This window comes from Scardinius erythrophthalmus, assembly GCF_964197995.2.
Source record: "Scardinius erythrophthalmus genome assembly, chromosome: 10".
Taxonomy (NCBI): Eukaryota; Metazoa; Chordata; class Actinopteri; order Cypriniformes; family Leuciscidae; genus Scardinius; species Scardinius erythrophthalmus.
Window position 1 is genome coordinate 22,841,634 of NC_138230.1, and position 144,179 is coordinate 22,985,812.

The window sequence follows — 144,179 nt, forward strand, 5'->3', positions numbered from 1 at the left end:
GTGTTACCCATTAATTTTGTCTTACATTTCATAATGAACTCAGACAAGCTCGGTGCAGACTCGTTTCCATCAGTTCTTTTTGGGAATTGGAATGTGTGCAAAGGATTGTGGGTGATTGAAGGATGCAAGAATACACCTTATGCATCCTTCAAAACAAGATGAATTGAAAGATGCAACATGAAGGCTGCTGTCCTAGGATCCTTCACATTGAGACGTGATGATGTGGCAGCCGAGATATGTAGCCGTTTGAGAAGCACCCACAGTCTGATCCCAAATATGGCCTGCATGCTCATGAAGTCCCAGTGACACCATTTACAACACACCTGTATGAATAAAATCTTGCCAATTTAAAACGTTGTTTTCAAAAAGAAAAACTCAGCTTATCCATAACCCTATCCCCAAACCGAATTAGCTCCACTCATTAGAGGTGGACGTCATTTGGCTCTGCAGTGAGCACCACTTAAGTGAATATTTTACCTGATGTATACAAGGATATTAATTGAAACAAGCCAATTTGGCTTTATTTCTGTGTAACAAGCACAAGACTGAAACGAACACACTTACAGACGGTTTCCAATGACCGGAGCAGTTTCAAAACACCGACTGAACGCAACGGTCTCTGACTCAATGCGTTTGGGAATGATCAGTTGTAAGTATCAAATTACATTTATAATCGGCCTTACATATGTTAAGTGTGTCCCCGGCTTTAGGGGTAAAATTAAGTTCGAAATAAGTGAGCAGCGATATACTGTTAGCGGCTAACCCTTTTTTATGGCTTTCCTTTTTAGGGACGTGTCCTTGCTGAAATTAAGAAAGAACTGCAGATTGTCCCTTTCGTAGCTCAGGGATGACTCACCTTCTAGCTCCATTCAAGATCTCTTGCCCTTCAATTTCAATCGTCTTCCCTTGCTGGACTGGTATTCACTTCCGAATTTTGATGTGCAAAAATTTAGATTGCATTTAGCTCCTTCCCCTAAACACACCAGCCTTAGATTATTCTCTCTGGACTTGTCTTTGAAGAGAAAAAAAACCTTCTACAGTTCTTCCAGGCGAGACTTGCGTCAGGATCTTTTTTAATATGCTGAAACGTAGCTAGCATGCAATTAAATCTGTTGCTAAATGATTTGACATCATCTTCCAATGAGTAAAGTAGAAAATATTGATATTTACTTGCGAATGATCAACTTTTGTCTTTATTTATTTTTTGGAAGGAGAGTGTGGTAATTCCTATTTGGATGCCAAGTCCGATTATGAATGTAATTTGATACTTATGACTGATCATAACCAAACGCACCAAGTAAGAGACAGTTGCATTCAGTTTGTGTTTAAAATCTGCTCCAGTCATTGGAAAGTCTGTAAGTGTGTTCAATTCAGTCTTGGATTATTTCAGCTAGTCGTTAAGCGTGTCCCCGGCGTTAGCAGGGACAGGTAAAGAAAATTGGACATCCAAAGTGATGTGTGATACACTTAAGCCAGTGGTTCCCAACCTTTTGTCTTTGAAGTCCCCCCTCCTTACATATAAGAAGACCTGACCAGTAATTATCAACTTCCAATCAGTGACTGATCATTTGGAGCATTCCAAAAAAATACCTATGAAATGTTTTTTCATATCTATATTTGACCTAAAAGCATACAAGCTCCCGCAATCCACCTGCAAACTTCACATGGCTGTATCTAAGCAGATAAAAGGACTGAAATTAACTGTTGTATAATTAACTTTTGATAATGTGGTACTTAGAAGTGTGAGGATAACAAAGCCCAACTAATTTATGCAACAATTTAGCATGCAGTTAGCCATCCATGATCAAAAACTTAAAGATTTTTTTTTTTCTGATATGGACTGCCCAAAACAGCAGCCAACACAAATATTTGAATAATCAGCAATACAACAAAACATCTATTTATTGACAACAAACATCCTCAGAAAAAGAACAATCTTTGTAACTTTACAACACAGAATAAAATGTTTATATTACAATTCTAAAGAAATGTTTAAAATTAGTTCCTTTGTCACCAATACAATTCCATTTCATACAAACATTTGATTTCTATGGTTGCATATATGCAACAGTTTTAACAACTGATTTGAGGTCTGAAATAAAAGATTACATGATCCCCCCCCCATGTAAGATCCCCCCCCCCCCCAAAAAAAAGAGCGAAAACAGCCAAATTTACATATGTTCAACACCTCTGATTCGCCGGGCAAGCTGTATGTCTCGTGGAAACAATGTCACCCTCTTGGCATGAATAGCACAGAGGTTGGCATCGGAAAACAGACGGACCAAGAATGCTTCTGCAGCCTGAAAGCACATAGAAGAGTAACAATTGAACAACTATAACATACTGATGATTATAATTAAAGAAAAAAACTCCTAGTTTATACTGCTGTGATAAAAAGTGTGTATTGCAGGTGTGACATTAGCTGTGATAGAGTTAATCACAATTGACCCTTTGCAGGGAGCTTGATTGACAGGTGATCTGACCAATCATACTTCGCCATCCGCCATTTTGTCCGACAAAGCAGTCAGGATAGTTAGTAGATTAACATAGGAGGATTTGAACTTGAAAAACGGAGTGTACTGACGCCTTTCCGTGGTTAAAACAACATTCCTTCTTATGTTTGTTCATGTTTATTTGAGGCTATAAATTAACTAGAAGGAAGAGATGATCGGTTCACGAGCAGCTTTAACTGATGCTCTACAGCGATCTGTCACGGCACATTAAAGAGCAACAAAACTGTATTTATTGTTTAAATTTCTTTTAAAAAATGACCAAATTTGAAAGGTGAGACTTTGTTTAATATGTTTAATATCAAACGTAACCGAAAGTAACCTGCTCTGTCCTGTCTGTCAGCATGTTGTCAGTCTCCTCTCTGCGATGTATTTTTCACTGCGTGAGAACGGCGTAGCTTGTCGGACATAACGACAGTAACTAAGGGGGGCGGGTCTTTGCGAACGGTCAATTACACTTGGTATTTACATGCATTTCAAATGTGTCTTCTGTTACTGCATGCTTTTCAGCAATTCTGATTCTGCTTATCGTTTCAGATTCTAAGCGATTCTCAGTTTCGATTCCGATAAGGTAAAAAAAAAAAAAAAAAAAAAACTGTCAAACATTTAGATAACAAATAAAGTATGGGTTTAACCCTGGCATCCTGGCCAAATTTGCCCATTGGCCCCTGTCCATCATGGCCTCCCATATACAATGATTGGCTTCATCACTCTGCCTCCTCTCCACCAATAAGCTGGTGTTGCACATTGGTGGTGGTTGAGGAGATTCCCCCCTTCTATATAAATATAACAAATTATTATTATTGGGAATAACTGTACTTTATTACTTGGGGTTAATGATTGTACATTTTATCTTGTTGTACTTGGATATATTTTATTGGAATAAAATAAAATAAAATAAAATAAAATGAAATATAAAATAAAATAAATTGTTAGTGCAATTTCTATGTCTTAATGACTGATGTGACAGATGTTATATCAGGATGTCACAATGTGTTGCATTATTGACCTGCTCATTCATCATTAAAGAGCATTTTCCACACTTTAGAATAATATTCCTCAAAACAAAACAAAAAAATGGAAGCATTGAAAATATCAAGTTCTGTCATGAATCTCAAGATGGCACAGGCTGATAGGTCCTGCAAGCTATCACAAGCTATCACATCATTCACTGCATGGTGAATGATTGGTCTGATTGGTCTCTGTTGCATCTGCAGCCAATGAGCTTGCTGCTCAACATTTAAATACTTTGCTGTTAGCAAGTCTTGAAGTGCACTAACAGAATTAGGTAAGTGAACAGTCTTTTCAATATTCCAGCATTTATAAGTTCCTCAATTAAGCAAACATACACATGGTACAAAATCATGTTTGATGTTTAAGAAGTTGTACCCCAATAAACAAGTCAAAGATGACACTTTCCAGTTGAAAATGAAATGTAATCATGTATAAAATGTAATCATTATTATCATAATGAATCATATTTATATTGTTGTTTTAGGAAGATTGGTTTACATAAATTTGCGATAAGCTAGATGGTGCTATAGTTTTTCATTGTGAAAGTACACTTTATTATAAAATAAATTATAAAATGCCGGGTAGTCTGGTTGAGGAATGACCACTCCCCGAGAAGACAAAGGACGTTTCAGGATATTACCATTTTAATTCTCTCTAGTGAAATTAACATCACCAATCGAGACGCAAGTCTCACCTCAGTACCATCTTAAATCTCTTTCCCTGGCTAGCATACTGCTCCCAATAAGTGACAAAATAACGCCAACATTCTATTTACATGTTGTGATTTGTATAGTCACAGTGTGTACAAATAACAAGATTACATGAGACACAGCCATCTTCTAACCGTATACATACTGGGAACTATATTCTCAGAAAGCGAAGCACTGCTACTTGGGCAGAGTGATTTGCACCTGAGAAGCCCCGTGGTGAGGAGCAGAAAGTTTGCTCAGAATTGCAAATGGTCCACGTGGAGGAACGCAGTCCTGTAAATGCCCATTACCTCAAAAACAAAGAATCAGAGACTCCAGTATTCCTCTGCTTTTCATCGAGTTTGGAAGACTGTGTTTGTACTGTGCCGTTTACCTTGGATTTACCTCAGAAGAATTAGAAGAACACGATTTGATTATGAGAAAGATTTTTAAGTTAAGACACTCATAATAGTAAGCATGTTATTGTTGGATAAACTTCACATTGTAGCTACTAGTTAAACTGGTGCCAGACTAAAATGTATGTATATATGTATGTGTATGTATATGTATATATAAATATTTATATATATATATATATATATATATATATATATATATATATATATAGACAGAAACATGTTGAAATATGTTCTCTGCACACTCCGCATTTGAAAAGCAAAACTCGCCAAACATTAGGCTTCATGTGTTTACTCCAATTTCATTTCATAACGTCATAACGAATGGAAACTATAGGCTATACGAATATAGGCTATTGTTATTATTTTATGCAGCCCTACACGCAGGGGTTAAAGTGGGCCGGAACGGCCCGGAACTGTGTTCTGGCACCTGAGATAAATAAATAAATAAATTCAAATCAAATAATTCTCATCAAATTCAATGATTCTCATCATTCATCAAATCAAAACGTAATATCACCCCCTGGCCCCGCCTTCACAAACACGCTTCCCGACGTTATGTTCTCAGTCAAGGTTCTCCTGTCTGATTTAAATGCATCTACACATATGATCTACACCGGTTCACGCATGCAGACAAAGTCATTCCTCCCTCCCTCTGAACGCCAGCGATTACTAATGCCTGAAATGCACTCACGGTGGTTTAACTAAAGTCAGTCTTAGATTCGATATTCACTGGACATTTGTTTTCCCTTGTATTATATTTGATTATTTATTATTATATTATATTTATACCTGAGAATGCTTTGACTAGGGCTTGACCCGAATATTCCAATATTCGTTCGGTGGGTTGGTATTCGATTTGAAAATTTGACATTCGAATATTCAGGTTTTTTTTTTGCACACCTGGGATCCCCCGCGAAACGGTTCTCATTCGCGCTTGAATAAGGCCGACGACACACTGGCTGCGTGGCGTGAGCATCTCAGCTGCGTGGCGTGTCTGTTTTTATTTCAGCTCCCATGTTAACAGGTTCGAGTTTGCACACTGCCTGCGTGAGACATGCGTCTCAGGCGCGGCTCGAGCCACGCGGAAAACGCGTGCATGCTAGAAATAGAACCAACGCCTAGTGTTCCAGCAACGGGAGTGTTCTCTGGCTAGAGCGCAGAACAGTGGAGTTTATATGGACAGAAGTGCATGCCTGAGCTTGTGTTTTGGGTTAAGCTGCGTTGCTTTGACATTGTGGAAAATAGAATAATAGAAACAAAATGTATTAGCCTTTTTACCCATTATTATCAATCTAAATTAATCTCGTTTTTAATTTAACTTAATTTCGTTTTTCTTTATTTAAATTTCGTTTTTCTTCATTTAAATTTCGTTTTCTCTTTATTTAAATTTTGTTTTTCTTTAGGCCTATTTAAATTTTGTTTTTCTTTATTTAAATTTCGTTTTTCTTTATTTACATTTCGTTTTTTCTTTATTTAAAATTTGTTTTCTTTATTTAAATCTACCCTTTACTGTGTAAGTAATTTGTTAGTCAGAAAAATATTAGACTACCTTAAAAGTAGGCTATTGCTTAAGTTAACTAGCAAAAATGTTCTATTAAAGACAAGATAGAAAATAAATATTTGTGTGTGCTGTAAAGTGGTTAGAAAAAATGAAATCGGAATCAGTTAAGATCAGTATCGGCAGGTCAAACTCAATGAAAAATCGGAAATCGGAATCGGCCAAGAAAATTGTAATCGGTGCATCTCTACTTTAAATGCTATTGAAGTTAGAAACGTGTGTACCAATGTCTTATGTAACTTTAGAGACGGTCCCTAAATGTGCGAATATCCAGTGTCAGGCGAACTTATGCCAGTATATCACTGGGAAACGCTTAGCGTGAAACTTTGCACGTTAAGTTCATATTCTGGTCCATCTGCTTGCCTGTAGCCTATTAATATAGCCTACATCCCCAATAAGGTGGGAGTTATATCACTGTATTTTGTCCATTGAGTTACTTTGAGTGGCCTGAGACCACAGGGGAATCCTGGAGACTGATGTATTGAGGGAATCCCCAGTTCTGAAGCACAGCACCGCAATATAAAGTTAAGAAAACTAAACAACCAAGAGAAATATATGTGACCCGTCACGGAAACCAGGGACACAAGTCGGCAGCACAGCTTTCGAGCAAAATGAGAAAGAAGCGGGGTTTTTTTTCAAAATTTGTGATTTTCGTTTTTTTTTGCAGAATCTGTTAGTTGAGATCACGAAGAAGCCTCTCCATGTTTGAGATAGCAGTGTTGGTATATTTAAAAGCGTACATTTTGAGGTTGAAATCGGCTTGTTTTTCGGAGATTCTAGCACGCAGTAGGGGCGTGTCATTGTCGGTGTGTATTTCCATACTGAATAAGCCAGCTTTTGTTTCTTTTGTTATTGCCCCCGCCCTCCAAGGGAACAGCGTGGCTACTTAGGCTATTATGCAGCGCTCTGGCCGGCTCTATCTGATTTCAAAATTCAATGAAGATGGACGCCAATAACATTACGATGTCCAGCAATCGATTTAAATAGTAGATTACATGGGGTTTAATTTGTCATTTAATGAGATGTAGCCTAATACGTGTTGTCCGCCTTATTAAGTAATGTGTATCTTAATGGTCTAGTGGTAGAGCTTTCGCCAGCCGTGTCAGAGGGTCTGAGTTCGAACCTGCCCTCGTATAGGTTTTTTTTTTCTCGTAGAGTTTTTTTCTCTCATCAAAACGATTATGTTCATCAGTGGTTGTATATCAAGCAGGGACACGCAAACGTTTGCATTATGTTTCGTGGTTTCACCAGAACGAATAGATAGTATCCGCAACGGATTGAAGCGCGCGTCCGAGTGCAGACAGTGCGGTGTGTGCGCGAGCCACACGAGAAAACACTGTATCCGCGCCACTGATCGCTACGTCAACGAGCACTTTGATCACTTGATTTAAAAAAACACATTTCAGCGCTAGTCTCTTATTTAAAAAACGAACGAAATGAATGCTCTGCCAGTTAACTGGAGATGTTTTATTTATTTGTAGAATTGCATGAGTACACCGAAGAAAATTCCTAGTCTGTGAAACCTTTCATTGACAATGGCAATAAAATCTATTCTGATTCTGATTCATACTTGGATTCATATTCATACTGTATATATACATATATACATATATATATATATATATATATATATATATATATATATATATATATATATATATATATATATATATATATATATATATATATATATATATATATATATATATATATTAGAGGTGGGCATAGATTAATTTTTTTAATCTAGATTAATCTAGATTAATTTTGAAATTAATCTAGATTAATCTAGATTAAAATGGCTCATTTGAATTCTGCCGAAGGCATTCAGAATATGTGTGCTACCCAAATAATGACTATAAAAGTAAGTCTTTGAGAACGGGTTTCTCAAGCCAGGTGGCGCATTAGACCAGGGGCTCATCTCCTGTTTCCAAAATGCATCACAAACTGCTTGAGAAAGCTGTTCTACTCATAGACTGTAAAAAGTTACTACTGTACTGTTACCATCCGTAGGCAACATTAGGTAGGCCTATGTTATTATCAACTACTATAGGCTATCAATTAGGGATGGGCGATATGGCCTAAAATCCATATTGTGATATACATTGCAGCCTCTTGCGATAACGATATTATAATAAAACCATTTCAGAACAGGTTACACAGACCCTGCTAAACGTTTTTTTTTTTTTTTTTTTTTTTTTTAAAGGGTGCATGTAGTTTTGAGAACATATATTGTGCAAAACTAAGTATACAACATCATTTTGCAGATAAATAAAATTTAAGTACACTAGCTGCAGAGACTTAAGTAGGTCTAATGTTTATTATGGCTTGGAGCTTATGAAACCCCAAATTTAAAATTAGAATATTCTAACTTATGTCTTTTCAGTTAAAAAGAAACACAACAACGATTCTTTAAATCGGGCGCAGACAGAGATTATGTTCTACACCACTCAGATATATTGGGAATAATACGCGCGCGCTGGTATTCAGTGATATGTTTCGTTTTGAATTTGAGGTGGTAGAACGGATTAGTCGTGTGTTAACTTACCGAACTGTTACACCACACAGTCTACGTCGGACGGCTTAAATCCGAACCAAGTCCAAATAATGGATGTTGCACCGATCTTTTACACCAGCTTTAACTTTCAGCCGTGTTTACTTAAGATGACGACGAATATGATGCTTTGCAGCCGTGTCTTCCTCGCGGCCGCGGGTAGATTGCGTCATCATAGCTTGTGTAGCTTGAGCCAGCTCCCAACCCAACTTGGAGAATAGATTAACGGCGATATTTTTTTTATCGCGCGATAAGAGTCTCGCGTTAACGCCGATAACGGCCCACCACTAATATATATATATATATATATATATATATATATATATATATATATATATAGCCTATATCACATAGCACATCCTGTTTTTGATTTGAACATTGTCTAGAGTTTATCTTATTTACCTATACAGTTTTATCGGTAGATGCTAAGATGCTATTTATTTATATATTACCTGTTTGCAAACTTTTTCACATTTTCCTGACCTTTTTGCTCCCCCATGTGCTTTACAGCTTTACAGGGGGAGCTTTACAGGGGGTATGGCTTATCTAAATGATATGTAAATGAGCCCTATTGTCACTCCCAGCAGGAGAGAGAGGTGAGAACTTCACAATCTTTAGAGGGGTTTTCTCCCCTTTGAGCTTTTTTGAGTGCCTACCTTCAAATGGCCACAACTTCTCCAAATATTATCAGATTTCCATGTGTTACACATCGTTGGAAAGCTTGGAAACTACACTTTCAGAATCTGTGAATAACTCAAAATGCCCCAGAACCGACTTGTGTCCCTACTTTCCGTGACTGGTCACATATGTCTACTACCTCAGATTTAATGTTTGATCTGTACATCAGCATCGGGGAATAACAATCTCGGTCACGACAGAGAAAGCTGTGCAAAACTTACATGTACAAAAGTAACAGTGAAGACTTAAGAGTAAACACAGCTTTTGTGACTTTATCAGCTTTTCTATATGATAATCATCACAATTCATCGCCCTGATAATAATCACAAATAGCCTACTGCTTGCTCCATTTCTGTACTTCAACGAATGAATGAGTCTCTCACCCGTTGCTCTATAGTTTTCTTCGTCAACAGCCGCTTTGCACCCCCTGTTGGTGAGGCCGACTAACAGCTATGAAGATCACCAATCGGCAATCTACTGATATTCCTGCAGTTCCCAGATGTCAAATGTTGAATATTCTGTCGAATTTGAACCACTGAATTTGTGGAAGCGAATTTGTAAAGCGAAATAAAATGGACTGAAAATTGCCGGTCGAATATTATAGGTTGTATTTTTAAACAGAATGAACATTTTGGAAGTGAAATCTGAAAAGTGAATATGGATTATTGAATTTTTAATAATGAAAACGTGTTAGAAATGTTTTGAATTGAAAAATTCACAGCTTAAATATACAACCATGTTGAATTTCAGCCCATTAAAATGCAAGCAGGGTTAATGCAATGCATATTTTTTCCAAGTAGTGCAATTCAACAAGATTTTTTGTTTCAAAAACATTTGTCATTATTTTACTTCCATAACTTTGTCTTTTGTAGTCTGATTAACAGTAAAAAAAAACAAAAAAACAAAAAAAAAAAACCCAGCAGCAGGTTTATAAGGCTGCTGTCCCTTTGAGACCGAATGTATAGATTCAATATACTGTGCATATGCATTTTATTTGTTTGCGTTCATTAAAATATAACCGACTTTGTTTACCAGGAACGCCAACATGGACGTTTTACATAATTTTGTGTGAATTCATCAGTTCAAACGCAAGACTGGAAAGAGAATTAAATTCAATTCGTGAGCTGTATTTTTTTTGGGTGCGCACTTCGGATGTTTCATTAGGGCCCAAGCCCTGAAAGGGCGAAGGCCCTATTGTTTTCGGTAGGATTATTATTATTATTATTATTAGGGCCCAAGCCCTGAAAGGGCACAGAGCCCTATTGTTTTCGTAAGGATTATTATTATTATTATTAGGGCCCAAGCCCTGAAAGGGCGAAGGCCCTATTGTTTTCGGTAGGATTATTTATTATTATTATTATTATTTAGGGCCCAAGCCCTGAAAGGGCGCAGAGCCCTATTGTTTTCGTTAGGATTATTATTATTAGGGCCCAAGCCCTGAAAGGGCGAAGGCCCTATTGTTTTCGTTAGGATTATTATTATTAGGGCCCAAGCCCTGAAAGGGCGAAGGCCCTATTGTTTTCGTAAGGATTATTAGGGCCCAAGCCCTGAAAGGGCGAAGGCCCTATTGTTTTCGTAAGGATTATTAGGGCCCAAGCCCTGAAAGGGCGAAGGCCCTATTGTTTTCGTAAGGATTATTTATTTATTAGGGCCCAAGCCCTGAAAGGGCGAAGGCCCTATTGTTTCCGTAAGGATTATTTTTTTTCTTTTTCTTTTTCTTAATTTTTTTTTTTTTTGCCTTTTTGCCACTTTTGGGGCCCTTAACATGCTCAAAAACTCTTGAAATTTTGCACACGTCAGAACCTGCGGCCATCAGGGCCGGGCTGAAGCTGGTACCGGGGCGTGGCAGAGGGGCTCGACAGCGCCCCCTGGAATGGGGTCCGAAAACTTGGTCCATAAATCAAACACGCTTGCATGTAATATGAAACTCAGTACACATATAGATCTCATCGGGCCGAACAACTTTCGTGCCCTAAGTTTTACAAAAGCCCAACAGGAAGTCGGTTATTATACGTTGTTTGGAAAACGCATACAATGGAATGTGAAATACTCCTCCAAGGGATTTCATCCGATCGCCACCAAACTCAAGTTAAGGCATTGAGGATGAATTCTTGCGAACAGATTTTTGATATCTCGAACGGTTTGGCTGTGGCGAGGAAACGAATTTATGGCGAATAATGGGACACATGAAGTGTGTTATAACTTCTGCATACATTAACTGATCTTGATGAAACTTTCGCAGTGTGTTTGTTGTAAGAGGCCGATCACATGGATGTGACTATTGTGAGTCAAAGTTATAGCGCCACCAACTGGCAGCAGGAAGTGTGTCACTTTCAAAATGCTTTGAAGTCACCCTCTTAATTTTACCCGATTTGCTTCAAACTTTATGTGTATAATGTAAACACACGGCAGATGTAGACCTGTGAAAGGATTATTGATATCTTAGATAATGTTGCCGTGGCAACGCATCAAATTTTAATATTCTTTTCGGATGCGTTTGAGACTCTTAACATGCTTGAAATTGGATGAAACTCGACAGACACATAACACTTATTAGCCAGTAGACATGTAAAAAGTTTCAGAAACGGGCGTGGCAGGGGGGCTCAACAGCGCCCTATTAAACAGGGTCTGAAAACTTGGTCCATATATCAAACACGCTTGCATGAATTAATATGAAACTCGGTACACATATAGATTTCATGGGGCCGAACAACTTTCCCTCTGTCAAGTTTCACGTCAGCCCAACAGGAAGTCGGCTATTATGGGTTGTTTGGAAAACGCTTGCTGTGGAATGTGATGTACTCCTAGAGAATTAATTCAATCACCTCCAAACTCAGTCAGCATGAAGTCAAGACATTGAGGATGCTAAATTGCGGACGGATTTTTGATATCTCGAACGGTTTGGCCGTGGCGAGGAAACAAATTTATGGCGAGAAAAGAGAGAGACGAAGTGTTATAACTTCTGCATACATTAACTGATCTTGATGAAACTTTAGCAGAGTGTTCGTGGTAAGAGGCCGATCAGATGGATGTAACTATTGTGAGTCAAAGTTATAGCGCCACCAACTGGCAGCAGGAAGTCTGTCACTTTCAACATGCTTTTGACAAAAGTGGGGGGGTTAGTTTTAACTACAGTAAAAAAAACTCAGTTCATATATTGATCTCATCGACCCAGACAACTTTCTAATTTAAAGTCATTAGCTCTTACCATCAGGAAGTCAGATATTTTGGTCTGAATGTGGATTTTTTTGCAAAATCAGCCTCTGAATTTTTAGCCACTTTTATCTAAGTGGTTTATTTTATTCCCACCAAACTTTTTCAACATGATAAAAATATATTAATTATGCTAAATTGTGAACGGATAATAAATATCTCAAACGGTTTTGCTATGGCGAGGGATTAAAGTAATGTCAAAAAAGGAAACACTAAAAACGTCATATATTCTAAAAATGTAATTATACACCATTTATTACTATATAAAAGTATACAAATATCAGAACTTAACTCATTTTATTATTTTTTTTCAATTTAAGAATGAAGTTTAAGTTTAAAAACTGCCAGAATGGTTGTTTAGTCTAAACAATAAATAAATAAAGTCAAACATAGTGCTATACTGCCATCTTGTGTTCAAAATCAGGTAGGCCTATTATATCTATATAAAAATATACTAGGTATGTGACGGTGAGAATATTTTACCACCGGTTAACTGACGTGTGACACCGCTGGGGGCTTTTTAATCGCTAACTTAAAAACGAAAGTAAAATATGTTCGTCCGCACGGACATTGATAATGGTGCGGAGCAGAGCGAGCGTTTTCAATAAATTCCTATGGAAGGAGGAATGACCTAAAAAACGTTGACTCTGTTCTGCTCGTTCCTCGCTGAGGACGCGCACCATTATGAATGCCCGTGCAGCCATGAGCATTTTAGTTTCATTTTCGGGGGCGGACTGCTTGAATGTATTTTAAAAAAGCACAATGTTGTGTTTTATTGCTACTGTACAAAAATATAAGTTAACACTTTGCAGTTTGAATGATGTTCTGAACAAAATGACAGAGTATGTTTTTATGTGCCCCCCCCCCCAAACACACACACACACACATTCCAGCATTGCAATCTTGACATTGCAGCCTGTTCATTATAGCCTTAATAAAATATATTAATAAAATAGTCAACCTAACATATAAAATTTACAATGCTCTGTTTAAATAGTCAGTACTACAATTCGTACCATTCAATTCGTAAGCACCGCTCCACTGTGATGTTTCCAAGCACATTTTTGCGCGTGTGAATAGGATGATTTTTTCCGTCGATATTGGAAAGTGAGTGAAGTACAAAGCCTATGATAAAGGATAGTTTAGCATCCAAATACATCACAAATGTTGAAACATTTTGTGTGAGCCCAACACTGCTTACTTTCGTTTTCATTTTTATTTTTATTTTATTTAGTTTCAGCTTGTTTATAGTTCTTTTTTTATTCTTGTTCCGTTCTCAACATCGTTGAATTTAAAGAATTTGTTGTAGAATATTTTGACTGTATCATAAAATCAGATCAATTCACTCGTTTTAGTGATTCCCAAGTTATTTTTTCATTTAAGTTTTTTCATTGTTTTAATCAGGTCAGGCAAGTAAAATTATCTGTGTCTTGTCCCTTACATTTTTATATAATATATATACACTACTGTTCAAAAGTTTGGGGTCAGTAAGATTTTTAATGTTTTTAAGCAAAGTTTCTTCTGCTCACCAAGGCTGCATTTATTTGATTAAAAATACAAACAAAAACAGTAATATTGTAAAATAGTATTCCAATTTAAAACAGCTGCTTTCTATTTTAATATATTTTAAACTGTTATTTATTCCTGTGATCAAAGCTGAGTTTTCAGCATCATTACTCCAGTCGTCACTGTCACATTATCCTTCAGAAATTATTCTAATATGATGATTGATGCTCAAGAAACATTCATGATTATTTTAAATGTCGAAAACAGTTGTGTACAGTCTTTGATGAATAGAAAGTTCAAAAGAACAGCATTTATCTGAAATCTAAAGCTTTTGTAACATTAAACACTACCGTTCAAAAGTTTGGGGTCAGTAATAATTTTTATTTTATTTTTGGGTGAAAGAAATAAAATAAATCAATACTTTTATTCATCGAGAAGGAGTTAAACTGATCAAAAGTTACAGTACAGACATTTATAATGTTAAAACAAATTATATTTGAAATAAATGCTGTTCTTTTGCACTTTGCATTCATCAACGCATTTTGAAAAAAAATCTGTACACAAATGTTTTCAACATTGAAAATAATAATATTTATTGACCATCAATTATCATATTAGAATGATTTCTGAAGGATCATGTGACACTGAAGACGGGAGTAATGATGCTGAAAACTCAACTTTGATCACATAAATTAATTACAGTGTAAAATATTTTAAAATAGAAAACAGCTGTTTTAAATTGGAATAATATTTCACAATATTACTGTTTTTGTTTGTATTTTTAATCAAATAAATGCAGCCTTGGTGAGTAGAAGAGACTTCTCCTAAAAACACACACATATATATATATATATATATATATATATATATATATATATATATACACATATATATATATATTAAGCAGAAGAAACTTTGCTTAAAAACATTAAAAATCTTACTGACCCCAAACTTTTGAACAGTAGTGTATATATATTATATAAAAATGTAATATTATATATATATATATATATATATATATATATATATATATATATATATATATATATATATATATATATATATATATATATATATATATATATATATATATATATGAAGAGTTCAGATGCAAAAGCCTCTAAGTGCCATCTGAAATTTTCTTCTAGAATGATTATTTTTATCAAGCTTGTATATTTAAGTTAAGTAATTTCACTTAAATGACAATTAATAGGTAATTTGCATTGCCATTTAAGTGAAATTATTGAACATAAATATACAAGCTTGATAAAAATGATCATTCTGGAAGCAAATTTCAAATGGCACTTAGAGGCTTTTGCATCTGAACTCTTCATATATATACACATATATAAATACATATATATATATATATATATATATATATATATATATATATATATATATATATATATATATATATATATATATATATATATATATATATATATATATATATATATATATATATATATATGTTCCGGCGGTACCGCCACCCCGGTGCCTGGGGTTGCGGTGCCACCGGCTTGGGCCCGTAATCGCTGCTCGCAGCTATATTTAGGGCCCAAGCCCTGAAAGGGCGAAGGCCCTATTGTTTTCGGTAGGATTATTATTATTAGGGCCCAAGCCCTGAAAGGGCGAAGGCCCTATTGTTTTCGGTAGGATTATTATTATTAGGGCCCAAGCCCTGAAAGGGCGAAGGCCCTATTGTTTTCGGTAGGATTATTATTATTATTAGGGCCCAAGCCCTGAAAGGGCGCAGAGCCCTATTGTTTTCGTAAGGATTATTTAGGGCCCAAGCCCTGAAAGGGCGAAGGCCCTATTGTTTTCGGTAGGATTATTATTATTATTAGGGCCCAAGCCCTGAAAGGGCGCAGAGCCCTATTGTTTTCGGTAGGATTATTAGGGCCCAAGCCCTGAAAGGGCGCAGAGCCCTATTGTTTTCGTTAGGATTATTAGGGCCCAAGCCCTGAAAGGGCGCAGAGCCCTATTGTTTTCGTTAGGATTATTATTATTATTAGGGCCCAAGCCCTGAAAGGGCGAAGGCCCTATTGTTTCCGGTAGGATTATTTATTATTATTATTATTATTATTATTATTTTTCTGTCAACCTTTCGGGCACTTTTGGGGCCTTTAACATGCTTGAAAACTCTTGAAATTTTGCACACAGGTCAGAACCTGCGGCCATCAGGGCCAGGCTGAAGCTGGTACCCAGGCGTGGCAGGGGGGCTCAACAGCGCCCCCTTGAACGGGGTCCGAAAACTTGGTCCATAAATCAGACACGCTTGCATGTAATAATATGAAACTCAATACACATATAGATCTCATCAGGCCAAACAACTTTCGTACTTTTACTTTTTACGCCAGCCCAACAGGAAGTCAGCTATTATGGGTTGTTTGAAAAACGTGTGCAGTGGAATTTGAAACACTCCTCCTAGAGAATTCATCCGATCACCACCAAACTTGGTCAGCATGAAGTCAAGACATTGAGGATTCTAAATTGCCAGCGGATTTTTGATATCTCGAACGGTTTGGCTGTGGCGAGGAAACGAATTTATGGTGAGAAAAGAGAAACAGGAAGTGTGTTATAACTTCTGCATACATTAACTGATCTTGATGAAACTTCAGCAGTGTGTTCGTTGTAAGAGGCCGATCACATGGATGTGACTATTGTGAGTCAAAGTTATAGCGCCACCAACTGGCAGCAGGAAGTGTGTCACTTTCAAAATGCTTTGAAATCACCCTCTTATTTTTACCCGATTTGCTTCAACCTTTATGTGTATAATGTAGACACACGGCAGATGTAGACCTGTGAAAGGATTTTTCATATCTTTAATACTGTTGCCGCGGCAACGCTTCAAACTTTAATATTCTTTTTTGATGCTTTTGAGACTCTTAACATACTTGAAAATGCATGAAACTCAACAGACACATTACATTCCAGGGTTTCCCATACATTCATTAATTTGTGGCGGCCCGCCACATATCAACGCTGACCGCCACGGATTGATTCAGATTTTTTAACTATTTAATATGGGTAAAATTTTATTTTATTCGCGCTGCTTGCTCCCCCTCTCCCTCACAAACTGACAATGGAGGCACGACTAGCCCCTCCTTCTCTTACCGCACGATCTGAATCAAAACATGAGCATGTAGAGGGCGGATTGTTGCCGGTGCTTAATGCTTATTCCCCAGCGAAGATTCCAGAATCAATCCGGAGTTGAATGGTTAGTATAATGAACACTGTTGCTCAACATAACTCTGAGAAGTTAAGTGTCTTAAGTGTCGCGGTCGCGTTTCATTACTACGGAGCCCCTGAGGGGACCTGTGAAAAAAAAAAAAAAAAAATAGGACTTTCGCGTGCGCACGAGAAACTATCGCGTGGGCACGAGAAACTTTCGGTTTGCGTTATAGCGTCATTAATACAAATGTGGAAATATGGATGATGTATATATCATTTATGTTGTTATTTGACGTTTTGAAGTGTATATTTTAGCAAAAATCTCAAGCAAGGTGCTATTAAAGAGAAGACTTAGAGGCATATTTTAGTCACAATTCAAATAATTGTATTAACTTTGAATATAGGCCTACTTTTAATAAACTTTGTATTTGTATGTGTATTGATACAAAATAAACAACAGGCTAATAATCTTCTGCTATTGAGATGAAGGAAACATTTTTTTAAAGAAGTAAAGTTCACAAGATTGCTATTTATCTTGATCAAACTGTTCCGTCATCAGCTCTTCCTCAGTTCCGCACTGCAGAATAAAATAGTCATCCTCTGCTGCAGTTGTACGGATTCTTAACGCATTTCATATTTTTCTCATCAAACAACCAGATTAACGAATGGTTCGACACAACCCGTACCGAAGAGCCTAGACAGGTCTTTCTTCTGTATAGATATATAGGGTAAATGACGACTGTTGGTCTACCATGGTCGCCCTCGTCCAGTAAGTTTTAAATAATAATAATAATAATAATAAATTAAGATATAAATCAATATAATTCGTTGTAAATTAAATATTTTAAACAATAGCTACAAAAAGGTAATAATTGACTGCATAGTCCTAACGTTCATGCATGAACTGTCATTCAGACTTACTGTCTAACAACCAGAGAACAGAGAACATCAGAGATATTAAAATACTCTTCTGAGTTTTATGATGTAGGCCTTTTTTATTACAATGTATTAGCCTAGAATTTATAAGGATGCGCGCTTGTGCGTGGCGCGCTCAGTCATGTTGAGAGGGAAACACGCATTATATTATTAGGCTAGTCTATTCAGAAATAGTGTAAAAGACCTGTAAATAAAATACAACATTAACATTATAAACACTATTATTAAAACACTATGTTATTAAAACATATAGGCTATGCGTATTTTACTTCCCCATAGCCAAATCCTTAAATGAATGGAATCAGAAAACAACAAGAAATTAAAAATAAGTAACCACTTATAATAATAATAATAATAATAATAAATGCATAGTAGTCTATAAAAATAGCCCATTGTGCCCTTTATTACAAACAACTTTTAGCCTATTTTAAACGCCAAGCCTAAACGAATTTATTTGAATCGAAACTGAAACTATATTGCAAAGTTGGGTTCGCGCATCTTTCGTTCGGTCCAAAGTTTAATACTGAACAGGAATTAATAATCATTTAATAATGAACCGGCTGTGATGTCAAGTTAATGCCAGAAGTGAACCGATGTTGTTAATAGCGCGATTCGCCGGCGCCATCACTTGGATTTGTTCCTCAGTTGGGGAAATTAAGTAATTTTCTATATCCAAAAGCTGCAACCATATTGTTAAAAGCGCTATATAAATGAGGGCGACTTGACTTGACCTGACTAGAAATCGAAAAAAGAATGACGACAAAGAAAGCTGATGACTGTTCAATGAACATTCTGCAAAACATTTTTGTGTTCACAGAAGAAAGTCTGAAAACGACAATGTTTTAAATTTATATAAAATATAAAAATATAAATTTTAGATAAAGGTTTGATTTTTTTATTCAAACTGCAATTAGTGTAATTGAATCAGTGTGTCTTTCGTTCAGTATAGTTTTTTTATTTAATATTTAAAGTAGAAAATTAGAAAAGAGTTCCTTTTTCGTTTTATAAACAATATTTCTAAAACGTTTTTCGTTCTGAGGTAGAACATTTAATAAACAGCTTGAATTGTTCGATTTCTAGTCAGGTCAAGAGAAGTCGCCTTAATTTATATATATATATATATATATATATATAAATAAATTCATTCATTTTGTATATAATAGAAAATTACTGTAACAGATTGTTTATAGGCTATAGGCTTTACAACAGCTCTTGGATAAAGTTCTACACGTCCGCATCATGTTGTTTTCTTTCTTTTTCAAAGGCATGACATTTTGTAGTCATTTTGAATGTACACAAATAAAAATATACATTTTACTGTTTCGAATGACAGAGTATGAAACGATAAAGTATTAAGTTATGTCCCCAACTGAGGAACAAATTCAAGTGATGGCGCCGGCGAATCGGTTCACTTCTGGCATTAACTTGACATCACAGCCGGTTCATTATTAAATGATTATTAATTCCTGTTCAGTATTAAACTTTGGACCGAACGAAAGATGCACGAACCCAACTTTGCGGTATAGTTTCAGTTTCGATTAAAATAAATTAGTTTAGGCTTGGCGTTTAAAATAGGCTTAAAGTTGTTTGTAATAAAAGGCACAATGGGCTATTTTTATAGACTACTATGCATTTATTATTATTATTATTATTATTATTATTATTATTATTATAAGTGGTTACTTATTTTTCATTTGTTGTTTTCTGATTCCATTCATTTAAGGATTTGGCTATGGGGAAGTAAAATACGCATAGCCTATATGTTATTAATAGTGTTTATAATGTTAATGTTGTATTTTATTTACAGGTCTTTTACACTATTTCTGAATAGACTAGCCTAATAATATAATGCGTGTTTCCCTCTCAACATGACTGAGTGCGCCACGCACAAGCGCGCATCCTTGAGATAGGTATAAATTATAGGCCGATAAATTTTAATAAAAAAAAGGCCTACATCATAAAACTCAGAAGAGTATGTATTTTAATATCTCTGATGTTCTCTGTTCTCTGGTTGTTAAGTCTGAATGACAGTTAGTGCATGAACGTTAGGACTATACAGTCAATTATTACCTTTTTGTAGCTATTGTTTAAAATATTTAATTTACAACGAATTATATTGATTTATATCTTAATTTATTATTATTATTATTATTATTTAAAACTTACTGGACGAGGGCGACCATGGTAGACCAACAGTCGTCATTTACCCTGTATACAGTATATCTATACAGAAGAAAGACCTGTCTAGGCTCTTCGGTATACGGGTTGTGTCGAACCATTCGTTAATCTGGTTGTTTGATGAGAAAAAGATGAAATGTAGTTGCAATAAACGCATTAAGAATCCGTACAACTGCAGCAGAGGATGACTATTTTATTCTGCTGTGCAGAACTGAGGAAGAGCTGATGACGGAACAGTTTGATCAAGATAAATAGCAATCTTGTGAACTTTACTTCTTTAAAAAAATGTTTCCTTCATCTCAGTAGCAGAAGATTATTAGCCTGTTGTTTATTTTTTATCAATACACATACAAATACAAAGTTTATTAAAAGTAGGCCTATATTCAAAGTTAATACAATTATTTGAATTGTGACTAAAATATGCCTCTAAGTCTTGTCTTTAATAGCACCTTGCTTGAGATTTTTGCTAAAATATACACTTCAAAACATGTCAAACAACAACATAAATGATATATACATCATCCATATTTCCACATTTGTATTAATGACGCTATAACGCAAACCGAAAGTTTCTCGTGCGCACGCGAAAGTCCTATTTATTTTTATTTTTTTCACAGGTCCCCTCAGGGGCTCCGTACATTACAGATTCGCGCAAAACTTTTGCGATTTTTTTTTTTCTAAATATCCGTTACAACTATTGCGAAATGACGGCGTTTCCATTAACCGATGTTATGCGACTAAAACATAATTTGTTCCTCTCGCGATCAGTCATTCCAAAAATCATTGCAACGGACGTTGGTAGGTTCATATCACAGCCACCAGACTAGACATTATATTATTATTATCTCCAGGTTCAGGTTGGTGTGTGTTGGTTTTTGTCCACCTCAATCTCCAGGTGTGCGTGCGTGTGTGTGTGTGTGTCTGAGTCTGTGTGTGTCCACCTCCAGGTCCAGTTTGGTGTGTGTGTGTGAGCCTGTGTGTGTCTGAGTATGTGTTTGGGTCTGAATGTGTGTGAGTGTGTGTCTGTGTTTAAATCTTTGTGTGTGTGTGAGTCTTTTTGAATGTGTGTGTGTGAGAGCCTGTGTTTGAGTGTGTGAGCCTGTGTTTGAGTGTGTCAGTAAGTTTGTGAGTTTGTGTGTGTGTGTGTGTGTGTGTCCAGTTCCAGGTTTGTGTGTGAGCAAAATTTGCAACAAAAAGTCTGTGGAGCAGTCGTAGCATAGAAAGTGTAGCAATGGCAAAGTCTTTAAGTTATCTGACACTAACTGTTGGCAATGGGAATGTGTACTTGTCAATAAAAATATATGATATATATATAAAGTTTATATATATGATGTATATATAAACATATATATATATGATATGTTTAACTTAATCACCCCCACCCCCCTCCCCCCTCCCCCCCGGTCCCCAAACACCACACCACCGCAAATAGAATCTAATTCTGTGGGAAACACTGTAACAGCATTAAAATCATTTTCAGAATAGTAGCGGCAGTCAATGTTAGTATCTGACAAAAACATAGTGTCAGGATCTATAATATTCTGTGGGTCATAATCACTGTGTTCAGTGACCTCTTGTGGATTGGGTATTATTGTATACATGTAGAATGTTTTGTTGTTACCTCTGAGATGCCACTCCCGTTTCAGTCATATTTGGCTAGCTCCTCCATGCTTCTGACAACCAACACCTTTGCTTCCTCCGGTGACCCATTTAGCTTAATGAAAATTTTACAGTTCCTCACCCAAGTGCTCTGGACTTTGCCTTGCTTTCTCAGGATCCTGGCTTTGCGTGCTATTTCCCCGTTCTTCCGTGTCAAGTGATCGTTCATGAAGACATTAGTCCCCTTTAGTTTTCGTCCTTGTTTCAGTAGATCAATCTTTTTCTTCCTGTTCGCGAACCTCATAATTACCGCTGGCGGATCGCTGTCTCTCCTCCGCGGGAGCGTGTGGCAGGCCTCGATGTCATCCACGTCCAGCGTTATTCCTCTGGACTGTAAGAGGGTCGCCACCTGATGTTCCACGGTGATCGTGACCTGCTCGTCCGGCTCTAAACCGGCGTTAGCTACCGCTCTGGCATAAGACCGGGGCCTAACTTTCAGGTCAGTCACAACAACATCGTTCACTCTGGAATACTGCTCCAGTTCTTCCACCCTTCTTTCCAGGTCAGAGATTCTTTCTTCCTTTTTCGCGTTTTGTCTTCTCAACTCCTTAACTTCCTCCATCAGATGTAAGAGTTGTTTTTGTTGCTCTTTAATGGCGCTAGTTTCACCTGATAGAAAGTTAAGTGACTTCCTGATTTCTCCGATATCCTCAGTCATCGAGGTCTCTTCCATTGCATTTAGCTCCTCTGTTAAGGAATCCAACGACTTTTTAATTTCGTCCATCTCTTTTTTAGGTGGCATAACTGTAGTTCAATGTTTGTTTGTTTTGCCTTCTTCTTCCCACGGTACCTTTACATTACAAGCTTTCTCTCTGTATATTTGTATATCAAACACGCTTGCATGAATTAATATGAAACTCGGTACACATATAGATCTCATCGTGCCGAACAACTTTCCCCGGTCAAGTTTTACGCCAGCCCAACAGGAAGTCGGCTATTATGGGTTGTTTGGAAAACGCTGGCTGTGGAATGTGAAATACTCCTCCTAGAAAATTCACCGTGTCCCCTCCAAACTCGGTGTGCATGTAGTCAAAACTTTGAGGATGCTAAATTGCGGACGGATTTTTGATATCTCGAACGGTTTGGCCGTGGCGAGGAATCGAATTTATGGCGAGAAAAGAGAAACACGAAGTGGAATAACTTCTGCATACATTAACTGATCTTGATGAAACTTCAGCAGTGTGTTCGTGGTAAGAGGCCGATCAGATGGATGTAACTATTGTGAGTCAAAGTTTTAGCGCTACCAACTGGCAGCAGGAAGTGTGTCACATCCAACATGCTTTTGACAAAAGTGGGGGGGTTAGTTTTACCAACAGTTACAAAAATCAGAATATATATTGGTCTCACCGAGCCGGACAACTTTCTTATTTACAGTTATTAGCTCAGAGCAAAAGGAAGTCAGATATTTTGGTTTGAATGTGGATTTTTTGGATATTTCAGACTCTGAGTTTTTAGCTACTCTTCCTAACTGGTTTATTTTATTCACACCAAACTTTTTCAAAATGATGAAAATACATTAAAGATGCTAAATTGTGAACGGATATTAAACATCTCAAACGGTTTTGCTATAGTGAGGGACTAAAGTAATGTACAAAAAGGAAACTAAAAGCCTCATCTTCTAAAAATGTAATTAAAAAACATTTATTTCTATATAAAAGTATACAAATATCACAACTAAACCCATTTTATTCTTTTTTTTTTCAATTTAATAATTATTTATAAGTTTAAAAATAGTAATTGTACTATTTAATCACATAAAAGTCAAGTCATACATAGGGCTATACTGCCCTCTTGTGTTCAAAATCAGGTAGGCCTATTGTATCTACATAAAAATATACTAGGTTTGTGATGGTGAGAATATTTTGCCACCGGTTAATCGACGTGTGACACCACTGGGGGCTTTTGAATCGCCAACTTAAAAACGAAAGTAAAATATGCTCGTCCGCACTGACATTGATAGTGGTTGAGCGAGCGTTTCAAATGAATTCCTATGGAAGTAGGAATTAACTGAAAAACGTTCACTCTGTTCTGCTCGTTCCTCGCCGTGGATGCGCACCGTTATGAATGCCCGTGCAGCCATGAGCATTTTAGTTTCATTTTAAAATTAACGCCTTTCGGGGGGTGGATTGCTTGAAATTATTTTACAAAAGCACAATGTTGTGTTTTATTGCGACTGTACACAAATATAAGTTAACTCTTTGCAGTTTGAATGTCGTACTGTATAATGACGGAGTATGTTTTTATGTGTCCACTGTTCAATCGCGCCCACGCCACACACACGGTTTACTATCTTTGTGGGGACTCTACATAGACCCTACCCCTAAACCTACCTATCCCAGAAAACTTTCTGCATTTTTACATTTCCAAAAAAACTCATTCTGTATGATTTATAAGCTTGTTTACCCATGGGGACCTCTATTTAGGTCCCCACTGTGACACGATTCCCCATGAGTCTGTGTGCATTCAGGTTGAAGTCCCCACCGGGATAGAAAAACATGAACACACACACACACACACACACACACACACACACACACACACACACACACACACACACACACATTCCAGCATTGCAATCTTGACATCGCAGCCTGTTCATTATAGCCTTAATAAAATAATAATAAAATAGTTAACCTAACACATAAAAATTACACTGCTCTAAATAGTCAGTAGTACAATTCGTACATTCACAGTAAGCACCGCTCAGCTGTGATGTTTCAAGCACATTTTTGCGCATGTTAAGAGGATGATTTTTTCCGTCGATATTGAAACACGAGTGAAGAACAAAGCCTATAATAAAGAATAGTTTAGCATCCAAATACATTGGCAAATGTTGAAACATTTTGATTCTAATGAGAGGGTTACGTGAGCCCAACACTGCTTACTTTCATTTTTATTTTTACATTAAATTTAAAGGATTTGTTGTGGAATATTTTGAGTGTATCATAAAATCAGAATAAGGTAAGTCAAGTAATATTTTCTGTCTTTTATATATTTATATATATATATTTATATATAAATATAACTGCGAGCAGCGATGAAGGGCCAAAGCCGGTGGTACCGCCACCCCGGTGCCTTTAGGTAACTAAAGGCACCGGGGTTGCGGTGCCACCGGCTTGGGCCCGTAATCGCTGCTCGCAGCTATATTTATTAGAGCCTGAGCACCGATGGTGTGAGGACCCTCTTGGAATTGCTCTGTTTATTATTATTAGGGCCCGAGCACCGATGGTGTGAGGACCCTCTTGGAATTGCTCTGTTTATTAGGGGCCAAGCACCGAAGGTGCAGAGGCACCTATTTTTTCTGTTCGCGTTCTTATTAGGGGCCAAGCACCGAAGGTGCGGAGGCACCTATTGTATCTGTTCCGTTTCTTATTATTATTAGGGGCCAAGCACCGAAGGTGCGGAGGCACCTATTGTATCTGTTCCCGTTCTTATTAGGGGCCAAGCACCGAAGGTGCGGAGGCACCTATTGTTTCTGTTCGCGTTCTTATTATTATTATTAGGGGCCAAGCACCGAAGGTGCGTAGGCACCTATTGTATCTGTTCCCGTTCTTATTATTATTATTATTCCTTCTTCCGACTGGGTGTCTATGGCAGCCCATAGAACCGATTGCGGGAAAGTTGTAATGGTTTGACATTCTGATAGAGGACAGTCCCATCATTAAATACACCAATTTTGGTGTGTCTAAGTCATTCCCTCTAGCGCCACCACCTGTCCAAAATTTCACTTTTATTTTGCTAATAACTTTTGAACAGTAAGGCCAATCAGCGAAATTATTTTTCCCTCTGATTCCTGAGCTCATGACGATTCGATTGCACCCTATGACGTCATTTTCCGTCATAAAAATATGGCCGCCATTTAAAAATTTTTGAAAAAGCTACTTTTTCGAACTCGTCCTAGACGGTTTGTCCGATTTGCACGAAAATTGAACCAGATCATCTTCAGGCAGTGCTGACAAAAAGTTATGGAATTCAAATTGATACGTCAAACCGTTTTCGATAAACGCTCGAACAAATTTTACGTAGCACTTGCAAGAAGTCCGCTTTTTGCAAAAGCGTTATCTCCGCAACGCTTTATCAGATTCAGACCAAACTTGGTACATGTCATCAAAAGCATGACCTGAGGCTACATGCTGCGTTTCGGCGCAGCGCCACCTACTGGTCCGGAGATATGAAAAATTGCTATTTTTGCTTATAACTTTTGAACAGTTTGTCCAAAAATCATAAAATTGGTCTCGTTAGATTCAGGGCAACATGCCAAGTCGACTGATGTCAAATTTTACCATATCGGCCATTTTGGCTGTCGGCCATTTTGAATTTTGTGCTAAAATGCTGTATTTTAAGAACGCATGAACGGATTGTTACGAAACTTGGCATGGGTCATCAGCACGATGCCCTGAAGGAGCCTGAGAAGTTTCAAAACAGCGCCATCTAGTGGTGAAATTTTTTTTCCAAATGCTTCCAAATGCTTATAACTTTGGGTGTGGTCAACTTATTTTCACAAGACTCATCTCATTAGACTCCTGAATCGTTTCTGAGTCCAATGATACCAAACATGTTAAGTTTCGCCTTATGGTTTGTGTAGCGTTGTGATTTAGCGCTTAAAAAACATTTGGCTATATCTTTGAAACCGCTTGTCTGATCGAGACGAAACCACCTTCAGAAGTTTGGAAACATAGGTCGATAGCTATACGCCAATGCCCAAATGCGAAAATATTGATGTTTAGGGGTACTAATTTCCATGTGTCAGTCATTTTTTTCGTGTTTTTTCATATAAATGTCTATAACTCCGAAGCGAATTGAGATATTTTCACCAAAATTGACACACATATGTATGGGCTCACTCTGAGGACACGTAAAAAAAATTGTGGGATTGAGCCTCTTGGTGGCGCTATAATTGAACAAAATATGAAATTCCCATTGACTTCAATACAGTTTTGTGAAATAAAATGCTATACTAAACAAATGCATTGGTGTAATATTACGAAACTCAGATTGTGTCATCAGCACCATCCCCTGAAGGCAACCAAAATATTTCAAGACAGCGCCACCTAGTGGTCAAAAGTTATAACAAAATTTCCAAAAAGGCTAATAACTTTTGAATAAATCTGGCTATTGAAATGCCACGGGTCTTAATAGATTCCTTGGGTCAAGCCGAGAACATAGATACCAAGTTTTCCTTATTTGGCCAAACTTCCTGTCCGCCATCTTGATTTTCATTCAAAACCTACTTTTTCGAACTCCTCCTAGACCGTTTGTCCGATTTTCACCAAAATCGAATCGTATCATCTCCAGACTGTGCCGACAAAAAGTTATGGATTTCGTGTCGATTGATGAAACCGTTTTCGTATAGCACAGCAGCAAAGTTGAGGCATGATGCCAAAATGACTATTCAGGCTTTATATCTGAAATGCCTCGACATATTGACACAAAACTTTGTATGTGTCACTGTCTCCTTACTCTGACCACACCACATCAATTTCTTACAGCGCCACCTTTTGGTCAAAAGTGACAATCCATTAAATCATATTTTGAATCACTTTTTACATGATTTTTCAGCCATTTCGCCTAAAATTCTCTTTAAATGTCTTTAATTGCTCATTGTTGCAGTTGGTCTGACACTTTCAGACATGTTGGCATGTCTTGTCGTCTTATTCTGCTTGGCCCCGGTAATTGCTGCTTGCAGCTATATTTATTAGGGGCCAAGCACCGAAGGTGCGGAGGCACCTATTGTATCTGTTCCCGTTCCTATTATTATTAGGGGCCAAGCACCGAAGGTGCGGAGGCACCTATTGTTTTCGTTCCCGTTCTTATTATTATTAGGGGCCAAGCACCGAAGGTGCGGAGGCACCTATTGTTTTCGTTCCCGTTCTTAATAATAATAATAATAATAATAATAATAATAATAATAATATTAGGGGCCAAGCACCGAAGGTGCGTAGGCACCTATTGTATCTGTTCCCGTTCCTATTATTATTATTATTCTTCCGTTTCTTCCGACTGGGAGTCTATGGCAGCCCATAGAACCGATTGCGGGAAAGTTGTAATGGTTTGACATTCTGATAGAGGACAGTCCCAACATCAAATCCACCAATTTTGGTGTGTCTAAGTCATTCCCTCTAGCGCCACCACCTGTCCAAAGTTTCACTTTTATTTTGCTAATAACTTTTGAACCGTAAGTCCAATCAACAAAATTCTTTTTTTCTCTTATTCCTGATCTCATGCCAATTCGATTGCACCCTATGCCGTCATTTTCGTCATAACAATATGGCCGCCATTTTGAATTGTCCTTAAAAGCTACTTTTTCGAACTCGTCCTAGATGGTTTGTCCGATTTGCACGAAAATTGAACCAGATCATCTTCAGGCAGCGCTGACCAAAAGTTATGGAATTCAAATGGATTCGTTCAACCGTTTTCGAAAAACGCTCGAACTAATTTTACGTAGCGCCTGCAAAAACAGTCGTAGGGCTCTATCTCCGCAACGGTTTATCGTATTCAGACCAAACTTGGTACATGTCATCACAGGCATGACCTGAGGCTACATGCTGTGTTTCGGCGCAGCGCCACCTACTGGTCCGGAGATATGGAAAATGGCTATTTTTGCTTATAGCTTTTGAACAGTTTGTCCAAAAATCATAAAATTGGTCTCGTTAGATTCAGGGCAACATGCCGATTCGACTGATATCCAATTTGACCATATCGGCCATTTTGACTGTCAGCCATTTTGAATTTTGTGCTAAAATGCTGTATTTTATGAACGCATGAACGAATTGTTACGAAACTTGGTATTGGTCATCATCACGGTGTCCTGAAGGAACCTGAGAACTTTCGAAACAGCGCCACCTAGTGGTGAATTTTTTTTCCCAAATGCTTATAACTTTGGGTGTGGTCGACTTATTTTCACGAGACTCATCTCTTTACAGTCCTGAATCGTTGCCGAGTCCCACGATACCAAACATGCTAGGTTTCGCCTTACGGTTTGTGTAGCGTTGTGATTTAGCGCTTAAAAAACATTTGGCTATATCTTCGAAACCGATAGTCCGATCAAGACGAAACCACCGTCAGAAGTTTGGAAACATAGGTCGATAGCTATACGCCAATGCCCAAATGCAAAAATATTGATGTTTAGGAGTAGTAAATTCCAATCAAAGTCATGTGTCAGTCATTTTTTACGTGTTTTTTCATATAAATGTCTATAACTCCGAAGCGAATTGAGATATCTTCACCAAAATTGACACACATATGTATGGGCTCACTCTGAGGACACATAAAAAAAATGGTGTGACTGAGCCTCTTGGTGGCGCTATAACAGAACAAAACATGAAATTCCCATTGACTTCAATACAGTTTTGTGAAATAAAATGCTATACTAAACAAATGCATTGGTGTAATATTACGAAACTCAGAATGTGCCATCAGCTCCATCCCCTGAAGGTACCCAAAATATTTCGAGACAGCGCCACCTAGTGGTCAAAAGTTATAACAAAATTTCCAAAAAGGCTAATAACTTTTGAATAAATCTGGCTATTGAAATGCTACTAGTCTTAATAGATTCCCTGGGTCAAGCCGAGAACATAGATACCAAGTTTTCCTTATTTGGCCAAATTTCCTGTCCGCCATCTTGATTTTCATTCAAAACCTACTTTTTCGAACTCCTCCTAGACCGTTTGTCCGATTTTCACCAAAATGGAATCGTATCATCTCCAGACTGTGCCGACTAAAAGTTATGGATTTCGTGTCGATAGACGAAACTGTTTTCGTATAGCGCAGCAGCAAAGTTGAGGCATGATGCCAAAAGCACTATTCAGGCTTTATCTCTGAAATCCCTTGAAATATTGACACCAAACTTTGTATATGTCATTGTCACTTCACTCTGACCACATCACATCAGTTTTGTAACTGCTCCACCTATTGGTCGAAAGTGATAATCCATTAAATCATATTTTAAATGACTTTTTATATGATTTTTCAGCCATTTCATCTAAAATCCTCTTTAAATGTATTTAATTGCTCATTGTTCCAGTTGGTCTGACACCTTCAGCCATGTTGGCATATCCTGTCATCTGCTTGCGCTTGGCCCCGATAATTGCTGCTTGCAGCTATATTTATTATTCTTCTTCTTCCGCCATGGGAGTCTATGGCAGCCCATAGAACCGATTGCGGGAAAGTTGTTTTGGTTTGACATTCTGATAGAGGACAGTACCAACATTAAATACACCAATTTTTGTGAATCTAAGTCATTCCCTCTAGCGCCACCACCTGTCCAAAGTTTCACTTTTATTTTGCTAATAACTTTTGAACCGTAAGGCCAATCAACAAAATTCTTTTTTCCTCTGATTCCTGAGCTCATGCCGATTCAATTGCACCCTATGACGTCATTTTCCGTCCTATAAATATGGCCGCCATTTTGAATTTTCTGAAAAAGCTACTTTTTCGAACTCGTCCTAGACGGTTTGTCCGATTTGCACGAAAATTGAATCGGATCATCTTCAGGCAGTGGTGACAAAAAGTTATTAAAATCTTGTTGATTCGTCAAACCGTTTTCGATAAACGCTCAAACAAATTTTACGTAGCGCTTGCAAAAACAGTCGTAAGGCTGTATCTCCGCAACGGTTTATCGTATTCAGACCAAACTTGGTACATGTACTCACAAGCATGACCTGAGGCTACATGCTGCGTTTCGGCACAGCGCCACCTACAGGTCCGGAGATATGAAAAATGCATATTTTTGCTTATAACTTCTGAACAGTTTGTCCAAAAATCACAAAATTGGTCTCGTTAGATTCAGGGCAACATGCCGAGTCGACTGATATCCAATTTTACCATATCGGCCATTTTGAATTTTGTGCTAAAATGCTGTATTTTAAAAACGCATGAACGGATTGTTACGAAACTTGGTATGGGTCATCAGCACAATGTCCTGAAGGAGCGTGAGAAGTTTCGAAACAGCGCCACCTAGTGGTGAATTTTTTTTTTCAAACGCTTATAACTTTGGGTGTGGTCGACTTATTTTCACGAGACTCATCTAATTAGTCTCGTGAAACCTTGCCGAGTCCTACGATACCAGACATGCTAGGTTTCGCCTTACGGTTTGTGTAGCGTTGTGATTTAGCGCTTAAAAAACATTTGGCTATATCTTCGAAACCGCTAGTCCGATCGAGACGAAACCACCGTCAGAAGTTTGGAAACATAGGTCGATAGCTAAACGCCAATGCCCAAATGCGAAAATATTGATGTTTAGGGGTAGTAAAATTCAAACAAAGTCATGTGTCAGTCATTTTTTACGTGTTTTTTCATATAAATGTCTATAACTCTAAAGCGAATTGAGATATTTTCACCAAAACTGACACACATATGTATGGGCTCACTCTGAGGACACGTAAAAAAAATTGTGGGACTGAGCCTCTTGGTGGCGCTATAATAGAACAAAACATGAAATTCCCATTGACTTCAATACAGTTTTGTGAAATAAAATGCTATTTTCATTCAAAACCTACTTTTTCGAACTCCTCCCACACCGTTTGTCCGATTTTCACCAAAATCGAATCATATCATCTCCTGACTGTGCCGACTGAAAGTTATGGATTTCGTGTCGATTGACGAAACCGTTTTCGTATAGCGCAGCAGCAAATTTGAGGCATGATGATAAAAGCACTATTCAGGCTTTATCTCTGCAATGCCTTGACATATTGACACCAAACTTTGTATGTGTCATTGTCTCCTCACTCTGACCACATCACATCAGTTTTGTAACTGTGCCACCTATTTGTCGAAAGTGATAATTAAATCATTTTTAATTACTGTTTCTAAGATTTTTCAGCCATTTCGTCTAAAATCCTCTTTAAATGTCTTTAATTGCTCATTGTTGCAGTTGGTCTGACACTTTCAGACATGTTGGCATGTCTTGTCGTCTTATTCTGCTTGGCCCCGGTAATTGCTGCTTGCAGCTATATTTATTATTATTCTTCCTTCTTCCGACTGGGAGTCTATGGCAGCCCATAGAACCGATTGCGGGAAAGTTGTTTTGGTTTGACATTCTGATAGAGGACAGTCCCAACATTAAATACACCAATTTTGGTGTTTCTAAGTCATTCCCTCTAGCGCCACCACCTGTCCAAAGTTTCACTTTTATTTTGCTAATAACTTTTGAACCGTAAGGCCAATCAACAAAATTCTTTTTTCCTCTGATTCCTGAGCTAATGCCGATTCGATTGCACCCTATGACGTCATTTTCCGTCATATAAATATGGCCGCCATTTTGAATTTTCTGAAAAAGTTACTTTTTCGAACTCGTCCTAGACGGTTTGTCCGATTTGCACGAAAATTGAACCAGATCATCTTCAGGCAGTGCTGACCAAAAGTTATGTAATTCAAATTGATTCGTCAAACCGTTTTTGATAAACGCACGAATACATTTTACGTAGCGCTAGCAAAAACAGTCGTAAGGCTGTATCTCCGCAACGGTTTATCGTATTCAGACCAAACTTGCTACATGTACTCACAAGCATGACCTGAGGCTACATGCTGCGTTTCGGCGCAGCGCCACCTACTGGTCCGGAGATATAAAAAATGGCTATTTTTGCTTATAACTTCTGAACAGTTTGTCCAAAAATCATAAAATTGGTATCGTTAGATTCAGGGCAACATGCCGATTCGTATGATATCCAGTTTTACCATATCGGCCATTTTGAATTTTGTGCTAAAATTCTGTATTTTATGAACGTATGAACGGATTGTTACGAAACGTGGTATGGGTCATCAGCACAATGCCCTGAATGAGCCTGAGAAGTTTCGAAACAGCGCCACTTAGTGGTGAATTTTTTTTTTCAAATGCTTATAACTTTGGGTGTGGTCGACTTATTTTCACGAAACTCATCTTTTTAGACTCCTGAATCGTTGCCGAGTCCTACGATACCAAACATGCTAGGTTTCGCCTTACGGTTTGTGTAGCGTTGTGATTTAGCGCTTAAAAAACATTTGGCTATATCTTTGAAACCGCTAGTCCGATCGAGACGAAACCACCGTCAGAAGTTTGGAAACAGAGGTCGATAGCTAAAAGCCAATGCCCAAATGCGAAAATATTGATGTTTAGGGGTACTAATTTCCAATCAAAGTCATGTGTCAGTAATTTTTTTCGTGTTTTTTCATATAAATGTCTATAACTCCGAAGCGAATTGAGATATTTTCACCAAAATTGACACACATATGTATGGGCTCACTCTGAGGACACATAAAAAAAATTGTGGGACTGAGCCTCTTGGTGGCGCTATAATTGAACAAAATATGAAATTCCCATTGACTTCAATACAGTTTTGTGAAATAAAATGCTATACTAAACAAATGCATTGGTGTAATATTACGAAACTCAGATTGTGTCATCAGCACCATCCCCTGAAGGCAACCAAAATATTTCAAGACAGCGCCACCTAGTGGTCAAAAGTTATAACAAAATTTCCAAAAAGGCTAATAACTTTTGAATAAATCTGGCTATTGAAATGCCACGGGTCTTAAGGGGAGACACGGCAGGCAAAAACATAGATTTTTCATGCAGTGGTCAGTTTTGAGATTTTGGCCGAGTTTACTCCTTCAATATGTTTTCTTTCAAGCTGCTATAAAGAAAACGCTGAAAATATACATTACGATGTTTATTTTATTACATTTTGTTTACTTGCGGCAGTAAGTTTCTCCCGAATTTACCAGGAAGTTAGTATTCCAATGCGACATGCCGAGCTCCGTCTGTTCACTGAAGTCTGTCATGTCCGGGATCGTTGTAAAGCTCTGAGTCTCCTGCACAACGCTATGTAAACCAAATATGGGCATTTCCTTTCTATCAGTAACCAATCGTGAATGTCCAAAGGGGGATTTAAAGCTAACGACGAAATCTCATTTAGAACTATTACATCTTTAACTGCCGTTTTCTCAAAATTATTTTTCTGCGTTTTTTTGTCATTCTCCAGTAGAAACATCTCAGCCTATGTATCACCTGTGTACACCAAACTTTCCAGTTATACACTTAGCAGTATTCTGAAGATCTGTTCAGAGGGATTTGTTAATAAATCATTCCTGGCCTGATTTATGTGACATTTTAATCAAAAAAAAATGGCGAAAATCGATATTTTAAGGCTATGGACAGTATATTTTAATTTCCTAGTTAATGAAACCATATATCCTGAAACCCCTTTGAACATATTTTTTAATCTTGTGTGTAATCAAAATGAAAAAATAATTTTGCTTCTGGCTTTATCATATTTTCAGATATATCTACTGAAAAAATTTGCAAAATTGCACATATTTAATGACATAATACCTAATTTGCATAATTAAACATAAAAATTTCAAAAACTTGTAAAACATTTTTATATGAACTTGTGTAAGTAATGAACTGAGGAAGTTTCATGGTGATATCTATTATTTTTAAATTTTACCCTATTCACCTGTAGTGTCTCGCCTTAATAGATTCCTTGGGTCAAGCCGAGAACATAGATACCAAGTTTCCTTATTTGGCCAAACTTCCTGTCCGCCATCTTGATTTTCATTCAAAACCTACTTTTACGAACTCCTAGACCGTTTGTCCGATTTTCACCAAAATCGAATCGTATCATCTCCAGACTGTGCCGACAAAAAGTTATGGATTTCGTGTCGATTGATGAAACCGTTTTCGTATAGCACAGCAGCAAAGTTGAGGCATGATGCCAAAATGACTATTCAGGCTTTATATCTGCAATGCCTCGACATATTGACACAAAACTTTGTATGTGTCACTGTCTCCTTACTCTGACCACACCACATCAATTTCTTACAGCGCCACCTTTTGGTCAAAAGTGACAATCCATTAAATCATATTTTGAATCACTTTTTACATGATTTTTCAGCCATTTCGCCTAAAATCCTCTTTAAATGTCTTTGATTGCTCATTGTTGCAGTTGGTCTGACACTTTCAGACATGTTGGCATGTCTTGAGACATGTTGGCATGTCTTGTCGTCTTATTCTGCTTGCAGCTATATTTATTAGGGCCCGAGCACCGATGGTGTGAGGACCCTCTTGGAATTGCTCTGTTTATTATTATTATTATTATTATTATTCTTCTCCGCATTGAATTGCATTTTTGAGGGCCTAAACATGCGCGAAAACTCACGAAACTTTGCACACGCGTCAGAACTGGCGAAAATTTACATCTGATATAGGTTTCAGAATTGGACGGGGCAAAACGGCTCGATAGCGCCACCTATAAAAGTTCAACGGAGTGCGCCTCCCGCAACGTTCCACGTACGTGCACGAAATTCGGTACATACATGTAATGACCTAATACCTACAAAAAAGTCTCTTGGAGCATAGCCCTAAACCCAACAGGAAGTCAGCCATTTTGAACTTCCTCCCAGATTTTTGTGCAGTTTTTGACATTTTCAGGCCTCATACTTTAACGAACTCCTCCTACAGTTTTAATCTGATCATCTTCAAATTTGGTGAGTGTAATCTTAAGGCCTTTGCGACGTTAAATTGCGAAGATCTTGAGTTTTCGTCGAAGGGCGGGTCCTCGGCGGCCTGACAAATTTTGATGTTTCGCCATGAAACAGGAAGTTGCTGTAACTCAGGCATGGAATGTCCAATCTGCCCCAAACTTCATACGTTTGATAAGAGTTCTGTCCTGAACACATGACCATGCTCATATTCAGTTATAGTCATAGCGCCACCTGCTGGCAACAGGAAGTGACATGTTTAACACTGTTATGGACTCCTAATAACATATAAAAAAGTGCCAGCAAGTGCTAAACATGCTAACAACATACTAGAAGCATGCTAAAACATGCTAGCAAACTCTTAGCTAAGTGCTAAAGCATGCTATTATTGCAATTAAATAGGAATTTGCTGTAACTCAGGCATGGAATGTCCAATCTGCCCCAAACTTCACACTTTTGATAAGCGTTCTGTCCTGAACATATCTACATGAGAATATTCAGTTATAGTAATAGCGCCACCTACTGGTAACAGGAAGTGTCATGTTTAACACGTTGATGCCATTCTAGCAACATGTTAAAAATGCCATTGACTTCTAAACATGCTAGAAACATGTTAAAACATACTAGCAATACTTAGCTAAGTGCTAAAGCATGCTAATTCAATGAAACAGGATGTTGTTGTTACTCAAGAAGGCAATGTCCAATCTGCGCCAAACTTCACACTTTTAATAAACGTTCTGTCCTGAACACATGACCATGCTCATATTCAGTTATAGTCATAGCGCCACCTGCTGGCAACAGGAAGTGACATGTTTAACACTGTTATGGACTCCTAATAACATATAAAAAAGTGCCAGCAAGTGCTAAACATGCTAACAACATACTAGAAGCATGCTAAAACATGCTAGCAAACTCTTAGCTAAGTGCTAAAGCATGCTATTATTGCAATTAAATAGGAATTTGCTGTAACTCAGGCATGGAATGTCCAATCTGCCCCAAACTTCACACTTTTGATAAGCGTTCTGTCCTGAACATATCTACATGAGAATATTCAGTTATAGTAATAGCGCCACCTACTGGTAACAGGAAGTGTCATGTTTAACACGTTGATGCCATTCTAGCAACATGTTAAAAATGCCATTGACTTCTAAACATGCTAGAAACATGTTAAAACATACTAGCAATACTTAGCTAAGTGCTAAAGCATGCTAATTCAATGAAACAGGACTTTGTTGTTACTCAAGAAGGCAATGTACAATCTACCCCAAACGTCACACGTTTGATAAGAGTTATCTCTTGAACACATGTCCATGCTCATATTTAGTTATAGTCATAGCGCCACCTGCTGGCAACAGGAAGTGACGTTTAACACTGTTCTTGACTCCTAATAACATATAAAAAAATGCCAGTAGGTGCTAAACATCCTACCAACATACTATAGACATGCTAAAACATACTAGCAAACACTTAGCTAAGTGCTAAAGAATGATATTACTGCAATTAAATATGAATTTGCTGTAACTCAGGCATGGAATGTCCAATCTGCCCCAAACTTCACACTTTTGATAAGCGTTCTGTCCTGAACACATGACCATGCTTATATTCAGTTACAGTCATAGCGCCACCTGCTGGCAACAGGAAGTGACATGTTTAACACTGTTATGGACTCCTAATAACATATAAAAAAGTGCCAGCAAGTGTTAAACATGCTAACAACATACTAGAAACATGCTAAAACATGCTAGCAAACTCTTAGCCAAGTGCTAAAGCATGCTATTATTGCAATTAAATAGGAATTTGCTGTAACTCAGGCATGGAATGTCCAATCTGCCCCAAACTTCACACTTTTGATAAGAGTCATGGCCTGAACACATCTACATGAGAATGTTCAATTATAGTAATAGCGCCACCAACTGGCAACAGGAAGTGACATGTTTAACACGTTGATGCCGTTCTAGCAACATGTTAAAAATGCCATTGAGTTCTAAACATGCTAGAAACATGTTAAAACATGCTAACAATGCTTAGCTAAGTGCTAAAGCATGCTTATTCAATGAAACATGACTTTGTTGTTACTCAAGAAGGCAATGTCCAATTTGCACCAAACTTCACACGTTTGATAAGAGTTCTGTCCTGAACACACATCCAAGCTCATATTCAGTTATAGTCATAACGCCACCTACTGGCAACAGAAACTGACATGGTTAACACAGTAATGCAGTACTAACCACATAATTATTGTGTACTAAGCATGCTAGAAACACACTAAACATGCTAGCAACACTTAGCTGAGTCATGAAGCATGCTATTATCACCATTATACAAAACATTTTGTAACTGACTTTGACATACTCTTACTATATATACCTCCTTAAATGTACATTTCCCAACCATGCTCTGTCTTCCTAAAGCCACCGAGTGTTGATGGCACGGGTGCGAGGGCCCTTTCATCGCTGCTTGCAGCTTTAATTATTATTATTATTATTCTCCGCATTGAATCGCATTTTTGAGGGCCTAAACATGCGCGAAAACTCACAAAACTTTGCACACGCGTCAGAACTGGCGAAAATTTACATCTGATATAGGTTTCAGAATTGGACGGGGCAAAATGGCTCGATAGCGCCACCTATAAAAGTTCAACAGAGTGCGCCTCCCGCAACGTTCCACGTACGTGCACGAAATTCGGTACATACGTGTAATGACCTAATACCTACAAAAAAGTATTTTGGAGCATAGCCCTAAACACAACAGGAAGTCAGCCATTTTGAACTTCCTCTCAGATTTTTGTGCAGTTTTTGCCATTTTCAGGCCTCGTACTTTAACGAACTCCTCCTACAGTTTTAATCTGATCATCTTCAAATTTGGTGAGTGTAATCTTAAGGCCTTTGCGACGTTAAATTGCGAAGATCTTGAGTTTTCGTCGAAGGGCGGGTCCTCGGCGGCCTGACAAATTTCGATGTTTCGCCATGAAACAGGAAGTTGCTGTAGCTCAGGCATGGAATGTCCAATCTGCCCCAAACTTCACACGTTTGATAAGAGTTCTGTCCTGAACACATGGCCATGCTCATATTCAATTATAGTCATAGCGCCACCTGCTGGCAACAGGAAGTGACATGTTTAACACTGTTATGGACTCCTAATAACATATAAAAAAGTGCCAGCAAGTGCTAAACACATACTAGAAGCATGCTAAAACATGCTAGCAAACTCTTAGCTAAGTGCTAAAGCATGCTATTATTGCAATTAAATAGGAATTTGCTGTAACTCAGGCATGGAATGTCCAATCTGCCCCAAACTTCACACTTTTGATAAGCGTTCTGTCCTGAACACATCTACATGAGAATATTCAGTTATAGTAATAGCGCCACCTACTGGCAACAGGAAGTGTCATGTTTAACACGTTGATGCCATTCTAGCAACATGTTAAAAATGCCATTGAGGTCTAAACATGCTAGAAACATGTTAAAACATGCTAGCTAATGTTAAAACATGCTAGCAATACTTAGCTAAGTGGTAAAGCATGCTAATTCAATGAAACAGGATGTTGTTGTTACTCAAGAAGGCAATGTCCAATCTGCGCCAAACTTCACACTTTTAATAAACGTTCTGTCCTGACAACATGACCATGCTCATATTCAGTACTATAACTGAGTCATAGTGCCAACTGCTGGCAACAGGAAGTGACATGTTAAACACTGTTGTGGACATATAAAAAAATATAAAAAAAAGTGCCAGCAAGTGCTAAACATGCTAACAACATACTAGAAACATGCTAAAACATGCTAGCAAACACTTAGCTAAGTGCTAAAGCATGCTATTGCTGCAATTAAATAGGAATTTGCTGTAACACAGGCATGGAATGTCCAATCTGCCCCAAACTTCACACGTTTGATAAGAGTCATGGCCTGAACACATCTACATGAGAATATTCAGTTATAGTAATAGCGCCACCTGCTGTCAACAGGAAATGACATGTTTAACACTGTTGTGGTCTCCTAATAACATAAAAAAGAGCCAGCAAGTGCTAAACAGGTTAGCAACATACTAGAAACATGCTAGCAAACACTTAGCTAAGTGCTAAAGCATGCTATTACTGCAATTAAATAGGAATTTGCTGTAACTCAGGCATGGAATGTCCAATCTGCCCCAAACTTCACACGTTTGATAAGAATCATGGCCTGAACACATGTCTATGCTCAAATTCAGTTATAGTTATAGCGCCACCTACTGGCAACAGGAAGTGACATGTTTAACAAGTTGATGCCGTTCTAGCAACATGTTAAAAATGCCATTGAGTTCTAAACATGCTAGAAACATGTTAAAACATGCTAGCAATACTTAGCTAAGTGCTAAAGCATGCTAATTCAATGAAACAGGACTTTGTTGTTACTCAAGAAGGCAATGTACAATCTACCCCAAACTTCACACGTTTGATAAGAGTTATCTCTTGAACACATGTCCATGCTCATATTTAGTTATAGTCATAACGCCACCTGCTGGCAACAGGAAGTGACATTTAACACTGTTCTTGACTCCTAATAACATATAAAAAAATGCCAGTAGGTGCTAAACATCCTACCAACATACTAGAGACATGCTAAAACATACTAGCAAACACTTAGCTAAGTGCTAAAGAATGATATTACTGCAATTAAATATGGATTTGCTGTAACTCAGGCATGGAATGTCCAATCTGCCCCAAACTTCACACTTTTGATAAGCGTTCTGTCCTGAACACATGACCATGCTTATATTCAGTTACAGTCATAGCGCCACCTGCTGGCAACAGGAAGTGACATGTTTAACACTGTTATGGACTCCTAATAACATATAAAAAAGTGCCAGCAAGTGTTAAACATGCTAACAACATACTAGAAACATGCTAAATCATGCTAGCAAACTCTTAGCTAAGTGCTAAAGCATGCTATTATTGCAACTAAATAGGAATTTGCTGTAACTCAGGCATGGAATGTCCAATCTGCCCCAAACTTCACACTTTTGATAAGAGTCATGGCCTGAACACATCTACATGAAAATGTTCAGTTATGGTAATAGCGCCACCTACTGGCAACAGGAAGTGACATGTTTAACACGTTGATGCCGTTCTAGCAACATGTTAAAAATGCCATTGAGTTCTAAACATGCTAGAAACATGTTAAAACATGCTAACAATGCTTAGCTAAGTGCTAAAGAATGCTAATTCAATGAAACATGACTTTGATGTTACTCAAGAAGGCAATGTCCAATTTGCACCAAACTTCACACGTTTGATAAGAGTTCTGTCCTGAACACACATCCATGCTCATATTCAGTTATAGTCATAACGCCACCTACTGGCAACAGAAACTGACATGGTTAACACAGTAATGCAGTACTAACCACATAATTATTGTGTACTAAGCATGCTAGAAACAGACTAAACATGCTAGCAACACTTAGCTGAGTCATGAAGCATGCTATTATCACCATTATACAAAACATTTTGTAACTGACTTTGACATACTCTTACTATATATACCTCCTTAAATGTACATTTCCCAACCATGCTCTGTCTTCCTAAAGCCACCGAGTGTTGATGGCACGGGTGCGAGGGCCCTTTCATCGCTGCTTGCAGCTTTAATTAAGTTGGCTTGAGAGAGCCAACTTACTGAAATCCTATTTAAACTTATTAAGTTGGCTTGAGAGAGCCAACATATTGAAATCCTATTTAAACTTATTATTAAGTTGGCTTGAGAGAGCCAACTTACTGAAATCCTATAGGCCTTTTCAGAATGTTTGTAAACAATAGGCGCCGAGTTACTTCCGGGTGGCAGAACGCGAGCGGCTTCCACTGACTAACTGAAGAGATCCAGCCGGCGACTGCAACAGTTACATAGTTAAAAACATTGTTGTTGATCAAAGTTGAAACGATGATGAAAACGTGTTGTGTTTGGGGTTGCGCTGCCAGATATACAGCAAAAGGTGTAGGGTTTTATCGATTTCCTGTGGGTGAGGAGGTTTAGCGACTGACCGTGAGACTCACGCAATTGTATGAGGCGCCACGTATAGTAGGATTTAAATCAAACTTCGATTATCAATATAACACACGTGCATATACACCTATAAATTATCCGCATATACATGTAGGCTATACTATTGGATGTTCAAAATACATATGAAATACACGTGCTCACTAATATGAAATTCATACCAATGTTAGTAATGAATGCATACACTTGTGAATATTGCATATAAACTTGACGCATGCATACACCTATAAATACTCGCATACATAGCCTACACAACTAAAGCATGCATCCACGTTTTATTTTGTATGCGTGAGTGTTTTATGGATGTGAATGCGCATCGAGTTTGTATGTGCGAGTGTTTATAGGTGTGTCTGCGCGCTGCGAGTGTGTATGTGCGAGACGAGTGTTTATAGGTGTATATGCATGGAAGTTTATAAGTATTTATAGGTGTACGCGTGCGTCAAGTTTATATGTAGCCTATATGCAAGTTATTCACAAGCATTCATTAACATAATATGTATTGGTATGGATTTCATATTAGTGTGCACGAGTATTTCATATATGTATTTTGAACATCCAATAAATGTATATGCGAGTAATTTATAATAGTATTGTGTTATGTATGTATTGATAAGCGAAGTTTGATTTAAATCCTACGTGGCGCCTCATACAATTGTCACTTTTCACACGCTCTCACAACATCCATTTTCTCACGCAATTACCTAAATGTATATTCCTCATACATAATATCGACCAATCAGTGTTTTTGAACCGCGCAAAGGTCGATATAACAGCTGGAGAACAATTGTCACGTAACATTTACCTCAGGAAAGCCATTTAATGACCATGATATACGTTATTTTGGCTAGAAAAAAAGAGCTATAGAGAGTATTTTGCTAATTATATGTAGGCCTACTATATTACATATTTATTATATTTTTTACTTATATCATTAAACAGTTGTTATTATGATAAAAAAATGCATTATATTTAATTTTTTTTTAATTTTTATTACATTTTTACTGTCGACAGTGGGCCTCCTTTCCAAGCAATTTACTAGCGTTGTCATAGGAACGCTTCGGCTTTTGCCACCCGGAAGAACGTCTATTACTGTTGTGACGTCATGGTGAATTGTCGTATTTAAACTTATTATTAGTGGTGCTTTTTTGAAAGCATCACTATTGTTATTGCTCATACTTATTCTGGACAAAAGTTTGGCGCGTAATGCGCCCCGCACCGTTTGTCTCAGACCCCTGAGTGAGGTGTCAAATCGACCGACTCATTTAGGAGAGGTGTGCTATATCTTTTCTAAGCGATCGGGTGTACGATGTTCGCACAGCGGACGAAAAAGCGGCCAAAAAAGTCCCATTGACTTAACATTGGGCATTCCAAAAAATTCAAATCCAAACCGACGTTTTCACACACACAGACTCCAAAGGGCCTGTCACCCCTGCGTCTCTCCCTCTCTCTCTCCCTCAGAGGATTTATATTATCAAGCAACCAATAAGTAATGGCCTAAAATCTTCATAGCCACACCCTAGCAACCAGTTTCAGCACCCTAACAACCACTAAGAGCTCCCTAGCAACCACCCTAAACCAAAAAATTTTTTTTTTTTAATTTTTTTGTATTTTTTTTAACGCAATATTACACTCGTGGCCTTGCGATATTGCTCCATGCTTGTGCCTATTCGGCCATAGTACTGGCCGTACTGAAGGCACTCGTTATTAAAGGTTTTAATAACTCTATAAAAACTCCATAGTAACCATCTTTGACAACTACCAACCACCTAGTAACACAATAGCAACAAAAAATACCTTAGTAACCATCCTGAACACCCTAGCAATGTCTAGAAACGCTCTAGTAACCACCAAAATACCGTAGCAACCACCCAGAACACCCTAGCAACTGTCTAGCAACCCCCCAGAACACCTAGCAACTGCCTAGCAACCACCCAGAACAACCTAGCAACTGCCTAGCAATGCCCTAGCATCCACCCAAAATACCATAGCAACTGCCTAGCAACACCATAGCAACCACTCAGAATACCCTAGCAACGCCCTAGCAACCACCAAGAATACCCTAGCAACCGCCTAGCAACCACCCAGAATACCCTAGCAACCGCCTAGCAACACCATAGCAACCACCCAGAATACCCTAGCAACACCATATCAACCACCCAGAATACAATAGCAACCGCCTAGCAACACCATAGCAACCACTCAGAATACCCTAGCAACCGCCTAGCAACACCATAGCAACCACCCAGAATACCCTAGCAACACCATATCAACCACCCAGAATACAATAGCAACCGCCTAGCAACACCATAGCAACCACTCAGAATACCCTAGCAACTGCCTAGCAACGCCCTAGCAACCACCCAGAATACACTAGCAACCGCCTAGCAACACCATAGCAACCACCCAGAATACCCTAGCAACTGCCTAGCAACCACCTAGAACACCCTAGCAACCGCCTAACAACACCATAGCAACCACTCAGAATACCCTAGCAACCGTCTAGCAATGCCCTAGCAACACCCAGAATACCATAGCAACCGCCTAGCAACACCATAGCAACCAGGCTTGTGCACAATTCAGAATTGAATTGAGAATGACTCCTTAATTCCAATTCAATTCTTGAATTTGAATTGAATTTGAATTGATGTCAAAAACGGGATCAAGAATTACAATTCGAATTTGAATTAAAGGAGGCAGAATTGCAATTCAATAAAAATTCAAAGAAATTCTATATTTTAAGTGAAGTGTTTAACAATTAAGCTTTACAGTATATGTCAGATATGATTGCATTATAAATGATATTAGTTTGAACTACTTGTACAGATTACATTAAAAGGATATGTTTTCCCCCAGCAATGAATTTTAAAAGCTCTAGTCACAGAACAAATAATTAAGTTTGATTTATTGTAATTGTAATTTTGTGGAACATGATGGAACATAACTCCATTTCCCAGAATGCTTTACTTTAACCAAGTATTTAACCCTTGTGTTATGTTGGAATTCTGTGCACTCCCCTTATGGATCGGGTCAAATTGAATTGGATTCAACACAATACAATTCCTCAAAAATCACACTATGAAAAACAACACAGATTCAGGTACAAACTGTAAACTTTTAATATCAACATTTGTCAAATATTCCAAAAAATAATATATCTGAAGATATGATTTAATGAAAATGTTTTTTAACCATTTTTTAAAACTGTTTTGTTTTGACAAAATTTGAATATACATTATATATATTTGAATATACATTTTTTTTATTATTTTTTTTTATTTATTTTTTGCTTAGAACATCATAACTGTACAATTAATCTGAGCTATTTTTTCCTGCTGTCTATGTCAAAGTCTCAAGATATTTCATAAATCTTGAATATATAAATGAGAGCTTATTTTACTATCTGTGTCTGTCAAAGATTTTCATTTGTAATTTGCAATTAATTCTGAACACCATGATTTAGCTTTTTCAAGTGTGTTTGGTTTGGGTTTGAGCACTTTTAGATACACTTACACTTTAGAACTGGAGTTGATGCCCTGACATACATAAAGAAAATGTTTTTATTTTGCGTCTGTACAGTTGCTTTTGAATAGCTGCCTATGATGGTCACTGTATTGAAATAAGTGTGGAAAACCTATTTTTTTAGGTAGTAAAAAAATAAAATAAAGTATAACCAAGAAATGTTATTATTTTGGGTCCGTACAGTTGCCTTAGAGCGTTAAAATATGCAGGTCAAATTGACCCGCAAACATCATGAAAGTAACAGTAATTTTGTTTGTAAATGTCAAAAAACACCAGCATGTTGAAACTTTGCATGCATGTTCATGATGATAAATGAGAAAAAGTCACAAAATATCAAGAAAAAAAAACATAGGTTAACCAGTATTTCCAGCAACTATAAAATCTAAACGGGTCAAATTGACCCACAACATAACACAAGGGTTGCTAAACAATTTGAGGTGGACATTTGTTTGAAAGCACAATTTGATGGGCAACACTGGACTTTTTAAGTTTCAGAAGTCCCTTACAACTTCACTCTGCACCTGTTGAGAGAATCTTTAGTGTTGCAGGAGAGATATTCAGACCAGAACGGTGCAGACTCAATGAAAAAACATTTGAGGAGCTATTGAGAATTAGATGCAACAGTGTTGCTCAGTAATTTTTTGGATTGGAATAAATGATAACTGCATTTACAACAACTTTGTGTTTGTGTGATTACTTTGAAATGAAAATGACATTGGAACAAAACTAATTAAACAACACTGAGGGGGTAATTTATTTCAAGAATTTGATCTATATCTATTTTAGAACAAAATGTATGCAGGGTTGAGGAGTAAGTAGTTACGTCAAATGAAATATCTGTTATTAAATTACAAAATTAATGTAATTGTATTTAGTTGTATTACTGAGGTAAAATGTTTAATTCAATTAGTTACTAATCAACTTAAAACGAAATTGCTTTGCATTGATAAAGTTATCCAAATAAAGTAATCCAAACCACATCTATAATGGGTAACTAAAAACAGTAAGCAATAACATTTCCAAAGTAACCTTCCTAACACTGAATGGATTCGAGACTCAACCCAATCTTTCTGTTGTGTGACTGTGTGGAATTGCTTTGAATTGCTGTGAATTTTATTCCACTTCCTGTCATTCCAATTCAAATTCAATTCAACGTCCAGTGGGGCGGAGTAAATTCAATTCAAATTCCAATTCATGAATTGAATGGAGGCCAATTCTGAAATTCTGAATTTTGCACAAGCCTGATAGCAACCACCCAGAACACCCTAGCAAAGTCCTAGCAACCACACAGAACACCCTAGCAACACCCTAGCAACCACTTGAACAACATGAATAAGCCATATCTCAGCACCAGAACATCGTACAGACATGTTTGTTGGCTTGTATGCAATCATGTACCACACTCTAGCAACCGAGTGGAGAGTTTTGCCACTGCAAGCACCACTTCACATTTTCTTCAGGAAATGTACATTCTAGTTATTATTATTCTTCTGAGCGCAAAAATTTACAACTCAAACTCCTCCTAGAGCTTTAACTCCACATACTCCAAACTCGGCACAGACACTCAAACTGATCTGACTCGGTGTGCTATATCTTTTCAGACTGATCGGACTTACGGTTTTCCTAAAAATGACGATCAAAACTCGAAAAAACTCATTCAAAAATTCCCATTGACTTACATTGGGAGTTCTAAAAAATTCAAACCGACGAAAATTCAAATCAAAACACCTTGAAGACTAAACCAAACTGCCGTTCTATATACTATATGAGCCATTGAGACTCATTTAAACTAATAAACTCTAAACTCATACACTTATAAACTAATTAACTTATAAATTCATGAATTCATAGACTTATGAACTCTTAAACTCATAAATTAATAAACTCTGAACTCTTAAACTCATTAAAACTTATAAACTCTAAACTCATTTAAAACTTATAAACTCTAAACTCTAAACTCAAAAACTCTTACACTTATAAAATCATCAATTTATACACTTATAAACTCTAAACTCATAAACTGAGTGTGTGTGTGTGTGTGTGTACTACTTTACACACACACACACACACACACACACACACACACACACACACACACACACACACACACTCTAAACTCATTTAAACTTGTAAACTCAAAACTCGTAAACTACTTTAAACTTCAAACCACTTTAAACTTCTTAAGTTTAAAGCTTCCAGCTCCCAAGCAACTCCATAGCAACCAAACGTGAGTACCCTAGCAACCGTTTTGCAAGACCTATATCTCTGTATCAGAACATCGTATAGAGATGAGGTTTGGCTCTTTTGACTCATGCTAGCAAACAGCACTTCCAACATGCTACACATGCTAGCAGTGAATAGCTACATGTTAATAGCGATTAGTTAAGTGCTATATCATGCCAAGATCATGCTAAGAACTCTATAAAGACTCCATAGTAACCATCTGTGACAACTACCAACCACCTAGTAACACCATAGCAACCACCCAGAACACCCTAGCAACCACCTAGCAACACCCTAGCAACCACCCAGAATACCCTAGCAACAACATAGCAACCACCAAAACACCCTAGCAACCACCTAGCAACATCATAGCAACCACCCAGAACACCCTAGCAACCGCCTAGCAACACCATAGCAACCACCAAAACACCCTAGCAACCGCCTAGCAACCACCCAGAACAACCTAGCAACCGCCTAGCAACACCCTAGCAACCACCCAGAATACCCTAGCAACCGCCTAGCAACACCATAGCAACCACCAAAACACCCTAGCAACCGCCTAGCAACATCATAGCAACCACCCAGAACACCCTAGCAACCGCCTAGCAACACCATAGCAACCATCAAAACACCCTAGCAACCGCCTAGCAACCACCCAGAACACCCTAGCAACCGCCTAGCAACCATCCAAAACACCCTAGCAACCGCCTAGCAACCACCCAGAACACCCTAGCAACCGCCTAGCAACACCATAGCAACCACCCAGAACACCCTAGCAACCGCCTAGCAACCACCCAAAACTCAAACTCTGAGTGTGTGTGTCTGAGTGAGTGTGAGTGAGTTAGTGTGTTTGAGTGTGTGTTTTAGTGAGCGTGTCTGTGTGTGTGTGTGTGTGTGAGAAAGTGTGTGTGTGTGTGTGTGTGTGTGTGTGTGTGTGTGTGAGAGAGAGAGAGAGCGTGTGTGTGTGTGTAAACTCAAATACTTGTACATACTCATTTAAACTTATAAACTCTTAACTCAAAAACTTGTACACTTATAAACTCTGAGTGTGTGTGTGTGTGTGTGTGTGTGTGTGTGTGTGTGTGTGACAGAGAGTGTGTCTATGTGCGTGAGTGTGTGTGTGTGTGTGTGTGTGTGTTAATGAGCTTGTCTGTGTGTGTGTGAGTGAGTTAGTGAGTGTGTGTGTGAGAGAGATAGTGTGTGTGTGTGAGAGAGAGTGAGAGTCTGTGTGTGCATGCTTGTGTGTGTGTATGTCGAAAATTTAAATCTAAACACCTTGAAGACTAAACCAAACTGCCGTTCTATATACTATATGAGCCATTGAGACTCATTTAAACTAATAAACTCTAAACTCATACACTTATAATTAGAATAAGTGTATGAGATTAACTAATTAACTTATAAACTCATGAATTCATAGACTTATAAACTATTAAACTCATAAATTAATAAACTCTGAACTCTTAAACTCATTTAAACTTATAAACTCTAAACTCATTTAAACTTGTAAACTCAAAACTCAAAAACTCATACACTTATACACTTATAAACTCTAAACTCAAACTCTTAAGTGTGCGTGTGTGTGTGTCTGAGTGTGTGTGTGTCTGAGTGAGTGTGTGAGCGAGTTTGTGTGTGTGCGTATGTGTGTGTGTGTTTATCTATCTATTAACTTATTTATCTACCTGCCATAAACTTCAAACTACTGTAAACTACTTTAAACTTCAAACCACTTTAAACTTCTTACGTTTAAAGCTCCCAGTTCCCAAGCAACTCCATAGCAACCAAACTTGAGTACCCTAGAAACGGTTTTGCAGGACCTATATCTCTGTATCAGAACATCGTATAGAGATGAGGTTTGGCTCTTTTGACTCATGCTAGCAAACAGCACTTCCAACATGTTACACATGCTAGCAGTGAATAGCTACATGCTAATAGCGATTAGTTAAGTGCTAAATCATACCAAGATCATGCAAACAACTATATCAAAACTACATAGTAACCATCTGTGACAACTACCAACCACCTAGCAACACCCTATTAACCACCTAGCAACACCATAGTAACCACCCAGAAAACCCTAGCAACCGCCTAGCAACCACCCAGAATACCTTAGCAACACCATAGCAACCACCCATAACACCCTAGCAACTGCCTAACAACACCCTAGCAACCGCCTAGCAACCACCCAGAACACCCTAGCAACCACCTAGCAACACCCTAGCAACACCCTAGCAACCACCCAGAACACCCTAGCAACCGCCTAGCAACCACCCAGAACACCCTAGTAACCACCTAGCAACACCATAGCAACCACCCAGAACACCCTAGCAACTGCCTAGCAACCACCCAGAATACCCTAGCAACCGCCTAGCAACCACCCAGAATACCCTAGCAACCGCCTAGCAACCACCCAGAATACCTTAGCAACCGCCTAGCAACACCATAGCAACCACCCAGAACACCCTAGCAACCACCTAACAACACCCTAGCAACCGCCTAGCAACCAACCAGAACACCCTAGCAACCGCCTAGCAACACCATAGCAACCACCCAGAACACCCTAGCAACCGCCTAGCAACCACCCAGAATACCTTAGCAACCGCCTAGCAACACCATAGCAACCACCCAGAACACCATAGCAACCGCCTAACAACACCCTAGCAACCGCCTAGCAACCAACCAGAACACCCTAGCAACCGCCTAGCAACACCATGCAACCACCCAGAACACCCTAGCAACCGCCTAGCAACCACCCAGAATACCCAAGCAACCGCCTAGCAACCACCCAGAACACCCTAGCAACCGCCTAGCAAAAAACATTCTGGTCCAAACTTTCTCAAGCCAACTTAAAGTTTGTCTCGACGAACTTTTGCATCTAGTTATTATTATTATTCTGACCGTAAAAATTTACAACTCAAACTCCTCCTAGAGCTTTAACTCTACATACTCCAAACTCGGCTCAGACACTCAAACTGATCTGACTCGCGTTGCTATATCTTTTCAGACTGATCGGACTTACGGTTTTCCTAAAAATGACGATCAAAACTCGAAAAAACTCATTCAAAAACTCCATTGACTTACAATGGGAGTTCTAAAAAATTCAAACCGACGAAAATTCAAATCAAAATACCTTGAAGACTAAACCAAACTGCCGTTCTATATACTATATGAGCCATTGAGACTCATTTAAACTACCGTATTTTCCGCACTATAAGGCGCACCAGATTATAAGGCGCACCTTCAATGAATGGCCTATTTTAGAACTGTTTTCATATATAGGGCGCACCGGATTATAAGGCGCATAGAATAGAAGATACTGCAGTCAAACGTTTGACTGGGTTTGCGTTATGCAGTGATCACCAACCTTTTCAAGCCTAAGATCACATCCAAAGTCCAAATGTAAACCAAGATACCTTGTTTATACTCGACGCGTCCGCATGAGCGCGAAGTTAATAAAAAAAATAATATCCGTCTGCTCGGGCAGATCCGGCTTAACAGCGCGCGCGCCTCTGAATCCGAAGATGCATGACTTTGAGCCGAATCTGCCCGAGCAGACGGATATTAGTAGTACATCTCATCACACCGGCACCCAGTTTGCGCGTCTAAATCAGTTGTATGGTCTGGTGTTCAGTCTAAAACAAAACAGTTGCGTCAAGTATAAATGCCTCGTCTGTTTGGGGAGTTGCGCGCGCAGTCAGCGGAGGCTCGCGCTCCGGTGTCAGGCGAAAGTATAAACAACGTTTAAGTCAGCGGTTGTTTAACAGACGTTAACATAAGGCGCCAGATCCATATATAAGGCGCTCCGAATTATAAGGCGCACTGTCGTTTTTTGAAAAAAATAAAGGCTTTTAAGTGCGCCTTATAGTGCGGAAAATACGGTAATGAACTCTAAACTCAAAACGTGTGTGTGTGTGTGTGTGTGTGTGTGTGTGTGTGAGAGAGAGAGAGAGAGCGTGTGTGTGTGTGTAAACTCAAATACTTGTACATACTCATTTAAACTTATAAACTCTTAACTCAAAAACTTGTACACTTATAAACTCTGAGTGTGTGTGTGTGTGTGTGTGTGTGTGTGTGTGTGTGTGTGTGTGTGTGTGTGTGTGTGTGACAGAGAGAGAGTGTGTCTATGTGCGTGAGTGTGTGTGTGTGTGTGTGTGTGTGTGTGTGTGTGTGTGTGTGTGTGTGTGTGTGTGTGTGTGTGTTAATGAGCTTGTCTGTGTGTGTGTGAGTGACTGAGTTAGTGAGTGTGTGTGTGTGTGAGAGAGATAGTGTGTGTGTGTGAGAGGGAGTGAGAGCCTGTGTGTGCATGCTTGTGTGTGTGTATGTCGAAAATTTAAATCTAAACACCTTGAAGACTAAACCAAACTGCCGTTCTATATACTATATGAGCCATTGAGACTCATTTAAACTAATAAACTCTAAACTCATACACTTATAATTAGAATAAGTATATGAGATTAACTAATTAACTTAGAAACTCATGAATTCATAGACTTATAAACTATTAAACTCATAAATGAATAAACTCTGAACTCTTAAACTCATTTAAACTTATAAACTCAAAACTCAAAAACTCATACACTTATAAACTCTAAACTCAAACTCTTGAGTGTGCGTGTGTCTGAGTGTGTGTGTGTCTGAGTGAGTGTGTGAGCGAGTTAGTGTGTGTGTGCGTATGTGTGTGTGTGTTTATCTATCTATCTATTAACTTATTTATCTACCTGCCATAAACTTCAAACTACTGTAAACTACTTTAAACTTCAAACCACTTTAAACTTCTTACGTTTAAAGCTCCCAGTTCCCAAGCAACTCCATAGCAACCAAACTTGAGTACCCTAGAAACGGTTTTGGAGGACCTATATCTCTGTATCAGAACACCGTATAGAGATGAGGTTTGGCTCTTTTGACTCATGCTAGCAAACAGCACTTCCAACATGCTACACATGCTAGCAGTGAATAGCTACATGCTAATAGCGATTAGTTAAGTGCTAAATCATGCCAAGATCATGCAAACAACTATATCAAAACTACATAGTAACCATCTGTGACAACTACCAACCACCTAGCAACACCCTAGCAACCACCTAGCAACACCATAGTAACCACCCAGAACACCCTAGCAACCGCCTAGCAACCGCCTAGCAACCACCCAGAATACCTTAGCAACACCATAGCAACCACCCATAACACCCTAGCAACTGCCTAACAACACCCTAGCAACCGCCTAGCAACCACCCAGAACACCCTAGCAACCACCTAGCAACACCATAGCAACCACCCAGAACACCCTAGCAACCACCTAGCAACACCATAGCAACCACCCAGAACACCCTAGCAACTGCCTAGCAACCACCCAGAATACCCTAGCAACCACCTAGCAACACCATAGCAACCACCCAGAACACCCTAGCAACCGCCTAGCAACACCATAGCAACGACCCAGAACACCCTAGCAACTGCCTAGCAACCACCCAGAATACCCTAGCAACCGCCTAGCAACCACCCAGAAGACCTTAGCAACACCATAGCAACCACCCAGAACACCCTAGCAACCACCTAACAACACCCTAGCAACTGCCTAGCAACACCATAGCAACCACCCAGAACACCCTAGCAACTGCCTAGCAACCACCCAGAATACCCTAGCAACCGCCTAGCAACCACCCAGAATACCCTAGCAACCGCCTAGCAACCACCCAGAATACCTTAGCAACCGCCTAGCAACACCATAGCAACCACCCAGAACACCCTAGCAACCGCCTAACAACACCCTAGCAACCGCCTAGCAACCAACCAGAACACCCTAGCAACCGCCTAGCAACACCATAGCAACCACCCAGAACACCCTAGCAACCGCCTAGCAACCACCCAGAATACCTTAGCAACCGCCTAGCAACACCATAGCAACCACCCAGAACACCCTAGCAACCGCCTAACAACACCCTAGCAACCGCCTAGCAACCAACCAGAACACCCTAGCAACCGCCTAGCAACACCATAGCAACCACCCAGAACACCCTAGCAACCGCCTAGCAACCACCCAGAATACCCTAGCAACCGCCTAGCAACCACCCAGAACACCCTAGCAACCGCCTAGCAAAAAACATTCTGGTCCAAACTTTCTCAAGCCAACTTAAAGTTTGTCTCGACGAACTTTTGCATCTAGTTAAGTTGGCTTGAGAGAGCCAACATATTGAAATCCTATTTAAACGTATTATTATTATTATTATTATTATTCTTCTGACCGTAAAAATTTACAACTCAAACTCCTCCTAGAGCTTTAACTCTACATACTCCAAACTCGGCTCAGACACTCAAACTGATCTGACTCGCGTTGCTATATCTTTTCAGACTGATCGGACTTACGGTTTTCCTAAAAATGACGATCAAAACACGAAAAAACTCATTCAAAAACTCCATTGACTTACAATGGGAGTTCTAAAAAATTCAAACCGACGAAAATTCAAATCAAAATACCTTGAAGACTAAACCAAACTGCCGTTCTATATACTATATGAGCCATTGAGACTCATTTAAACTAATGAACTCTAAACTCAAAACGTGTGTGTGTGTGTGTGTGTGTGTGTGTGTGTGTGTGAGAGAGAGAGAGAGCGTGTGTGTGTGTGTAAACTCAAATACTTGTACATACTCATTTAAACTTATAAACTCTTAACTCAAAAACTTGTACACTTATAAACTCTGAGTGTGTGTGTGTGTGTGTGTGTGTGTGTGTGTGTGTGTGTGTGTGTGTGTGTGTGACAGAGAGAGAGTGTCTATGTGCGTGAGTGTGTGTGTGTGTGTGTGTGTGTGTGTGTGTGTGTGTGTGTGTGTGTGTGTGTGTGTGAGTTAGTGAGTGTGTGTGTGAGAGAAGATAGTGTGTGTGTGTGAGAGAGAGTGAGAGTCTGTGTGTGCATGCTTGTGTGTGTGTATGTCGAAAATTTAAATCTAAACACCTTGAAGACTAAACCAAACTGCCGTTCTATATACTATATGAGCCATTGAGACTCATTTAAACTAATAAACTCTAAACGCATACACTTATAATTAGAATAAGTGTATGAGATTAACTAATTAACTTATAAACTCATGAATTCATAGACTTATAAACTATTAAACTCATAAATTAATAAACTCAAAACTCAAAAACTCATACACTTATAAACTCTAAACTCAAACTCTAAAGTGTGCGTGTGTGTGTGTCTAAGTGTGTGTGTGTCTGAGTGAGTGTGTGAGCGAGTTAGTGTGTGTGTGTGTGTGCGTATGTGTGTGTGTGTTTATCTATCTATCTATTAACTTATTTATCTACCTGCCATAAACTTCAAACTACTGTAAACTACTTTAAACTTCAAACCACTTTAAACTTCTTACGTTTAAAGCTCCCAGTTCCCAAGCAACTCCATAGCAACCAAACTTGAGTACCCTAGAAACGGTTTTGCAGGACCTATATCTCTGTATCAGAACATCGTATAGAGATGAGGTTTGGCTCTTTTGACTCATGCTAGCAAACAGCACTTCCAACATGCTACACATGCTAGCAGTGAATAGCTACATGCTAATAGCGATTAGTTAAGTGCTAAATCATACCAAGATCATGCAAACAACTATATCAAAACTACATAGTAACCATCTGTGACAACTACCAACCACCTAGCAACACCCTAGCAACCACCTAGCAACACCATAGTAACCACCCAGAACACCCTAGCAACCGCCTAGCAACTGCCTAGCAACCACCCAGAATACCTTAGCAACACCATAGCAACCACCCATAACACCCTAGCAACTGCCTAACAACACCCTAGCAACCGCCTAGCAACCACCCAGAACACCCTAGCAACCACCTAGCAACACCATAGCAACCACCCAGAACACCCTTACAACCACCTAGCAACACCATAGCAACCACCCAGAACACCCTAGCAACTGCCTAGCAACCACCCAGAATACCCTAGCAACCACCTAGCAACACCATAGCAACCACCCAGAACACCCTAGCAACCGCCTAGCAACACCATAGCAACGACCCAGAACACCCTTGCAACTGCCTAGCAACCACCCAGAATACCCTTAGCAACCGCCTAGCAACCGCCTAGCAACCACCCAGAAGACCTTAGCAACACCATAGCAACCACCCAGAACACCCTAGCAACCGCCTAACAACACCCTAGCAACTGCCTAGCAACACCATAGCAACCACCCAGAACACCCTAGCAACCGCCTAGCAACCACCCAGAACACCCTAGTAACCACCTAGCAACACCATAGCAACCACCCAGAACACCCTAGCAACTGCCTAGCAACCACCCAGAATACCCTAGCAACCGCCTAGCAACCACCCAGAATACCCTAGCAACCGCCTAGCAACCGCCTAGCAACCGCCCAGAATACCTTAGCAACCGCCTAGCAACACCATAGCAACCACCCAGAACACCCTAGCAACCGCCTAACAACACCCTAGCAACCGCCTAGCAACCAACCAGAACACCCTAGCAACCGCCTAGCAACACCATAGCAACCACCCAGAACACCCTAGCAACCGCCTAGCAACCACCCAGAATACCTTAGCAACCGCCTAGCAACCACCATAGCAACCACCCAGAACACCCTAGCAACCGCCTAACAACACCCTAGCAACCGCCTAGCAACCAACCAGAACACCCTAGCAACCGCCTAGCAACACCATAGCAACCACCCAGAACACCCTAGCAACCGCCTAGCAACCACCCAGAATACCCTAGCAACCGCCTAGCAACCACCCAGAACACCCTAGCAACCGCCTAGCAAAAAACATTCTGGTCCAAACTTTCTCAAGCCAACTTAAAGTTTGTCTCGACGAACTTTTGCATCTAGTTAAGTTGGCTTGAGAGAGCCAACATATTGAAATCCTATTTAAACTTATTATTATTATTATTATTATTATTATTATTATTATTATTCTTCTGACCGTAAAAATTTACAACTCAAACTCCTCCTAGAGCTTTAACTCTACATACTCCAAACTCGGCTCAGACACTCAAACTGATCTGACTCGCGTTGCTATATCTTTTCAGACTGATCGGACTTACGGTTTTCCTAAAAATGACGATCAAAACTCAAAAAAACTCATTCAAAAACTCCCATTGATTTACATTGGGAGTTCTAAAAAATTCAAACCGACGAAAATTCAAATCAAAATACCTTGAAGACTAAACCAAACTGCCGTTCTATATACTATATGAGCCATTGAGACTCATTTAAACTAATGAACTCTAAACTCAAAACGTGTGTGTGTGTGTGTGTGTGTGTGTGAGAGAGAGAGAGCGTGTGTGTGTGTTTGTGTGTGTGTGTGTGTGTAAACTCAAATACTCGTACATACTCATTTAAACTTATAAACTCTTAACTCAAAAACTTGTACACTTATAAACTCTAAACTCATATAAACTCTGAGTGTGTGTGTGTGTGTGTGTGTGTGTGACAGAGAGAGAGTGTGTCTATGTGCGTGAGTGTGTGTGTGTGTGTGTGTGTTAATGAGCTTGTCTGTGTGTGTGTGAGTGAGTGAGTTAGTGAGTGTGTGTGTGAGAGAGATAGTGTGTGTGTGAGAGAGAGAGTGAGAGTCTGTGTGTGCATGCTTGTGTGTGTGTATGTCGAAAATTTAAATCTAAACACCTTGAAGACTAAACCAAACTGCCGTTCTATATACTATATGAGCCATTGAGACTCATTTAAACTAATAAACTCTAAACTCATACACTTATAATTAGAATAAGTATATGAGATTAACTAATTAACTTATAAACTCATGAATTCATAGACTTATAAACTCTGAACTCTTAAACTCATTTAAACGTATAAACTCTAAACTTATTTAAACGTATAAACTCTAAACTCAAAAACTCATACACTTATAAAGTCTAAACTTGCTGAGTGAGTGTGTGAGCGAGTTAGTGTGCGTGCGTGCGTGCGTGTGTGTGTGTGTGTGTGTGTGTGTGTGTATCTATCTAACTTATTTATCTATCTGTCATAAACTTCAAACTACTGTAAACTACTTTAAACTTCAAACCACTTCAAACTTCTTAGTTCTTACGTTTAAAGCTCCCAGCTCCCAAGCAACTCCATACCAACCAAACTTGAGTACCCTAGCAACCGTTTTGCAAGACCTATATCTCTGTATCAGAACATCGTATAGAGATGAGGTTTGGTTCTTTTGACTCATGCTAGCAAACAGCACTTCCAACATGTTACACATGCTAGCAGTGAATAGCTACATGCTAATAGCGATTAGTTAAGTGCTAAATCATGCCAAGATCATGCTAAGAACTCTATAAAAACAACTACCAACCACCTAGCAACACCCTAGCAACCACCTAGCAACACCATAGTAACCACCCAGAACACCCTAGCAACCGCCTAGCAACCGCCTAGCAACCACCCAGAATACCTTAGCAACACCATAGCAACCACCCATAACACCCTAGCAACTGCCTAACAACACCCTAGCAACCGCCTAGCAACCACCCAGAACACCCTAGCAACCACCTAGCAACACCATAGCAACCACCCAGAACACCCTAGCAACCACCTAGCAACACCATAGCAACCACCCAGAACACCCTAGCAACTGCCTAGCAACCACCCAGAATACCCTAGCAACCACCTAGCAACACCATAGCAACCACCCAGAACACCCTAGCAACCGCCTAGCAACACCATAGCAACGACCCAGAACACCCTAGCAACTGCCTAGCAACCACCCAGAATACCCTAGCAACCGCCTAGCAACCACCCAGAAGACCTTAGCAACACCATAGCAACCACCCAGAACACCCTAGCAACCGCCTAACAACACCCTAGCAACCACCCAGAACACCCTAGCAACCGCCTAGCAACACCATAGCAACCACCCAGAACACCCTAGCAACCACCCAGAACACCCTAGTAACCGCCTAGCAACACCATAGCAACCACCCAGAACACCCTAGCAACTGCCTAGCAACCACCCAGAATACCCTAGCAACCGCCTAGCAACCACCCAGAATACCCTAGCAACCGCCTAGCAACCGCCTAGCAACACCATAGCAACCACCCAGAACACCCTAGCAACTGCCTAGCAACCACCCAGAATACCCTAGCAACCGCCTAGCAACCACCCAGAATACCCTAGCAACCGCCTAGCAACCATCCAGAACACCCTAGCAACCGCCTAGCAACACCATAGCAACCACCCAGAACACCCTAGCAACCGCCTAGCAACCACCCAGAATACCTTAGCAACCACCTAGCAACCACCCAGAACACCCTAGCAACCGCCTAGCAAAAAAACGTTCTGGTCCAAACTTTCTCAAGCCAACTTAAAGTTTGTCTCGACGAACTTTTGCATCTAGTTATTATTATTCTTCTGACCGTAAAAATTTACAACTCAAACTCCTCCTAGAGCTTTAACTCTACATACTCCAAACTCGGCTCAGACACTCAAACTGATCTGACTCAAGTTGCTATATCTTTTCAGACTGATCAGACTTACGGTTTTCCTAAAAATGACGATCAAAACTCGAAAAAACTCATTCAAAAACTCCATTGACTTACAATGGGAGTTCTAAAAAATTCAAACCGACGAAAATTCAAATCAAAACACCTTGAAGACTAAACCAAACTGCCGTTCTATATACTATATGAGCCATTGAGACTCATTTAAACTAATGAACTCTAAACTCAAAACGTGTGTGTGTGTGTGTGTGTGTGTGTGTGTGTGTGAGAGAGAGCGTGTGTCTATGTGCGTGAGTGTGTGTGTGTGTGTGTGTGTGTTAATGAACTTGTCTGTGTGTGTGTGAGTGAGTGAGTGTGTGTGTGAGAGAGATAGTGTGTGTGGGTGAGAGAGAGTGAGAGTCTGTGTGTGCATGCTTGTGTGTGTGTATGTCGAAAATTTAAATCTAAACACCTTGAAGACTAAACCAAACTGCCGTTCTATATACTATATGAGCCATTGAGACTCATTTAAACTAATAAACTCTAAACTCATACACTTATAATTAGAATAAGTGTATGAGATTAACTAATTAACTTATAAACTCATGAATTCATAGACTTATAAACTATTAAACTCATAAATTAATAAACTCTGAACTCTTAAACTCATTTAACCTGTTAAGCTTCACCAGTGCGTCGGCGCACTGAAGCGTTTTTTATTTATTTAATTCAAAATTACTATCAGATTTAATGTTATGACTTGACAAACTATACATCATTAAAAAGATATAAGACTCAAGTTTCAGTATTTGACCACTATTGTATTCTGAGAAACTCATAGTGACAGTTATGTCTTAATTTGTGTCAGGAGTTATGAAATGAAAAAATGAGTCGATACCTTTAATATGAATTATGCGCGTCAGCCGCTCCCATTCATAAAAAACTCTGTGCTGTCGTCATGACAGCGATACACAAAACAACGTCCCTCAGGGCTTTAGCTCAAAAATGTGCAGATTTGGAGAAATATTGATAGATTCTTTTAGATTCACATCATATTTCTATAGACAGGAATAATATTTATTGAATTTATACCCAAATGCGTCAATGTAATCTTTATGAGCGTTTGGTATTCTAATTCACAGTGTTTTCCATTCATACCAATAGCCTGAGGGCGCTATATGCACAGTAATATAGTCCATATATGGCACATGAAGAAGAGCCATGATCATGTGACATTCCAGGAAGCCTCGAACACACACACAGCTAACAGAGATCGGCTGTAATCATGCAGATAAAAGATGTTTTGAAGACAATAAACATGATTGCAATGATATCTGATTTGCCTGTGTTCTTCAAGCCATGCCAGGTATTTTTATAATAATAGATTATATTTATAATGTAATGCTAATCTATATAGACTTCATCATTGTGCATAATACTATCAAATAATATATTTTCTGTCTGATTTTTTTATCTGAAGCTAAATTAGATCACAGAAGATTATTTAAAACATTCGGCTTGAGTTATAAAGTACGTTTTGAGCATAAATATGGTTTTAATCTCATATATTGTCGTGTATTGATGGTGTGCTAAGCTAACATGCTAGCTAGCCCTAACTGTTAGTCACATGACATGGTCTTGAAAAACATTTAACTAAATACAGAGTTTTGGGCTTATTATCTTCAGATTTAAAACATAAAATGTTTAGACATGTGGCTTTAGCTGTAGTGCATTTCTAGATTGCTCCAGTGCCAATTTCAATTTTATTTTCATGAGGATGTTTCATAAAAAATAATTTCTAATAACTTTACAAAACTTTGAAGCTATTTATAACATTTTTTGTCATTACGACAATAATTAATTCTACATTTACAATAAACTGCCAGGTGTCAGCTTTCAAACGAGATCATACTTGTGCTTTTAGTACAAAGGGTTCATGAACTGTATCTGTTTTAGTTTGGGTATGTCATTTCTGGGGATTTTTCAAAAGTGGCGTTGCAGCTTAACAGGTTAAACTTATAAACTCTAAACTCATTTAAACTTATAAACTCAAAACTCAAAAACTCATACACTTATAAACTCTAAACTCAAACTCTTAAGTGTGCGTGTGTGTGTGTCTGAGTGTGTGTGTGAGCGAGTTAGTGTGTGTGTGCGTATGTGTGTGTGTGTTTATCTATCTATCTATTAACTTATTTATCTACCTGCCATAAACTTCAAACTACTGTAAACTACTTTAAACTTCAAACCACTTTAAACTTCTTACGTTTAAAGCTCCCAGTTCCAAAGCAACTCCATAGCAACCAAACTTGAGTACCCTAGAAACGGTTTTGCAGGACCTATATCTCTGTATCAGAACATTGTATAGAGATGAGGTTTGGCTCTTTTGACTCATGCTAGCAAACAGCACTTCCAACATGCTACACATGCTAGCAGTGAATAGCTACATGCTAATAGCGATTAGTTAAGTGCTAAATCATACCAAGATCATGCAAACAACTATATCAAAACTACATAGTAACCATCGGTGACAACTACCAACCACCTAGCAACACCCTAGCAACCACCTAGCAACACCATAGTAACCACCCAGAACACCCTAGCAACCGCCTAGCAACCGCCTAGCAACCACCCAGAATACCTTAGCAACACCATAGCAACCACCCATAACACCCTAGCAACTGCCTAACAACACCCTAGCAACCGCCTAGTAACCACCCAGAACACCCTAGCAACCACCTAGCAACACCATAGCAACCACCCAGAACACCCTAGCAACCACCTAGCAACACCATAGCAACCACCCAGAACACCCTAGCAACTGCCTAGCAACCACCCAGAATACCCTAGCAACCACCTAGCAACACCATAGCAACCACCCATAACACCCTAGCAACCGCCCATAACACCCTAGCAACCGCCTAGCAACACCATAGCAACGACCCAGAACACCCTAGCAACTGCCTAGCAACCACCCAGAATACCCTAGCAACCGCCTAGCAACCACCCAGAAGACCTTAGCAACACCATAGCAACCACTCAGAACACCCTAGCAACCGCCTAACAACACCCTAGCAACCACCCAGAACACCCTAGCAACCGCCTAGCAACACCATAGAAACCACCCAGAACACCCTAGCAACCGCCTAGCAACCACCCAGAACACCCTAGTAACCGCCTAGCAACACCATAGCAACCACCCAGAACACCCTAGCAACTGCCTAGCAACCACCCAGAATACCCTAGCAACCGCCTAGCAACCACCCAGAATACCCTAGCAACCGCCTAGCAACCGCCTAGCAACCACCCAGAATACCTTAGCAACCGCCTAGCAACACCATAGCAACCACCCAGAACACCCTAGCAACCGCCTAACAACACCCTAGCAACCGCCTAGCAACCAACCAGAACACCCTAGCAACCGCCTAGCAACACCATAGCAACCACCCAGAACACCCTAGCAACCGCCTAGCAACCACCCAGAATACCTTAGCAACCGCCTAGCAACACCATAGCAACCACCCAGAACACCCTAGCAACCGCCTAACACCACCCTTGCAACCGCCTAGCAACCAACCAGAACACCCTAGCAACCGCCTAGCAACACCATAGCAACCACCCAGAACACCCTAGCAACCGCCTAGCAACCACCCAGAATACCCTAGCAACCGCCTAGCAACCACCCAGAACACCCTAGCAACCGCCTAGCAAAAAACGTTCTGGTCCAAACTTTCTCAAGCCAACTTAAAGTTTGTCTCGACGAACTTTTGCATCTAGTTATTATTATTCTTCTGACCGTAAAAATTTACAACTCAAACTCCTCCTAGAGCTTTAACTCTACATACTCCAAACTCGGCTCAGACACTCAAACTGATCTGACTCGCGTTGCTATATCTTTTCAGACTGATCGGACTTACGGTTTTCCTAAAAATGACGATCAAAACTCGAAAAAACTCATTCAAAAACTCCCATTGACTTACAATGGGAGTTCTAAAAAATTCAAACCGAAGACTAATTGAAGACTAAACCAAACTGCCGTTCTATATACTATATGTGACCCGATCTGGCGAAATGAGTCGGAAGTCGCAACGTTCCATTTTAAGATATGGGCCGATTATGTGGAAAAACAATGAAAATAATAGATTTTTAAAAAAAAAAATTTTTTGCTAAATCTCAAAGAACAGACATTCAAAAATAATCTCCTAAAGTTTCGTAGTCCAGATAATTGAGTAAAGGTATTTAAATGACTATTAAATTTACAAAGTTTTACTAATTCGCTCGAAATGCTTTTCTCAAATCCTCTCGTCACCTCTGAGCATTTCCCGGGAATCCCCTCAAACTGTCTCTGCTCTCCAAATATGGTGTTTCACGTTGTATAGGACCAATCAAAAAGCTTAGAAATGTACACAAACGCTGATCATTTGTCAATGGGAAGCCCCGTTTCGACTGACCGGCACGCGATTGGTCCAGCCATTCTCCTGTCAGACTCGCAGCGCTCTGTGTAAACAAGCTAGCAGATCTCCTCAGAAAGATTAAATATTATTAATTTGAGAAATATCGCTGTCAAAAGAGAGCAAAGTCGCCAAAAAGTCGCCAAAAGCGTTGAACTCACTGGAGGCTTCTAACCTAAGCTGCTGGTTATCAAGAGTGGCTAAGGCGTGATTGTTTTGGATCTGGAGACGTGTCATCCTCTGATGACAGCGACAGCGAAAGTGACAGCCCTGTGGTATTTATCGTGTATGGATGTGAGTGAGTGCAATTATTCTGTGAGTGTATTTATCTGCAAGGAGAATCCATTACAATGTGTTTGATTTATTTTAACCCAATATTTAACTGTTGGTATCTCCGTTATGAATATGTTACACTGTTATTGTCAACTAGCCTACACAAAGATATGATTGCATAGGCTAACATTATTTTTTCTCTGTTTCCTTGTCTCTCTGCCTCTCTCACTTTCTCTCTCTCTCTCTCTCTCTCACACACACACACACACACACACACACACACACACACACACACACACACACCCTCTCTCAAGGAAAACTGTAGCACCTCTGTTCAATCTTTCTGATTTTAGTAAATGTTTGTAAAAGTGCCTTTGAAATTATGTATTCAAATAAAAACTTTAAAATAATTTGAGCTTCAGCATGGCATAATAGCATATATTAATGTCTTTGGTCAAATTAAGCTGTACAATAAATAGTTCATCCCTTTAAATGCAATGGATTTTGAAAGATATCAACAAAAAACGGGCAAAAAACTTTAAAAGCGATTTTCTCAGGTTTTCAGTTGGGAAAAGAGGGCAGACGACCATATTTCAAATGTATATATCTTTACAACCATTCAAGGTATGACTTTGACTAGGATATCATTTGAAAGCTTATGGTCTCCTCTTTCCATTAATACCAAAATCTCAATTTTGAAATTTGGGTCACTGTGACTCATTTTGCTGGATCAGGTCACATATGAGCCATTGAGACTCATTTAAACTAATGAACTCTAAACTCAAAACGTGTGTGTGTGTGTGTGTGTGTGTGTGTGTGTGTGTGTGTGTGTGTGTGTGTGTGAGAGAGAGAGAGAACATGTGTGTGTGTGTGTGTGTGTGTGTGTAAACTCAAATACTCGTATATACTCATTTAAACATATAAACTCTTAACTCAAAAACTTGTACACTTATAAACTGAGTGTGTGTGTGTGTGTGTGTGTGTGTGTATGTGTGTGTGTGTGACAGAGAGAGAGTGTGTCTATGTGCGTGAGTGTGTGTGTGTGTGTGTGTGTGTGTGTGTGTGTGTGTGTGTGTTAATGAGCTTGTCTGTGTGTGTGTGTGTGTGAGTGAGTTAGTGAGTGTGTGTGTGAGAGAGATAGTGTGTGTGTGTGTGTGTGTGAGAGAGAGTGAGAGTCTGTGTGTGCATGCTTGTGTGTGTGTATGTCGAAAATTTAAATCTAAACACCTTGAAGACTAAACCAAACTGCCGTTCTATATACTATATGAGCCACTGAGACTCATTTAAACTAATAAACTCTAAACTCATACACTTATAATTAGAATAAGTGTATGAGATTAACTAATTAACTTATAAACTCATGAATTCATAGACTTATAAACTATTAAACTCATAAATTAATAAACTCAAAACTCAAAAACTCATACACTTATAAACTCTAAACTCAAACTCTAAAGTGTGCGTGTCTGAGTGAGTGTTTGAGCGAGTTAGTGTGTGTGTGTGTGTGTGCGTATGTGTGTGTGTGTTTATCTATCTATCTATTAACTTATTTATCTACCTGCCATAAACTTCAAACTACTGTAAACTACTTTAAACTTCAAACCACTTTAAACTTCTTACGTTTAAAGCTCCCAGTTCCCAAGCAACTCCATAGCAACCAAACTTGAGTACCCTAGAAACGGTTTTGCAGGACCTATATCTCTGTATCAGAACATCGTATAGAGGTGAGGTTTGGCTCTTTTGACTCATGCTAGCAAACAGCACTTCCAACATGCTACACATGCTAGCAGTGAATAGCTACATGCTAATAGCGATTAGTTAAGTGCTAAATCATACCAAGATCATGCAAACAACTATATCAAAACTACATAGTAACCATCTGTGACAACTACCAACCACCTAGCAACACCCTAGCAACCACCTAGCAACACCATAGTAACCACCCAGAACACCCTAGCAACCGCCTAGCAACCACCCAGAATACCTTAGCAACACCATAGCAACCACCCATAACACCCTAGCAACTGCCTAACAACACCCTAGCAACCGCCTAGCAACCACCCAGAACACCCTAGCAACCACCTAGCAACACCATAGCAACCACCCAGAACACCCTAGCAACCACCTAGCAACACCATAGCAACCACCCAGAACACCCTAGCAACTGCCTAGCAACCACCCAGAATACCCTAGCAACCGCCTAGCAACCACCCAGAATACCCTAGCAACCGCCTAGCAACCACCCAGAATACCTTAGCAACCGCCTAGCAACACCATAGCAACCACCCAGAACACCCTAGCAACCGCCTAGCAACCACCCAAAACTCATAAACTCTGAGTGTGTGTGTCTGAGTGAGTGTGTCTGTGTGTGTGTGTGTGTGTGAGAAAGTGTGTGTATGTGTGAGAGTTAGTGAGCGTGTGTGTTTGTCCGTGTGTGTTAGTGAGCGTGTCTGCGTGTGTGTGTGTGTGTGTGCGTGTGTGTGAGAGAGAGTTAGTGAGCATGTCTGTGTGTGAAATTTAAACTAACAAACTCATCTATCTATCTACTTCAAACTAATTTACACTTCAAACTACTTTAAACTTTAAACTACTTTAAACTTCAAACTACTTTAAACTTTAAACTACTTTAAACTTCAAACTAATTTAAACTTTAAACTACTTTAAACTTCAAACTTCTTCAAACTTTCTGGTCCGGCTTTCTCAAGCCAACTTAAAGTTTGTCTCGACGAACTTTTTAATCTAGTTATTATTATTATTGTTCAAGGGTTCGGGGGCTTTTGGGGCCCTTAACAGATTCAAAAACTCATGAAACTTTGCACACGGGTCAGAACCCGCGGCCATTAGGGCCGGGCTGAAACTGGTACCCGGGCGTGGCAGGGGGACTCGACAGCGCCCCCTGGAATAGAATCCAAAAACTTGGTTCATAAATCAAACACGCTTGCATGTAATAATATGAAACTCGGTACACATATAGATCTCATCGAGCCAAACAACTTTCGTGCTCTAAGTTTTACGCCAGCTCAACAGGAAGTTGGCTATTTAGGGTTGTTTGAAAAACACATGCTGTGGAATTTAATGTACTTCTCCTGCAGAATTCATCCGATCCCCAGCAAATTCGGGCAGCTTGAAGTCAAGACATTGGGGATGCTAAATTGCGAACGGATTTTTGATATCTCGAACGGTTTGGCCGTAGGGAGGAAACAAATTTATAGTGAGAAAAGAGAAACAGGAAGTGTGTTATAACTTCTGCATACATTGACTGATCTTGATAAAACTTCAGCAGTGTGTTCGTTGTCAGAGGCCGATCACATTGATGTGACTATTGTGAGTCAAAGTTATAGCGCCACCAACTGGCAGCAGGAAGTGTGTCACTTTCAAAATGCTTTGAAGTCACCCTCTTACTTTTACCCGATTTGCTTCAAACTTTATGTATATAATGTAAATACACAGCAGATGTAGAACTGTGAAAGGATTATTGATATCTTAGATACTGTTGCCGTGGCAACGCATCAAACTTTAATGTTCTTTCCGGATGCGTTTGAGACTCTTAGCATGCTTGAAATTGGATGAAACTCGACAGACACATAACACTTAATAGCCAGTAGACATGTGAAAAGTTTCAGAAACGGGCGTGGCAGGGGGGCTCAACAGCGCCCCCTTGAACGGGGTCTGAAAACTTGTTCCATATATCAAACACGCTTGCATGAATTAATATGAAACTTGGTACACATATAGATCTCATCGGGCCAAACTATCCCTCTTTCAAGTTTCACGCCAGCCCAACAGGAAGTCGGCTATTATGGGTTGTTTGGAAAACGCTTGCTGTGGAATGTTAAATACTCCTCCTAGAAAATTCACTGTGTCCCCTCCAAACTCGGTGTGCATGTAGTCAAGACTTTGAGGATGCTAAATTGCAGACGGATTTTTGATATCTCGAACGGTTTGGCCGTGGCGAGGAATCGAATTTATGGCGAGAAAAGAGAAACACGTAGTGGAATAACTTCTGCATACATTAACTGATCTTGATGAAACTTCAGCAGTGTGTTCATGGTAAGAGGCCGATCAGATGGATGTAACTATTGTGAGTCAAAGTTATAGCGCCACCAACTGGCAGCAGGAAGTGTGTCACTTTCAACATGCTTTTGACAAAAGTGGGGGGGTTGGTTTTAACTACAGTAAAAAAAAAATAGTACGTATATTGTTCTCATCAAGCCGGACAACTTTCTAATTTACATTCATTAGCTCCAGCCATCAGGAAGTCAGATATTTTGGTCTGAATGTGGATTTTTTTGCAAAATCAGCCTCTGAATTTTTAGCCACTCCTCTTAAACTATTTATTTTATTCCCACCAAACTTTTTCAACATGATGAAAATACATTAAATATGCTAAATTGTGAATGGATAATAAATATCTTAAACGGTTTTGCTATGGCGAGGGAATAAAGTAATGTCCAAAAAGGAAACACTAAAAGCCTCAAATTTTCTAAAAATTTAATTATATACCAATTATTTCTACATAAAAGTATACAAATATCACAACTAAACCCATTTTATTCTGTTTTTGCAATTCAAGAAGAATGAAAAAGTTAAAAACAGGCTATTTAGTGCTATTTGGTTAAACATAAAAGCAAACATAGGGCTATACAGCCCTCTTGTGTCCAAAAGGACATCAAAATAGTATATAAAACTTTTTACCAGGTAGGCCAATATTGTATTTAAATATACATTTATTAGGTATGTGTCTAGGTATGAGGATATTTTCCCACCGATTAATCGATGTGTGACACGAGCGGGTGCTTTTAAATCGCTAATATAAAAGTGAAAGAAAAATACAGACGTCCACACTGACATTGATAATGTTGCACACACAAATCACACACACGTTGGAAAGAATGATGCTTTTAAACAACACTAAACCGCCATTAGGTGTCGCCAGGCATCCATCTTTCGCTGCTGAAACAGAACAAAAACAGTCAATATTGCATCTAAAATGTAAGTGACTTAATTGGAACTGTTTATTAACCTGTTGTATGAAATCAATGTCACAGTTTCAACTGTGATTGTATTCAGGAAATGACACTCATCAAGTGAGGTTGCTTCACTGTATCATATGTTGTAAAACATATAAAACCTCCATATTTGTAATTTTTATAGTCGGCAGGCCTATGTTGTTAACTGATTATTTTTAAAAATAATCAGTTATCAACTAAAATCAACTAAACCCATTTTATTCTTTTTTTAAAAAGAGTTTTATTCTAATTTTATTCTAAGTTTAAAAATACTAAATAATAATAAAAAAAAAAAATCAAGTCATTTATAGTGCTATACTGCCCTCTTGTGTTCAAAATCAGGTAGGCCTATTGTATCTATATAAAAATATACTAGGTATGTGACAGTGAGAATATTTTACCACCGGTTAATCGACGTGTGACACTGCTGGGGGCTTTTGAATAGCTTACTTAAAAATGAAAGTAAAATATGTTCGTCTGCACAGACATTGATAATGGTGATGAGCTGAACGAGCGTTTTAAAAAAATGCAGTGATTTCAGTTAAATTTTACAATTAGCGCCTTTCGGGGGGCGGATTGCTTGAATTTATTTTACAAAAGCACAATGTTGTGTTTCATTGCGACTGTACACAAATATATGTTAACACTTTGCAGTTTGAATAATGTCCTGTATGAAAAAAATGACAGAATAGCCTATGTTTTTATGTCTCTACTGTTCGAACGCCTGCGCCTGCGCCACACACACAAACAAACACACACACACACACACACACTCCAGCATTGCAATCTTGACATCACAGCCTGTTCATTATAGTCTCAATAAAATATATTAATAAAATAGTCAACTTAACATATTAAAATTACACTGCTCTGTTTAAATAGTCAGTAGTACAATTTTACCATTCACGGTAAGCACCGCTCCACTGTGATGTTTCCAAGCAAATTTTTGCGCGTATGAGGAGGATGATTTTTTCCGTCGATATTGAAACACAAATGAAGTACAAAGCCTATAATAAAGAATAGTTTAGCATCCAAATACATGGCAAATGTTGAAACATTTTCATTCTAATGAGAGGGTAACGTGAGCCCAACACTGCTTACTTTTGTTTTTATTTTTACATTACATTTAAAGGATTTGTTGTAGAATATTTTGAGTGTATCATAAAATCAGAATAAGGTAAGACAAGTAATATTTTCTGTCATATATATATATATATATATATATTCTTGTTACATTTATATATATACAGTATATATATATATATATATATATATATATATATATATATATACACACATTTATATATATACAGTATATATATATATATAGCTGCGAGCAGCGATGGAGGGCCCAAGCCGGTGACACCGCCACCAGCTTGGGCCCGCAATCGCTGCTTGCAGCTATATTTATTATTATTATTATTATTTTGTCAACATTTCAGGCACTTTTGGGGCCCTTAACATGCTCAAAAACTCTTGAAACTTAGCACACATGTCAGAACCCGCGGCCATCAGGGCCGGACCGAAGCTGCTACCCGGGCGTGGCAGGGGGGCTCGACAGCGCCCCCTGGAACGGAATCCGAACACTTGTCCATAACTCAAACACACTTGTATGTAATAATATGAAACTCGGCACACATATAGATCTCATCGGGCCGAACAACTTTCGTGCTCTAAGTTTTACGCCCAACAGGAAGTCGGCTATTACGCATTGTTTGGAAACGCATGCTCAGGAATTTGAAACACTTCTCCTAGGGAATTAACCCGGTCGACCTGTGAAAGGATTATTGATATCTTAGATACTGTTGCCGTGGCAACGCATCAAACTTAAAAAATGTTTTTGATGCTTTTGAGACTCTTAACATACTTGAAATTGCATGAAACTCAGACACATCACATTTATTAGCCAGTAGACATGTGCAAAGTTTCAGAAACGGGCGTGGTGGAATGGCTCAGTAGCGCCACCTTTAGTCAAAAATGGGGGCTTAGTTTTTCCTATAATCACAAAACTTGGTACGTATATTGTTCTCATCAAGCAGGACAACTTTCTAATTTACAGTCATTATCTCAGACCAAGAGGAAGTCAGATATTTTGGTTTGAATGTGATTTTTTGGGAGAATTTTCTCTCTCTCTCTCTCTGTCTCTGTGTGTGTGAGGGGTGGGAGGGATTTGTCTGTTGGGTGAGATTTGCTTTTTTGTTTTTCAAGGTTTCAGGGTCTTTTGGGGCCCTTAACGTGCTCGAAAACTCTTGAAACTTTGCACACAGGTCAGAACCTGCGGCCATCAGGGCCGGGCTGAAGCTGGTACCCGGGCATGGCAGGGGGGCTCAACAGCGCCCCCTTGAACAGGGTCTGAAAACTTGGTCCATATATCAAACACGCTTGCATGAATTAATATGAAACTCAGTACACATATAGATCTCATCAGGCCAAACAACTTCCGCACTCTAAGTTATTACCTCTGCCCAACAGGAAGTCGGCTATTATGGGTTGTTTGAAAAATGCATGCTATGGAATTTGATGTACTCCTCCTAGAGAATTCATCCAATCACCTCCAAACTCGGTCAGCATGAAGTCAAGACATTGAGGATGCTAAATTGCAGGCGGATTTTTGATATCTCGAACGGTTTGGCCGTGGCGAGGACACGAATTTATGGCGAGAAAAGAGAAACACGAAGTGGTATAACTTCTGCACACATTAACTGATCTTGATGAAACTTCAGCAGTGTGTTCGTGGTAAGAGGCTGATCCGATGGATGTAACCATTGTGAGTCAAAGTTATAGCACCACCAACTGGCAGCAGGAAGTGTGTCACTTTCAAAATGTTTTTGACAAAAGTGGGGGGTTACTTTTACCCACAGTTACAAAAATCAGTACCTATATTGTTCTCATCAAGCCGGACAACTTTCTAATTTACAGTCATTAGCTCCGACTAACAGGAAGTCAGATATTTAGGTCTGAATGTGGATTTTTGGGATATTTCAGACTCTGAGTTTTTACCTACTCCTCCTAAGGAACACGAGTAAAGTACAAATCCTATAATAAAGAATAGTTTAGCATCCAAATACATCGCAAATGTTGAAACATTTTGATTCTAATGAGAGGATTACATGAGCCCAACACTGCTGACCTTCGTTTTTATTTTTACATTAAATTTAAAGGATTTGTTGTGGAATATTTTGAGTTTATCATAAAATCAGAATAAGGCAAGTAAAGTAATATTTTCTGTCTTTTATATATACTGTGTGTATATATATATATATATAGCTGCGAGCAGCGATGAAGGGCCAAAGCCGGCGGCACCGCTACCCCGGTGCCTTTAAGTAACTAAAGGCACTGGGGTTGCGGTGCCACCGGCTTGGGACCGTAATCGCTGCTCGCAGCTATATTTTATTTATGAAACTTCTTGACCTACAAACGTCCTGTAATAATATAGGGAACAACTCGTTATATACATAAATCACGTAAATGTTCATGTTTTCCTTGCATATATGATTTAGTTTCTGTCAAGACCACTATCGTCAAATACGATTGACAATTAGCATAAAGTATGGATTGGCTGTATGGTTCTGTTCTGGGCAAGAACTTGCACATCCATGCAGCCTAGTATGGATAAGAGCAGGGAAAGCAGCAATAATAACCCCCCTTAGGGTAAACAGAACAGAACCAACATGAATGTATTGCATTTATCAACAATTTTTCCTTTCGTTTTGTTAATCTGTAATTATTTAACTGAAATATATTAAGGCATTGGGCCTATACATTATTTTTTATATGTAGTTTTATTGTTTTCTCGTTCACAGAAGTGCTTTAAGTGCGTGATGTGACGTTGTGTGAATTCATGTTCAACACTATCCTGGAATTTTTGCTGGTTTCAAAACACACAACAAGCTGCATATATATTACCTGCTATTCAATTTCACTTAAATATAGGCCTAATGCATGACGGTTGGTGACATACCTTACTACATAGGCACAAATATTCCCTTAAAAACTAAAACAAGTAATAAAAACTCAGTGAGTGTTTTAGCGCAATTTTCTCAGGTCATGGGATCACAACACTAAGAGATAGTAAATCTTTTCCTGGATTTTTTTTGTGCGTTCCCGAGATTAGACCTTCCTTAACATAATGCCGAAAACCCGAAGTCTCTAGGTGGTCTGGTTGAGGAGTAGATAGAAGTGCAAGATTGGTGCGCACAGACAGAACAGAAATCATGAGTTAACAATCGCAATTTTGTCCGGTGGAAAATTGCGCTAAAAAGTGCATAGTTGGCCTCTATCGTTACAGTGCACTGATTTAGATACACTAGTAGCTTTTGCCATGGACCAATAATGGACCCATCCAAGAACTATACATTTTATAATACAATGTAAATGCAAAATAAATACTTTTTAATCGTCACCTACCTCCTGTAAAGCCATTAGAGCATATCCCTGCCACATCATGTGCTCTCGACTAAATGTCTGACACACCTCTCGCACCTGTAAGGAAAAATAAAATAAACTTTTACATCACTGTTACATCTATGAAAATAGCTTGTTTATGTTTATAATTAGGTGTCAAAGGCTATTCATGGGGTCTGAAGTAAATGATGCACAGAACCAGTAGTACCAGTCGTGAAAATGGGGCCTTGCGCAGCAACAGATCAGTAGACTTCTGATATTTGCGTATCTCCATGAGAGCTCGCGTGCCAGGGCGAAATCTGTGTTTCTTCCGTGGGGATGCTTCTAGTACAAAAACAAAACAGTAGGTATTTAGCTGATGCTTTGACATACAGTTCACTTTTTACAGGTGAAGCACGGTTAACCACTGATCTATATAGAGAACATTATACAGATCAGTGGGATTAACTGACCGTCCCATAAACCCAGAACTTTCGTTGATTAACCTAAACCTTTCTTACTCGTAGACAGAAAGATATGACCAAAAAAAAAAATAAAAATCTTATTTAACGATGTGAAAAATTTATTTCATGATAATGAAATACAGGGGTGATGCTAGACCTAATTTATTGGCACAGATTTGATCGATAACGTAGCTTGATAACTGCTAAAAGAATGCTTGCTCGCAAACAATGCCTTCTTATTTGGTTGATTTAGTCATCATCAGTGAAATGTTTGTTAGGCTACATAAAGTTAGGGCTGCACGATTAATAAAAAAAAAAAAAAATCACGATCTCGATTCCAACATAAATGTGATCTCATTTCTTAATGATGGCAATTCACTTCCGTGTATTTCTTTTTCCGTGTATTATTTTATTTTATGATAATAATAATAATAATATTCAAGTTGTACCGCAAAAGTGCGTGTTCAGTGCTGTTCGCGAGTGTCACGAGTCACCACAGCAATCAACTAACCGCTTACGTTTCTGTGGTAAATTGTAACCTACAGCTCCTTCACTGGGATTCAAGCAGCTCGTTTAAGGTAATGGCGAAAATCATTTTAGAACAGAAGCGAAAATGTAAAAGTAGGCTATATAAACTTTAATATATCCTTTTATTGAAACGGGTGCTTTGCTGTGCTTTTACTTTCACTTTTGCCGCAGAGACCCTTTTATGTCCTATAAATGTGTCGTATTTTTGATAATCCGCGCAGATTTCAGTTGATGATTCTGTTTAAAGTTATTAATAACAAATCATGAATGAAAGATAAAGAAAAGAGCAGAATGTGCTTTATATTGAAAAGAAATATTAAAAGCGCGATAAGTCGCGAAAGAGAACTGAATTATACTGACAGGAAGCTGCGCGCGCTCCGAGCGCAACGCGGATAAGCATTGTAGCCTTTGTCTTCGGTTGCGCGCCTAAACGGCCAAATAAACACAAATGTATAAAACTGCCAAGTCGAGTATTCCCGTAAACACAGTAGATGTAAGTACTATGTACATCAAACCCCCCGCAAGGTAACACCACTAATCTCTACAATCACCTCAAACGTCACCACAAAATACAGTATGAGTTAGCCATGAAAGACAAGGGAGCCACACCTCAAAATACCACTAGGTTAGTGTTCTTGGCCAAGAACCTTTAAGGTTCTGTGCCAATTGGAGCAAAAAGCACAGGTTCTTTATTATTGTAATGTTCTCTTATGTTCAACAACATAAAGCTTTAAAATTATTCACTTTAAGGGGTCTAAAATAAAGAAAAGAGACAATTTTTTGTTACTCTTGCACTTTATTATACTGAATGTCCTGTTTTTTTTTTTTTACTTGAGTGCAATAAATTTTGGTTAAAAAAATGAGAATCGTGTAAGAGAATCGTGATCTCAATTCCCATGGAGAAAAATCGTGATTCACATTTTAGCAAGAATCGTGCAGCCCTACAATAATGTATTAAATAAAATTAATAAATAAATATGACCCCCAATGCCACCAGAATGTAATATTTTGGTGCTGTTTTTGCCTACTATGCCTATTATGTCTCAGTTTATATCTCATAATTTTTATTTTTTTAAGAACCATGAGATATAAACTCAGAATTGCAAGAAAAAAAAAGACTGAATTGAGAGAAACTTGAAATTACCTTTTTTATTATTTTATTCCGTGACTTCCATAGACTGCTACTGCAGAACTGTTATTTTCTGCTACCAGGTAGCCCACAAAACACGTCATCGCTGTTTGCGAACACCCAAATGGACTAAAGGAAATATTGTGATGTGTACGTACTCGGAAGAAGACTATAGAACAAGACGACTCAAGACAATAAATCAAGAAGTTTTAGCGATCAGATTATTGCTAATTCAGTGATGACAGCAGAACCTGGTATGCGATGCGATGTTAAACCTCTCATTGGTAACTACTTTCTGCACGTTTCTTCATCCACAGAAAAAGTGTGAAAACTCAGTATAGAGTTGAACTGACTCAAGGCCTCACATAACGGGACACAATGTTCAGACGAACTACTGTCTTCTCGCTTTGATATACATCACTATTGTGAAAAAATTATTCAGGTTAGATTTTGGTCATTTCGTCCACTCCTTATTAAATAATTATCCTTGTTAAACACTCCTTGGTAAATAATTGTGATTACAATATTGAACAAAATTATTGTCATTAGGATTTTTGCCAAAATCAATCAGCCCTACTATGTAGCAATCTATGGAGTTAGATTTGTGCCAAATGTTTTGGACGCAACTTTCAAAGAGGCTAATAAAAGTATAAATTGAACATGAATAAAAGCTTTTGGAAATAAAAAAAAAAAATTAAAAGCTGCAAGCAGCATTTATCGGGGTTCAAGCAGTTAAGGCCTTTAAGGCCTTTAAGCACAAAAGCATCAAAAGACATCAAATTTTATTTAGCAAGCATTTAACCACTGACATCATAGATGGAAAAGACCATGTTCTAGCATGTTTACCATGATTTACCCTGTTCTAGAATAGTTTACCATGATTTTATCTTAGTTTACCTTGATTTACCATGGTCTAGCATGATTGACCATGATATACCACATTCTAACATGATTTACTATAGTTTATCATGATTTATCATGGTTTACCATGATTTACCCTGTTCTAGCATAGTTTACCATGATTTTATGGCAGTTTACCTTGATTTGCCATGTTCTAGCATGATTTACCATAGAATATCATGATTTATCATAGTTTACCATGATTTACCATGTTCTAGCATGATTTACCATGATATACCACGTTCTAGCATGATTTGCCAGGATTCTAGCATGATTTACCTTGATACACTAGCCTGGGTGCCAGCCCGAACCCCGCCCACAACATTTTTTGGTCGGGAAGTTCAGTCTGGACTCGATCCGTTGAGGAGTAATTATGCTTGGCTCCCAGAAGGCCGAGCCAATCAAATTGCCAGGTCAGGCTTTAATCGATGATGGACAGATGATCTGCGGTTACATAATCACCCACGTCACCAAAGAGCGCTTGATTTGAATTAGTTTACAACAAAGACGACTGCAGCTGGAGAATTGAGATTTCACGACTTCACACTTACAAATAAGTCAGATAGAATAAATGCGTATATGACTGTGGCGAGCACGACGAGGTCGAGGGCCGTGGGAGGACGGCGCGAGGCCGGTGGCGCGATTGATAATGAGCGACACGTGCGCGACGCACCGGTCTCGCATCTCTCACGGAGGAGCGGAAGCATAAAGGAGGAGCGACGACAGTGAAGAGCGAGAGAGGACAGGCCTGTGTTTTAGTTGATGTTTTGTTTTTGGTTTATGTTGCCAGCAGTCGTCCGTGAGGGGCTGCTGGCTTTTACTTTTATTTTGTATTTGTGTCATTTTATTCATTAAATATTGTTGAATGTTCGCCGGTTCCCGCCTCCTTCTTCCCATAACATCATACCTCGTTACACTGGTGCCGAAACCCGGGAAGAAGGAGGGACACGCTGTCGGAGAGCCCTCGCTGCTGGGGGGGATCGCGGTGCTGAGGAGGTCGGGCAGCACGAGGGAGCGATGGCCGCCGATTGCTGCCCGAGGCGATGGTGCTGGAGCGATGGAAGAACTGGGGGGACGGAGCTCGAGCTCGCTGCCGTGCTCCTGGGTCGAGGAGGGGTGGCTGCCGTCCGAGAGGGAGCGGAGGAGTCCCGTTTGCCGTGGGCCGGAGCCTGTTGCCGTCGGCCATGATGGGGGCGGAGCAGGGAACGGGAGACTCGCTGCCGGCTGCCCTCAACCGGAGGAGCCATCGCCGTCCGCCAGGAGGCGGAGGAGCGTCGAGCTGTTCCCCAACGGATGTCCAGTACCATCGCATGGCACCGCGAGTGACTCTCAGCTGGTTGAGGACCGAGCGGCAGTGTGTCCGGGAACCGGATCAAGAATTTTTTTTTTTTTTTTTTTTTCTCTCCCCTCTCTTGTCTCTGTCGCTCCTCGTGCTTCCGTCTCCTTTTCCCTTACCTCGTCTATCCATACCTCCAGCCCAGGTACCGCAGCCGCCGTGATAGGTCCCCCCCGGGGAGGGGGGGAGGGGGAGTAAGCGCAGTCTCGTGGGTGCCCCCCGGCCTGCGAGGGGCGATGGGGGTATGTGGCGAGCACGACGAGGTCGAGGGCCGTGGGAGGACGGCGCGAGGCCGGTGGCGCGATTGATAATGAGCGACACGTGCGCGACGCACCGGTCTCGCATCTCTCACGGAGGAGCGGAAGCATAAAGGAGGAGCGACGACAGTGAAGAGCGAGAGAGGACAGGCCTGTGTTTTAGTTGATGTTTTGTTTTTGGTTTATGTTGCCAGCAGTCGTCCGTGAGGGGCTGCTGGCTTTTACTTTTATTTTGTATTTGTGTCATTTTATTCATTAAATATTGTTGAATGTTCGCCGGTTCCCGCCTCCTTCTTCCCATAACATCATACCTCGTTACAATGACGTGCTGTCTGAGGAGAGGGCTGTGGGCTCGGTAGCCATACCCCCCTAATAATATAAAAATGAAAAGAAAAAAAAGAAAAAAAGATTGCTTTTTAAAACATTTTTGTTTCCCAATACTGAAAATTAATAAAAAGGTCATGCGTAATCCTGCTGCTCCCTCTAGTGGACAGTGGTATTACAGCTTCCATCTTACAGTTGAAGTGATTGAATGAATTAATGAATGGGAATTTGGTTTTTCACTTATATCTCGGGAACCAGAAGGCGAAAAATTCTGAAACTCAGAGCATAGATAGTGCTTGAGGAGCCCTGTTGAATGTTTTTGGGCGATTGGGTCCGGGAGTTATGGCCGTTCAAATGCAAATCTTTTGGGGCTTTTATCTCTGGAATGCCCAGGGCAAATTACACCACATTTGAACCGAAGCTAGCCAAGGACGGGCCCTTTCCAACGATCTCTCACACAAGGTTCGGGGTGGTCTGGATCGGGAGTTACGGCCGTTCAAAATCGGGGGTCCCGCGGACTAGCGATCCGTTTGTATTCGGGGGCGTGGCTTAAATGCCGTTTTACTTTCTGTTTGTGACTCAGCTGTCATAGTAATATTCCAATAGATCAATTTTGACAAAATGTGATTGTAAATGTTAAAATAATGATTTTATAAAGTCTAAATATGAATTATATAACAATATTACAGAGTAGTATGATGAAATGACAGCAGGGGGCAGTAAAATACCACTTATTGGCTTAATATGCCATGTTATATCATTTTCACCTTTTTAACTGTTATAGAGGCAAATTTTGTCCGATCTGTCTGAAATTTTTCATGCTTATTAAGAGTCATATCAAGTTCTGACTTGTTTTTATTAAAGAGATATAGGCTTTTGGAGACACTTGGTCAAGGCTACATATTGAAGTGACACTATTATAGCCATCCACATGAAGAAGTTATACTTTTTCTGATAATTATTGATCTAGAGAGTCCAGAGAATTTTACTGCACTGGTTTTGAACATTATTATATGAAAATTATATGATCAGAGATGGAAAAGACCATTTACAGCCAATACAGGCAGTTTACCATAGGAAATATATGGTTTTAAAGCCTTTTAACAGTTATAGCGCCACCTTTGGTCCGATCTCCATGAAATTTTGCATGCTTGTTTAGAATATTATGGCACATATGCTCACCAATTTTCGTGAAGTTCTGAGTTTTCATTTACGATTTATAGGCTTTTGAATACATTTTGCCACGCCCATTTCCTTTATGACCCAATTATACCCATGCGAAAAATGCAAAAGTTCAACTTTTTTTTGATAATTATTGATCTAAAGAGTCCAGAGAATTGTCCTAGACTCGTTTGTTTCCGATCGGGCGAAAAACCTAGGACTAGTTCGCAAAAGAAGGTTTTTGACATAATTGCAAATATTTAATGAACGGTTTGATTGACAGAAATGGTTCTTGAGGCAAAGTTGTTCAGCATGAGGAGATCTATCAAATGATATGCATATTCCATGGATATTTGTAACACCACGTGATAACAGATCCATAAAACTCGTTAGCGCCAACTATTGGCTGATTTCTTTCAAAATTCTTACAGACCTTTAGGGCCATGAGTCGAACATGCCCAGCGAGTTTCGTTCCGATCGGTCTCCGTTAACCTTGTCTATTAGGTGCTCAAATTCATTGGCCAATGGCGGCCATGTTTTTCGAGAAACACCAATGTCATCATAGATATACATGGCACCTTGGACCAAGACACTGCATACCAATTTTTAAGTCAATCGGACTAACGGTCAGGTGGTTATAGCCTGTTTTAGGTTTTTTTCATGTTATAGCACCACCATGTGGCCAATTGTCGCGATTTTTTTTACTGTGACCTCAGATTGACCTCGTACACATGTGTACTGAGTTTGATGAAGATACCTCATTGACTTCTGGAGTTATAGCAGTTTTAGTAAAATAGGCTCCTCCCACAACGTTAATTTTGCGCCCCTCTAGGAGTTATGAGTAGTTTCACGCTTTTGGTTGCTATAGCGCCACCTATGGGCCAATCGGGGTCATAATCTCTGAACCTTTCCTCGATTTTTGTACTACCATCTGGCAAAGTTTCAAGTCTCCAGCACTTTCATGAATAATTAATGCCTGCATATAATATTTGCATATTCTATATAATAATTGCATATAATATACACATGAATATTTTCATATTCATGAATAATTAATGAACAGTTTGATTGACAGCAATGGTTCTTGAGGCAAAGTTGTTCAGGATGAGGAGATCTATCAAATGATATGCATATTGTGTGGATATTTGTAACACCACGTGATTACAGAGCCGTAAAACTCGTTAGCGCCAACTAGTGGCCGATTTCTTTCAAAATTCTTACAGACCTCTAGGGCCATGAGCCGAACATGCCCATTGAGTTTCATTCCGGTCGACCTCCGTTAACCTTGTCTAATAGGTGCTTCAAACTCCATGTTTTTTGAGATACGCCAATGTCCTCATACATAAACATGGCACCTTGGACCAAGACACTAAATACCAATTTTCAAGTCAATCGGACTAATAGTGGTTATAGCCTGTTTTATGTTTTTTTCATGTTATAGCGCCACCATGAGGCCAATCTTCGCGATTTTTTTACTGTGACCCCAGATTGAACTCTTACACATGTGTACCAAGTTTGGTGGAGATACCTCATTTACTTCGGGAGTTATAGCCATTTTAGTAAAATAGGCCCCTCCCACAACATACGTTTTGCCGCACCTTAGCGACTGTGAATCGAAATTTCAACTTTTTTTTGATAATTATTGATATTCAGACTCCAGAGAACATTTCTGCACTGGTTTGGTTCCAATCGGGCAAAAAACCAGGGACTAGTTCGCAAAAGTAGGTTTTTGACAAAATTCAAAATGGCGGAAAATCTATCATGGCGGAAATGAAATCGGAGATATACGTTTTGTTCGTCAGGCATCCAGCTTTCCAATGATATAAGACACTTGAGTCTACGACATACGGTCTAGGAGTTATGAGCAGTTTCGCGCTTTTGGTTGTTATAGCGCCACCTATGGGCCAATCGGGGTCATAATCTCTGAACCTTTCCTCGATTTTTGTACTACCATCTGGCAAAGTTTCAAAGTTCCAGCTCTTACGGTTTGGGCTGCACGATGCGTTTTACGGCAGAATAATAATAATAATAATAATTAAAGCTGCAAGCAGCATTTATCGGGGTTCAAGCAGTTAAGGCCTTTAAGGCATTTAAGCACAAAAGCATCAAAAGTTATTAAGATTTATTTAGCAAGCATGTAACCACTGACATAATAGATGGAAAAGACCATTTACAGCCAATACAGGCAATTTGCCATGGGATATATATGGTTTTAAAGCTTTTTAACAGTTATAGCGCCACCTATGCTCCGATCTCCATAGAATTGTTTACTGTGACCTCAAATTGAACCCATACACATGTGTACTGAGTTTGGTGAAGATATCTCATTTACTTCTTGAGTTATAGCCATTTGAGTAAAATAGGCTCCTCCCACAACGATTTGCCACATTCTAGAATTATTTAATATGATTCTAGCATGATTTACTATCATATACCATGTTCCAGAATGATTTATTAGGATTCTAGCATGATTTACCTTGATACACCTCATTTCAGTATTATTTACTATGATTTACAATGTTTCTAGCATGATTAACCACATTACTAGCAAATATGTGAAGTGTCAGTGCAAATGAGGTGATGAACACTGACAAAATATTATTGTGTTATAATAGTTAGTTATATACGTGATTTTTAGTGTGTGTCCAAGTATGAATGCAAAAGCACATGTAAAATATTTCATTATTAAGTAGAATGGCCAGCAGAGGGCAGTAGAAGACCACTTATTGGCTCACTTTCACTTTAAACCAGTTTTCTGCACTAAAGCAAACCAGTTTTTCCATGTTAACTCAATGCATGCTTACACACACACACACACACACACACACACACACACACACACACACACACACACACACACACACACATACACACACAGCATAGTTAACCGTGATTTACCATGATATACCACGTTCTAGTATTATTTACCAGGAGATAAACGACAATCTAGTATTATTTACTTTGATTTACCATGTTTCTAGCCTGATTTATCACATTACTAGCAATTATTTGAAGTGTCAGTGCAAATAAAGTGATTAACACTGACAAAATATGATTGTGTTATAATAGTTATTGCTATATAAGTGATTTTTTTTGTGTGTATTCAAGTATGAATGCAAGCACATGTTGAAATATTTCATTAATAAGTAGAATGGCCAGCAGAGGGCAGTAGAAGACCACTTATTGGCTCACTTTCACTTTAAACCAGTTTTCTGCACTAAAGCAAACCAGTTTATCTATGTTAACTCAATGCATGCTTACACACACACACACACACACACACACACACACACACACACACACACACACACACAGAGCATAGTTAACCATGATTTACCATGATTTACCACATTACTAGCAATTATTTGAAGTGTCAGTGCAAATAAAGTGATTAACACTGACAAAATATGATTGTGTTATAATAGTTATTGCTATATAAGTGATTTTTAGTGTGTATTCAAGTATAAATGCAAGCACATGTGGAAAAATTTAATTAATAAGTAGAATGGCCAGCAGAGGGCAGTAGAAGACCACTTATTGGCTCACTTTCACTTTAAACCTCATGATTTTGACCAGTTTTCTGCACTAAAGCAAACCAGTGTTTCCATGTTAACTCAATAATGCATAATTGCTACATATGCTACACACAATAATGCTACACACACACACACACACACACACACACACACACACACACACACACACAAATGTTTCAGTGATATTGGTGTCACATTCACCTTCATCACATTCACCTTCTGTCTTCATCACATTCACCATCTGTCGTCATCACCTGCACCTGCTCCTCATCACCCTCCTCATCATCACCTGCTCCTCATCATCATAACCGTCACCTGTTGTCCTTGTCTTGATCTGTGTATTTAAGTTCCCCTCTCATCCATTATCATTGTCGGTTATTGTTTGTGCACTAGCACTCTGTTATGTTTGTTTTCATGTTGGAAAATAAAACCTTTGTTATATTTGTACCACACACACACACACACACACACACACACACACACACACACACACACACACACACACACACACACCATCATTTATCATGATTTACCATGGCTGATACCAATACCAATATGAGAAAATGACTATTTTAAACAGCAGGGGGCAGTAAAATACCACTTATTGGCTTAACATGCCATTAAATCATATCATTTTCACCTTTTTAACTGTTATAGAGGCAAATTTTGTCCGATCTGTCTGAAAATTTTCATGCTTGTTCAGGGTGATATTTCACACGTTCTGACTTGTTTTTAAGAAGGTCTGAGCATTGATTAAAGAGATATAGGCTTTCGGGGACACTTGGTAAAGGCCAGATTTTGAAGTGAACCTATTATAGCTATCCAAATGAAGTAGTTCAACTTTTTCTGACAATTATTGATCTAGTGAGTCCAGAGAATTGTATTGCACTAGTTTTGAACATTATGATATGAAAATTATATGATCAGACATGGAAAAGACCATTTACAGCCAATACAGGCAGTTTACCATAGGAAATATATGGTTTTAAAGCTTTTTAACAGTTATAGCGCCAACTATTGTCCAATCTCCATAAAATTTTGCAAGCTTGTTTGTGATGTTATGACACATATGCTCACCAATTTTTGTGAAGTTCTGAGTTTTCATTTAGGATTTATAGGCTTTTGAGTGTATTTTGCCACACCCATTTTATAAATGACCCTATTACAGCCATACAAATACAAAAGTTCAACTTTTTTTTGATAATTATTGATCTAGAGAGTCCATAGAATTGTCCTAGACTGGTCTGGTTCCGATCGGGCAAAAAAACAGGGACTAGTTCGCAAAAGTAGGTTTTTAACATATTCATGAATATTTAATGAACGGTTTGATTGACAGCAATGGTTCTAGAGGCAAAGTTGTTCAGCATGAGCAGATCTATCAAATGATATGCATTTTGTGACAATATATCTAACACCACGTGATTACAGAGCCATAAAACTCGTTAGCGCCAACTAGTGGCCGATTTCTTTCAAAATTCTTACAGACCTCTAGGGCCATGAGTCGAACATGCCCACCGAGTTTCGTTCCGATCGGCCTCCGTTAACCTTGTCTAATAGGTGCTCAACTTCATTGGCCAATGGCGGCCATGTTTTTTGAGATACACCAATGTCCTCATAGACATACATGGCACCTTGGACCAAGACACTGCATACCAATTTTCAAGTCAATCGGACTAACGGTCAGGTGGTTATAGCCTGTTTTATGTTTTTTTCATGTTATAGCGCCACCATGTGGCCAATCGCCGCGATTTTTTTACCGTGTCCTCAGATTGACCTCTTACATATGTGTACCAAGTTTGTTGAAAATACCTCATTTACTTCTGGAGTTATAGCCATTTTAGTAAAATAGGCTCCGCCCACAACGTTAATTTTGCGCCCCCTAGCGACCCTGAATCGAAATTTCAACTTTTTTTCGATAATTATTGATCTTCAGTCTCCAGAGAACAATTCTGCACTGGTTTGGTTCCGATCGAGCAAAAAACCAGGGACTAGTTCGCAAAAGTAGGTTTTCGACAAAATTCAAAATGGCGGAAAATCTATCATGACGGAAATGAAATCGGAGATATACGTTTTGTTCGTCAGACGACCAGCTTTCCAATGATATAAGACACTTGTGTCTACGACATACGGTCCAGGAGTTATGACCACTTTCGCGCTTTTGGTTGTTATAGCGCCACCTATGGGCCAATCGAGGTCATAATTTGATAACCTCTCCTCGATTTTTGTACTACCATCTGGCAAAGTTTCAAAGCTCTAGCCCTTACGGTTTGGGCTGCACGATGCGTTTTACGGCAGAATAATAATAATAATAATAATTAAAGCTGCAAGCAGCATTTATCGGGGTTCAAGCAGTTAAGGCCTTTAAGGCATTTAAGCACAAAAGCATCAAAAGTTATTAAGATTTATTTAGCAAGCATGTAACCACTGACATAATAGATGGAAAAGACCATTTACAGCCAATACAGGCAATTTGCCATGGGATATATATGGTTTTAAAGCTTTTTAACAGTTATAGCGCCACCTATGCTCCGATCTCCATAGAATTGTTTACTGTGACCTCAAATTGAACCCATACACATGTGTACTGAGTTTGGTGAAGATATCTCATTTACTTCTTGAGTTATAGCCATTTGAGTAAAATAGGCTCCTCCCACAACGATTTGCCACATTCTAGAATTATTTAATATGATTCTAGCATGATTTACTATCATATACCATGTTCCAGAATGATTTATTAGGATTCTAGCATGATTTACCTTGATACACCTCATTTCAGTATTATTTACTATGATTTACAATGTTTCTAGCATGATTAACCACATTACTAGCAAATATGTGAAGTGTCAGTGCAAATGAGGTGATGAACACTGACAAAATATTATTGTGTTATAATAGTTAGTTATATACGTGATTTTTAGTGTGTGTCCAAGTATGAATGCAAAAGCACATGTAAAATATTTCATTATTAAGTAGAATGGCCAGCAGAGGGCAGTAGAAGACCACTTATTGGCTCACTTTCACTTTAAACCAGTTTTCTGCACTAAAGCAAACCAGTTTTTCCATGTTAACTCAATGCATGCTTACACACACACACACACACACACACACACACACACACACACACACACACACACACACACACACACACAAACACACACACACACACACACACACACACACACACACACACACAAACACACACACACACACACACACATACACACACAGCATAGTTAACCGTGATTTACCATGATATACCACGTTCTAGTATTATTTACCAGGAGATAAACGACAATCTAGTATTATTTACTTTGATTTACCATGTTTCTAGCCTGATTTATCACATTACTAGCAATTATTTGAAGTGTCAGTGCAAATAAAGTGATTAACACTGACAAAATATGATTGTGTTATAATAGTTATTGCTATATAAGTGATTTTTTTTGTGTGTATTCAAGTATGAATGCAAGCACATGTTGAAATATTTCATTAATAAGTAGAATGGCCAGCAGAGGGCAGTAGAAGACCACTTATTGGCTCACTTTCACTTTAAACCAGTTTTCTGCACTAAAGCAAACCAGTTTATCTATGTTAACTCAATGCATGCTTACACACACACACACACACACACACACACACACACACACACACACACACACACACACACACACACACACACACACACACACACACAGAGCATAGTTAACCATGATTTACCATGATTTACCACATTACTAGCAATTATTTGAAGTGTCAGTGCAAATAAAGTGATTAACACTGACAAAATATGATTGTGTTATAATAGTTATTGCTATATAAGTGATTTTTAGTGTGTATTCAAGTATAAATGCAAGCACATGTGGAAAAATTTAATTAATAAGTAGAATGGCCAGCAGAGGGCAGTAGAAGACCACTTATTGGCTCACTTTCACTTTAAACCTCATGATTTTGACCAGTTTTCTGCACTAAAGCAAACCAGTGTTTCCATGTTAACTCAATAATGCATAATTGCTACATATGCTACACACAATAATGCTACACACACACACACACACACACACACACACACACACACACACACACAAATGTTTCAGTGATATTGGTGTCACATTCACCTTCATCACATTCACCTTCTGTCTTCATCACATTCACCATCTGTCGTCATCACCTGCACCTGCTCCTCATCACCCTCCTCATCATCACCTGCTCCTCATCATCATAACCGTCACCTGTTGTCCTTGTCTTGATCTGTGTATTTAAGTTCCCCTCTCATCCATTATCATTGTCGGTTATTGTTTGTGCACTAGCACTCTGTTATGTTTGTTTTCATGTTGGAAAATAAAACCTTTGTTATATTTGTACCACACACACACACACACACACACACACACACACACACACACACACACACACACACACACACACACACCATCATTTATCATGATTTACCATGGCTGATACCAATACCAATATGAGAAAATGACTATTTTAAACAGCAGGGGGCAGTAAAATACCACTTATTGGCTTAACATGCCATTAAATCATATCATTTTCACCTTTTTAACTGTTATAGAGGCAAATTTTGTCCGATCTGTCTGAAAATTTTCATGCTTGTTCAGGGTGATATTTCACACGTTCTGACTTGTTTTTAAGAAGGTCTGAGCATTGATTAAAGAGATATAGGCTTTCGGGGACACTTGGTAAAGGCCAGATTTTGAAGTGAACCTATTATAGCTATCCAAATGAAGTAGTTCAACTTTTTCTGACAATTATTGATCTAGTGAGTCCAGAGAATTGTATTGCACTAGTTTTGAACATTATGATATGAAAATTATATGATCAGACATGGAAAAGACCATTTACAGCCAATACAGGCAGTTTACCATAGGAAATATATGGTTTTAAAGCTTTTTAACAGTTATAGCGCCAACTATTGTCCAATCTCCATAAAATTTTGCAAGCTTGTTTGTGATGTTATGACACATATGCTCACCAATTTTTGTGAAGTTCTGAGTTTTCATTTAGGATTTATAGGCTTTTGAGTGTATTTTGCCACACCCATTTTATAAATGACCCTATTACAGCCATACAAATACAAAAGTTCAACTTTTTTTTGATAATTATTGATCTAGAGAGTCCATAGAATTGTCCTAGACTGGTCTGGTTCCGATCGGGCAAAAAACCAGGGACTAGTTCGCAAAAGTAGGTTTTTAACATATTCATGAATATTTAATGAACGGTTTGATTGACAGCAATGGTTCTAGAGGCAAAGTTGTTCAGCATGAGCAGATCTATCAAATGATATGCATTTTGTGACAATATATCTAACACCACGTGATTACAGAGCCATAAAACTCGTTAGCGCCAACTAGTGGCCGATTTCTTTCAAAATTCTTACAGACCTCTAGGGCCATGAGTCGAACATGCCCACCGAGTTTCGTTCCGATCGGCCTCCGTTAACCTTGTCTAATAGGTGCTCAACTTCATTGGCCAATGGCGGCCATGTTTTTTGAGATACACCAATGTCCTCATAGACATACATGGCACCTTGGACCAAGACACTGCATACCAATTTTCAAGTCAATCGGACTAACGGTCAGGTGGTTATAGCCTGTTTTATGTTTTTTTCATGTTATAGCGCCACCATGTGGCCAATCGCCGCGATTTTTTTACCGTGTCCTCAGATTGACCTCTTACATATGTGTACCAAGTTTGTTGAAAATACCTCATTTACTTCTGGAGTTATAGCCATTTTAGTAAAATAGGCTCCGCCCACAACGTTAATTTTGCGCCCCCTAGCGACCCTGAATCGAAATTTCAACTTTTTTTCGATAATTATTGATCTTCAGTCTCCAGAGAACAATTCTGCACTGGTTTGGTTCCGATCGAGCAAAAAACCAGGGACTAGTTCGCAAAAGTAGGTTTTCGACAAAATTCAAAATGGCGGAAAATCTATCATGACGGAAATGAAATCGGAGATATACGTTTTGTTCGTCAGACGACCAGCTTTCCAATGATATAAGACACTTGTGTCTACGACATACGGTCCAGGAGTTATGACCACTTTCGCGCTTTTGGTTGTTATAGCGCCACCTATGGGCCAATCGAGGTCATAATTTGATAACCTCTCCTCGATTTTTGTACTACCATCTGGCAAAGTTTCAAAGCTCTAGCCCTTACGGTTTGGGCTGCACGATGCGTTTTACGGCAGAATAATAATAATAATAATAATAATAAAAATCAGTACAATTACAATAGGGTTTCAGCACTTCGTGCTTGAACCCCTAATAATAAAAATCAGTACAATTACAATAGGGTTTCAGCACTTCGTGCTTGAACCCCTAATAATTAAAGCTGCAAGCAGCATTTATCGGGGTTCAAGCAATTAAGGCCTGTAAGGCCTCAAAGCACAAAAGCATAAAAAGTTATTAAGTTTTATTTAGCAAGCATTTAACCACTGACATCATAGATGGAAAAGATCATGTTCTAGCATGATTTACCATGATATACCACATTCTAAAATTATTTACCATAGTTCATCATGATTTATCATGGTTTACCATGATTTACCCTGTTCTAGCATAGTTTACCATGATTTACCATGTTATAGCATGATAAACCACGTTCTAGAAAGATTTAACAGGATTCTTACTGATTTACCTTAATACACCACATTCTACTATTATTTACTATGACTTACCATGCTTCTAGCGTGATTTACCATGATTTACCACATTACTAGCAATTATGTGAAGTGTCAGTGCAAATGAAGTGATAAACACTGACAAAATATGATTGTGTTATAATAGTTATTGTTATACAAGAGATTTTTTTTAGTGTCTACCCTAAATATGAATTAATCCAAAAGCACATGTGAAAAGACTTCATTAATAAGTAGAATGGCCAGCAGAAGCCAGTAGAAGACCACTTATTGGCTCACTTTCACTTTAAACTTAATGATTTGCACCAGTTTTCTGCACTAAATCAAACCAGTTTTTCCATGTCAACTCAATAATGCATGCTCACACACACACACACACACACACGCACGCACGCACGCACACGCACACACACACACGTTTTTTGGATATGCTATTGAGAAAATATATTTATTTGTCTATAGGCATTTCTTTGTGATCTAATAATATAAAACTATGTTACCAGTATAGGGCTGTAACGATTCCTCAATTATAGTCAAGTACTCGATTAAAAAAAACCTTGATTGCAATTTACCCCTCGAGTAATTGGCAAAATACCAAAAGTGGTGCATTCCACAGACGAGAATCAAACAACCGCAGAATTACAGTTTTCTAAGACAACGCGATATTTAAAACCATTTACAGTCATAGTATAGCATAGTGCCATTGTGAAATCACAAAGTCTGTGATTCAGTTAAATAAATATATCCTCTGTTTTTTGCTTGATTTTTTTTTTTTTTCACACATAAGACACATGGGTGCAGATTAGCCTACATGTTAAAATTACCTCAGCTCCATCCACAGTAAACGCTGCTCCAAGCAAACTCAGTCTCTGCAGTGCTGTTTGTTTAGGTTTCCAATAACGTGCAAATATGGGAACGCAAGTCGGACGCAATTTGTGTTTCATAGTTGCACTGTTATCATTTGTGGAGCACATCTGGGTTTCTCAAACTGCTGTCCATCGCGATTTCAAAATAAAAGTTTAAACTCTTGCTCTGAATTTGCATGTTTTGATGTGCACATGTTCTCGTTCAAGAAATTACAGTGACTGTAGCATTTCTATCGTACAGAAGTGGTCAAATATTAAAGTTTAAGTTGACATTTGAATTAGTTGTTTGGACAATATTAAACAAGGATTTGATAATGCCAGGCTTAGTGTAACAACAACCAGGCAGCTGGCGCCCTCTGCAGGCATTTGTAATTTATGTACATAAGTTATGTTTATATTAGTTTATATAATTTATTTTACATGGGTATATTTTAACAGTGTTCTTCAATAAAACCAATATAATTACTTACTTTGATACTTTACTTGAACCAATTATTGTTGCTTGTTATTATATATTTCTATTTTAAGTCATTTTAAAGGCTGTTGTTAACTTGAATCTATTTTTTACCACAATTTTTTTTATCCGATTACTTGAATAGAATACTAAAATACTAAATACTAAAATACTAAAATAATCGATAGCTACAGCCCTATCATAATAAAAAAGATTGCTTTTTAAAGCATTTGTTTGTTTCCCAATACTGAAAGCTAATGAAAAGGTAATGTGCAATCCTGCTGCTCCCTCGAGTGGACAAAAGTGGTATTAAAGCTTGCATTTTACAATTGAAGTGTTTTAATGAATTAATGAATGGGAATTTATATCTCGGGAACCAGAAGGCAAAAAAGCATATATAGTGCTTGAGGAGCCCTGTTAAATGAGACCATCAATGTGTTTTTGGGCGATTGATGCTGGAAGTTATGACTGTTCAAATGCAAATATTTGGGGGCTTTTATCTCTGGAATGCGCAGGACAAATTACACCACATTTGAATCGAAGCTAGCCAAGGATGGGCCCTTTCCAACGAGCTCTCACACAAGGTTCGGGGTGGTCTGGATCGGGAGTTACGGCCGTTCAAAATCGGGGGTCCCGCGGACTAGATCCGCGCGGGGGGCGCGCTCCCGAGGCCCGCGACGACACGTTTCGATCAAGAGCCTGGAGAAGACCTTACCATCAAAATTTGAGCGCGAAACGACTTCCCGTTTTCGAGTTATGAGTGAATTTGTATTTGGGGGCGGGGCTTAAATGCCCGTTTTACTTTCGTTTCATTTCATTAATTTACTTTAGTCCATTTCCATATCTCAGTGTGACACAATTGTCAAGTAATACTCCAATAGAGAATAGATACAAAATATGATTTAAAATGTTAAAATAATGATTTTATAAAGTCTAAATATGAATTATATGACAATATTAGGGAGCAGTATGATGAAATGGCAGCAGGGGGCAGTAAAATACCACTTATTGGCTTAATGACATGTTATATAATTTTTACCTTTTTAACTGTTATAGAGGCAAATTTTGTCTGATCTGTCTGAAATTTTTCATGCTTATTAAGAGTCATGAACATTATTATATGAGAATTATATGAACATAGATAGGAATAGGAATTTTTCCTAGGAAAAGACCATTCACAGCCAATACAGGCAATTTACCATAGGAAATATATGGTTTTAAAGCGTTTTAACAGTTATAGCGCCACCTTTGGTCCGATCTCCATACAAATTTCCAGGCTTCTTTAGCATGTTATGACAAATATGCGCATCAATTTTTGTGAAGTTCTGTGTTTTCGTTTAGGATTTATAGGCTTTTGAGTGCATTTTGCCACGCCCATTTTCTTTATGACCCAATATACCCCTGCGAAAAATGCAAAAGTTCAACTTTTTTTTGATAATTATTTATCTAGAGAGTCCATAGAATTGTCTTAGACTCGTTTGGTTCCGATCGGGCGAAAAACCAGGGACTAGTTCGCAAAAGTAGGTTTTTAACATAATTACGAGGATTTAATGAACGGTTTGATTGACAGCAATGGTTCTTGAGGCAAAGTTGTTTTCCATGAGAAGGTCTATCAAATGATATGCATATTGTGTGGATATTTGTAACACCACGTGATTACGGAGCTGTAAAACTCGTTAGCGCCAACTAGTGGCCGATTTCTTTCAAAATTCTTACAGACCTCTAGGGCCATGAGTCGAACATGCCTACCGAGTTTTGTTCCGATCAGCCTCCGTTAACCTTGTCTAATAGGTGCTTAAATTTCATTGGCCGATGGCGGCCATGTTTTTTGAGATACGCCAATGTCCTCATAGACATACAAGGCACCTTGGACCAAGACACTGCATACCAATTTTCAAGTCAATCGGACTAACGGTCAGGTCGTCATAGCCCTTTTCATGTTTTTTTCATGTTATAGCGCCACCTAGAGTTTAATCGTCGCGATTTTTTTACTGTGACCCAAGATTGAACTCCTACACATGTGGACCGAGTTTGGTGAAGATACCTCATTTACATCTTGAGTTATAGCCCTTTTAGTAAAATAGGCTCCTCCCACAACATTAGTTTTGCGCCCCCTAGCAACTGTGAATCGAAATTTCAACTTTTTTTCGATAATTATTGATATTCAGACTCCAGAGAACATTTCTGCACTGGTTTGGTTCCGATCGGACGAAAAACCTAGGACTAGTTCGCAAAAGTAGGTTTTTGACAAAATTCAAAATGGCGGAAAAATTTGCATACCGGAAATGAAATCGGAGATATACGTTTTGTTCTTCAGGGTTCCAGCTTTCCAAGGATATAAGACACTTGAGTCTACGACATATGGTCTAGGAGTTATGAGCAGTTTCACGCTTTTGGTCGCTATAGCGCCACCTATGGGCCAATCGGAGTCATACTCTCTGAACCTCTCCTCGATTTTTGTACTACCATTTGGCAAAGTTTCAAGTCTCCAGCACTTACGGTTTAGGCTGCACGATGCGTTTTACGGCAGAAGAAAAATAATAAAAATCAGCACAATTACAATAGGGTTTCAGCACTTCGTGCTTGAACCCCTAATAATTAAAGCTGCAAGCAGCATTTATCGGGGTTCAAGCAATTAAGGCCTTTAAGGCCTCAAAGCACAAAAGCATAAAAAGTTATTAAGTTTTATATAGCAAGCATTTAACCACTGACATCATAGATGGAAAAGATCTTGTTCTAGCATGATTTACCATGATATACCACATTCTAAAATTATTTACCATAGTTCATCATGATTTATCATGGTTTACCATGATTTACCCTGTTCTAGCATAGTTTACCATGATTTACCATGTTCTAGCATGATAAACCACGTTCTAGAAAGATTTAACAGGATTCTTACTGATTTACCTTAATACACCACATTCTACTATTATTTACTATGACTTACCATGTTTCTAGCGTGATTTACCATGATTTACCACATTACTAGCAATTATGTGAAGTGTCAGTGCAAATAAAGGGATAAACACTGACAAAATATGATTGTGTTATAATAGTTATTGTTATACAAGTGATTTTTTTAGTGTCTACCCTAAATATGAATTAATCCAAAAGCACATGTGAAAAGACTTCATTAATAAGTAGAATGGCCAGCAGAAGAAGACCACTTATTGGCTCACTTTCACTTTAAACTTAATGATTTGCACCAGTTTTCTGCACTAAATCAAACCAGTTTTTCCATGTCAACTCAATAATGCATGCTCACACACACACACACACACACGCACACACGCACACACACACGTTTTTTGGATATGCTATTGAGAAAATATATTTATTTGTCTATAGGCATTTCTTTGTGATCTAATAATATAAAACTATGTTACCAGTATAGGGCTGTAACGATTCCTCAATTATAGTCAAGTACTCGATTTAAAAAAATCCTTGATTGCAATTTACCCCTAGAGTAATTGGCAAAATACCAAAAGTGGTGCATTCCACAGACGAGAATCAAACAACCGCAGAATTACAGTTTTCTAGGACAACGCGATATTTAAAACCATTTACAGTCATAGTATAGCATAGTGCCATTGTGAAATCACAAAGTCTGTGATTCAGTTAAATAAATATATCTTCTGTTTTTTGCTTGTTTGTTTTTTTTTTTTCACACAGAAGACACATGGGTGCAGATTAGCCTACATGTTAAAATAACCTCAGCTCCATCCACAGTAAACGCTGCTCCAAGCAAACTCAGTCTCTGCAGTGCTGTTTGTTTAGGTTTCCAATAACGTGCAAATATGGGAACGCAAGTCGGACGCAGTTTGTGTTTCATAGTTGCACTGTTATCATTTGTGGAGCACATCTGGGTTTCTCAAACTGCTGTCCATCGCGATTTCAAAATAAAAGTTTAAACTCTTGCTCTGAATTTGCATGTTTTGATGTGCACATGTTCTCGTTCAAGAAATTACAGTGACTGTAGCATTTCTATCGTACAGAAGTGGTCAAATATTAAAGTTTAAGTTGACATTTGAATTAGTTGTTTGGACAATATTAAACAAGGATTTGATAATGCCAGGCTTAGTGTAACAACCAGGCAGCTGGCGCCCTCTGCAGGCATTTGTTATTTATGTACATAAGTTATGTTTATATTAGTTTATATAATTTATTTTACATGGGTATATTTTAAGTGTTCTTCAATAAAACCAATACAATTACTTACTTTGATACTTTACTTGAACCAATTATTGTTGCTTGTTATTATATATTTCTATTTTAAGTCATTTTAAAGGCTGTTGTTAACTTGAATCTATTTTTTACCACAATTTTTTTTATCCGATTACTTGAATAGAATACTGAAATACTAAATACTAAAATACTAAAATAATCGATAGCTACAGCCCTATCATAATAAAAAAGATTGCTTTTTAAAGCATTTGTTTGTTTCCCAATACTGAAAGCTAATGAAAAGGTAATGTGCAATCCTGCTGCTCCCTCGAGTGGACAAAAGTGGTATTAAAGCTTGCATTTTACAATTGAAGTGATTTAATGAATTAATGAATGGGAATTTATATCTCGGGAACCAGAAGGCGAAAAAGCATATATAGTGCTTGAGGAGCCCTGTTAAATGAGACCATCAATGTGTTTTTGGGCGATTGATGCTGGAAGTTATGACTGTTCAAATGCAAATATTTGGGGGCTTTTATCTCTGGAATGCGCAAGACAAATTACACCACATTTGAATCGAAGCTAGCCAAGGATGGGCCCTTTCCAACGAGCTCTCACACAAGGTTCGGGGTGGTCTGGATCGGGAGTTACGGCCGTTCAAAATCGGGGGTCCCGCGGACTAGATCCGCGCGGGGGGCGCTTCCGAGGCCCGCGACGACACGTTTCGATCAAGAGCCTGGAGAAGACCTTACCATCAAAATTTGAGCGCGAAACGACTTCCCGTTTTCGAGTTATGAGTGAATTTGTATTTGGGGGCGTGGCTTAAATGCCCGTTTTACTTTCGTTTCATTTCATTAATTTACTTTAGTCCATTTCCATATCTCAGTGTGACACAATTGTCAAGTAATACTCCAATAGAGAATAGATACAAAATATGATTTAAAATGTTAAAATAATGATTTTATAAAGTCTAAATATGAATTATATGACAATATTAGGGAGCATTATGATGAAATGGCAGCAGGGGGCAGTAAAATACCACTTATTGGCTTAATGACATGTTATATAATTTTTACCTTTTTAACTGTTATAGAGGCAAATTTTGTCTGATCTGTCTGAAATTTTTCATGCTTATTAAGAGTCATGAACATTATTATATGAGAATTATATGAACATAGATAGGAATAGGAATTTTTCCTAGGAAAAGACCATTCACAGCCAATACAGGCAATTTACCATAGGAAATATATGGTTTTAAAGCGTTTTAACAGTTATAGCGCCACCTTTGGTCCGATCTCCATACAAATTTCCAGGCTTCTTTAGCATGTTATGACAAATATGCGCATCAATTTTTGTGAAGTTCTGTGTTTTCGTTTAGGATTTATAGGCTTTTGAGTGCATTTTGCCACGCCCATTTTCTTTATGACCCAATATACCCATGCGAAAAATAATTATCAAAAAAAAGTCGAACTTTTGCATTTATCTAGAGAGTCCATAGAATTGTCTTAGACTCGTTTGGTTCCGATCGGGCGAAAAACCAGGGACTAGTTCGCAAAAGTATGTTTTTAACATAATTACGAATATTTAATTAACGGTTTGATTGACAGCAATGGTTCTTGAGGCAGTTCTCCATGAGAAGGTCTATCAAATGATATGCATATTGTGTGGATATTTGTAACACCACGTGATTACGGAGCTTTAAAACTCGTTAGCGCCAACTAGTGGCCGATTTCTTTCAAAATTCTTACAGACCTCTAGGGCCATGAGTCGAACATGCCTACCGAGTTTTGTTCCGATCAGCCTCCGTTAACCTTGTCTAATAGGTGCTCAAATTTCATTGGCCGATGGCGGCCATGTTTTTTAAAGATACGCCAATGTCCTCATAGACATACAAGGCACCTTGGACCAAGACACTGCATACCAATTTTCAAGTCAATCGGACTAACGGTCAGGTCGTCATAGCCCTTTTCATGTTTTTTTCATGTTATAGCGCCACCTAGAGTTTAATCGTCGCGATTTTTTTACTGTGACCCAAGATTGAACTCCTACACATGTGGACCGAGTTTGGTGAAGATACCTCATTTACATGTCAAGTCAAGTCAACTTTATTTATATAGCGCTTTTCACAATACAGATTGTATCAAAGCAGCTTCACAGTATTAAATAAAATAGTACATCAGTGTTTGTTTCTGGTGTAAAACATCCACGTTTGGTAATGCAGATCAATAGCACTGTTGAATCGATTAATCAAATTAAGTATCCCCAACTGAGCAAGCCAAAGGCAACAGTGGCAAGGAACCGAAAAACTCCATTAGGTGACCTAATGGAGAGAAAAAAAAAAAACCTTGGGAGAACCCAGGCTCAGTCGGGGGCCAGTTCTCCTCTGGCGTTTATGAAGTAGAGACCGGATTTAACTGTAAGATTAAAATATTATATGAATGCCTGGCTGAAGAGATGCGTCTTTAATCTAGTTTTAAACTGGGAGAGCGAATCTGAGCAACGAACAGTATCAGGAAGGCTATTCCAGAGTTTTGGTGCTAAATGTGAAAATGCTCTCCCTCCTTTGGTGGATCTGGATATCCTAGGTATGACCAGAAGCCTCGAATTTAGTGATCTTAAAGAGCGCGATGGATTATAGGGCGATAGAAGATCCGTTAAATAAACTGGAGCTAAGCCGTTTAGGGCTTTATAAGTCAGTAGCAATACCTTGTAATTAATACGGAACTTTATAGGTAACCAATGTAGTGATGATAAAATTGGTGTTATATGGTCAAACTTTCTTGATCTAGTAAGAACTCTAGCGGCGGCATTTTGGACTAACTGTAGCTTGTTTATTGAGGATGCAGGACAACCAGCTAATAAAGCATTACAGTAATCTAGTCTCGAGGTCATGAATGCATGAACTAGCTTTTCTGCATCAGAAACAGATAGCATATTACGTAGCTTAGCAATGTTTCTAAGGTGGAAAAAGGCCGTTTTTGTAACATATGAAATATGATTTTCAAAAGACAAGTTACAATCTAATATAACACCCAGGTCTTTTACTGTAGAGGATAAAGTAACAGGACACCCTACTATGTTAAAGTTGTATTGTAAGAGGTTTTGTGGGCGGTTTTTTGAACCGATAAGTATTACCTCTGTCTTATCTGGATTTAATAAAAGAAAATTGTGCGTCATCCAATCTTTTATATCTTTAACACACTCTGTCAATTTGGATAATTTAGCGTTTTCATCCGGCCGTGATGAAATATATAGTTGAGTGTCATCAGCATAACAATGGAAACTAATTCCATGTTTCCTTATAATATTTCCAAGTGGCAGCATATATATTGAGAATAATAGAGGGCCTAACACAGATCCTTGCGGCACTCCATAGTTTACTGGAGTTATGATCGATTTTTCTCCGTTTAAATAGACAAAATGGTAGCGGTCAGATAGGTATGATCTGAACCAGCTTAATGCTTGTCCTTGAACACCGGTATAGTTTTGTAGCCGATCTAAGAGTATTGTATGATCTATAGTATCGAACGCAGCACTAAGATCAAGTAAAACTAGTATTGAGATACAGCCTTGGTCAGAAGCTAAGAGTAAATCATTTGTGATTTTAACGAGCGCAGTTTCAGTGCTATGATGCGGCCTGAACCCAGACTGAAACTTTTCATAGGTGTCATTTTCTTGCAAGAAAGAGCCCAGTTGGGCAGACACAACTTTTTCTAATATTTTGGACATAAAAGGAAGATTTGAAATGGGTCTATAATTTGCTAGGTTATTTGGGTCTAATTGTGGTTTCTTAATGAGAGGTTTTATAACTGCCAATTTAAATGTTCTTGGAACATAACCTAAAGTTAAAGATGAGTTAATAATATTGAGGAGAGGCTCTTCCACTATAGGTAACACTTCTTTCAATAGTTTAGTTGGTATGGGATCTAATAAACATGTTGTTGTTTTAGAGGAAATGATAAATTTATTTAACTCTTTTTGTTCTATAGTTGTAAAGCACTGTAATTGTTCTTGCGGGGTGATAATCGAGGCTGAATTATAAGGCGCGATTGAAGATTGAACGTTTACAATTGTGGATCTGATGTTTTCTATTTTCTCAGTGAAAAAATTCATGAAATCATTACTACTAAACTGTAACGGAATATTTTGTTCAGGTGACGCTTGTTTATTTGTTAGTCTAGCCACGGTGTTAAATAAGAACCTAGGATTGTTTTGGTTATTTTCTATTAGTTTGCGGAGATGCTCAGCCCTGGCCGCTTTTAGGGCCTTTTTATAGCGTGACGTACTGTCTTTCCAAGCGATTCTAAAAACCTCTAAATTAGTTTGTTTCCATTTACGCTCTAAATTACGGGTTTCTCTCTTTAGAACACGAGTAGTATTGTTGTACCATGGAGCTTTAATTTTCTCTCTGACCTTTTTTAGTCTCATAGGTGCAACAATATCCCATTTTCCAGAGAGAACGGTGCTCATAGTGCTGGTTAGTTCGTCTAGTTCATCTGTTTGTTTAGGTTCAGGCAGCAGCTGAGACAGATCCGATAAGCAATTTGAAAAATTATCTATGGTGGATGGAAGGATTGTTCTGCCTAATCGATAACGCGGCACAGCATGATATATTACCGGGGTACGTAATATGCAAGTTACCATGTAATGGTCAGTGACATCATCACTTTGCGGAATGATATCTATATCGGTTGGATCGGTTCCATGTGATATAATTAAATCGAGTGTATGATTAAAACGATGAGTTGGTCCGGTAACGTTTTGCTTAACCCCAAAGGAGTTTAATAAGTCTATAAACGCAGCCCCTAACGTATCATTTTGATTATCTACGTGTATGTTAAAATCTCCAACAATTAATATTTTATCGACATTGACCAATAGATCTGAGAGAAAATTTGCAAATTCTTTTAGGAAATCAGCGTAAGGCCCTGGTGGTCTATATACGGTAGCCAAGGCTAAAGATAATAGGGATGTTTTTCTATCATCTAAGAGCGTAACATTTAGTACAAGTACTTCAAATGAAATAAACTTATAACCCGTTTTCTGAGTAACATTGAGAATATCTCTATAGATAGTTGCAATACCGCCGCCACGACCAATCAGACGGGGCTCGTGCTTATAGGAGTATCCTGATGGAGTAGACTCATTTAGACCGAAATAATCATTTGGTTTAAGCCAGGTTTCAGTAAGGCAAAGTACATCTATGCTATTATCTGTGACTATTTCATTTACAATAACTGCCTTAGGTGTGAGTGATCTAATGTTTAAAAGACCTAGCTTTAGAAATTGTTTTTGTTTACTAATAGCAACATTTTCTGTTTTAATAACAATTAGATTTTTCCTAGATCCTGCAGTAGATTTATTATTTGATCGCACTAAACGAGGAATAGACACAGTTTCTATGCAATGTTCTACACTAGTATTTATATCAGTTAATTTGGTGCAGCAGAGACTATGATTTGGACTTTTGGTTACTAGTCAAAAGGTATTTAACATTTTGGAGATGTTATCTGACAGAAGATCCGATCCGAATCTGTTTGGGTGTAAGCCATCAGCACGGTATAGCCTAGGACGCTCCCAAAACAGATTCCAATTATTTACAAAGAGCAGTTTCTGCTCATTGCACCATGACGTTAACCATTCATTTAGCGCGAATAATCTACTAAACTTGTCACGTCCTAGACGGTACGTGGGAAGCGGTCCTGACACAATAATCGTTATATCAGGCGATGTGCTGCGTACCGTATCGATCAGATTCCTGAAGTCTTTCTTCAGAACTTCCGTCTGGCGCAGCCTGATGTCGTTCACTCCCGCGTGCAATACCAAAGTTCCGACGCGCTCGTTATCGTTCAGAATCTCGGGAACGCGAGCAGCGATTTCAGAAACACGAGCACCAGGAAAGCAGTGACTGTGCACCTTATTTTTACCTGATGTAGCATGGACGTGCCGAACAATGGAATCACCGATGATCACAGCATCGCGTTCTGTTTCGCGAAGAGCGGAGAAGCGGTTTTGTGTGGATAACTCGAAAACCGGGAGGGTCGGAGAGGGTCTTGGTCTAGACCTGACTCGCGTCTTCCGCTGCGGAAATATCCAGGCTTCGTGGTGGCGTGTTGGAGCCGGAGTGAACGAGACCATGGCTGATCGCGACCTTGGCGCTCGGGACCGATGCCGAGTAACGCACGGAGTAGACGAGGTCGGAGTCAGCCGGTTAGTAACATTAATCTCTGATTTGTGAGCATCAGCGCGTGATGTTTCAAGAGCCAAACGCCGGTCTCTCAGCTCGGCCTGTCTCACTAAAAGGTCGTGGATCTGTTTCTCAACAGCTTCCAGCTCAGACTGTACCGCGTGCAGCTCAAATGTGTCCTCACCTGCACCAAAAGGTAGACTACTTACATCTAATATATTCGCCATTTTAACAGATGGACAGTAAGTTAGCAACGACACTACCAGTGATGCTATCAATTAATACTAATTTCTGACAAGCGTCTTAGATATAATCCGTCTTTTAAGTGGTACGGGTGTAGAGTAGACGCACGATAGGTGAAAAATGTTTGTAAGTGAGTGTTGAGAAGACGCGTTCAGCCGTGATCCCCGGGAGTAACCTATAAGAGTATCCAGCGTAGAATCACTAACAGGCTTGAGACACGTCTGCTCAACAGTCCGCGTTGTAACTATGAGGTTTGAGCAGTAGTGCTTCTCAGTGAGGAAAAGTAGAAAATGTTTGTTGTAAGTAAGTTTAAAGAGTAAAATCAAGAATTATAAATCAAATCGATAGAGCTCCAAAGACAACAACGCGTTCAGACGCGACGCATGCGCATTCGACAACAGGAAGTCAAAGAATGAATCTACATCTTGAGTTATAGCCCTTTTAGTAAAATAGGCTCCTCCCACAACATTAGTTTTGCGCCCCCTAGCGACTGTGAATCGAAATTTCAACTTTTTTTCGATAATTATTGATATTCAGACTCCAGAGAACATTTCTGCACTGGTTTGGTTCCGATCGGACGAAAAACCTAGGACTAGTTCGCAAAAGTAGGTTTTTGACAAAATTCAAAATGGCGGAAAAATTTGCATACCGGAAATGAAATCGGAGATATACGTTTTGTTCTTCAGGGTTCCAGCTTTCCAATGATATAAGACACCTGAGTCTACGACATATGGTCTGAGCAGTTTCGCGCTTTTGGTCGCTATAGCGCCACCTATGGGCCAATCGGAGTCATACTCTCTGAACCTCTCCTCGATTTTTGTACTACCATTTGGCAAAGTTTCAAGTCTCCAGCACTTACGGTTTAGGCTGCACGATGCGTTTTACGGCAGAAGAAAAATAATAAAAATCAGCACAATTACAATAGGGTTTCAGCACTTCATGCTTGAACCCCTAATTAAAGCTGCAAGCAGCATTTATCGGGGTTCAAGCAATTAAGGCCTTTAAAGCCTTAAAGCACAAAAGCATAAAAAGTTAAGTTTTATTTAGCAAGCATGTAACCACTGACATCATAGATGGAAAAGATCATGTTCTAGCATGATTTACCATGATATACCACATTCTAAAATGATTTACCATGGTTCATCATGATTTATCATGGTTTACCATGATTTACCATGTTCTAGCATGATATACCACGTTCTAGAATGATTTACTAGGATTCTTACATGATTTACCTTGATACACCACATTCTACTATTATTTACTATGACTTACCATGTTTCTAGCGTGATTTACCATGATTTACCACATTACTAGCAATTATGTGAAGTGTCAGTGCAAATGAAGTGATAAACACTGACAAAATATGATTGTGTTAAAATAGTTATTGTTATACAAGTGATTTTTTTTAGTGTCTACTCCAAATATGAATGAATCCAAAAGCACATGTGAAAAGACTTCATTAATAAGTAGAATGGCCAGCAGAAGCCAGTAGAAGACCACTTATTGGCTCACTTTCACTTTAAACTTCATGATTTGCACCAGTTTTCTGCACTAAATCAAACCAGTCTTTCCATGTTAACTCAATAATGCATGCTTACACACACACACACACACACACACACACACACACAAATATGTTTTTTGGATATGTTATTGAGAAAATATATTTAATTGTATAAAAATAGGCATTTCTTTGTGATCTAATAATATAAAACTATGTTACCAGTATAGGGCTGTAAAGATTCCTCGATTATAGTCAAGTACTCGATTTAAAAAAATCCTTGATTGCAATTTACCCCTTGAGTAATTGGCAAAATACTGAAAGTGGTGCATTCCACAGACGAGATCCAACAACCGCAGAATTACAGTTTTCAAGGACAACGCAATATTTAAACAGGGCTCCAGACTAACTTTTTTTACTAGGAGCGCTGTAGCCCCTGACTGAAAATTTTAGGAGCACAAGCAGAAAATTTCGGGGCACACCTTAAATCAACTTGCAATGCAATTATTTAAATTTCCCCCAAAATAACTACTGACAAATTATTTATTTATTATTTAATAATAAATAGACTTAATGTACAGATATTACAATGTGCAGTTTTATTTTAAGTTCACAGGCACCAGACTAACATCTGAGGGCAGCGGCACCGCAGACACTGAGTTTTACAAAAAAATATCTGGTAGCACTGGGGCTGACAATAAAGCACTAAGCTTAGTTTAGGGTGTAGATGAAATTAACTTTAATTATTATCATTCATAATGTCTTAATATTAATTAAAAAGCAAACCGAGTGAAATAAATTATATTAGGGAGTGAAAATAGCCAATAAGCATCCTACTGTTTACAATGGTAATTTATTTATTTTATTATTTTTAAATAAGTGTATAAATAAGAGTTTAAATAAGACCATTTTTGAAGGATGAACAAAAAAAATGTGTTGGTCATCACATTAAAAATAACATTTATATATGATAGTTTTGAAGTGCTGGAAAAAGATGAGTAGCCCAACAGTTAGTACTTGTAAGTGTTTGACTATTTCTGTCACATTATGGTTACAGTTACTACATTAAATTCATGGTGAATGTCGCTGATTTGTGGTCTGAAAGCCCAGTGTTTCTCCTGGTTTCCACATCAGCGCTGTTTGATCTGATATCTGATTATGTTATTAATTCTGAGGCGAATTCAATGGATTTCTTCACTGGATCTCCAGAGTCTGGATCTCCTAGTAACAGTGTCGTGTGATCGAGATCGGCCCGCGACTGGCAAGTTCGGGCTGCTGCGCTCATAGGCTGCGCCATAGATATCATATATAAACGCGTTTATATATTATATCTATGGGCTGCGCTGTCTATTATTGATTCGAACTAATAAACGGTCTGTGAAGCATAAATGAGTAAGTTAGCGCATTTTCGTTCCGCTTTCATTTTGTTTGGATTCGCTGCTCGGCAACGTTGTGGTCGCGCCAGCGCGACCTAAATAAATATTTGGTCGCACCGGCAGGAAAAATGGTCGCAAAATGCGACCAATTGGTCGCAGTCTGGAGCCCACCATTTACAGTCATAATATAGCATAGTGCCATTGTGAAATCACAAAGGCTGTGATTCAGTTAAATAAATATATCCTCTTTTTTGTTTGTTTGTTTTTTTCACAGAGAAGACGCTTCAATCACATGAGTGCAGATTAGCCTACATGTTAAAATTACCTCAGCTCCGTCCACAGTAAACGCTGCTCCAAGCAAACTCAGTCTCTGCAGTGCTGTTTGTTTAGGTTTCCAATAACGTGCAAATATGGGAACGCAAGTCGGACGCAGTTTGTGTTTCATAGTTGCACTGTTATCATTTGTGGAGCACATCTGGGTTTCTCAAACTGCTGTTCATCGCAATTTCAAAATAAAAGTTCAAACATTACGATTTCAAAATATAAGTTTAAACTCTTGCTCTGAGTTTGCATGTTTTGATGTGCACATGTTCTCGTTCAAGAAATTACAGTGACTGTAACATTTCTATCGTACAGAAGTGGCCAAATATTAAAGGTTAAGTTGACATTTGAATTAATTGTTTGGACAATATTAAACAAGGATTTGATAATGCCAGGCTTAGTGTAACAACAACCAGGCCGCTGGCGCCCTCTGCAGGCATTTGTTATTTATTTACATAAGTTATGTTTATATTAGTTTATATAATTTATTTTACAAGGGTATATTTTAACAGTGTTCTTCAATAAAACCAATATAATTACTTACTTTGATACTTTACTTGAACCAATTATTGTTGCTTGTTATTATATATTTGTATTTTAAGTCATTTTAAAGGCTGTTGTTAACTTGAATCTATTTTTTACCACAATTTTTTTTATCCGATTACTTGAATAGAATACTCGATTACTAAAATAATCGATAGCTACAGCCCTATCATAATAAAAAAGATAGCTTTTTAAAGCATTTGTTTGTTTCCCAATACTGAAAGCTAATGAAAAGGTAATGTGCAATCCTGCTGCTCCCTCAAGTGGACAAAAGTGGTATTATAGCTTGCATTTTACAATTGAAGTGTTTGAATGAATGAGTGAATAAATCAATATTATCTGCCTGCGCAGACCCTACTCGAATAAATGGGAATTTGGTTTTTCAGTTATATCTCGGTAACCAGAACGCGAAAAACTCTGAATCTCAGAGCATAGATAGTGCTCGAGGAGCCCTCGACGGAGGCCCACGGAGGCCCGCGACGACACGTTTCGATCAAGAGCCTGGAGAAGACCTTACCATAAAAATTTGAGCGCGAAACGACTTCCCGTTTTCGAGTTATGAGTGAATTTGTATTTGGGGGCGTGGCTTAAATGCCCGTTTTACTTTCGTTTCATTTCATTAATTTACTTTAGTCCATTTCCATATCTCAGTGTGACACAATTGTCAAGTAATACTCCAATAGAGAATAGATACAAAATATGATTTAAAATGTTAAAATAATGATTTTATAAAGTCTAAATATGAATTATATGACAATATTAGGGAGCAGTATGATGAAATGGCAGCAGGGGGCAGTAAAATACCACTTATTGGCTTAATGACATGTTATATAATTTTTACCTTTTTAACTGTTATAGAGGCAAATTTTGTCTGATCTGTCTGAAATTTTTCATGCTTATTAAGAGTCATGAACATTATTAAATGAGAATTATATGAACATAGATAGGAATAGGAATTTTTCCTAGGAAAAGACCATTCACAGCCAATACAGGAAATTTACCATAGGAAATATATGGTTTTAAAGCGTTTTAACAGTTATAGCGCCACCTTTGGTCCGATCTCCATACAAATTTCCAGGCTTCTTTAGCATGTTATGACAAATATGTGCATCAATTTTTGTGAAGTTCTGTGTTTTCGTTTAGGATTTATAGGCTTTTGAGTGCATTTTGCCACGCCCATTTTCTTTATGACCCAATATACCCATGCGAAAAATGCAAAAGTTCGACTTTTTTTTGATAATTATTTATCTAGAGAGTCCATAGAATTGTCTTAGACTCGTTTGGTTCCGATCGGGCGAAAAACCAGGGACTAGTTCGCAAAAGTAGGTTTTTAACATAATTACGAATATTTAATTAACGGTTTGATTGACAGCAATGGTTCTTGAGGCAAAGTTGTTCTCCATGAGAAGGTCTATCAAATGATATGCATATTGTGTGGATATTTGTAACACCACGTGATTACGGAGCTTTAAAACTCGTTAGCGCCAACTAGTGGCCGATTTCTTTCAAAATTCTTACAGACCTCTAAGGCCATGAGTCGAACATGCCTACCGAGTTTTGTTCCGATCAGCCTCCGTTAACCTTGTCTAATAGGTGCTCAAATTTCATTGGCCGATGGCGGCCATGTTTTTTAAAGATACGCCAATGTCCTTATAGACATACAAGGCACCTTGGACCAAGACACTGCATACCAATTTTCAAGTCAATCGGACTAACGGTCAGGTCGTCATAGCCCTTTTCATGTTTTTTTCATGTTATAGTGCCACCTAGAGTTTAATCGTCGCGATTTTTTTACTGTGACCCAAGATTGAACTCCTACACATGTGGACCGAGTTTGGTGAAGATACCTCATTTACATCTTGAGTTATAGCCCTTTTAGTAAAATAGGCTCCTCCCACAACATTAGTTTTGCGCCCCCTAGCGACTGTGAATCGAAATTTCAACTTTTTTTCGATAATTATTGATATTCAGACTCCAGAGAACATTTCTGCACTGGTTTGGTTCCGATCGGACGAAAAACCTAGGACTAGTTTGCAAAAGTAGGTTTTTGACAAAATTCAAAATGGCGGAAAAATTTGCATACCGGAAATGAAATCGGAGATATACGTTTTGTTCTTCAGGGTTCCAGCTTTCCAATGATATAAGACACTTGAATCTACGACATATGGTCTAGGAGTTAAGAGCAGTTTCGCGCTTTTGGTCGCTATAGCGCCACCTATGGGCCAATCGGAGTCATACTCTCTGAACCTCTCCTCGATTTTTGTACTACCATTTGGCAAAGTTTCAAGTCTCCAGCACTTACGGTTTAGGCTGCACGATGCGTTTTACGGCAGAAGAAAAATAATAAAAATCAGCACAATTACAATAGGGTTTCAGCACTTCGTGCTTGAACCCCTAAAAATCAGCACAATTACAATAGGGTTTCAGCACTTCGTGCTTGAACCCCTAATAAAAATCCTTACAATAACAATAGGGTTTCAGCACTTCGTGCTTGAACCCCTATAGTCCGGTGGCGTAGTGAAAATACTGTTACCGAGGTGATAAAAGCACCAAATTTTGCATGGTGTTTCCTTAGGGTCTATAGTGTAATTTTGGCCTAGGGAGCCCTCGGAAATAAATGTTGTAACATGTCATATTAGAAGTATATCATTATCAATGAAATATGCTTAAAAACACTGAGATTTTCAAGTTCCTGCACAAGATAAAGTATTCAAATGAATCCCAAAGTTAACATTTTGATATGTTTATTTATGTTTATGAACTTTTACATAACTAAAGCTTCAATACATGTTAAAGTATTAGCAATATGGTCTTTATTGGCCCTGTAATTGATAATTATGAGTCGTTACAGTTGCATTTGCAAAGAGGTGAGCAGTCTAAACTTGCTTTGCCACATTTGTATGTGGAACAATCCCCCTTACAGCAACATTTGATAAGTTCTCTGCAAGCTGTGGGGACTTCTGGAAGTGTCATCCAAACTGGTTCCGAAGACCCTGTTTCCTTGGTCCATCCATAGTCCCTTGGAGAAGGAATACCTTGCTGTGAGAGTGTGCTGGTCGCCTAGATTCCAGTCTGATAAAGTGCCCGTCTTATGTGCTGCAGTAGAGTATCTTGGGTGGGTGGCAGTTTCTCCATTGTCCTACTCCCATAGCAGAAGAGTTCTTTCCTCTTCTGGACAATGGAGCTTGAAGGACTGGACTTGTCATACAAGATGACAGTCAGTCTCTCAAGCTTTTGGAACTGCCATGAGGCAGCAACTAATTTTTGGAATGGATTTCTGGCAAGGGAAGCAAATACGTACTCAGTTACTAACGTAGAAGAGGGAACGAGTACTGCATAATATCTTACGCTAGGGGAAAACCTCTTTTCCGCGAGATATTGATGCCAAAAAATTATCCTTAATTTTGTAATAAAGTAAAACGCGTTGCGGCAGCATGCAGACATAGGCGAGACAGCTCGCGCGCCTATTGGCTGCCCTGCGGAAACTGCAGCAGCCTATCAAAAGAGGCCCCTCGTGACGTCAGATCCAATGAGGGCGCTTCGCGCCCACTGCGTCACGTCCTGCCGAAACGGGCGTGGCTTGGGCCTACAAACATAGCTCGAGAGGCTGTGAAATCTGGTTTTTCATCGCCGAAGCGAACCAGAGCGTGATGCATGCACGGCAAAGATACGCAGTACTCGTTCCCTCTTCTAGAGAGAACCAAGGAAACGTTAGTAACCGAGTACGTTCTCTTATGAGAGGTCTCTCGTACTGCGTAATATCTTACGCTAGGGGAACACAGTGTAAAACGCTGTGCGTGCTGAGATCCAACACCAAAGTCCCAAGGGCAAGTGCCCGGGGCTCATATAGTGCATGATCATCAGGGACTCGCAGAGAGTCCAGGAAAGAGGGGCTGGAACAGCATCATTCCTGTACTAAGTAGCGTCCTGTAAGGAGCAATTATAGTGTTCCACACAGTCAGGGCGAAAACTCAGCCTGGTCTGATGAATATTACGGGTCTTACACACTGCCCATGAAGTTATTTAATCGATCAGCGAGCGGTGCTCGAGCATTTTCAGTATTCTGAGCCGATAGCATCTGGCAGATAGTACTGATTTTAGACTGAAAGCAGCTTAGCCTGCAAGGCGGGAACCTCTAGGTTATAAAACCTCATAAATGTAGATGGGGAGGCCCAGCCTGCCGCCATACAGATATCTTGCAAGGCAATCCCACTAGACCAAGCCCACGAAGAGGCCATGCCTCTTGTGGAATGCGCTCTGACACCTAACGGGCACTGCAGGCAGAAGCGTAAGCCAGCGCAATAGCATCAACTATCCACCTGGATAGGCCCTGTTTCAACGCAGCTAGTCCCTTAGAACGTCCGTTGAACGAAACAAAGAGCTTCTCCGTCTGTCTGAAGACAGTCGAGCGAGACAGATAAGCCCTTAATGCCCTGACTGGGCAAAGGAAGATCGCGTCCTCCTCCTCGTTGGAGACCGGCAGGGCCGACAGGGAAATCACCTGAGCCCTAAACGGTGTGTTGAGGGATTTTGGAACATATCTGTGCCTTGGTTTGAGTATGACTTTTGAGTCATTTGGCCCAAACTCCATACACGTTGCGCTTACTGAGAGCGCATGCAAGTCCCCTACGCGCTTTACTGAAGCGAGAGCCAGAAGAAACGCTGTCTTGAAAGACAAGTGTTTGATATCTATTGTTCGGATTGGCTCGAATGGGGCACCTTTCATGGCTTCCAAGACCGTAGAAAGGTCCCACATGGGAACTGAGGGAGGTCTGGGAGGATTCAGCCTCTTAGCTCCTCTAAGGAAGCGAATGACCAGATCGTTCCTTCCCAGTGACTGGCCAAGCCTCGGTTTAGTGAACGCTGCTATGGCAGCCACCTAGACCTTGAGCATGGATGGGGTTCTGCCCTTATCCAGTAGCTCTTGCAGGAAGGAGAGAACCTCCGTCACCCCACAGTCTTGAGGGTGAAAAGCCACGAGCTGTGCACCAGCTAGTGAACACAATTCGAGGAGTAGAGCCGTCTAATAGACGGGGCTCTAGCCTGCGTGATCGTGTTTAACACTTCTACCAGGAGGTTAACGGGTACCCGTTGATGGCCCACGCATGTAGGGACCAAAGCTCTGGGCGAGGATGCCAGATCGAGCCCTTGGCCTGAGAGAGGAGGTCCTTCCTCACTGGTATTGGCCATGGGGCAGTGCTCGTCAGCTGTATCAGAACCGGGAACCAATCTTGGTTCGTCCAGAACGGAGCCACAAGTAGCACTGAGCATCCGTTTTCCCTGATTCGCTCGAATACCTGAGGTAGGAGCGAGAAAGGGGGAAAGGCATAGAGCGGGCAGCGGGTCCAGACATGGGCCAGCGCATCCCTGCTCTTGGAGAAAAACTCCGGACAGTGAGCATTTTCCTGAGACGCGAACAGGTCTACCTTCTGGTGAATGTCTTCCACAGCAGTTGGCTGTAATGCACCTGACCGGTACCAATCGGTCACCCTCCAAGGTTTCAGAGCCGAGACGCATTTCTGATCGACCTTGAGGTGGAACAGACCGGAAGTCCATGCTTGGCGCGGTACTCGCGCTTTTAGCCTAAACTGCAGTGGGCGCATGCGAAGCAGGCCCAACTGGAGTACAGATGACGCTGAGGCCATGAGACCCAGCATTCTCTGAAACTGGTAAGATCATTTCATTTCTCTACTTTTAATGATGATGATTGTGTATTAAGCGTCTGCGACTTACTTTCACTTTGATTTGCGATAGTTTGCACGTTGGCTTAATGAATAGATGCTCAGCTTCTCATCTGCGGTGATGCGTGTTCCAGTAGCCTCGTCATATCTGGCTATAACATTACATATAGCCTATAACACGCTCTCACACGTTTATATTTTAGCATTTTTGGGAGGAGTACAATTTACATATGTGGTTTCAACAACCAGATGCATTTACACTTGTCCAGTTTCGTCTGGAATGCGGCCCAGACCTCCTCCTGAAGTGGTTTGAGCGATCGGATTCAAATCCGTCTCGAATGCGTTTCGGAGGGCATTTACACCTGGTCTTTTCACGATCGGATAGCTATCCGATTTGAGAAAACGCATGAAGTGGCCAGGTGTAAACAGCCCCTATGTCATTTTCAGGAAGAAAGTCCTCTTCAAATTCTTTCAGTAATCTTCCTTACTCTGGTCCAGAGATCATCCATCGTCTGAAAGCATTTGGGTTTTCAGTGAGACCAACTGCACCACTGCAACCTTTCACAATCTTATTCTCTTGTTCATGAGCTTGGTCAAAAGGTATTGCAGAGAACTTGTTGTATGTCTTTGAGAGAACCCAGTGTGAATGTTTTTCAAACTCCTCCTTGATGGTGCTGGGCAAAGACTTCGGGCCCTATCTTGCACCCAGCGCAATTGACTTTGTACACCGACGCATGTATCATTTATATTTTGCACCCGCGCAAAGCGGACTTTTCCCTCCACAGACGCACGTCGGTTAACTAAGAAATACACTTGCACTCCCCGGGGCGGTTCAGCGCAAAGAGGAGGCGTGTTCCGGCGCAAACGTTCCCTCATGCTATTTTACAGGTTTAGAAAACAATTGCGCCACTGACCAAAAAAAACAGTTTAAAGTCAGTGGCGCGTTGCGCATGTTATTCATGCTATTTTAAGGGCGCATGCTTGGCCTTAATCAATGTAGCGTGTGCACAACGCGCATACACTTTGATTATCTCATATACACACAGACGCAGCAGTTTTCATTTTTGCAAATCATACATTATTACAATAGATAGATAGATAGATAGATAGATAGATAGACAGTTTATTATAAAAGCATACATCTAGCTTACACATTTACCCAAATTATCATACGCCTGTTTAACCGAAGTTAATTTGGGTGTGTTTCTCCATCCCCAACGTCCCTGACGAGAACGCCGGTCTCCTCGGCTGTGAACCGCTCCTGGCGCGCGCCTGGCAAATCCGCCGTTATAATAGCAATCCGCCATGGAACAAGCGCGCCTGCTCTTAAAGGGAATGTGAGATGACGCTCTGATTGGTTTATTTCACGTTACGCCCAAACCACACCTATGAATAATGAAGCTACTTCAGACCAACCCCTTTTAGATTTGCGTCGGGCGCAAGAGTCATTTATCCCGCCGGTATAATAGCAACAGCGCCCAAGACCCGCCCACAAAGTTACTTGCGTTTTGCGCTTGATACTTGCGTTTCAGATCCTTAATGTGGACAGACACCCATATTGCATAGTTTGTATGGTCCAAGGCAAAAAATAGTGGGATGAGTTATTCTAAAACTTCTACATATAGAAGGAAGTTCTTCTCTCTGTGAGCTCTGACAAAAATGAGAATGAGGGTTTCATATCTTAGTATTAGATCCCAATACATGAAAGTTGGACTCTTCTTCAGCATGTCATTTCTCCAAGTGATAAAGGTATTTTCATCTTTGGGGCCAGCAATAAGCCTAAAAGCTTCCTGCTGCTATTGTGAAGTGACAGTAGAGTGACTTGGTCTCCATGACTCGCACCATGCCTAGTTAGGTGTGCTGCTTTCAGAAATGAGTCAGCCTTTCCAGAAGATGCTACTTCTGCTTCAGTGAGTGCTGTCGTCCAACCAGAGCACTCTGAGAGGTCGCCAAGTGTATTCCAAGTGTATTCCTTTGTTGGATATTAAGCATAAAAGAACGAACAAATTCTGACCTGCAACACGTCTACAATAGGCAACCAAAATAACTGAAAGTACATCTAGATATGTACTGTCACACACAAATTGGATTTAATGTGATGTGATGCAGCCTAACATAAAACTAATGACCAAACTATGAACTCAGTAGACAGCTATATGAATGACCTAGTTTAATTGAAAAATAAAAGAGAAAACCAAGATCTCTTAACATTTAAGCATTTTTGCTGCCTTTTTTAATAATTCCGCCTATATTATACAGGGCTTTTTGAGGGTTTTTTTTATAAGGTGTCTTGGCACTCTGTTTTACACTTATAATTTGGAAGATCTACTGGCCTGAGCACAAATTTACAAAAGGAAGCTTATTCAGTGGTCTTAAAAGGCCATTACCCTGAAAGCTTTACTTGAGAGAAAAAAAAAAAAAAAAAAAAAAACGTTTTTTATGAATATTGTTTTTTAAGTGATTTGACACTAAATTTCAATATTTCAGCTGGGCTCCTAGGCTGAAATCATTTAGGAGGTCCTAAAGAAGCTTCATGTAAAATTTGGTGCTTTTATCAACTCGGTAACGGTATCATTTAATATGTGCACTACCCAACTGGACTACTAATTACAATAGGGTTTCAGCATTTCATGCTTGAACCCCTAAAAATCCTTACAATTACAATAGGGTTTCAGCACTTCGTGCTTGAACCCCTAATAAAAATCAGTACAATTACAATAGGGTTTCAGCACTTCGTGCTTGAACCCCTAATAATAATAATAAAAATCAGCACAATTACAATAGGGTTTCAGCACTTCGTGCTTGAACCCCTTAAAATCAGTACAATTACAATAGGGTTTCAGCACTTCGTGCTTGAACCCCTAAAAATCAGCACAATTACAATAGGGTTTCAGCACTTCGTGCTTGAACCCCTAATAAAAATCAGAGCAATTACAATAGGGTTTCAGCACTTCGTGCTTGAACCCCTAATAAAAATCAGTACAATTACAATAGGGTTTCAGCACTTCGTGCTTGAACCCCTAATAATAATAATAAAAATCAGTACAATTAAAATAGGGTTTCAGCACTTCGTGCTTGAACCCCTAATAATAATAATAAAAATCAGCACAATTACAATAGGGTTTCAGCACTTCGTGCTTGAACCCCTAATAAAAATCCTTACAATTACAATAGGGTTTCAGCATTTCATGCTTGAACCCCTAATAAGAAGAGACGTTTTGGACAGTTATAGCGCCACCTATTGTCCGATCTTCACGAAACTTAGCATGCTTCTTCACCATGGTCTGACACATCTGCTCATCGATTTTCGTGAAGTTTGGGGTTTTCCCTTAGGTTGTATAGGCTTTTGAGTGTTTTTTTGTCCCGCCCCTTTCCTAAATGACCCTGTTACAGCCAGGCAAATGCAAAAGTTCAACTTTTTTTCGACAATTATTGATCTGGACAGTCCAGAGAATTGTCCTAGACTGGTCTTGTTCCGATTGGGCCAAAAACCAGGGACTAGTTGGCCAAAGTAGGTTTTGGACTAAATTGCCCATATAATTTTTTTTTGCCCGAATCGGGATTTGGAGATAGCCATTTTGTCCGTCTGGAGCCAGGGATCACAGTGATGCTATAAATTGAGAATCTAGGACAAACTGTCTAGGAGTTATGAGCAATTTAGTAAGTAAGCAACCGATTTGTCTAAGTCCGTGTATCTGAGTAGCGAGCAATACTACTACCATTTGACCAAGTATCACGTCTCTAGGCCTTACGGTTTTGGCTGCACGATGCGTTTTAGGGAAGAATAATAATAATAAAAATCCTTACAATTACAATAGGGTTTCAGCATTTCATGCTTGAACCCCTAATAAAAATCAGTACAATTACAATAGGGTTTCAGCACTTCGTGCTTGAACCCCTAAAAATCAGTACAATTACAATAGGGTTTCAGCACTTCGTGCTTGAACCCCTAATTATTAGGCCTATTTGCGTAGCTATACATAGCCCTCAAACACACCGCGTCTTCTAAGTCAGGTGACTGTAAATGCGCAAAAACTGTTTCCATTGCAGTTTTGCGAAATATTCCTTTTTCGAATTGCCTGAAAAACCACCTCATGAGAGCGTAAAAACTTTTTTGCGATAAACGGGAGTTTTTGCGAAATTGACGTGTTTCCATTAAGCGTATTTTTAATTCGCAATTTCAATTTGCGCAATTTGAAGGGTAATGGAAACGCGGCTACTGATGACATAGGAACAGACTTTTGGCTGGCAAAAAGTGACACTTTTTTTTCATTCACATTCGGAGATCGACTATTTTTGACAGTCAACTTACAGCCTCTTCTACCCTGCCAGACTAGCTATCACTGTGGACAACATTAGACATTCCTTTGACTCTCCGCGAGCTGCTGAAGAATTCTTCAACCAGAAGATTATTAAAACAGACTGACTTCTGTGTAATTAACATGGACACATTTTGTTCGTAACGGGCACACACTCGTAGTCGGATAGGCTCATGAATATTTTGATAAGGAACGTAAGAGTTAAGTGATTTTGTTAAGTGATGTAATGCATCATTACGTAGCGAGAAATGAACAGCCCTAGCTTATACACCAATAACCAGCAGGAGCTTGGGATTTATGATAAACATAGAAGATATATAAAAGGGGACTTAATTGGTATTATGTTTCTTTTTCTGCTACTTGCTCTTGCTTTACAGCATAAATTTAACAACGAACTGAGGTTCAGATGTCTTAAACTGATACTTATCAAAGAGGAGCAGAGAGAATTTTATTTAGTTTTTGTTTAACTTACACTCTCTCCTCAAGCTGTTGCAAACAGCAATGTGCTTTTTGGTAAAATTGTTTTTCCCCTACCACTAATTTGGGAAGTGGCAGGGAGTAGGGTGGGTAAATGTTAATGTTGAAGAGTTCGGAGTTCTTATATGGATGAATGTTAATGTACGTATGTGTCTTTGCTTTTTTTTTTTTTTTTCCTCTTTTGTGTAGATGCGGGGATATTGACTCATTTATTGTACCCTCTACCAATATAGGTTATCGTTAGAAGTATGATGGGATCCTTAATGATGGGGACAGAAGTTGCCTTTCTACAAGAGACTCACCTTTAAAATCAAGTGCACAAACAACTATATAAAAATTGGGTTGGCCACATGTTCCATTCAAAATTTAATTGCAAGTCACGTGGACCGGCTATCATATTTAATAAAAATAAATTTCTGATATAATTTTGGACCCAAACGGTAGATATATTATTGTAACTGGAAAACTCTATAATACCCCTGTAACACTGGCAAACATCTATGCTCCCAACTACGATAATGAGAAATGTATAAACTCAATACTAGCAATCTTACCCAACCTTCATAGCCACAACCTAATTTTAACAGATTTTAATTTGGCGATGGACCCAGTATTGGACAGATCATCAAGCAGGCAACATCCTGTATCTAAATCAGCATAACTGATGCAGAACGTTTTAAAATCAGCAAACATGAGACATTTGGAGACATTTACACCCAACTCAAAAAAAAAAAATCTTTCTTTTCGCAGCAGCCACATAATTTTTTTTCTTGGATTCTAAATTACTTTCGGCAGTAAAGTATATACTTCCAGAACCTGGCGATTGGATAATAGTTTATTATCTGATGAGACACATGTTGAGTTTATAAGATCCCAAATATATTTTTATATGCAAGTCAACAAAACCCCAGAAGTCTCTAAAAGAACATTATGGGAAGCTCTGAAAGCTTATTTACGAGGTCAAACGATCTATGCATATCGGACTAAAATACAAAAAGAGAATAAACAGAAACTAAATGGAACAAATTTCAGAAATAGATCAACAATGTGCATTATCTCCTACCACTGAACTTCTGGCATATAGGATAACACTTCAAACTGAATTTAATTAACTGATAAAATTATAAACTTCAAACTGAGACTGTAAAATTGATAAATCGCATTAAATTATTATGAATATGGGGACAAAATGGGAAAATATCTGGCTCATCAGATAAGTGTTTCTGAAACTTAATTTCAAAATCTTCAAAATTAAAACCTTCAAAATTAATAAAAGAAATTCACACAGGTTCTGGTAGTATAACAAGAGATCAATTAGAAATCAATCAAGAATTTAAACAATTTTATGGTAAACTATTCAACTGAATCAACAACAGAAGTCAAACACTTTGGACGATTTCTTTGACAGTTTAGATAAAAAACTAAATAGAGGAACCTATTACTCTGGAAGAGATTAATTTTGCAATACATAGTTTACAACCTTCAAAAGGCACCTGGTCCAGAAGGGTATACAACAGAATTTTATAAGATGTTCCTAGCAGATGTTGCCCCTCTCCTTCTAGATGTTTTCAATTAATAGTTAGAGAAAGGTTTTCTCCCACTTACATTTTACCAAGCATCAATTTCTTTACTACATAAAAAAAGGAAAGGACCCACTTGATCCAGCATCATATAGACCAGTGAGTCTGCTAAATGTAGATAACAAAATAATAGCCATAAGGTTAGAAAATGTGCTCCCAACAATAATTCATGAAGATCAGACAGGTTTCATAAAAAAAAAAAAAATAGACAAATGGTTCACAACATTCACAGATTATTTGATATAATATACTCCTCATTCAAGATCTCATTCTGAAATACTTATTTTATTAGACGCTGAGAAGGCCTTTGACAGGGTTGAGTGGGATCAACTCTTCTCTGACCTGTCGAGGTTTGGTTTCGGCTCCACATTTATCTCAATCAATTTATCTCATGGATAAAGCTCCTATATGCATCCCCAATGTCACCAGTACATAAACTAGGGTCTGATTACTTTATGTTAACTCGCTCTTCTAGACAAAGCTGCCCATAATCTCCGTTTGCTTTTTGCGTTAGCAATAGAACCTCTGGCAATCTCTCTGCGAAGCTCGACAGTCTACAGTGGGGTCTTTCGAAGTGGGGAGGAGCAAAAAGTATTGTTGTATGCGGATGATTTATTATTATAATATTTCCATATCCGTCTAAATCTGTTCCTGTTATAGTTTCTGCGTTAAAATTTTTTGGACAAATATCAGGGCATAAACATAATATGGGGAAAAGTATGCTATTTACAATTAACAATGTAGCTGTTAAATCACTCTTTCGCTCCCTCATTTAAAAATACAATATTTGACGATTGGGTTGGAAAAGGAATTTATAGTTTTATAGACCTATTTATTGATGAAGTATTTCCATCATTTGAACAGCTACAAAATAAATACAACATACCTTAAATATTTGCAGGAGCGAAGCTTTATTAAACAAAGTCTAATAAAGGAGGTATTTCATATGAAACGCTATTCCAATTGACAAGCAAATCAACCCTAGAACACTCAAAATCTTCCTGGGAGGAAATTACAGAGGAGCAAATGGAGGCAGCCCTCAAACAGATTCATAGCTCATCGGTATGTGCAAGACATGGCCTTATACAATTTAAAGTAATACATTGTTTACACTGGTCTAAACAAAAACTCAGTAAGATTTTTCCAGATACAGACCCTTCATCGTTGTGGGTTTGCACCAGCATCATTGGCCCATATGTTTTGGAGTTGCGCAAAAATTGTCAACCTACTGGAAAAGTTTTTTTCAGCCATTGTCAATAATATTGCAAAGGCCTAATGATCTAGATCCCCTGATGGCGGTTCTAGGCATCACAGAATCTAAGATAGTTAAAAACAGTGCTGAACACAGTATAGTTTCATTTATCTGTCTACTAGCACAAAGATTAATTTTATTAAATTGGAAATAGAAAGCTGCCCCTACACATATAAATCTAATGAGGGATGTAATGAAGCATTTGGAGCTAGAGAAAATCAGATTCTCCTTGAAAAAGAAAGAAGAAAAATCTGGCAAAAAAAGAAAGAAGAAAAAGTCTGGCAACCTTTCATAGATTACTTTAAAGACATTAATTCTTCTGGTGATAGTTAAATTGATCCCTTAATACATGGGAACATTTAAGAAGAGGAATAAATTAATGTTTGAGGTATATATTTGTCTAATGTCCCCACCCCTCATTTGTTGGTAATATTTGAGATCGAACAATACAGGCCATGTAATATATATGCTGTGTATCGGAGGAAAATCTTAATAATATATCGGCTGTGTATCTTTTTCTTTTTATATTTAATATATACATTTATTTTATTTATTTTTATTTTACCAACAAATGATGGTGAATAATGTTGAAAAAAATTCTCGAATAACACACTCACATACACTAATACGTGATAGTATGTCCCAAAGCTTGTCTACTCTTCTGCTACACATTCAAAAGTATGTACTTTTTTTTCGTAGTATAAGTAGACAAATTGAGACGCAGCAATTCATTCATTAAAACAGATTTACAGAAATGGAGCAATCGGTCAGTATATGTGATGATTATCAGTGTATATATGCGGAAAAAAAGTTGTGTCTACAAAAGTTGTGTTTATATTTAATTCAATGCCTTCACTGTTACTTTCCCTGTGTAGACTACATGTAAGCAGCTTTCTCTACCGTGAATGAGATTAAAATGTTATTCCCCGAATCGATGCTGATCTACAGATCAAATGTTAAATCTGTGGTAGTAGACATATTTTTCTCGGTTGTTTAGTTTCCTTAACTTTATATAGCGGCGCTGTGCTACAGTACTAGTGTTTTCCTCATACTCCAGGATTCCCTTGCCGTCGGGACATTTTAAGCACTTAACGTAGCTTAATGGACTAATACAGTGATATAAAAGACCAAACTTGCACCTTATTGGGGATGTATGCTCTAAAGATACATATGACATTGGTATACACGTTTCTAACTTTAATAGCATTTGAAGACAGTGACTTACAGTCAAAAAAACAACTTTAAAGTGTTCATGTAGGTGTCAGGCATGATGCACAACTTTTAGATTGTTGATATTAAAACAAATATGAGCTCATACAGTAGTGAAAAAAAGCAATATTTACACATGATTTGACAGTTTACTTTATTAAATATCAAAAATCTAAAAGGTGTGCATCTGACACCTACATGAACATTTTAGTTGGTTTAATGACTGTAAGTCATATCTTCAAAACATATGGGATAGTGCAAGTATACAAGTCAACTAAATATATAACACTGTTCTAGTGGTTTTCGGGTATTTTAATCCAAAAATCTTACATTTTGTGCCTTTAAATTAAGTACCAGACTAAAATGTTTGAGCTGTTTTAACTAAAAGCATCTTGCACTGACATAGCCTATCTTAAAATGTGTCACTGTCATTGTTGTGTCTTAAAATGCACATCAGAAATGTTTTTTTTTTTTTTCAAAGGCATGTTTATAAAAGCTATTTAAATGTCCTAATTGAACTAAATTAATCTAAGCTCTGTCTGTGAAACCAGACCTTGGTTATACTTGTTTAACCCCACCAGTGACATTTGTGACCAAATTTGCTTGCGATTGAAGATTCTTATAAGAGTTATATTTTAACTTAACTATAAAACTGCTAATCTCTTGAATTATTATATGGCTGGTATAAAACATGAATAATAACATGATCAGAGCCCTTTAATGGCAGTTGCATGATGCTGCTGCTGCTGATGATGTTGTCTTTAACCACTACGCCAACCCACCTGCTTTAAAAACTGCATGAAAAATGTTTAGTGTGCGTGCATTATGCACATTGATAAGAGAGGGAAGCCAATATAAGTGCTCACCGGAGGGTCCGCTGGTGCGGCGGGTTCTAGCTGTTAACGGTGGTGCAGGGGGAGATCTGCGTCTGGGGGTCGATGGCTTTCGCTTGTGTGCCGATTTATCGTGCCGCATGGCCAGAATATCAGATCAACAGCACTAGACTGCAACACAACAAATGCAACTGTTGATAGCACACATCAACTGTTTAATCTATGAGATTACGTCTCCATAAATAACCGACACGTAAATAAAAAGTGTCAATCTCACATTAACCTTCAGAAAACGTATTTTTCAATTCACAAGCAACACTACAAAACTAAAAACTATTAAAATGAATAAATGAACACCGACTGCTCGACATCAGACACTTTCTCTCTATTCTGGGCAAATTCAACAAAGTCCAGGCAATCAAAATACACAAATAAAATAACATAATTTAGATTTACCAGTACTTAATATCGTAGTTTGGAAGTCTTCTATCACGCACGAATTCAAACAGTGCTGTACACTGCCCACACAGCTCCCTAGCCAATGAGGGAGGTGATTTGCGCGTGACGTCGTAAGGAGATATTCTTCTTCATTTGGGTTTTTCGGCAGCCCGCATCCAACTAGTTGCATTGCTGCCATCTATGGGAGTAGCACCTTAGTGCAGTATATCCTGCTATACAGTCAGTGACTATTAAAAATTTCAAAAAACAGCGTTTTCCCCTCTCGCTTAATCCTACTTCTAAAATAGCCTACTTTTCAGAGATACTTCTTCCAAGCCAATTTCTCGCAATTCTCTGAGTACATCTTGTAATCATAATTTCTACAAGAAATCAAAACATGTTGCACTGTCTCAGGTTCCCTGGACACAAGCCACTCTGGTGTTTTCCTAAAATAAATAAAGTGCTATTCAACGTGTGACCAATTCTCATTCTAGAAATAATAACCTGTTCCTTACATCTGATTCATTATCTAGTAAGGTAACTGACTCAGTTAATGTTTGTAAAAGAGGGGGCTTTTACAAACATTAACTGAGTCAGTTACCTCTAGATAATGAGAATAGGTGTCGTCTCCTTTTGTTTTCTTGCTCCCAGAGCTGTTGCCATTTTAAAATGGTTCCCTGCCACACAATACTATTTTTACCCTCCGCCTTGGATCGTTATATGTTTACATCTACTGTTTCCTTATGAGTAGCTTCTTTGGCCAACTTATCAACCTTTTCATTTGTTGCAATACCTACATGAGCTGGGACCCCATACAAATGATATTTACCCCTCTCCTTTTCACATCTCTAATTGCCAGAAGAATATCAAATACAAGGTCTTTTCGACTCTTTGATGACCCTTTCCCAATACTATTGATAGCTGACACAGAGTCACTACATATCAACTCTTGTTGATGGTTCTGCTCAGTCAATTGCACTGCCATCAGGATTGCATATAATTCCACTGTGAACACACTTAGGAAATTTGATGTTCTCTTAAAAGCTTGGACATTCCACCTCTGAACAACAAAAGCTGCTCCTGTAGCACCTGTTTCTTGATCCTTTGATCAGTAAAAAATAATATATGTTCCTGATATCTCTCTTATATGACACTAGAATTCATGCACCAAATTTGACTCAGGATTATCTGACTTAATCCCCAGTATCTCTAAATCAGCGTTTGGGACCTCCAATTGCCATAAAGGAACTGATGGCCACAGTACTCCTATAGACAAAAGTTATTGTCATGTATAGACATTTCCTGTGCCAATGCCTCCCCTGTCCATCCAAAACTTGGAAGTCTTGCCACTTCTCTCTCCCAACTTGCCTGAATTATTATTTTAACTGGGTGATCGCACCTTTGACCCATCAAATTGACCTAATAGTTAGCCTGAAGCTGCTTTCTTCGCAAGCATAATGGCATTTCTCCTGTTTCTATCTGCAAGGAACACACTGGAGAAGATCACATAGCTCCTGTACATATTCTCAGCTTGGATTATATCTAATCAAAAACTGATTTGGCTGCAGATCCATAAACCAAACACACATATTCAATTCTTGCTCTAATTAAATATATATAAATTTGCTTCAAACAAACTATATCTGCTCCCCATTCTGTTCCAGCAAGACATCTCATTAAATTCATTACCCTTTTACATTTATACTACGTTATATACATGATCCCTCCATGTAAGTCTTGTGTCAAAAAACAAACCAAGAAATTTAAAACTTTTAACCCTTTCCAAATTCCTACCATACAGCTCCAGTTTTATACTTTCATCTATTTTATTCCTAGTAAAAAACATAAACTTAGTCTTCTCAATATAATTCCTTCCCCAATCCTCCACTAGGGTTAGAGCTTCCTGTACCTTCTTCAGAGTATACGTCACATTGTTTCCCCTTTTCCATAGACTACCATCATCTGCAAATAGTGACTTTCCAATTCCTGGCTAAACATTAGAAAAAACATCATTAATCATTATGTTGAAAAGCAATGGACTAATAACACCTTGTGGTGTCCCATTTTCTACCAAACACCTATAGATGTCCTATTTTCACCTGAATACTTCTAATATTTAAAAAGTCAATAACCCAGTTGAACATATTTCCCCCAATTCCTAGCATATGCATTTTAATTTAAAAGACCCTCAACCCATATCATATGCTTTTTCCACAGAATACTGCCACAACAGTTTCTTTCTTTATCTGTGTTTTTTTTATTTCACTGAATCAGTATTGGAGTTAATGAGATAAAGTGATAACAAGCAGAATCACTGGACAGAGGAACAAGAAGAACAGAAAAAAAGAGAAACACAAGAACTACAACTGATTTCCAGCCACAGCCTTAGATGAAATCAACTGAAGATAAAAAGACAAATCTCTCAAGATCTCAGCCGAGGAGGATTAAACAATTTTATAAACAGCAATACCAGCTTCACTTATAACTAACCAGGTTGACCATACATCTACAAAAGTTCTTATTAAGAATTAGCAGAGGTTTAGATGTTGATGTTTTGTTGAAAATGATAGTTGGTTTGATGCCACCATTAAGGAGATCAGTGCTTTAGTTGGGCTCTTAATTAGATTTTTTAACATTAGTTTTTTCTCTGGCTGGTGTATCTGTTTGTTATAGCAAGAGCAGCAAGAGAAATTGTGATCAAATGATGTTGGCCTCTTGTTGATGATACAGCTGTCATACTCATCACTGGCCTTATTTACTGATATCTTGAGAATAATTGATTTTAGTTACTCTGTGACTGTGACTAAAATGAGATCCAGCAGTGTTTTAATTAGATAAACTGAATAATTAAAAAAAAACTTGTACAAAAAGTTTTGCGCTCCTGTTTAAAAACACATTGTACACAAAACACTTTTAAACTCCTGCAAGGTTTAGACACAAACAGACATCAAGATTCACAGCATGAATCTCATCAATGGTGACATGCTTCATGCCGCGATGTATTCTGGGTGCATCATAGAGAGCAGTCCAGAAAAGCAGCAAGAGAGCAGTCCGGAAAATGGAACACAAAATGGAAATTCCAGTAATTTTTTGCTATAGAAGAGGAAGAATGGTATAAACTTGTTAAATCATCTAAATCAACAACATCTAGGCCTATGTTAGACCCTATACCGACTACAAGTACTGAGTAAGATGCTTCCAGAAGTCATTTCAGGGGTCATCAATAGCAGACAGAGAGACTTAATTACAACGCTACCTTGTCATTACATCTCGCGGTCCAGCAAATACAATTAGCCAATTAGTAATACAAATGCCTCCGACCTTTTTAAATAAACAAGTTTAGATGTTTTTTTTTTCCTTCAAAATTTAGCATTATTAATCAGCATGTCAAGAGCGTTTCATAATAAACAATGATATAATTAGGAAAATTATTTGTAGAAAGCAAGGAAAGACAACTAAAACTATGAAATCAACTAGTTAATTAGTTAATCTCGAATCTCCCTTTTACAGTAAGTCAGGCTACTAGAAAAGGTATCCTCACAATAAGATATTTCATTATGAGATCTTTGTGTATAGATATGTTATTTAACTCATTTAATTCCACCAGTTACATGAGAAAAAAATAGGTTGAAGGGTGTAAAATTATATTTTGAGCATTACATGTGAGCATTTTACAAAAAGCCACATGAGCAGTTTTAATCCCTGTTTGCCGTTTATTATACGTCTCAAAACATTAAAAAGGAACGTGTCAAAACGTGTCAAATGCAGATGCCATATTTACAATTGCTAGGACTCTATCCTAAAGTCATTTATTTTTTCAAAACTCTTCACACAGTTCTCCTAACCGACTTTCAAAATGCACTAAAACCATCAAAACACATGTCTCAAATCAAGTCATTCTTCCATTACACTAGCAGGGCCCTATTTTAACGATCTGAAACGCAAGTATCAAACGAGAAACACAAGTAACTTTGTGGGTGGATATCGGGTGCTGTTGCTATTATACCGGCGGGATAAATGACTCTTGCACCCGATGCAAATCTAAAATGGGTTGGTCTGAAGTAGCTACATTACTCATAGGCGTGGTTTTGGCGTAACGTGAAATAAACCAATCAGAGCGACATCTCACATTCCCTTTAAGGGCAGGCGTGCTTGTTCCATGGCGGATTGCTATTATAACCTATCTAACCTATATATTTGCTAGGAGCGCGCCAGGAGCGGTTCACATCCGAGGAGACCGACGTTCTCGTCAGGGCCGTAAAAGACAGAAAAGTAACATTGTATGGGGATGGAAGAAACCCACCCAAATTAGCTTCGGTTAAACAGGTGTATAAGAATTTTGGTAAATGTGTAAGCTAAATTTATGCCTATTTTTTCACATCTTCATGGACATCACAATGATTTCCCTCATGAGGAATATTTTTCCTTGTAATTATGTATGGTTTGCAAAAATGGCAACTGCTGCGTCTGTGTGTAGATGAGAGAAGCAAAGTGTATGCGCGTTGTGCACACGCTACATTATGGCAAAGCATGCGCCCTTAAAATGCGCCCTTAAAGACCAGTTTTTCCTGGTCTGTGGCAGAATTGTTTTCTGGAACTGCAAAATAGCACCAGGGAACGTTTGCGTCGGAATACGCCTCCTCTTTGCGCTGAACCGCCCCCCGGGAGCGCAAGTTCATTCCCTAATTTATCGACGTGCGTTTGTCGAGGGAAAACTATGACCACAACACACAAGCTCAAGATCTTGGTTACTTGATTAAATACATTTTTTAGACTGAAGATAGCATCTACAGAGGTGTAATACATGACTAGTGTACATTGCAATACATACATTACTATGGTATTACAGAATTAAAACAGCAGTAACTGGTCTAAATACATGACTTTGGAGCACCCCAAACAAAGTAGCCTACACCTCTCAAATCAGAGGACATCGACCACCTGTCATAAACCAAAAAAAGACCTGGAGCTTGTAGGTGGTGTGGTGTAAATAACTGCAATTAGACTATATCGATTATTGCTACTACACATATGTACTACACATAAACATACATTCAAAATGTAGTTTTGTGGATTCAGATTTCGTGAAACTCAAATCTACCATTTGTATTGTATCATTTCAATAAAACTTTTCATACAATTCAAGGAATAAATATCTGAATTTATGATTAATAAAAATGTTTTTAACCACTATTTTAAGACTGCCCCTCCCTGACACCCGTGGGACACTTGTCATTCTACTGTACATTTATAACAATAATATATTAGTCTAAACCTAAAGTAATCTTGACTAACTACATATAATTTAAAAGCTTTCAGACTCTATTATTCATATTTGAAGACTAATTATCAAAAGAAAGACAGCAGTAGATAAATACCAATAGATTCTTCATTTGTGAAGATTAAACTTGGGAAAACTGTAACGGGCTTTGATTCTTTCCATACATTTTTATATGTGTTTTAGAGATTGAATTCAAATCAAATATTACAGTTTTTCTCAATTGTTTACACACATTTTCTGAAAGCATGCCTCATATTCTCAGAACTCTACACACAAATCAAAAAACACACACAGTGGGCAAAACCCCTCAATTCTCCTGCAAAATTAAACTTTACATTCAAAACAATGTTATTTCTTCTCAAAATGGTATTTTGTTTTCAAATGACACACACAAACCTGTCAGGAAACGAGTGGAAGCAATAGCAGGTAAAAATGTTTATTTGACAAATAAACAGTTCACGGTCAGAAAGACACAAAACACAGAATACAGAAGTTGGCGAGTGGCGCAGGGACCTCGATAGGCAACCAGGCAGGTGATGTAATCCAGTGAATGGTAATCCAGAGTCTGGGAAAGTGATGAGTTGAGTAGATGGTGAAGCACGGAGAACATCCAGGGAACGAAGACCACAAAGAATGCCACAGAACAGGACAGGAACCAACGCAGGACAAAATCACAATGATCTGACAACACAAGACACCAGTCACTGAGAATATACAAGTTGAAAGTGAAGACAGCTGGCGCTGATAATTAGCTGATGATTAGCTGTAATCAGAGGACACACCCACACTGACATACAAGTTCACTCACACACACTATCACAAGACATGAAGAAGGCAGAGAATTCATAAACCGTGACAGTACCCCCTTCTCTAGGAACGCTGCCTGGCGTTCCCAGACTCCCTTACCTGTCGATTGTAATCGTCGATATGAGAGTGATCCAGGATGTCCCTAGCAGGTACCCAACTTCTCTCCTCCGGACCGTAACCCTCCCAGTCCACCAAGTACTGGAATCCGCGTCCCCTCCATCTTGAGTCCAGAATACGATTAACCGAATATGTGGGTTCCCCGTCTACGAGTCGCGGCAGGGGGGGAACCGGGGCTGGCGGATTAATGGGAGAACGAAACACGGGCTTTATTTTTGACACATGAAAGACGGGATGAATCCTCCTGTACGCCGGAGGAAGGTTGAGGCGGACTGCCACCGGACTAATGATTTTGGTGACAGTGAACGGGCCAATGAATTTGGGAGCAAGTTTATTAGAAACGGAGCGGAGAGGAATGTTCTTGGTAGAAAGCCACACTTTTTGACCAACGACGTATACGGGAGGCTTAGACCGGTGGCGATCGGCTTTAGCCTTGGTGCGCACCCCCACTTGGAGTAGAGTCTCACGGGCTCTAGTCCAAGTGCGGTGACACCTCTGGACAAAGGCGTGAGCGGAGGGGACCGCGACTTCGGATTCCAGACTAGAAAAAATTGGTGGCTGGTAACCTAAACTACACTCAAACGGAGATAGGCCCATGGATGACACTGGTAACGCATTGTGGGCTTACTTCACCATTGACAGTTGTTGGCTCCAGGAGGAAGGATTCCTGGAGACCAAACATCGCAACACTCTTTCCAAATCTTGGTTGGCTCTCTCGGTTTGGCCATTGCTCTGGGGATGAAACCCTGAGGACAGACTAACAGTCGCTCCCAGTAATCTACAAAACTCTCGCCAAAATTTGGACACAAACTGGGGTCCCCTGTCGGAGACCACGTCCACCGGGAGGCCATGTAAGTGAAAGACGTGGTCTACGACTGTCAACGCTGTCTCCTTGGCTGAGGGTAATTTGGGCAAGGGAATGAAATGGGCCACCTTCGAGAACGGTCCACCACGGTCAAAACGACCGTGTTGCCCTGGGAGGGTGGGAGGGCGGTAATGAAATCTAGCGCAATATGGGACCAGGGTCTCAAAGGGACAGGCAGCGGTTGAAGTAACCCATCTGGAGGTCGATTGGAAGTCTTACCAGTGGCACATACCGAGCAAGCCAAAACAAAACTGTGAATAACACGAGCCATAAGTGGCCACCAGAATCATTGCTTGACCAAAAAACTAGTGCGATTAACTCCTGGATGACAAGCCAAGTTGGAACAATGCCCCCACTGAATAACGTCCGACCGTAATCCCTCCAGCACAAATGACCGATTCGGTGGGCAACCGGGCGGAGGCGTTACCCCTTCTAAGGCCGTCTTGACCTTCGATTCGACCTCCCATGTGAGTGTGAAGACAAATAGGGTCTCAGGTAAAATGCACTCGGGAGTAGACGGGCGTTCGGAATGGTTAAAAATGCGCGACAAAGAATCGGGTTTGATGTTCTTGGAACCCGGGCGGTACGAAAGAGAAAAAAAATAAATAAAAGGTACCCCCGACCCTTCTAACCAGTGACGCCATTCTTCCAACGCTAACTTGACTGCCAACAACTCTCTGTTACCAATGTCGTAATTACGTTCGGCCGGGGATAGACGATGAGACAAAAACGCGCAGGGATGCATCTTGTCGTCTGTGGAAGAATGTTGGGATAGCACTGCGCCTACCCCCACCTCTGACGCGTCGACCTCCACCACGAACTGACGTGAAGGATCAGGGGCTATAAGGATGGGGGCTGAAACAAAGTGGCCTTTCAGTTTGGTAAACACAGCCTCGGCTGTGTCTGACCACCTGAACGTAGTTCTGGGGGAGGTCAAGGCAGTCAGAGGTGCGACTAGTTGGCTGAAGTTGCGAATAAAACGCCGGTAGAAGTTGGCGAACCCCAGAAACCTCTGTAGGGCCTTACGGGAATCTGGACTTGGCCACTCTACCACAGCCTTAACTTTCTCAGGATCCATACGCACTCCCTCAGACGAGATGATGTACCCTAGAAAAGAAACAGATTGTGCATGAAAAGCGCATTTCTCCGCCTTGACAAAAAGCCCATTCTCTAGCAACCTCTGAAGCACTCGCCAAACGTGCTGCACATGTTCCTGGAGAGAAGACAAAAAAATCAATATGTCATCCAGGTAGACATATAGGAACTGATCTACCATATCTCGCAGCACGTCGTTGACGAGTGCCTGGAAGACTGCTGGGGAGTTGGACAGGCCGAAAGCCATGACCAAATATTCAAAGTGCCCCCTGGGGGTGTTAAAAGCAGTCTTCCATTCATCCCCCTTCCTGATACGAACCAAATGATAAGCATTACGTAAGTCCAACTTTGTGAAGACCGATGCTCCCTGCAACCTCTCGAAAGCTGAAGACATCAACGGCAAAGGATAGGTATTCTTTACCGTGATGTTGTTCAGCTCTCGGTAGTCAATACAAGGTCTCAGGGATCCATCCTTCTTCCCCACAAAGAAGAACCCCGCCCCCGCTGGAGAAGAGGAAGGCTGGATGAACCCTGATGCTAGAGAATCAGAAATATATTTCTCCATGGCCTCCCTCTCAGGAATCGAGAGTGAGTATAACTTGCCCTTAGGCAGAGACTTACCTGGCATTAAGTCTATGGCACAGTCGTAGGGACGGTGCGGAGGGAGAGAAGCAGCACGGGACTTACTGAACACTTCCTTCAGGTCCTGGTACTCGACGAGCACGTTAGATAAATCCCCTGCCTCCTCCTGCAACACAGAAACAGGTACAGACGGACAAGCAGACGTAAGACAAGACTCATAACACTGTGTACTCCATGCAGCAATGGAGTGTTGGCGCCAATCCACCCGGGGATTATGTTCGGTGAGCCAGGGGTGTCCAAGGACTATGGGAGCTAATGGTGAATCCATAAGAAAAAAATTGAATGCTCTCTGTATGGTTACCGGAAGTAATGAGTGTGATGTGATCAGTAGGGTGTGAAACATTGGGAAGCTCCAGTCCATTGAGTGCGTGAACGGATATCTTGTGAGTGAGTGAGTGAACAGGAATCTGAAGTCTCTGAACGAGCTTACTGTCAATAAAGTTCCCTTCAGCTCCTGAGTCCAGTAAGGCGTGACAGATATGAGTGCCGGTTGCCCATCTTAGTCTTACCGGGAGGAGTGTGGACGATGGTGATGAGGTCTTCTTGGCGGAGATCCCACCCGATAGTAGCCTCAGATTTACTATCGGGCTTGGCCTTTTACCGGGCAGGTGTTACTGAAATGGCCCGCTCCCCCGCAGTAAAGACAGAGTCCTTGGGATCTCCGCCTCTCCTTCTCCTCCCGGGAAAGCCGAGCCCTACCCACCTGCATGGGCTCGTGATCGTTGTTTTGGCTGACCGTGTCCCTGCCACTGTTCTGTGGAGTTTCCATGCCACCAGGCAATCGGTTCAAACGACCACGACGCTCCATCCTGGAGATGCGTCCATCCACTCTAAGAGCCAGCTCGATGAGTCCGTTTAAACTTGTAGGCAGATCCAACATGTAAATCTCCTTCTGGACACGGTCAGCCAGCCCACGCAGGAACATGTCCCACTGTGCCTCCTCGTTCCATTGGCACTCAGCCGCCAACGTGCGGAATTCGATCGAGTAATCCGAGACCGAGCGATTTCCTTGCTCCAGGTCGGCGAGAAGTCTTGCCGCCTCTCTTCCCGCCATCGACCGATCAAACACACGCTTCATCTCTTCGGCGAGTGCCTGGAACGAGGCACAGCAAGGATCTTGATTCTCCCACACCACCATTCCCCATAGTGCCGCTCCTCCAGTCAACAGAGTTAAAACGAAAGCCACCTTAGAATTCTCGGTTTGGAAGGTGCGGGGCTGTAGCGCAAAGTGCATGGAGCACCGAGTCAAAAGGGCTCTGCAGAACTGAGGTTCCCCGGAGTATGCCTCTGGTACTGGTAGTCTGGGTTCTGGCTGGAAGAGCGACTCCGGTGGTGTGGGTTGAACGGGCAGTGTGGGTGGCGCAGCGGGACTTCTCAGATGTTGGAGTTGTTGGGTGAGCACGGACACCTGCGCCACTAATGTTTGTACCGCCCGCCCTGTGTTATTGATGCTCAGCTCCTGCGAATCCATCCGAGCGATACTGCGATTGATGAATTCCTCAAGACTGCTGGTCGCGGGGCTTCCTGCTGCTTCCATTGTTGAGGTCAGATCGTTCTGTCAGGAAACGAGTGGAAGCAATAGCAGGTAAAAATATTTATTTGACAAATAAACAGTTCACGGTCAGAAAGACACAAAACACAGAACACAGAAGTTGGCGAGTGGTGCAGGGACCTCGATAGGCAACCAGGCAGGTGATGTAATCTAGTGAATGGTAATCCAGAGTCCGGGAAAGTGATGAGTTGAGTAGATGGTGAAGCACGGAGAACATCCAGGGAACGAAGACCACGAAGAATGCCACAGAACAGGACAGGAACCAACGCAGGACAAAATCACAACGATCTGACAACACAAGACACCAGTCACTGAGAATATATACAAGTTGAAAGTGAAGACAGCTGGCGCTAATAATTAGCTGATGATTAGCTGTAATCAGAGGACACACCCACACTGACATACAAGTTCACTCACACACACACTATCACAAGACATGAAGAAGGCAGAGAATTCATAAACCGTGACACAAACCATCATATGAATAGACATTTATAAGAACCAGTTGAACACTGATGTGCTCAATGTAAAACACTATGTTGAATGGAAAACACTTCTTCTCCATTCATCATAATGACTTAGGCCTTTTTTTGTTCAGTGTTACACTTACTACAGACAGTACATACATAAGTGTGTTGTAAAATATTTGAGAATATTGTTTTTATACTCAGAACACACAAATACACGGTAACAAATATATTTTATTTTTCCCACAAAAACAATGTACACAGTGTACATCCCAACCAACACAAAGTTGTACATTCAGTGGTCTACATACAAAACAACAGAAGAATTGACTGTATACAGTTACAGTAAAAAAAAAAAAAATGCTGTAGAAGTGCAGTTCATTATTAGTTTATGTGAACTTATTTAGTTAAATAATGTATGAAACCTTTTTGTAAATTTTTACCGAAATTATAACTGGAAAATTTGAGAGATGTGTCTCGAACGAAGGGATTAGCTGTCCGAGGTGCTGAAATAAAAAACTGTCTGTTTTCGACCATTTTTGTTACGATAAACGCGCGTCAAAAAAGTGTTTTCAGTGACCCCAAAGCGCACGTCGAGAACGCGCGTTTTACAGTTTTTCTCGATTGCTTAAACACATTTCTTGAAACTATGCCTCGTATTCTCAAAATTGTAAACACAAAGCCATAACGTCTCACCCAATTCCCCAAACATCCTATTTTCAGTTCAAAATGAAGCTCTATACTCAAAACCATTCACTCTTGCTGAAAAATAAAACTTTGCCCTCAGACAGGACACACAAGCCCTCAAAATCACACACACTACAACATAGTCTAACACACTGGTGCAATAAATTCAAAACAACATTTCCAAAACTGTTAAGTTACGTTGCTTGTTGTTCCCCCCCCCCACAAACCTTTTCACATGATGAACACAAAAGACACAACCAATGGATACATTGGCACATGTTTATTCATTCATGTACTACACAGTACAACACACACACAACAAAACAAAACACATTTTTTTTCCCTGTTTTACTTTTCTTTTCTTTTTTTACTCTCTCCTCTAAAAAAATGTGTATATTTACTTACAGTAAGATGTGTATGACCATCATATGACAGTAAAAGAGCACACACAAACCTTATTCTAATATGGAATTGTATTGGAATGGTAAAGAGTGTTGGTCGTGACAGGAGGGCCTCCACTCAAGGAGACAATATGATGAACACGTCTAAGAATGTTCCACATATGGTTGAAATACCATCATTTGCCTAGAAAGATAACATTCTGGGAGTCAAGACTATAAAGGAGAAAGGATGCCCTCCCTTCACTGTCACGCTCTGTGTCACTCTGTGTGACTGTATGACTGCTGACCTTTTCTTGCAAGAAAATACACCTCATCAAAGACTATTGAAAATAGTTGACGGTAAAGCGACTCAAATTTGGCCTTACTCATAGCCCAGCCTCCCTCATAGTCATTCCATTGATAAAGACATGGGCAACTAGAGTGGCTTGAATTTCATCTGAGACTGCTTGTCTTCTTGCCCTTGCACTTCGTCCTCCTCCTCCTTATCCCTCCTCGATCTCTTCCTTCATGTCTTTCTGGATCCATTGTTCCAGAACTCAATAAACTGATTTGGGCCCTTTTATCTATCTATTGAAGGATCTGATTGATGTGTGTTCAATTTTGACTCTATGGGCCCTATTTTAACGATCTGAAACGCAAGTGTCAAAGCGCAAAGCGCAAGTAACTCTGTGGGCGGGTCTTGGCGCTGTTGCTATTTTCCCGGCGGGATAAATGACTATTGCGCCAGGCGCAAATCTAAAATGGGTTGGTCTGAAGTAGCTTCATTATTCATAGGTGTGGTTTGGGCGTAACGTGAAATAAACCAATCAGAGCGTCATCTCACATTCCCTTTAAGAGCAGGCGCGCTTTGTTCTAAAGCGGATTCCTATTATAACGGCGGATTTGCCAGGCGCGCGCCAGGAGCGGTTCACAGCCAAGGAGAGCAACGCTCTTGTCAGGGACGTTGGGGATGGAGAAACCCACCCAAATTAACTTCGGTTAAAAAGGCGTATGATAATTTGGGTAAATGTGTAAGCTAGATGTATGCTTTTATAATAAATTGTCTATCTATCTATCTATCTATCTATCTATTGTAATAATGTATGATTTGCAAAAATGAAAACTGCTGCTTCTGTGTAGATTAGAGAATCAAAGTGCGCGTTGTGCACACGCTACATTGATTATGGCCAAGCATGCGCCCTTAAAATAGCATATGAATAAACTGCGCAACGCGCCACTGATTTTATACTATTTTTTCCTGGTTAGTGGCGCAATTGTTTTCTAAACCTGCAAAATAGCATGAAGGAACGTTTGCGCCGGAACACGCCTCCTTTTTTACGCTGAACCGCCCAGGGAGCGCAAGTTCATTCCCTAGTTTAGCGACGTGCTTCTGTGGAGGGAAAAGCGCGCTTTGCACGGGTGCAAAATAGGAATGATACATGCGTCGGTGTACAAAGTCAATTGCGCTGGGTGCAAGATAGGGCCCTTAGTGTTTCCACCTGGGTAATTGTGTGCTAACTGAGCTGAAGCTGTGCTGACTTGAGTGAACAATATTGAATGCTAGTGCTTTCTAAAGGACAACATGGTGTAGGCAGTGACTACGTTTACAAGCTGTCAATATTTGGGTTATGGTCGGGTTAAGGTCACTATTTGGGTTTCTGAAACATTCGGAATAACCCATTTACAAGCGTGAGCAGAGAGAGTTACTCCTGTATACATGGAATTTGTAATCAATTGGTGTTGATTTAAAAATCTTGCTTTCCCCTGTTGTTTGATTTCATGGAAACAGACACCAGTGATTTTGCCAAGAGATCTCTTATTTATTTCATTATATAAAACATAGGGAGAAGAGGCAGTGGACCAATACAATACAAAGTCCTCATGCTAGTTTCTCATCATCTTCTCTGCCTTTCGGACAAAAGGCTCAGTTCTTATATGGTGACCAGGAAAAAACTACATCACTATAGCAACACATACATTCAGCAGAGGAACATATGGTTTCCATTAATGTTGGAATGTATACCCTTATGCTATGCTTGTATAAACACTGAATATACATTACAATCTCTCCAACACACACTCAAAGTCCCCCAAAGTCTCTCTTCCCCCACATCTTCACAAATACATTGAGTAAATGATTATGAATGTATATAAAAAGTATAAAAGAGATACATAGTACTACTGATTATGAATATTAATAAAAAGTAATAATAATACTAAAAACAACATTAAATGGTGAAATTTGAGTCTTCAGTCCCTCCTCTGGAACTACGTCAGTCAGATCCAAACCATCACTCCACCAGTGGCCACCTAATAAAGCGATAGTGAAGGAAGTACAAACAGACCAAGACAAAAACAGAGACAGAAGAATAGAAACAGAAAAGAAAACAAAAGAACAAAGAACAAAACAACAAAGAACCCCCATGTCATGTCCCCCCGTATACTATGTGTTAATTTAACATCTATGTGTAAGCATTTAAAAATGAACCCCAATCATCTAAGAAAAGAAAAACTAATAAATCTTCCGCCAGTGCCTTGACTCGTTAATTACTTAACTCCTCAAGTTCCTGGCCAAAACAACAAACTAAAATAAACATTGATGTTAAAGGATTCTATCCCTTGGGGTTGAAAATCAGTAAGTGGATGTTCATTGTTTGTGAGGTTGTGCTTTGTAAGTAGTGTAGAATGTGTAAAATCTCTTATCTCACACTGTATGTCTGGAATGTATGTCTGGAATGTCTTATCTCACACTGTATGTCTCACACAGATTTCCTGGAATTTGCGTTAATTTCCTCTCAGACATCAATTTAGCTATTCCATTCGCTACAATAACATGACCCCTTGCTTGAATTCCCTCCTCTTGAGCTGCCTTAACACTTCCTTTAACTCTCTTAACCATTTCAGAGAGTTCATAATTCCTTTCCTATACTAAATCATTATTCCACCACTGTGGCTCTAACTTTCATCATCAATGTTATAAAAGCAGAATAATACGAATACGAATACGGAGTTACGAATACTTCCCTCTTTAAGCTGACGAACTTGTGCTTCTGTCCACATCTTCCCTTGAGAGGTTTCATCATGGTTTTGCACACTGACTTGTTTAAAGGATGGACCTTGACCTTCTGCTCCACCTCCTTTAGCCCAACAATCTTTTCTTAAGTGACCACGCTTTCCACAGTTGCTGCAAATCTTCAACCACTTCTCTGTGTTTATGTTGTATTGAACTGTCGCCACTCCTCTTCGATTTGGCTTGTTTCCTTCTTCATTGTTTGATCTCATAGCCATCTCTAAGCGGCCAGCCCATTGCATAATTTGGTCAAATGTTTCACCTGGGTTAACTCCAAGTGATAAGGCTTGTTGGTATTTTGAACTAAGTCCATCCACAAGTGTGTCAGTGAACTGTACATCATCTCTGTCCGGTTGTTTCTTAGCACAGAGAGCCCATCTCTCGTAAGCATTTAACTTATGCAGAGCATATTCATCTGGAGATTCATCATCCTTTTGCTTAATCAATGTCACTGATGTGAATGTAATTTTTCCACTTCCCAAGATTTCTTGGATTTCTCTTCGAAACACATCTAGGGCCCTATCTTGCACCCAGCGCAATTGACTTTGTACACCGACGCATGTATCATTCCTATTTTGCACCCGCGCAAAGCGCGCTTTTCCCTCCACAGAAGCACGTCGCTAAACTAGGGAATGAACTTGCGCTCCCTGGGCGGTTCAGCGCAAAAAAGGAGGCGTGTTCCAGCGCAAACGTTCCTTCATGCTATTTTGCAGGTTTAGAAAACAATTGCGCAACTAACCAGGAAAAAATAGTTTAAAGTCAGTGGCGCGTTGCGCATGTTATTCATGCTATTTTAAGGGCGCATGCTTGGTCATAATCAATGTAGCGTGTGCACAACGCGCATACACTTTGATTCTCTCATCTACACAGAAGCAGCAGTTTTCATTTTTGCAAATCATACATTATTATGATAGATAGATAGATAGATAGACAATTTATTATAAAAGCATACATCTAGCTTACACATTTACCCAAATTATCATACGCCTTTTTAACCGAAGTTAATTTGGGTGGGTTTCTCCATTTCAATGTAACTTCTCTCTTTTACGGCCGTGACGAGAGCGATGCTCTCCTCGGCTGTGAACCGCTCCTGGTGCGCGCCTGGCAAATCCGCCGTTACAATAGGAATCCGCTTTAGAAAAAGCGTGTCTGCTCTTAAAGGGAATGTGAGATGACGCTCTGATTGGTTTATTTCACGTTACGCCCAAACCACACCTGTGAATAATGAAGCTACTTCAGACCAACCCATTTTAGATTTGCGCCTGGCGCAAGAGTCATTTATCCCGCCGGGAAAATAGCAACAGCGCCAAGACCCGCCCACAAAGTTACTTGCGCTTTGCGCTTTGACACTTGCGTTTCAGATCGTTAAAATAGGGCCCATAATGTTTTCCAAAGACCTAGAGGTCGTCCTTGGTCATCAATCCACAAATTTATCCAGTGGGCTGTTGTTATCGAAGCTGGCAAGCGTTCCCATCTGTCTCTTGGGATTTTAGCTTTCACAATGGTGTGTATGTCTTTTAATGTCATTTGATGCGCTTCAACCAGAGAATCTAATTCTCGCCAAAACTCTGTGTTTGGATCTTGTCTCTTCAGAGAAGGCAAAGCTGTGAGAATGGCTTGACGTTCTCCTGGTGTGAATGGTCTTTCTTCTGTCATCATTTCAGATTGTAAGTCTTCCCTTTTAGCAGCAGGTGAAGAAAGATCAGGACCGATCTTGTCAACTGTGATCATGTCATCATCCCTTGTCTCATCACCCCAGTCAGATCCATAATTACGAGCTGGTGTACATTGCAGCATGTCTCTGTTTGGCTGGGCTGATTTAGACCTTGTTATTATTGGAGCTGCTTGTGCAGATGCAATGTACATCTTGTCAATTGGACCTCCTTTTGATCTCGAAGCTTGAGGCTGTGTCAGATGTTTAGATGGACTTGTATATTGTTCAGGCAAAGCTGGATAGATTGGTTTGTAAGGAGGAGGCATTACTGTGGCAGCGGATTTCACTGGTGGTTGTGAATATTTCCTTTCAGCTTCAGTTATTATGTTTGTCCAATCTGGATCAAACAAATCATCATTGGTTGTATTTTCTCCATCTGAACATTTAATAGACATGATTTTGATCAACTTGTTAAATGCTTCAATTTGAGGCTTCATTGCTTCAACAAGTGGAACTGGACCTCCATTTAGATCGCAACAAATTCCACCTTGTCTCACAATCCAATGAGCGGCCAGTATTGGGAATGCTTGTGATTTCATCTTATCTTTTTGAGACACAAACCAGCGAAACTGTGCATCGATATTTGCATTTATATCTAGTCCTTTTTTCAAAAGCTTAGCTTGTTTCTTGCTCTTTCTTTCAAGGTACCAAGCCGAAATTGTTCTGCTGTTACAGTCACTTTCTGCCATCGTGCAAAGTTTTATCACTCTGTGCCGATGCACTCAAACAGCAGGACTGTGTGTGTCTGTGAGTGTGAATATGTGTGTCTCTTAGAGTGGGGCTATGGTACTCTGCTTCTCTCTCTCTCCCTCCCTCTGTATGTATGTGTGTGTGCTCAGAACTGCAAGCCTATGTATGTGTGTGTATGCATATGTGCATGTATGTATGTGTGTGTGTCAGAGGCTGCCCTTCTTCTCTCTCTCTCCCTCCCTTCTCCAAACTACAGTATATGTGTGTGTGAAGGTATGGAGCAAATTCTAAAGGGAGGGGCTGCCTCACTCTCTTTCCCTCTTTTTCACTTCACAGAACAAAATACATTTTTAAAGAAAAGTTAACTCTGATGTTTTTCAGTATTTTTGTTTAGTTTCCAGTTAACTCGAAACAGTTTTTTTTTTTCATTCTTTTCTTTTTTTAAATATTTGTGGATTTTCTCTCAGATTAATTTCTTTGTTTTCTTTTTCTTTTCTTTTTTTTCTTTCTTTAAGCTTACTCGGATCAGTATCCTCAAATATTTGAACAGCTTTACGGTCAAAATTGAAATGCACGCGATCCTAACTAGTTTATACTTGTATTACTCCAGCGTGTTACAATGTTTTAGAGTTTTTTTCCTGCCATCGTTTTAAACAGACTCGCCACACTTAACCGCTCATGTCAATCAAGCATTGCTTGTGTTTCACCTCCTCGCCTCCTTCTGAGTACGAATCCTCCGTGCTGGATATACTTTAGGGATTAATCTGCCTTCGTTTTTACAGTCCCGCCATATCCCCAAACACCAAACGGTGACAACCAAGCAAATTTCTAGTTTAACCGTCTTACAGCTAATTCTCCCAAATTTTTGACTAGATGGTCTTTTTTCTAAAAAAGATCCATCTCAATCCCAGCATATCAAATAATTTTAGAGGTTTACTTTTCAGAGAACTTAAATAAGCCAAATTAAATTGAATTATTTTTATTTTTTATTTTTATTATACTATGTTTTATATTCATTGGCAAAACCACAGGTTCCTTAAACAACACAGTTCTTTTCAGCAGTTACAGTCATTGTCTCTAATCATCAGGCAGACTTAGAACTTTTATAAGAATAAAAAAGTCTTACCTGAATGACTGAGACCAATGCCTGGATATGCGAATCCTGTTCGTCGTGACGCCAAATTGTTGATTTAAAAATCTTGCTTTCCCCTGTTGTTTGATTTCATGGAAACAGACACCAGTGATTTTGCCAAGAGATCTCTTATTTATTTAATTATATAAAACATAGGGAGAAGAGGCAGTGGACCAATACAAAGTCCTCATGCTAGTTTCTCATCATCTTCTCTGCCTTTCTGACAAAAGGCTCAGTTCTTATATGGTGACCAGGAAAAAACTACATCACTATAGCAACACATACATTTAGCATATGCTATGCCCTTATGCTATGCTTGTATAAACACTGAATATACACTCACCTAAAGGATTATTAGGAACACCTGTTCAATTTCTCATTAATGCAATTATCTAATCAACCAATCACACGGCAGTTGCTTCAATGCATTTAGGGGTGTGGTCCTGGTCAAGACAATATCCTGAACTCCAAACTGAATGTCAGAATGGGAAAGAAAGGTGATTTAAGCAATTTTGAGCGTGGCATGGTTGTTGGTGCCAGACGGGCCGGTCTGAGTATTGCACAATCTGCTCAGTTACTGGGATTTTCACGCACAACCATTTCTAGGGTTTACAAAGAATGGTGTGAAAAGGGAAAAACATCCAGTATGCGGCAGTCCTGTGGGCGAAAATGCCTTGTTGATGCTAGAGGTCAGAGGAGAATGGCCCTTCTGATTCAAGCTGATAGAAGAGCACCTTTGACTGAAATAACCACTCGTTACAACCGAGGTATGCAGCAAAGCATTTGTGAAGCCACAACACGCACAACCTTGAGGCGGATGGGCTACAACAGCAGAAGACCCCACCGGGTACCACTCATCTCCACTACAAATAGGAAAAAGAGGCTACAATTTGCACGAGCTCACCAAAATTGGACAGTTGAAGACTGGAAAAATGTTGCCTGGTCTGATGAGTCTCGATTTCTGTTGAGACATTCAGATGGTAGAGTCAGAATTAGGCGTAAACAGAATGAGAACATGGATCCATCATGCCTTGTTACCACTGTGCAGGCTGGTGGTGGTGGTGTAATGGTGTGGGGGATGTTTTCTTGGCACACTTTAGGCCCCTTAGTGCCAATTGGGCATCGTTTAAATGCCACGGCCTACCTGAGCATTGTTTCTGACCATGTCCATCCCTTTATGACCACCATGTACCCATCCTCTGATGGCTACTTCCAGCAGGATAATGCACCATGTCACAAAGCTCGAATCATTTCAAATTGGTTTCTTGAACATGACAATGAGTTCACTGTACTAAAATGGCCCCCACAGTCACCAGATCTCAACCCAATAGAGCATCTTTGGGATGTGGTGGAACGGGAGCTTCGTGCCCTGGATGTGCATCCCACAAATCTCCATCAACTGCAAGATGCTATCCTATCAATATGGGCCAACATTTCTAAAAAATGCTTTCAGCACCTTGTTGAATCAATGCCACGTAGTATTAAGGCAGTTCTGAAGGTGAAAGGGGGTCAAACACAGTATTAGTATGGTGTTCCTAATAATCCTTTAGGTGAGTGTACATTACAGTCTCTCCAACACACACTCAAGTCCCCCAAAGTCTCTCTTCCCCCACATCTTCACAAAATACATTGAGTACAAATGATTATGAATGTATATAAAAAGTATAAAAGAGATACATAGTACTACTGATTATGAATATTAATAAAAAGTAATAATAATACTAAAAACAACATTAAATGGTGAAATTTGAGTCTTCAATTGGCAATATCCCGATGTAAACGGTGACGCACGGTTACAACCTTAAGACGCAATATGCGTCATTTCCGATTCTTCTTCCTGTATCCAAAGACAACAACAACAGCAGCAGCACGCGGATAATGAATAGTTCGTGGCAGATAGCGATAGCCTTTGTTTGCGCTTTCCTCCTCGCTCCAAAAGTGTGGTGCTGTGCTGCGTCTCGCCATGTTTACCTCTACTTCTTGTTTACTTCCAGTATACTGCACGTGGGTTTTTGTATGCGCCGTCTCTACTCAAAAGACCAAGATTCCTTGCGAATAGAACATGCGCAGAACACAAATCAATGTTCCTTTTGATGGGGATATGCCGATACGCGTTTACATGACCAAATATTCGGGTTAGAAAAGGGGTACCCCAAGGATCATATTTGGGTTTTTAAAAACGGGATATGACCCTATTCGGGTTTTTGCCGGTGTTTACATGGCCGTGCGCGACCGGGTTATTGCTAATATTCCGGTTTTGAACGGGTTATTGGCTGCATGTAAACGTAGTCACTAGGGATGCAACGGTACACGGTAAAATCCCGGACCGTTCGGTCAGCCCTGCACGGGACAATCTACCCTCGTGTCCCACGGTACTTCGGTTTTGCCATTGAGTTCGCGCTGATCCTTTTAGTTTTTGCTTTAGGCGCCGTTCACATATCGCGCCTAAAAACGTGTAGAAAACGCTAGGCGCGCCGCGTTCTAAAGCAACCATCAGCTGCGCTCTGGTTGGTTCTTGTCACGTGACCTACGGTGCGCTGGCATTCTGAAAAGTTGAGAATTTTCTGAAAAGTTGAGAATTTTCTGAAAAGTTGAGAATTTTCTGAAAAGTTGAGAATTTTCTGCTGGGGACATCATTAGTGCCAACCGGTCTCGCCTTGCACCAGACAGTGTTGATAGACTCATCTTTTTGCACAAGAATCTCTCAATAGTGGATTGAAATGAAGGGATTTGTGTATAGAGTTTTGCAGTGACAGTTCAACAAATCTGACTCATGTCTCAAAACATTGAATAGTGTTTATAGTTTAGGGAAATGTGTGTGCTTTTTGATAAATGGCATTATGGTTTTGAAATTTTAGTTCAAAAGCCTGGTTATAGTGTTCAAGCAATCGAGAAAAACTGTAAATAGCAGATCACCCGTCGAGGACGTGCGTTTTGATGCAAAAACCGTGCGTTTCTGACGCGCGTTTTCTGTGACCACAAAGCGCACGATAAGAACTCGCGCTTTTATGGCAAATTCCACGTCAGGGATGCGCGTTTGGCTGTCGAAACGCACGCTTTTGAAGTGTCAGTGTGCAATCAGACGCCTGATTAGGCGTTTATGAATACTTTGGCTTGCCATAAAAGTCCGCTGTGCGTCGGGTGCAAAATAGGAATGATACATGCGTCGTGTACAAAGTCAATTGCGCTGGGTGCAAGATAGGGCGCGCAAAGTTTCTCACCCAACAAACACTGTTTTCTTTTGTAAAATTTATTTTATACATTTCATGGTCCATATATTACAGTATACACAATTTGTCCTAAGGTTCCCCCTTTTGTATAAATGGTGATGAAATTGAAAGACTAACACCTGAGTGTTTGCATCTAATAATTTTGATAGCATTTTTTTTTTTTTTTTTTATTTGGAATATTTTCAATATGGTATTATACTTTTGTATTATGTTAGGATTTAACAGATTTGAAAAGAGAGTATGTAAACATTCAAATTGGCCTGTTCATTAATGAGAAAATAGTTTATGTAATTTAAAAGATCTAGCCATTGAATGCATTTTGCTAAAGCAATGATAAATGATCCACAGTTTAGCCTGTTGTGCTCACTGTGTGAAAAGATTTAAAAAAAAACAAATGGTCTTAGTATTGAGAAACTGGTCCTATAGTTATTGTAGGTAACTCTTGATTAACTCTTTGCTCTTGATCATACATTTCATGATCACAGGACACATAAACATGTAGGTGGTGTCACAAACTTTGCATATTACAAAACAATCTAAAAATTAAATTATACTTTTTATATTTATTCTTGATTTATGATGCCCTTTCCCAACATAATTGCATTTTATTAAAAAAAAATTACAATATTTTTACATTAAAATATTGCAACTTTATAATGGGTCTTATTCAGCAACTGATACATTTTTAACTGACTGATTTATAGTTCCCCACCGGTAACAATTGTGACCAAGAATAATTATCATGCTTTCACTAACTTTAAATATTTAAAAGGCATGCAGTTTGTTTCTTCATGAGTTTGTAAATATATAAATAAAAATATGTATAAATATGTCTGCTCACTTTGCTGTGAACAATGTGGTAGTAATCAATTTTTGAAAAATACAGATTTCCCATCATGTTGAAATATCTGGTTGTAAAGCTCTTATAAGACGATACAAATATTTATGGTTAATATTGCCTTTGTATCCAACAAATGAATATTTAGCTTGATAATTTTTTTTTTTTTTTTTAAATACAACAAAAATGACAATCTTTCATTTTTTAATCTTAAATTTTATTGAATGGACTATTTTATGTCTGATGGGTTAATGAAAGGTAAGGAAACACACTTTTTAATATTATGCATTTTTGCAATACAGTCTTGAGTAGCTCAAATGCAAATTACTGAATACATGGAAAGTCCTAAAACATATGGCTACTTCTAAAATTATGAAAAATATAGTTTTCCATTTTATCCAAAGGAAACCTATTCACATATACCTTATTTCCTAAAGAGTGAAGGAAAGAGTGTAAAGAAATGTGAATATATTCTCATTCAGTGTCCATCACTTGGACAGATTCATCCACAACATCCAGTGGTAATGGAATAACTGTTTTTGTGAGCACAGCAGTAGTGCCTGGCTTGTATCTGTAGGTACCCTCCCTGGTGCATTAGAAGAAAGAGAGAAAATGTTTTTGAATGTTAAGAGATTTTATGAATAAATATGTGCAGTTGTAAACTCAGAAGGTTATTAATAGAGAATTGATCAGGATGAGAGTTGATTAGGGGTATATTCCAGAAAGCAGGTCGTGCATAAGTTTACGTGGTAAATATATATACAAGTAAATATATAGCAATATATAGTATTATAATGAAACCTTAACATTCGGTTTCATTAAAAATATCTACAAATGTAATGTCTTTAGTAAATCCTGACAGTGTTTTATTTAACCCCAAACATCTGGCCCTATGTTTACTAAAAAATGGCATAGAATAGTTCACAAGTAAGTGAATAGAGTGCTGCAGGGATGACATTTTGTAGGCCAAAACCCAGAAATGAGTTAGCATGTTAGC

At 39.2% G+C, this 144,179-nt stretch overlaps 2 protein-coding genes across 7 annotated transcripts in view; both read right to left on the reverse strand.

Moving 5' to 3' along the window:
• Nucleotides 1-1,871: 1,871 nt before the first annotated feature.
• Nucleotides 1,872-120,815, reverse strand: cenpa (histone H3-like centromeric protein A). 5 transcript variants are annotated; one of them, XM_081375829.1, is made up of 5 exons: nucleotides 120,634-120,815; nucleotides 120,211-120,348; nucleotides 73,099-73,214; nucleotides 72,894-72,968; nucleotides 1,872-2,300 (listed from the first exon to the last, which is right to left on the reverse strand). In XM_081375829.1, the coding sequence occupies exons 2-5, from the start codon at nucleotides 120,317-120,319 to the stop codon at nucleotides 2,172-2,174; spliced, it is 429 nt and encodes a 142-aa protein (XP_081231955.1). In that variant the 5' UTR covers nucleotides 120,320-120,348; nucleotides 120,634-120,815; the 3' UTR covers nucleotides 1,872-2,171. The 5 variants fall into 5 exon arrangements, with proteins under 5 accessions (XP_081231955.1, XP_081231957.1, XP_081231956.1 ...); XM_081375831.1 differs by having other exon boundaries at nucleotides 120,539-120,639; XM_081375830.1 differs by having other exon boundaries at nucleotides 1,880-2,300; nucleotides 120,461-120,649.
• A 21,708-nt stretch (nucleotides 120,816-142,523) lies between these two features.
• Nucleotides 142,524-144,179, reverse strand: part of LOC308696956 (proteasome subunit beta type-7-like) — a 4,844-nt gene continuing 3,188 nt past the window's right edge. Inside the window, exon 8 of one of the 2 annotated variants that reach the window (XM_081375957.1) lies at nucleotides 142,524-143,768. In XM_081375957.1, coding sequence (XP_081232083.1) covers nucleotides 143,657-143,768 — 112 coding nt within the window. In that variant the 3' untranslated portion in view covers nucleotides 142,524-143,656. The remainder of the gene's footprint in view (nucleotides 143,769-144,179) is intronic. The other variant, XM_081375956.1, reaches the window with a different exon arrangement.

Excerpts from the sequence above, each read along its gene's own strand:
- cenpa (XM_081375829.1), bottom strand. The coding sequence starts at position 120,319 with ATGCGGCACGATAAATCGGCACACAAGCGAAAGCCATCGACCCCCAGA. Across the intron at positions 73,215-120,210 it reads CCGCACCAGCGGACCCTCCG|AAGCATCCCCACGGAAGAAA; the intron begins GTGAGCACTTAT and ends TTTTTGTACTAG. Across the intron at positions 2,301-72,893 it reads CTCTAATGGCTTTACAGGAG|GCTGCAGAAGCATTCTTGGT; the intron begins GTAGGTGACGAT and ends ATGTGCTTTCAG.